This window comes from Manacus vitellinus, unplaced genomic scaffold, assembly GCF_001715985.3.
Source record: "Manacus vitellinus isolate BGI_N305 unplaced genomic scaffold, ASM171598v3 scaffold_20_pilon, whole genome shotgun sequence".
Taxonomy (NCBI): domain Eukaryota; kingdom Metazoa; phylum Chordata; class Aves; order Passeriformes; family Pipridae; genus Manacus; species Manacus vitellinus.
The window spans coordinates 2,934,111-3,056,165 of NW_021939471.1; the positions used below are offsets into that span (position 1 = coordinate 2,934,111).

General features: G+C 42.7%; 1 protein-coding gene across 6 annotated transcripts; it reads right to left on the reverse strand.

The window, feature by feature from the left end:
• Positions 1-6,930: 6,930 nt before the first annotated feature.
• On the reverse strand, positions 6,931-121,687 carry IKZF2 (IKAROS family zinc finger 2). Of its 6 annotated transcripts, none has more exons than XM_029959553.1 (8): positions 121,682-121,687; positions 120,359-120,407; positions 119,537-119,641; positions 61,598-61,786; positions 51,557-51,724; positions 28,049-28,186; positions 20,327-20,470; positions 6,931-14,691 (listed from the first exon to the last, which is right to left on the reverse strand). In XM_029959553.1, exons 2-8 carry the CDS (start codon positions 120,390-120,392, stop codon positions 13,967-13,969), a joined length of 1,503 nt encoding a protein of 500 aa, XP_029815413.1. In that variant the 5' UTR covers positions 120,393-120,407; positions 121,682-121,687; the 3' UTR covers positions 6,931-13,966. The 6 variants fall into 6 exon arrangements, with proteins under 6 accessions (XP_029815413.1, XP_029815412.1, XP_017927392.1 ...); XM_029959552.1 differs by having other exon boundaries at positions 28,001-28,186; XM_018071903.2 differs by having other exon boundaries at positions 61,520-61,786.
• Positions 121,688-122,055: the final 368 nt, after the last annotated feature.

The following is a 122,055-nucleotide window of genomic DNA, read 5'->3' on the forward strand; positions in this document are numbered from 1 at the left end:
GAACTAACATAATGCAAATAATCAATATCAACCTGTATTGATTTAAATCTTGCTGTGTTCTAATGTCTAGTGACAACTTCTTGTTTTCTTACTGGAAGAAAGGGGAGGAAAGTTGAAGGCAAATAAAGAGAACATTAATTTTTAAAAAGAACTCCCAGGAAAAAGCACTTTAAATGCCTCCTCACGGCCACACAGCAGCAGCATAGCACTCGGTATGTACTGCAGGCATCCCAACTATGCATTCACCGCCCGGGAAACGCAGCCGGTGCCCAAACACTACACATTTACACCACTCCAGGAAAAGGAGAAGCTTTTCAAGCCACTGTGAGGTGGGTTGTTTTCAGGTCAGCCTTTGAAACACCTCTTTGATAGATAACAATATACAGAGGTATCCAAGGACAACTGTATGCCATGCTCTTCACAGTACACTGGCCAGAACGGGCAAGTGTGGCCACCAGTTCTGAGCACATGGCATGTGATGCCTAAACTTTAGTTTTCATGGAGACCAATGACTGTAACTAGCCAAAACTTCAGGCACAAGGATGCTACAGGCCTAAAGCAAACCATAAAAAATAAAAATTTAAAAAAAAAAATCTGCAGTGACTGTGCTTCCAGATGTCTGGATTTATCCAAAAAGGAGGTACAGACAGAACTGACAACTAGAAATCAAGCTGCACTAACACAAGCAGATGCTATAACGATGGTTATGGTTATAATGGCTATCACCAGAACAGGTCCCTGGGAGAGGACAGGCACAGATGAGAGCATATCCCTAGGAACACACACAACAGCCCAGAGAGCTCAGAGCAGCCCTCACATCTTAGTGATGCTCAGCTCCTGCCAGGCTGCTCAGGATGCACAGATTTGTACTGGTGAAGGATCTGGTGATGTACCCCCTTGTGCCTTGTACAGCAGCTCAACCTTCTTAAGGTAGAACCTGTTTGGAAGAGGGTTTGGAGAGCAGGAGCATCTGCCAGGAGGATGCCAAAAGGCCTCTTCACAGCTCTGGGGAAAATAGAGCTGTGTTTCAGGCACATCTGCTACGGCTCATGTGGAACTGAGAACAGCTTGACAACTTTTCTCGAGTCCAACAGCAACTGCAGAGCTCCCTGTTGTAGGCTAGTTGTGTTTCTCCACCATCCTGAATCACACTCAGAGGCAAACCTTTAAATTTGTTCTTTTGTAGTCAGTTCTCAAGAGACAACCAGTGGCAGGTTATCACGGGAGATGGATTTGGAAAGAGAGGCTGGTCAGATTTTGCAACTAACTGATGATAAATCAACCACAGAAACAAATTCTTCAACTCATTTCAAAGAGGGGAGGGAAAAAAAGTTTCAAGGAAAATCTCTTTTTTCCCATCTTGGAAATTTCTGGGAGTGCTTTGAATGCTTTATTTCAGCAAGGAATAAATGTCCCTGCTCCTGACAGATTGCAGCCTTCTCCGCCCTGAAGACAGATCAATATTACAGATTGCAAATAAATAGTCAGAAGAATTGAAAACAGGATTTACAACTGAATAGCTACCACACCTACGTGAAAATAATAATTTACATTCCTCACCACACCCTATCAACTGCACACAGGCAGCCTGAAACAGGAAAAGTAACAAAAATAATGGGAAAGAGCAGCAAAGGGTGTCTTGACATTATTTGAACTGATATGAAAACAGGAGTTGAGGGCAGGGAAGTATTTCCTCTTTAAACCAAACAAAATAACCCAGAAACTTTCCAAGGGTTTAGAGTTTCAGGCTTTCTTATTGAGGAAAAAAATCCCCAAATCCTCCCAAATCTATGAAAAGCAGACACTTTCCATAGAGAATAGGTTCATTGAAAAGCAATTTTCTGTTAAAAATCAGTTTTGACAAGGTAGTTTCATCCAGGCTCGGATGTTGGATACCACAGGAGCATTTGCCAGGAATAAAAATAGGCATTTAGCTCTGAAGGGCTGGGTTGCTGGGTTTAAAGATAACTTCTTGCCTAGGGTAGAGGTGCCTCTGTCGCAGGGATGGCCAGTGACAGATCAGAAGGGATAGAGGTTCACGATTTGTGTGGGAGTCTTGAATAATCTGTTCCTATTTTAATGTGAACATGGGTGGTAACATGGAATTACAGCATGTGGAGGCGGGCTGGTGTGCACGGATTAATGAAAAATAATGAGATAATATTGAGCATTTATATAGTCTCATTAGAAGGGCTCAGTTTCTCCACTGACAGAAATCCCTGGAAAATGTCGTACTCTGGGTCTCCATCTCTGTACCAGGTATTAACAGGAAACACAAAGGCTATTTCACAAGTATATTCCTTTGAAAAGAGCTTTCATTCCTTGTCTTAAATTTTAAGCAACTCTGTACTTACACAGTAATCCTTTCAACTCATATTTCTTTGAATCCAGAAGTCACCGTGTCTCCTGAGGTACTCTGCTGCGAAAAAAAAAACAAACCAACAAACAACAAACGCTTATAATTGCATGCTGGAAATTATGACATCTTTATACGATGCACCAAGAAGAGACAAAAATAAGCACTGAAGGGCAGAAGGGTAAAGCTGGGTTTATTGAGGGCTAACTACATTAGGATTGACTAAAAAGAAAAGAAAAAACAACCCAAGCATGTTCAAACTGCAATCCAAGCAAAATTTATTTTTAGTCCCTCGATTATTGCGAGTTTCATAATGGGATTTTGAGGCCCTGCCGTTGTCTCCCATTAGCACAGGCTCTGTTATATATTCTGCAGTGTCGTGGTGGGAAATGATTCATGGCAGGGCTGGGATTTGACATTCGAGCACAAAGATGGGGAAAAAAAATGTACTTTGATTCACCACGTTTCAAAACCAAAACTCACCCTCAGATGAAACTTAAGTTCTTGAAAGTACTGCATAAAAACAGAAGCCATAGAAGCCAAAGCCAGGGACCAACACTTAACTTTTATTAACTGGGAAAATTATATTGGTATTGGTAAAGCACCACAAGGCCCTTGCCAGAATGCACTGCTCAAAATTCACCTGCGCTGCCCCTGCCTGTCTGTGACAAGGGGGATTGCAGCTCAAATGGTGCTGGACTGGCAGGTCAGAAATATGGCACTTACCTGGCTACGAGATTGATCCAGTCAACCAACGTGAAGGGTGATGCTGCAGCTGAAAGACCCACTGTAATTACATCACTTGATCCAGAAATAAAGACAATGATGAAATGTTTTGAAACCACTTGCTTCCCATAGACCAAAGTAAGACTCGGCGATGACAGTGTTACACAGACAATGGTCACTGGGGTAACTTTTAAGTGTCTGTTGCTATAAAGCAGGAAAAGGTTATTTTCCATACAGTAGGATTTCCCACCAAAAGCACTGCAGAGGAGGGATCAGACACAATTCCCTGTTGCCCAGATAAGAGTCGAATGGGTGAAGTCAACCTGCCCTTTGCAGCTACTGACAGGGTGATTTAGAGGAAAAGGCAATGGCACCCCATGGTGTGACTCTTACTGAGACACAAGCACAACATGCTGGCCCTGAATCACGGTCAGGAGATTTTCAAGACTCACTTCCTTAATAACACGAGGCCATGCACAGAGTCTCACCCCTGCAAATGGCTCAACAGCATTAAGGATTATCAAGTCATTCAGTTCCTGCCTATGAGCTCTGCCCTCAGCCTCTCAGACCTTATCTGAAGTCAACTGAAAGAGTGTCACCATCTCCAGTAAGTCTTGGGGCAAGACCATCAAGCCAGTCATTTCTGTTCTACGACGGCACAGCACGATTTCTCACCCATGCACTAAAGATTTGGACTGTCCCATGAGCTGATCTTGAGTCTGCTTGAAGCAAAACCAGTAATACAGCAATCCTGAGCAAGAGAAATCCAGGGAAATTCTGCTCCTTGAACAGAAGCATTCCTGGGAGACAACATACATAAAACATGACTTAAAGGAAGATTAACTTTTATTCAGATGATCTCTTAAGAAGTTTCCATTCTCATGTGAAGGATGAACACTTTTATTATGGGGAGAGGCTGGCTAATCTTTAACCAGGAATTTACAAGAGATTCTTAAAACAGACAACAAACAGTTTACGAAGCTTCATAAGATCTTTTTATTCTGAAGAGTTTGTACTGTGAATGCTACCAGATTGATAGCTGCACTATGAAAGAAAGAACAACTTAGGCGATGTGAAATGCCCAATAAATCCTGACTGGGAAGATCACCTCCGGCTACAACAGAGGGAACTCAGCCAAAAACCCATGCTGAGGGAAGGATTCAAAGGAATTGTGTATGCAGTCCAAGTGTTTTCCAGAAAAAGTTGGACCTTGGGCTAGTAACTGAGTTCAAAGCCATGACAAAGTGAGTGGCAGGTGACTGATGCCACCATTTTACATAGTCATAGGTCTCTAGCTGATGCTGGAGCTGATGAAAAGAATGTCTTTAGCTTCAATGAATATTAAAAGCAGATCTGTGCCCAATTCACCAGTCTCATAACCCATACTCAGAAAACCCCAACTCAATCTCTCTAGTTAATTAACACGATTTGTTATCAGGTAGAAATGTGATTCCTGGGAGGTGCATAATCACCACATGTGTTTCCTGCTGCAAGAAAGAAAAGCGTATGCATACCCCAATGTCTCCAGAAAGCTTGAATGGAAAAACCCTTTCGTGTCAGAAGTTTATTTTTATTGGTAAAATATTAAATAATATACAGAATTAAAAACTGCACTTACACTTCTGAGAAGAAATAATTCTTGGACAAATTATATGCTTGTTCCTGAGATTCCCTACATTTATTCCAGTAGCTGTGCACTCAAGACAGTACAAACCTTTATAATATAATCCTTTTCACAAAGTATTACAAAGTTTCTGCAGCTTCTTTATTTATACACACATACGGACTCCCACTCTCACATGGCTGTACAACACTCACACAGGTACAGAGTACACACATACAGATGTGCAACCATATGTATGCATGTATACTAAGAAGAAAATAAAAATAACAACAAGTCCCATAGTTCAGTCTATAACGGCAAAACATTTTTAGCAGAGAGATACAGGTTTACATTAGGGTTGCTCACATGCACCACTGTCATGGGGATCGTTTCTGAACTCCTTTTATAAGAGCATGTTCCAATGAGCACATAAAGAAATGGGACGATTCCCAGCGTCTTCACTGCCTTTTGGAAAGAACTCTGATTTCATATTTTTAGTTGCTATTTTTTTTTAATTTAAAAGATTCCTCGATCTGAGCTCAGAACATCTATCACAGAACGAGAAAATCGTTAACCTGGGAGAGAAGGGGTTATTTGCCAGATTACTCACCCGGCTTTCTTTAGGAAAACAGCACTAAAATGGGCAGTGTATGAGCCAGGGAAGATGCAAACAGATCAGACCCACAGCCTGAGCCTACGTTCCCTAAACGGTGCTGCCTTGCTCTGATCCCACTGCCCCAGTGTGGTCCCCGTTTGCAGGAGGACCCAAACCACCCCCAGAGGGGTTCCACAATTTGGCCCAAGGACCGTGACCCCGTGGGCACCACGGCAGTCACCCACCCAATGCGTGTTTCCTCTTGACCTCAAACGCAAGGGTCTGGGAGATTATTTTGGCAATCAATCAGAAGGGGATACAGTCTCTTCACCTTTGTTATTATTAAAAAGAAATCTCTTAAATACAAATTTAAAAGACAAAAGTGGCTACTGTGCATGCGCAGTAACTGCCTTTCGAAGAAATCTCAAGGGGATTTTATTATTTTTTTTTTTTATTACGTACCTAAATACATATTTACAGAACGGCGGCTTCGGTCTACTGGGGAGGAAAAAGGCATTAAAAATACACTATATATAAATATGTATGATATGTAAAACAAGTCCCATCTAAACTTATATAAGACAAGGACAACTCTAAAGAAGCTTTTCTGGTCTCTCAGGTAGATAAAGGACATGAGTCCTGTAATTCTTACACAGGCAAATCTCTCCCATTACAGTAAATGGCAGTTTTGCCCTAGCTAAGAGATTAGGCCTAATCCAAAATCCATCATCAAAGTCAACAGAAGTCTCCACTGACTGGCTTTTGGATCAGACCAAAAAATCTTTTTATTTTTTCTTGTTTTTAATAAACATCAATATTAAGTGCTTTTCTTAAAAAGAAAGCTGCAATTAGAAAAGAAGAGGAAGGAGGAGGCAAGAACAAGTATGTCCTTAATTCTGGATGTGGATGTGTTTCAATGCCAAATAAAAGCAGGAGGTAAGTTATGGGCTTTAGCCTAAATTTACAGTTCCTCATGTTTTGTCAGTCACGATATGAATTTACTCGAACCATACCTTTGAATGCATTTAAGACAGAGCCTTTTGTTTCACTGATTTGTGTGGACTGAGGAAGGAACACAGAAACCACTGTACACTAATAAGACGTCAGGGAAAATATTGCACTTGAACAGAAAATTTGCCCAAAAAGGTGGTTTTCTTGGTGATTTTTGTTTTTAAAACTAATATAAGCAAATCATCCATGTCTGCAATGAGCACGTTTAGAAAGCAGGATCCAAGAATGAAGCATAAGAAGAAAATTTGGGGTTGGTAACCCCCACCCTGGAATACAACAGTAGTAAAACTTTTTTTAAAGCATTTTCTTCCAACAGGAAAAAAAAATTGACCTTTTTTTTTTTTTTACTTTACAGTTTTAAATTTTTCTAAACATTTGCATTAAAAGTTTCCAGTTTCTCATAAAAAGATACACATTTTAGGAAAAAAAAAAACAAACAGAAAATAAAACCAACTAAAAAGGAAGGCAAATATACAGTATTATAATTACATCACTGTGGAGTCATCTTGAAGGTACCCTAGGTCTTTAAAGTGTTACAAAGAGTATGTACCTTATTTTTTTTTCTCAAATCAACTAGTTTTTTTTTTTTCTTTTTCCTGTTTTTAATAAAAAACTACACTTGAGTACAAAAATATGTAAACAGACTGTACAGCCAATGAACAAAAAACCCCCCCAAAAAACAACCCCCCCAAGCCCCTAGACAGCCCAAAGCTACAGGAGATAAGAGCAGGCCCAGACTTAAAGCTCCAAGAAGGAAAAGGGGGAAAGAGAAAAGCATGGAAAGCCAGAGGAGACTGCTACATGGCGGAGGAAGTGAACGTGTTCAAGCTCTGAGGACACTTGACAATTCGTCAAATAATTGATCACAGTTTCAGAATCCAAACGACTACAAAAATAACCAAAGAAGTCCTTCCCTTGTTACAGTGTGTTCAGGAACGAACATCCATTTCCAGTAAGCAACGTCAAATCCCAGTAAGTGCATAGTAGGGATTCAGTGACCTCTACCCCTGCAAGAAGCTTTTCGTGCTCGATGTCACTTGAGGTAAAATTAAATGGCCCGATTTACTGCAAACTGGCTCCGCTATGCCCATAACAGAGTCATGCTCCCCACCACGCCTTGCGGGAGGCATCCATATTTCATCCCTGACTGGTAGTACAGACCAGAGACTGCCGGTACCCACGTACCGCCGAGTGCCAGGGATTAAGGCTGCTACACAAAAGTAAGGGAATGGGGAACGCACCTTCAACGCTGACAACAGAGACCTGCCCAGAGCTGCTGTGCTGCACCCACTGCCCTGATCCCACAAACCACGGTAATGGTTCAACAGTTAACTGCAAGGCTCCTGTGCACTTCCAGATCTCACTGAGGGGATGGCAGGAGGCTGATCGTGCTCAAATGTTTTCCTGGGCAGCAGTGCAGTTGCCTAAATCAACATTGCCGGAGGAAGGAAGCATCAGGCCCAGCTTTGGGTCAGGCTGCTCCCTTTCTCCCACAGCATCCACATGATACAAGCCCCTCTAAAGACATGATCTGATGAACTTCATTGTCATTCACTCTTGAAATACTTCACGTACTGCCAGTAAATACATCACAGTATTTTTATTTTTTTTTGCAACTGTAAATAATATTGGGGTTTACTACAGCTTTGTTAAAATGGTCATTTCTGTCCACTAATTACTTAGGTCCCAAGATTTGTATGAAAAGGAGAAGTTTTCACAGAAGGAGAGAGACAGCTGAGGATCCAAGTGAGCATAACGATAACCACCTTTCCAAAGGCTGGAAGTGAACAGGAACTGGGAATGCTTGCCTGCATGATCAACTGGGAAGCTAGGTGAACTAAACAGAGACCATTTTTATTGTTTTCCTGGCCTGTTAAGCATGCAGCATGGCAAAGCCTTAGCACACCCCTCCTTCTGACTATCCTCTGGTCAATTCAGACCCTTGGTGGAGAAGAACACAAGCAGCCCCTTCAGGCGTGGTTGTAGGAGGTCAAATTAGAAACCCATGATGTTCTCCTTTGCTTATACCTCAGAACACATCAATGAGAAACAAGGGAATCTATTTACTATGAAGCAAGTCCTGCCTCTTTTCTACCTAATTCCTCCCCTCCCCTTCCCTGTGAGTACCTTGGGCCCAGACCCCCCAGAGCAGTGCTAAGGAGCTGGCACTGGGCTGCCACCAGGCTCAGGCTCTCACCAAAAACATGCTGGCCCAGCCACCTTCCCCACGACAGGCTCCACACCTCGGCTGTGCCAGCACTCAGACACTGCATCTATGCAGGGTGAATAATTAGACCTGAAACTAGGTCACCAACCTGCCAGGAAAGTACTGAAACACCGTGCTCGTCACCGCAGCGATGAATGAATCCAGCGGACAAACCTCCTTAACAACTTCTACTGATGGGCTTCTCTCATCTCTACACCAATTATTGGGGTGGCAGCAGCCTGACAGGCAACCTTGCAAACCACTTCCCATGGGCTCACCGCATTTCTTTTTCCAGGTTGAAGTAAGTAGCAGGTGCTTATAAGTCTGCTCCTGTTCCTAAGTGGGAACTTTAAAGGAGAGAAAAGTCCACTTCCAAGTGTGCTTCATTTAAAGCTCTGAGGGGGAGAAAACAGGAGACGTTGCCCTGGCGCTCCACAGCGCACGGTGCAGCCGGGGGCTCCCACGGCAGGTCTTGGCATCGCGCTGGGGATGCTGTGCCGGCTGGGACCAGCTCCCAGACCAGCTCTGGCTGGACAGCTGGAATGCAGTTTGCTAGAGTAGTTTTCAGCCCTTCCCTCTCCTAAAAGCCAGTTGACTCCAGGAAATCTCACAGCAAAGTACCAGCTCCTCTCTCCGGGTCAAGCTGCCAAGGAGGGTGCAGAGCAGGAGAAGGGATGTTTCCTTTGGGTTGGTTTTTGCCGTGCATTCTGAAAGGGTGTGGGAGGATATCATGAACAACATCATGATCTCCCAAAATGCATTTGGAAAAGGCACATATACAATAAAGCATATATCTAACTATACAATACCATATATATATATATTTATATATTTATAAATATACTTTCTCAAGCTCTCCAGCTGCCCCAGACCATAGGCCATTCCTACCATCCATTTTTGTTTTTAAAAGCTTGTGAGCCAAGCTAAGACTTCTAGTGGCAAATTTCTAGTGGCAAAGCCAATTCCATCACACTTTTCCTGAAATCCCACTCTGACTTTAGGTGATTCTGGTATCAGTGCAGCTTCCTTTCTCCCTCCTCATTACATTATAATCACAGCAAGAGTTAAAGAAAGGAATTTATCCAGCAAAGGAACTGTATTATTGTAGCTCCTGTCCTTGGCTGAAATAAGCACCTTTGCCTCAATTATCTCCAAAGTTTCTTTCTGGAAGAAGGAGTGTCTGTTGTCTGGCTTCTTTCAAATCTGAGCAAGCAAGCTCAGGTCCTGGACAACAGCAATAATGTCCCATTAAAGGCCAGTTTTGAAGGGTTTGATTTAATTACTGACCTCCTGCCTGACAACACAAATTTAGGAATGCCCTTGTAAACAGAAGGAAATTTGGAAACTCTTACAATCGAGAATTTCTTCGCCTTGTAGTAAACATACTTTAGGTCCACATGGCTATTTTGTGAGTTGGGTCCTCGCATTGCAGAAACTCGCCCCATTAAAAACCAGGCCAATTAGCCAATTTAGATTCTTTCTCCCTAATACAGACTGATACAGGTTGATGCCTAGACACCTTCACATCACAGCATGGATGAAAGCACTTTTTAAGGAGATTAAAACTGTTTTAATCTCATAAGTTACTGAGCGAAGAGCTGGTTTTACTGAAAAATGCTATATATTTTGATGTGCACTCCTAACCGATCGCAAAGAGAGGTGGCTGTAAAATTCATCAGCCATAACTGCAGATATATAGATAATGCCCTTTGCTCCAAGGCTATGGATCACACCAGGAACAGAACAAGCAGTCACACTTCTACTTCAATTATTAGGCTTGTAATCCTCTAAACTGAGGCAGAACCTTGCCATTTTTGATGTAAAAGAAGCAGAGGGGTTTACTGGCAGGGATGTGCACAGAAATGACCTTTTTTAAAAATTATTTTTAATGAAAATGAGGAATGCTCACAGGAAGGCAAGTCTAGATTTGCAAATGCGTGTTTTTAACTGGAAACTTGATTCCAAGAATTTCAGAAGAGTCCGATAAAAACCAGTCAGGTTCGATTTCCAACACCAAATACTCAGAATAAATGGATGTGCAGGCCAAAGATTAGCTACTGAAATTCCGAGTACACTGCGAATGACTAACGAACTTGTCAAAAGTCAAGAGCTTTTCTTAGAAGTCTGCAGTGAGCAAGCAAGAGAAAAACCCAAAGAAATCTCTGCGACCCCATTTTGCACACTTCTGTGAAGGGACAAACTGTGTTACATAAAACTCTCCAATAATTTTCAGCAGGAATTAAATTCTTAAGTACGTGTTAATCCAAAATTTTGTTCAAAATTTGAACTAGAATTCAAACTTTCTCCTTTTCCTAGCTCTAGGTTGAAAATCTTTAATGAATATTCAGAAAAGGACACTGATAATAAAAATGAACATAAAATTCTCCAAAAAACGTAGGTTTTGGAAGATAACTCCCCAGTGCCTCCCCAGTTCACTATGCCCGTGACACCAGGACATATAGATCTCACTTGCTACCCTTAGAACAAGAAGCTGGGCTTAGCTGAACCAGCGAGCCTCCCCATCTGATCCCTTAAACATCTACAGAATACACCCTACAGGAGGTATCAATGAGTCATCAGTGAACCAAAGTGCACACTAACTGCAGATACAATTACAGCCAACTTCTTTGTGGATACACAAGAGATTTTCTGCCTTTCCCGTATTCCGGTGCTTTACCAAACAAAGGCAGAAATTTTTAACACTTTTTCCCTAGCGCTAACTATTCCAAGAAACCATAGCCCATGTTTTTTCACTGACCACAGAGGGGAAAATGGAGTGTTGCCCCCAGAGAATGAAAGGAATTGCTGGCAGCCCTTTTCTCTGGTTTGGGCATGTGTCTTTCTGGAGGCCCAGACAAGCCCAGCAACCTTGAGGCCCAGCACCTTCCTCTTTGCGCCTTGTTCTTAAAAGACCTTTCCTGTCTCGGCAAATCACAACCACTTTTTTCTTTCTTTTCAGAATTTCCAGGCAAATCCTGATGCAAAACACGGCCAGCCACCTCCTAAGCCAACCTTCCTAGCTGCAGAGAATCAGCCATACAGAATAAAAGTGATGCCCTCCAGCGTTTCTCTGCTTTTCTCCTGCACAAACTCCTTTCACTACACCAGGCACAAGACAATGAGAATGGTCTGGAGGATGGCAGTGGCTCATTTGCCTGAGTTTCCTCTACATTAGGATGAAGAAGGAAGGAGGGGGAGGAACCCAACGACACTAAGAACAATGTTGGGAATAGATCTTTAAATCTGTCTCTCCAAAGCCTGTATATTCCCAGCCTTGATAGCTCTCACATTACACAAGATGACATTTCTCTCCATATTCTAATTAATAGGCTACTGCAAGACTTTACCAGCTAATACTTAATAGCATTGCAGTGCTGGGAAGCAGTCATCAGGTAATCTGGCCATGATCTACTGTATCCTTTCTAAACACAGGTTCTAGCTGCCAAGAATGTCACCATAAAAAGATTTCAATCAATACCACTCAGCTCCTACTTTCAAATGCTCCAGGTCTAGGAAGAAAAGAAGAAAAAAAACCTGGTACCCTCGAAACGAACAGCAAACTGGCATACACATGGAGTGCACAGATTGAAGGGAGCAGATGGAAATTCATTATGGCCTGATCTTGCTCTCTCTTTTATACTTTAGTAACTTTATACTTTGGAAAAGGTCTCCCCAGGCGCATGGAGACCGTGTGCACAGAGGGGGTTAAACCCATGCAGATCTTTCCATTCTCAAGCTGTGCTCTTGTTGCCAAACAACAACATTTCAATTGTGATTGGTACAAACAGTTGGGTTTCAATGGCAATCTGTCCTGTAGGTTTAAGCCCAGCTTTTACTGATGCAACTTGCTGGGTGGTTGCTGGCTTTGTTATTTACAGGGAGAGAAAGAAAGGAAACAAAACAGATCAGTGGACTTTTTTTTTCTTGTCCAGTCTGTGGGTCAAGGACTTGCTCTGGAGCGTGTTTCTCCATTTGTTTTCGCCACAGTGAAATTAATATATTAGGAATAAAAATGAAATCTGCAAATCCAAATCAACGCACGGCACCTGCATCTCCACTGATCGCTTTCTGAAAAAGTAGGGAAGGTCATATGCATCCTGTTGATGTGAAAGGCTTCTGTGCTCTCCAGCAAAATCTGCTGACACTTGCACCCCTAAATTAAAGCACAATTGATGACTTAGAAACAAAAGGAAATCACCGGTTCAGCAAATTAGCAAATAAGACGTCAAAAGGAGAAAAACCAGTCAAGGCTCAGATCCTGATGTAGCTGAAGGAGTTGGGGCAGTTCCATTGAATTCAATGGAGCTAAGAGGATTAATGCTGGCCAAGGATCTGGCTCCCATCACTTTCCCAGCTGCAAGTCTTAGTTTAGGCTGTTTCCAAGAGGTTAATACTGTGATAATAGAATGAGAAAGTATTTACATAATTATATATCTATATATACCTATATTTAAAGAACATGTTTTTACTAGTACTTTTGTCATTTTAAAATCCATCATTTCAAACCGAAATTATTTCAGAAGAGCAGCAGAACCTCTTGAGTAAACTACAGACTCTCACCCACTCCTAGGCCACTTACTGTCCTAAAAGCAAGTTTAAATGTTATTCCTAAATGCTCTCTCTTAAAAGTTAGGTCTCTTAGAAGCCAGTGAGACAACACATAGGCATGGAGTAACAGAATACAAACAATCCTAAAAAAGGTGCTTCATAAGTTAAGGAAAATAATAATACAAAGCCTCAGACTCACCACAGAAGGCCCTCAGACTTATGAAACTAAACTGCTGTAATGTAGTACAGTGTTAAGACATACATTTCCTTTTTTTTTTGCTTTTTTTTATAATTTATTTACATTCTAGAGGGGCAATACACACTGAACCCAGGAAAACAGCTCTCCCTTGAAAGTAACTTTGATTCATGCTCCTAACTCCCTAACAGTTTTGCTTTAAAAATAATTGTTCATTCCGCAGAATAAAGCTCCCCCCCTCTTCTCCAGCCACCAAGACCCCGCACAGTAACTACACGTTAGAAAAACACTCTCCTCTGAAATGTTTCTACCTATTCCTCTGAAATTGTAAATGAGTGGCATCTTGTTGGGACTTGAAAGCACCTAGAAGGGTTGAGTGATATCCCAAAATAGGACATGGTGTACAAGTGACTGAGACAGACACGGACTGCCTTCCAATTCCCACAGAAAGCGACGCAGGTCACTCCCCAGAAAGTGATGGCAACAACAAACCCCTCTTTTATCCCTTCCCTTCCTTCTTTCTATTCTTAAGCTGGGCAGAGCAAATGAGGTTGGGTCCACAAAAAAATAAGGTTAATAATAATAATTAAACAACAGCAACAACAACAACAGCAACAACAACAAAATAGGCGTTTCAATGTCCGAGGAAAAGTGGGATTGTAAGTGCAGTATTTCTTCATGTGCAGTTCTTCTACTTCATACGAGTCCCCTTTGGATGAGAAGGCCTAGCGGAATGTGTGCTCCCCTCGGACTATGTGCGACGAGAACTCATAGCGGTCCTGGCTCCGGTAGCCACAGATGTTGCACTCTAGAGGGTCCCGGTAGCCGTGGCAGCCCATGTGGATGGTGTACATGACATGGTCCAGGAAAAGGACCCGACAGTGCTCGCACTTGAAAGCCCTAATCTGCTCCCCTTCTCCGTTGATCACCTTGTAGATATCCTTTAAAGAGCCCTTAGAAGCTTTTGTGACATCCAAAGCCTTGGTGTCCTCCTTCATATAAGCCGGGCTTGGCTTTCTCTTGGGATTTAAGGCAGAGTTTCCTTGGTAGGACTGGCGGTCATCGTGGCTGCTCTCTGAGTCAGTAGAATCCAGGCAGCTATTGCTGGGGGAGCCCTCTCTATCCTGGGTTCGACTCTTTGGTCTGATGAGGGAGATCGGGCCATCCATGTTGTTGTCGTGACTGTCGGCTGTTTCCCTGCTGATGGGCCTCTCTATCCTGTTGGGATGATAGACCTGAGCGTAAGCTGAGCTGATGACCGGCGCCACCTCTGCAATTGTGCTTGGTGTGTGCTGCATCAGGGGGTGAAGTGCCTCAGCTCCAAGGTAGGTGATTGCATTGTTGATGGCTTGGTCCATCATGTGAGACTGCATCAGCTCAGCCTCCTTCTCATAGGTTAGGTTCATATCAAAGGGGATGTCTGGATAGCCAAATCTCATGAGCTTTTCACCTACGAGATAAGAGAAACGCATGAGGAAAATCAATGTAATCCCTCCAACGTGTCACTTAAAAGGGGTAGAGAGGGACGGAAAACCCCTGACCTGGGGTGAAATTATTCCAGAGTCTAAACTTAATCTTCTGCTTGTTTACTAACCTCCTGCAAAGCTCCTGTCCTGGGATGGGTAAAACAGCAACCTCACCAACAGCTTTTTTTTGTTTTATTCCAGGTGATGCATGCAGCTGCAGTGACTTCCAGAGCAATTCCAAACCTTTCACTGTGCCTGACTGCGCTTGTGCTTTAAGTTGGGAAACACAAGTTAACTGGTAGATAATGGGACTGAAATACTGAGGTCAATAAGGTCTGACAGTTGATGCCATTAGACATACTCTCCCCAAAATTCAAGGGAGCAGTACCACATACCTCCTACAGTCCAAGGCGCATCATACCTACCTTACAACAGGGCTGCCTAGTGAGAAACCAAAACAACAGGTACAGGGGGTTGTTATGGTGCTGCCTTTAGAGCCACAATATGTAAATCCTTTAGCCAGTGGAAAAAAATGTAAAATGACTGCAGGTAGCCAAGAACGGAGCAAGTTTCAGGAGCACTGGAGGCTGATCTTTCTAGTTTCCCCCCCTTCAAATAAAAGATTCTATCCTTTTTGGACGGAGCAAAAAACACACACACACACACACACAGACTTCCCTTCCCAGTGTCTATTTAGGCAAGAAAACAAATAGAGAAACCACATGTATAGCTTTTGGTAAAAGGTAAAAGCCCCGTTCATTGACACAGGCTAAATAAATACATAATGATGCTGAAGCTGGCTGATTCTTCACTGTGTGAATCCAAATTCACATCCCTGTAACCTTTTAACATCAATGGCATTACAGATGTGTGCAACCAGAACCACATGCTGGTACATTATGGCAGTCACAGGGCAGCATGTTACATCTCACAGCTCTCCTTGTAAGAAGCTCTCCCCTACTTACACATCAGGGCTCAGCACAGCTGCTTTTCCAGTGATGGCTTTGGAGTGGCTGTACAAGGAAAGTTTCATGTAATAACTTCTTTTTAAATAGAAAAGGTTATATGTATGTGATACAAGATGTACGTGCTCATGGGTGTTCACACATACAAATATTAGCTGGTTGTTCACTTTTAAAGGCGATTTTATGAAGTCTGATAAATTTTGGTTGGTTTCTATTGTCTTTGTTACTTCATTGCCTCGGTACATAAAACCAGATTTTTTTTCAATAGTGTAAGTTAATAAATTCAAGGAGTTGCTACTTACAACTGGTCTGGCTATCCAAGAATTAAATTACTCAAGAATATTCTATCACCTTTTGCCAAAATTGCTTGGAACGCAACGTGTATAAAACACCATAAGAAACAGAACTGTAATCCAAAATCTCTTCCAAACTGCATTAGTACATTTCGACACAGCTATCACTCCACATTTCATTTTTGACTGTAACAATTCAGTCCACTCAGTGTGACTTATTCTAAAGTGATGCATATAGAACAGCCATGTAATCCTTAGAGATGATGCATCACTTCTGCTTGGGAACTTAGCCCTGATTAGCGAGGTAATTAAATATAAGTCTAAAGTGAAGCACATTAATATTCTTACTCTCTTCAGCAGTACTGTTCACATGCTTTCAAGTGGACCAACCATTCCAGTTGTGTACCTCACAACCTTTCCCTGCTACAACGATGGTCTAGGTAATCTAACGTGACCTGTGGATGATTCTTGTCATCACACCTCTTTTCATGCTTCTGCTGTGCTCTGGCAGTCTGTGATGGCTGTCCTGCTGCAGATGGGATGGGCAGCTCTGAAACAGGACAAGGCTCCAGCCTCCCAGGAAACAGTGCAGCTCCTTCCCAAGTGAGGCCAAAGTGGGACTGGAGGACAGCTCCAGGAGGCATTTGGTGTCTTTGTCACAGTGGAAGAAAGCAATGAAAATGGAAATGGTCCCTGTCACCTGCTGTGGCCATTCCCATGCTTGAATAAAGAAATGGATCTGCTGAGGGTCTGATTCAGCCAAGAAAGACACTGTCAGTTCTTTGCAGGCTGTAGAGATCAAGAAATATTATCTATCCTTTATGGACTACTTGGATAAACGATGCAAACCTTATTTTGATTCCTTTTATCATCCATGTTTAGTTACTCCAGCACAGACAGCAGAGAAAGCTGTAAATTGCCAGTGACCTGAATTATTTATTCCTTTAATTATGATCCAGTTCCAAAGATCTCAGAGCCTTAGAAATGGAGCATGACATAAAAAAATAAAATAAATGATGACATTGGAAGGAACCAACAAATATGAGCTCAGAAGCTGGACAAACAGTCCAACAAACCACTACAGTGTGGTTTCCAAATTAAATTCCTCTTTAGCCAAATCTATACTTAAAAATAACTAATCGGACTAATTATTCCGAATTTTCATGTAAAACTATGTTCAAATTCTATTTATTCTTGCCCTACATTAGTGAAGTAGATGAAGAAACAGTCTCTCATGTCAGTCTCTCATATGACATTCAAATAACCCTCAAAGCAGGTATTTGAAGCCAGATCAAAGCACACAGACATAGCTGTCCTGTGATACCTGCAGTCCATCTCATCAAGTAGCTAAAGCCGCTGCAGCGCTGGACACTTGGGAGAAAGCTGCAAAAAATCCTGGAGAAAGCCATTACAGAATTAACCCCTGGCTAAATTTCTCCCTGACTCCCATTAAGTGGAAGCTGACTGTAATTTTGATGTTGGTTGATCTTCATCTGTTCTGAGATGCCTGTGTATTTTTAATTTTTACTCTAACAACCATGGTCTTATTGTAAGCCACATAAATGTCTTGCTTTGCATCCTGCCAGTTCTTAACCTCAGTGACACTGTGAGAGTAAGCACCACATTCAAACTGAAAATACATGAATCTGCTCCACATGATCAGCCTGAAGATGTCTGCTTTTAATTTAACTGGTGTCTGCCTCTCCCTCATTGAACGAGAGGCAAAAAGAAGTAATCAGACCCCTGCACTTCATAAGTTATACTTTCTGCCTCCACTGTTTCAACAGGTTTGGTAAGACTACTACCTCAACAGCAGATACATAACCACATCTCTCACACAGAAATTAATTCTATTTGCTGTATGCTGTTTCCTTTCCTCCTCAAAATTTAGCCAGAGTAGAGACTGTGGTCCATAACCACGGTCCCTTGGAGATTGCTGATCAGAAAGAGCAGTAAAGCATTGATAGATGTAGCATGCAAAGATTTTAGCTTATGCTTACATGACCTTCTCATAAACACCATTAAGTTGTTTTGGACAAGTGCCATACTTGCAGTATGCACAGGAAAATTTCCTGCAAGCAAGAGAACCATTAACAAGTTCTTCCTGATGGAGCTGAACAATATTTCATTGGGGAGAAAAAAGGGAAGAAAAGTGAGGTCATGGTGGAAAAAAAAAAAGGCAGCAAAGTGAAGACTGCTGTTATTCAACTCAAACACTGTGATGTCATTAAAGATCAGAAAAGGCAGAAAAATATGATCTAGTAAGTATGACAGAGGACACTTTTTCTCCTACAGCTAGATCTGGATAAAAACCTGAAACCTGGAATTCCTAGTCCCAGAAAAATGGAATACCAAAATAATCTGTTAGACCTGTAGACAAAACATGTTTATCTAACAATATAGTATAACCTGCTGAAGAGAATAATAATGTGCATCTCTCAGGCAAGGATTTCCCATCAGTAAATTTACCTCTGAAGACAACAACAACAGATGGTCAATGGCGCATGAGTGGACAAGCAAAATAACTTTTCTGGTCTGAAAAAAAACCTACCATCTACAGCTTCCAAAAACTGATTCAATTTATACCATCCAAACAGTGGCTTGCCTCAGTTGTGAGGTATCCTGGTCATGAGCAAGCTGCACTGCTTATGGGAGCAGTGTATGCTGGGTATGCCAGGAGTTTAGGGAGGGCAGTAAGATCTCTAGCCCTCCCGGATCTGGTCTCCAGCCCTGCACAGATAACCTCTGTGAGGCACTGCAAACACAGCTCTGTTCCATGGACAAGCTGGGAGAAAAAAGAGTGAGAGGTGTGAACTGCCCTTCTTCCTTTTGAGGCTGTAAGGTCTCCGAGGTTCAGAAGCACCAGCTGAAGTGTCAGCGTGTTTAACTCCTGCCCCTGGTGATCCCAGCCCGCAGGAACCCATAGAGCTTGCTGAAACACCACCAGGGAAACCTGCTGTGGTGGGGCCAAGTTTACCAGCTCATAAACCTGTATGTGGCTTGTCAGTAGAGCAGTGCTCCCATTTCCACCCTCTTCAACCCCAGCTGTTGTCAAAGCAGTAAATTAAATGAGAGTATAAATCCTGCAGTTCTTATCAGCTATATAGCACTTCATTTCAGACCACTTTTAAAGACAACAGTCCAAGAAATAAGCTTTCCTCTCAGAACTAACAACATAGGAAACACTGATGTCTCCCAGCATTCCTCATGTGGGTTGGATCATTCCTGACCCAACCTCAGCTCAGCACTGATATTTGGGCATGGTCAGCTGACCGAGAGCAGCCAGGTCAGTGTGTCAGCCCCGCAGGTGAGCTGCTGCATGCTGTTGGCCCCCTGCTATTCCAAACCCTGTAGGTTAGTTACAACCACCATCAGTGGTGATTTAACAAATCCATCTGAATCTGCATTTAGCTGAGGGGCAAAAACTTCTCTAAATAGCTCTGTTAATTGCTTACATTCTCTGATCTTCTCTGTAAGTGCCTTCAGAATGAGGATGTGACACCCTGATGTTCTGTGTGACTGTCCTTCCAGGGAGTGAGCATGGAAAACACCTATTACATGACTTTAGAGTCTGGCAGCATACACTTACCCCAAATAATTCTCTGTTCCAGCTTCCCTCCTAAGAAGTTTAGCACTGCTTCAGTAGCAGTAAAAAGAAGCTTTAAGTTACAGCTCAAACCAAGTAAAATTCTCCACACTGTCTCCTGTTACAAGCTGAGCAATTTTAATATGTCAAGACACAAAGCAAAATATGAATTCTGGGCCTATGATTCTAAATCTGATAACCAAAAGCCATCCAATGCTGTTTCATATTCATGCATTAGTAAGTTTATTGTGTGCAGAGTGCTGCACTTGGAGCAAGCACTTCTTCCAACACAAGGGATGCAATTTACTTCCTCATGCCAGTATTATCAGACCAGTTGTTGCCAACTCTTAGGAATTTAATACATCTTGAGATACTTGTTTGTTTTTTTAACACATATAGAGACAGATAATTATATGACAGTCTTAGCTTGCTGGGTTTTTTTTGCTGGAGCAAGGAGAGGGAAGATGACAAGTTTAAATCTCAAAAGGGTCAGAGAAAAGTTTTTTTAAAAAACCCAAAACAGCCTAAGATAAAAGCTCAAGGTCTTCTACAGCATTTGCATGATACCAGGGGTCTAATTTTTGAATTTTCTGGGTCGGTAAAATTACTTCAATGATTTTCAGGATTTCTTGCTGTCATTTAACCCTCTCCATTGTTATCTCACAACCAAGTTCCAAGAGTGCTACTACTTTCCCCTTGTTCTTTTGGCTATTACAAATAACAAGTTGCCTACACCTCCACACTAAAAATAATAAAAGGCATATTTCCAGCTTACCCACAAACTTCTGTGGGGTGGAGCTTTTACGCTTTCCCATGTTGCTTGTCAGCTTCTCTATAACAGCAGGTCTCTCAAAAGGCACCACAGAAATATTGTTGTCCATCACAGGCTCTTGTTCCTTACAATCTTCCATAGGAGGTACTACATAAAACCAAAAAATCATATCAGACAGGTCTGGTCCACACTTCACAGACAACACAAATCATTTGAGCTCTGCTGACTGTGCAACAAGTGCAACACAACATAAAGCAAGGTGCAAGAACACACTGGGCATCAAGACAGCAATCACTTGTAAGCAGAACCACATTGACAAAACACCTCTCATTGGGACCATCTTATTTAGCAGAAACCCAACTTTATTAAAGGACTTGTTTTGTTATGGACACTCAAGATCCCCAGAGAGGAGGGGACACTTCTGAAAACTCACTCTGTAGATGACATTTTGTGTTATTTCCCCTTCCATATGGTCACCTGTAGCCAATGTAAATGTTTAGTTATCATTCTTTGTGTATTCCATTAACTTCACACTTATCATACAGAATACCTACTCTTATTATTACTTTTTTGCACTAATCTCAATGATTAAAAATCACACAAGACATCAACAAGCTGTGTTTCCTGGGCCTGTCTGTGTGTTCCCTAAGACAAGTCTTCTCAAATGAAGGATCAGTTTGCTAAAGCATGTTTCCTCTTTCTACATGTGAGAATGTAAAATCAACACACACTGTACTGGAATTACGGGATTAACATCACATGGAAAACCCCTTCAAAATCAGATGTAGAAACTATCAATTTTTGAGTAATATTTTATCCCCTCAAACACAGATCTAGCAACCTGTGAATGGAGGTTTTCTGCATCTGTCTTACCACTTTTTTGGAATCTGCAGGGATCATTCCTGTGCTAACCACAGCGAGGGAATGCTCACACATTGTCTTTGAGACAACAACAAGAAATCAATGACCCCTTCTGACTTTACTCATTTTCCTCTTCCTCACTTGTTGGGTTAGGGAATAAGGTGTTGGAGCAAAAGTATAGGAATTGCACAGGCTTCTGACCAGGGCAGTGACTCATACAGGGTTTTATGCCACTGGGGTCAGAGCTATTCCCCAAGTGCCAACAAAGTGCTCTGTTTTTGTTGAACATCCTCTTATAAACACCAAGAAGGGTCAGTGGTACCAGACTAGGGATCAGGCCCAGAGAGTCATAGAATCATAGAATCATAGAATTAGCTGGGTTGGAAGGGACCTCCAAGATCATCAAGTCCAACCCTTGATCCACTACCATCACGGTTACGAGACCATGGCACTGAGTGCCAAGACATTTGCAATATATACCAAGTGTGATTCCACCTACAGCTCTGCTCTGCTGCTGTGAATGGGATACCTGGCCTAACTGTCCTGCAGTCATCTTCAGAAAGTGGTAAGAGAAACTTGACAAGTGTCAGCCACTATTCCATGTGCTAATGGCTTGGTTGAGACACAACAAAATTATTTGAGGTGAAGAATGTGTGGCAGAGAAACAGAAACTGCGATGATATGGCACAGAGTTCCTACAGTTTGTAAACTGAGAGCACCCCATTGCATTCCCTGTATTAGATCAACCTTCCAGTGAAGTCATGGGTAATGCAGAGGTAGTAGAGAAGGACTCACACCCATGTGTTCTGCCAGACCTCCTCCTGTCTCTCACCAAAGCAGCCTTTTGTGTGACAGGCACATTCTCCCAGAGACAGTGCCATAAATGAACACCACCAGCCTACTTCCCTCCCATGTAACCATACCACCTTCAGGATCCTGACATGGAACAATCACTCCCCTGTTCTTAAACACTCAGCTGTTTGCTAGCACATAATATACGAAAAATGGGGTGTTAAAAGCCTTGTCTCTGCCTTCTTTCTAGTAAGGAAGAGCAAATACCAGGCAATTACAAAACATAGTATCTGCTCAGGTGAACTTCTCAATTCAGACATTTGTAATAAGAAAACATGGCAATTTATTCATTTAATTCCATTTGTGCCTCTGCTGCTATGGAAAGCTGAGTACTTTGAGGCTTGGAATCTACCATATGCTATAAAATGATTTACTCTGCTGCTTTTTTACTTGTACAGGATGCTCCTCCTGAGAAACACAATGGTTTCTCATTTACAAGGCAGTCCTGCTGGCATCCCTGAAAGGGAGGAAAAAACCCCATAAATATGAAATGAATCTAATGTTGCAACAAAATGGGATGCAGTGTTCAAGTGACCTAATTAATACCCAATGCAGACTGGGAGGTTTGGAATACTTTAATAGTTAAGGGTAAAGTTTTAAGGTTAATTAAATACTGTGCTTGGTCAGGAGCTATCTGCACTACTCAAGTATTTACGAAGGAGATTTGGGAAGAAAGGGAAGATTATGTGTGCTGATTTTCACTGGGAACTGGATCTGACTGTCCTTTGGCTTACCCAAACTCAGTGTATGCATGCACACGCACGCATGAAACCCTGGCTGCTCACTCACTGCCATGGGCCAGGTTCACCTGAGTGACACTTCAGAGATTTCCAGCCCTTGGAAAGGGACAGGACACAGGAGGTTGGTGGTGTGGTAGGGAGGTGCTCTAAATCCCTCCTAGGAACACAAGCTCAAAGCATGCTGGTTTTGCAGGAATGCACTTATCCACAAAACCACTCGAAACCTCCTGACTAGTTTCACTGCCACCTGAATAAGCCCCAAATGTAACGACATCTGTAGGGTCTCATAACAATTAAGTAATAATTAAATAATTCTACTGCTGGGTATATGTGTGTAAAATTTCCTGCACAGAATTTGAAACCTTTCTTCCATGAAAAATGAATAGTGCTAAAAAAGACATCTGTTCTTCTCTAAGTCAGGCAAAAATCCTACTCGGACTCCTTTTAAAAGTAAAATCATCATGAGTAAAAGCATTTTCTTTTCTACCTTTCATGCTGCAGGCACTTTTTCCCACCTCAGAACTCAAGTCTCTAATCCGGGGCATGGCTCTTTTGCAACAGAATCAATGAATCACACCAATATTTGTGTTACGATGGGAATAAGTTAGCAGAACGTGTTTTGTTATGCAGATTTCCTGGGAGAAGGGAGAGAGGGAAATGGTCCAGTTTCTGAAACCATTTAAATGACAGGCAAAACTGGACCAAACAGGTGAGATGTCACATTTTAGAAACCCAAAGCTTTAAGCTAAGGAGCACATTGTCAAATCTAGGTACATTAATTTTAATTTCAATTTTAGAAGGTATACAAATAAAGGAAAAATAGTTCAGCTTGCATCGCTTTTGTTTTGTTTTGAAGGAAAAAACAGAATAAAAAAGGGGAAAACCAAACCAATCAAACACAACCACCAGTTCTCACCAATCAGCTGCTCTGTGGTAGAAGCTCATGTGTACACATTTACTCAGCAGTAAATGCAATTCCTTTTTTGTTGTAGTTCATCATATGTCATAGTGGGAGCAACCAAAGAACAGCTGGCAGGTCATAACTAGCTTAGAGCAACTCATTTTACACTGAGAACTTACAGACTCAGCTCAGGAAGACTTTTTTTATTCTACAAATCAAGCTTCACGAAAAGCCCATGAAACATACTCCATGAGTATGTTTTTGTTCAGGGATGCTCTTAAGCAGCTATCAGGGTGTGCTTCTGGATTGCCCATGAAAACATTCACTATCCCTAACACTGTAAATATTCTCAATAGCAGTCAGTTAACATGAAATGTTTCTAAGCCCAAATTCTCAATTCACAAACCTCTACAGTCCTCAGAACAAAGTCTTTCTTTTGCTGATGATACTGGTCTTTCAATCATACAGTTCAAAGTGACTATCTTTGAGTTTTTCCTTCTTAATTTGTAAAAAACCACATGAACTTTTAAAAAAGTTTATGTCATTCCAGTGAGGAAAGAACAAGGGGGGGGAGGGGAGAAAGAAGTAAAAAAATTACCCAGTGTGTGTTTTGCTGATAAATACTTTTGTGTGCAAACACCAGACACTGGGCTAAGTCTCAGCTGGTATAAATTAGTATTACTCCATCAACCTCAATTTCCTTTCTGAAGTTCACAATATTGCTATTTAAAAGAAGTGTGTGTGTGCAGAGAAATGACAGGAAATATTCCCATGGACCCTGGTGTGAAGTCTCCTGTGGGACCAGCATTTTAACGATGTTTTAAGCAACCATGTAAGAGGGAAAGACACAAGGCCATTGTGTGTTTTCTGTGGAGCTGGCCTCTGAGCCTCACACAGCCCAGGGCTGGGCTTCTTTCTCTTCCTCCCGAAAAGAGCATCCTTCTCCATCCCACTGGAAGAATTTCCCTGGACTTTTTGCTCTGTGGAGGTGGAGAAGAACACATAACTGGGTGTAAACCATCGCTAGCCTTCAACATTTCTCCCTCTTCATTCCTGCAAAGGTCACGTTCTTGGCATTCAGAGACTGTCCCTTTTGTCACCCCCAATACGCCGCTAGCCAGGAGACAGCAGACTAATTTCTCCCTCCAGGGCCAGCACTGCTCAGCTGAAAATTGCCAACAACCAAGTCATGGGAGCTCTCTTGCAGCATCTGTCCTGCTGAGCAGGGAACAGGACCACAAGGAGGGGCAGCTCAGCAAGCAACTGGCACCCCACAAGAGGATGGAGTGAGACGCAGAGACTTGCACATTCCTACCCACACAACAAAACCAGCCCTTCTGCCCCTCCTCTTGCTTCCCCTTGTGCCTTTAGTCAGGGGATATAGCCATCTGCAAGGCAGAGATAATTGAAATTAAAGGACTGATCAGGCCACGGTGAAAGCACCCATGTCTGTAACATGCCTACAAACTGATCATCTTGAGTACAATGCTTGAAAAAAATCCAAACCAAGTATTTGGAAAGAGAGTCCGGAAAACTCAGCCCCAATGGGATGCAAAATAAACCAGTGATCAAAATCTCCAAAGCATACTCTCAGTCATCCTCAAGAATATCATTTCAATGTGTGACATGGGAGAGAAGGAAATTAATACATTTTTTCAGGGTTATTCTAAGACTCAGTTTTAAGCTGAGTAATCATTTCTGTACTCTTCTCTGGTGCCTTTACAGTCCCAGGGGAAAGGACTTTGCTACAGAGCTCTACAGGTTGGTGCTCGTGACTCTCATGCTGAGCTTCATGGGTGGGAGCAATGCTGGGATGAGAAGTGAGATTTACTACTGGTCCCAGTTGAATATGGAGCTCCCTGTTGCTGCCTGTCCTCACTGTGCCCTCACTGAACAGCAAAATGAAGACAGCAGATCAAACATCCCCTTAAACATTCACCAGGGGAGGCACAGACATATTTGCCCGGAGGAGAAAGAGGCACTAGTTGAATTCAAAGTGCTGTTTTAAGCTAATTTTGTTGAGAAAAGTGAAGTGGTTGTGTGAACATTTCTATTTTAAGCCCAAGCAAAGTCAGTCAGGCTGTAAAGAAAAGAACTGTCCCGCATGGGGTTTGCACTGGTTTAACTTCAGTTGGTAGAAAAATCAATGCAAGGTCAGCCACTGCAGCTTCTTTGGGGAGACAAGGTTAAAAACTTGCCCCTCTTGTCATGGTATTAGGCAGCTCAGAAAAAGCTCTGGATTTTCTCAGAAATCTATCAACAAGAGTAAACCTAATTTTAACAAATAATTGAATAATAAACCCAGACGTTGAGTGGAATTTGGGAAGCTCCTTCACAACGTGGTCTCAAACCCCCTGGCTGTCATAGCTATATCAGCCTACTGTTATTCCCTAAGGAAAGGCTGCCTGAAGTCATCACCTCCCTGGTTAACTAGACAGGCACACCCTTGTAGCATGAAGAGTGTGTATTTTGTTGGGAATGAACTCAGTGGTTCAACTCCTTCTAAGTGCTCCAAGAGACCAAGCCCACAACAGGTACCTTCAAATAGCAAAGCCCTGAAATCAGCCTGCCTACTGGCCAGCATAAAGCCACCTCAGGCAGATAATCACCGACTTCAACATCTTTAAAGTCACCCATGACATTTTAAATATTGATTTTAGTCTCCAGGGTGTCTATGAAGAGAGCAATTACTTAATAGAGTTGTATGAATATTTTGGCAATGACTACTAAATATATTTAAAATACCATTATAGGAATAAATTGTTCATGGAGAAGTACTATTTAAAATATTTTGGAGATTTTTGTCGCCAAAATATAGTCTGTATTAGCAATGCTGAATAGATTTTATTTCAGCTTGGACTTTCAGGTTTTTAGAAATGATCTTTCAGAACTTCTACAGAATTATTTTCCATATGAAGCCATATGACTCCACTCAACAATGAAAAGCAAAATGGAAAAAAGTGGAAGTGGTATTTTGCCTTTTCATTCACCCACAATCTAACTGGTTTGGGTATTCTTAGGTATACGATAATTTTTAATCAAAATGGAAAATGTACAATTTTAATATTTTCTGAACAGTATGAAATTTTAAACACTTCAAGTACCAAACATCTAAAGACAACTTTTAAAAGTAAAGAGATTATCAGTTTCAGAAGAGTTTATGAAACACTAATTTTGAATTAAATTGTAACCATTTTTGGACAGCTACCATTTAGCATTTAGTGCTACAGATTAAGCCTTCAACCCTGCAATCTGAGGCATTATGCTCATTATCCATACTAATAGCTCCAGAAATTTCTGAAAACAAATTCACAGAGTTTGACATTTCTTGCTTTCAACAATCTTTTGGCAATCTTCAGTCCTTATGTATATTAACACATGCAGTGTTAGTTAACATATTAATACTAGCACATGTAAATGCATACAAACATTTTTTGGTTATAATTACTTTCAACAACTCTATCGAATTCCATTCTGCTCTAGCGATTTTTACATCTATCCCTCCCTTCTCTGGAGGGATAACATAATATTACAGAAAGTAGAAATAATGACTTCTGAATACCTTCACCATCCTTATAATTATCACTCACTATCAGAAAGGAGTGGGAAGGGAATCACACATTTTACACATGGCTTGGGCCCCCAACATAAGAAGGATGTGCACCTGTTGGACTGATCATGAAGATGCACTGAGGGCTTGAGCACCTCTGATATAGAGACAGGCTGAGAGGGCTGGGGTTCCTCAGCCTGCAGAAGAGAAGGCCCCAGGAGGACTTCCAGTGTCTAAAGGGCTTGCAAGAGAGCTGGAGAAGGACTTGGGACGGGGCAGGGAGAGACAAGACAAGAGGGAATGGCTTTACACTGACAGAGGGCAGGGTTAGATGGGATATTGGGATGAAATTCTTCCCTGTGAGGGTGGTGAGGCCCTGGCTGCCCCACCCCTGGAAGTGTTCAAGGCCAGGTTGGATGGGGCCTGGAGCAGCCTGGTCTAGTGGAAGGTGTCCCTGGCCATGGTAGGGGTTTGTAGCTATATGATCTCTAAGGTCTCTTTCATCCCAAACTATTCTATGATTCTATGACATGACTTTTAGGGTAATTTTGCTCAGGTGACTTTGCTTCATTTTCGTCTCTGTATATTTTTACGTACTAAAAAGCTAAATACTGACAACACAAAATCAGCAAAAACGTTGCTGTTAAACTGGACAGAGTGAGGATTTTAGCCCATCTTTTCTCCTTCTGCCTATCTGCATATAAACAATCTCTAAATTGGAAACGATACGAAGACGAAAGGAAGGAAGAAAAACAAGACGGAAAAAAACCCACAAGAGATGCTCCAAGTCCAAGTGCCCTCAGCAGACGGTTTGCACCCACCATGGTGACTCATGACCTGCCCAGCAGCCTCCATACTGACATTCTGCAGATAGTTGTGGCAGCGTTCCTTGTGCTCCTCCAGCGAACTGCGCTGCTTGTAGCTCCGGCCGCAGTAGTTGCACTTGTGAGGCTTCCCCACTGCGGAAAGAATGAGAGCATGGGGTCAAATCCACTGCAACCCGCTTCTGCAATCAGAAAAACTCTCACCTTTGCCACAAACAACTCTCTTGTGGTGGAAAGACACCTAAGAAAGGTTACTGGAGTCCCAGGCCTTTTCCCCGGCCCTGTTTTCCCACCGCACACACCTCCTCCCACCCGCCGGGTACTTTGCCCCATCCGTTTTTCGCACTCAGGCGCTGTATCAGCAGAAGGAAAAGGAGGCGGACTTGGTTGCAAAGCAAATAAACAGATGCTGAGAGGGGAAAAAATACCAGCCAGCTGAATCACACCCCAGCACTGCCTGCGTGTCACCAAGTCTCGTGGGAAAGAAACTTCTGACATATTTTGCCCATGGCATGAATAAAAACGAGCTGCCCCAGTGGCCTAATTCTTCTCCCAATCATGGGGAAACCCATTACATGGCCCAGAGGAGTTCTTTCACTGAGAAAACTTTGCCAAAACTACTAAGGGAAGGTTAGAAAATAAACAGAAAGTAACTTTGGTAACTGCACTGTTACATGTCACAACTGAGCAACCACCAGTAATTCAGAGACCAGATAATATTGAATATATATAATATAAATCTATATACATCTAAACATATACACATAAAAATATAAAAGCCATGTACAATTAAAATCAAGCCAGATGAATGCAAGACATAACTCCAGTTTTAAATATTTTTTTTGTTTTGCTCAGCAGCATTATGCACAAATGGCAAATGCTTCTTAATACATGCAAAACCTGGCACCAAATTCTCATAAATTATATCCTTTTCATAGCATGTCATTAAGAAACCACAAGAATGGCCTAGCCCAAGGCCAGAAAGCTAGCCAGAAGGTATTTTGCCAAGCGGTGCTAATAAAGGCTTTTAATATAATTTAAACTTGTAGAACATGAACATTTATCCTTTAATAACTAAAGAGCTATTAAGTTAGTGCTACAAGTCTAGTAAAACACCATCGGCTGTGAATTTCAGAGCTGGCTGAGGGATGGGGAAGGTCAAACTTCTCCCAGAGTTTTGAAAATCTTCGGTAAGAATTTTAGTTTCTGGCAAAAGAAATTGAGAACATCCTCTGTTGGATAATATTCATGTTTCTATTGGGTTTGTCCCAATACTGAAAGCTTTTCACAGTCATTTACTTAATGAAATCTGAGCTGTACTAATTGCAGCCAAACTGCACCGTCACCCCTGGGAAGGGAAAACGCAGGGGAAGCCGTGGGGAGGACAGCTGCAGTCAAGAAGAAGCTGGGTAGAGGGTTCCTGGTGCTGAGGCTGGAGCCCCAAACATGGAAAACCTGGAGTTAGGGCAATTCCCTGGGCCATCTGCAGGACCAGCACATGCCACATCACCCTGTGATGGAAGATGAAGAAGCCTGAGCCTGAGGAACCAGAGCTGGTCCAACAGTTTCACATGGTTTTCTCTCAGAAAAAAAGGGATTTGATGAAATGAACATGCTTGCAGAAAGCTTCAGTTTTTCCCAAGGAGTTTGTGTGTGCAGTTCAGTGACACAACCAAGTCTTCCACCAGGGGAAAAAAAAAAAAAGCTGTTTTTAATAAGTATCAAAACTGTGGATTTTTCTATTTGGAGATAAGGCTTATCCTCAAGAAAGTGTGTCTCAGACTAAAGAGTCGTTGCGGCCTTTATTTTACTTTGCTCACTTGCTTACACTGTTGCCATAACTGATGCTGGTAATGGAAACCTCAGTGGAGGCCCCAGCGTGAGGCTCATTATCATTCCCAGAATAAATGCCCTTGATGTGAATGATCTGGATCAAGCCCTAGCTCTTAAACATCAGCCAGCCAGCTCATTCTGGAGGCACCTTTAGGAAAACTCACTGGAGGCTCCCTAGGATGGAAAGACTTTTCTAATCACCATTACAACACTTCATCATGCATCTAGATGGCATCAATGTCTGTCAGTCTGATGCCCTCATTAGAAGCTAATATGGTGTCTAATAAAAAAAAAAATCCAGTGCAATGGAAGGGATTATGTTAACTGAGCTGAACCAGTTTGGCCACACCAGGTTATCAAGCAATTTAGATAAACTGTAAGACACAAAGGAAAGGGATGATTGCTTGCAGCTATTCAAGGCAGACATAATTAATTAAATTATTATCATTTAACACAGAAATATTCTGCTACAAGCTCACATTACAGAAAAATAATTGATTCAACAATCAAAAAAGAGGTTCTATTAGACCTCTTCAAATGGTTGCTCCCTGCATTGCAACCATTTCAGTAACTATTCACACACAACATGGCAGAGCTTTTCCAGTAATATCTAGGATGGTCATCTACCTAAATTCCATCAAATTTCAAGGTTAATAGAGATGATAAAAGCTAATGATAAAGGCATGATTTTTACAGGCAATATGGGATTTGAGGAACATAATTCCCCAGGGAAAGAAATCGTCCCAGCACACACGCTCCCTCCTCTGGGAGAAGATAAGAGAATAAACAACATGTGGCAAATGTTAGTCATGTTGCCTAATACACAACTGTGAAGAATGAAGTTTGTGAGCATGAGTTGAGTAGGATCAAGTACAACTCCCTTGGGTTCATTTCCAAATTCTGTCCCCCCTGGCTCTAGAGATGCAATCCCATCACAGTCCCACACGTGTAAAATCTGATTTACGCTATAAAATTACAGAGTGACTGTGACTTGGGTTGTTGTGACTTGATCAGGTCAGACCACAACGGAATCAGGTCTGATGGCAGGAGTTTGTGTCACCAGCAAACCTCACAGCCTGTTTGGTCAGAGGTGCAGCAAGTCGAGGCAGCAATTACAGTCTAGACTTTAGAAATCGTGCCATTGTGACAAATGTCAAGTCACCGAAATAGCTGCAAATATCCCCTTGTATTCTCAAAGTAGTCAATGACAATACATATATATATATATTTGTGGAAACGAATGTTGCCAGTGGGTGTACATTTCTATGTATTTCATATTACCCGACAGAAAGCTGTAACAGTGTATTAGAGAATTCAATTCCGGTGATGATCTCAACCACGCACTTTGTCCCACAGAACAGCCAACATGAAAACATATGACTGCCAAAGGAGATTTCAGTCTTGTCAAATATCTTAGGGTAGATCAATATTCAAAATTTGCCCCCAAAACATGTGGCTCGCACCACTGGGCACGAGCAGTCTTTGTCTATAGGCCATTGACTTGAAGGTAAAGAGTCCAACAGCACTACACCTACCAAACCCCCCTGCGAGCCCCCACTAAAAGCAGGTCTTTCCACTGTGGAGCCATTTCCACTGTGAAACCACTCCAAGTTTGGCTCAGTTCGGTTCACACGAAGCTGCCTTCTCCGAGATCCCCACTGAAGACCACGGTACACGGACACCGCGTTGGGCATTGTACGCACCCACCGCTGACAGTGGTAGCAGCACCCAAGCAAAGTCAGTATCTTTTCAGGACAAACAATCAGATAAAAAATTACCATAACCTATTCTCATAGACATGACACACCACACTCAACACAAACAAGCCCCAAATCTTTGAGAAATCTTCGGTCTGTTGTTAAACTGGGAAAGACCAGGGCACTGGGTAAAACCCAGCGGCCACACCTATGAAACAGCTAACTTAAAGAACACTTAAAAACCACTTTATATTTCTTACTGAAATGTCAGAATTTCCACACATTTAAGCTCAGATTTGTACAGATGACAACATGGCACAGAAAACCCACGGTGGAATCTCAGCCTCAAATGGAAAATATTATGACAGTCACAGTGAAAAAGACATTTAAATTTGAAGTACAATTTTTACCCTGAAACAGGTGAACCGCTTGTCAAAATTCACAGTGAAATGGAGTTTGCTTGTGAAATTAAAATGCTCATGTGGAGGGAGGAGGGGGAAGAGGAGGAGGACATAAAAGCAAGGTGTTTCTGAGTTAGGAATACTTTGAGTCCTGTGGGTGAACTTTGGTAGCTGAGAAGTCTGCGTGCAGCAACAATGAGATGGTGTAACTCTAAGGTCAATATTCAAGACAGAAAGCAGACTAGGGCCTAGACAAACTTCTCTAAAGTCATAAAAAAGGTCAGTAAAAGAGACCGTGAGGCACTCACGCAGCCCTTTGCTCTCAAAAGAAATGGGAGTGCAGAGTAGAATATAAAGTAAGTCAAAGGGAAATAACAAGGCATCCCAGGTAACACCTTGCCATAAGCATATAAAGTGAGAAAGGCTTATGGAACAGGTTAAGAGCTACGACACACTTTGCTGAGCTAAAATCCTGCCTCCCTCAAGATAAATGACAAAACACGCACTGGTTTCAGCAGTCAGGATTAACTACTCCCACATTTCCCTATTTTGGGTAGCACATTCTCCTGAAGCAATGCAGAGCAGAACCCCTTCCCATCCCTTTGCCTGTGTCCCAAGCCCTGGCAACAGCTCAACCACTACCACCACCTGCTCATACAGGAACGGGCATCACTGCGGCCGTGTGACTTAGGCCAGCCCAATCCCTGGACCAGGGACTTTGCACTGGGCTTTGGATCACATTTCCATTAATTCTGCACTATTGCCCCAGTCAGGTCATGGAAGCGAAGCCAGTCAGGATTTCTGCACTACGTGGCCATCTGACACAGCTACTTTTGGTCTGAGGGAGACCCTCTGATGGCAGTGCACTGAGTGGGGCTTATTTCTGTAAAATCTGAGCTCTTACTCAGCCCCGAGCTCCCATAGCTGAAGCAAACACCAGTACTTGCTGACTGAAGCTTTCTGAAGTAGCATTGAGGTTAAAATGTTCTTTTGGGCTGACACACCTATCAGTAAGGCTGTAGAATCCACTGTCACAATCATAACCCATATTAATTCACCAGTCTTTTTCTTCCCTAAAACTGGAAGGTGCCTGGGTGAAGGGAACTGATCTACAGTTGCACAGTGGCTACCACAAAGTAGCCCTTTGCCTTCAATAGGACTTACCAGAGCACAATCAGCTTTAACACATAGGTAGAAAATATGATTAAGGTGCTGGGTTGGGACTAGGGAGCGCAGGGTTCAACTCTTGGTTACACTACAAATTTGTGACTGCAGGCAAGTTACTCTGATTTCCTGGGCTTCAATTATTCATATGTATGATTAAGGTAATCATTCCTTTCTTTACAGCATGTAAATGAACTCGTGCACTTTGCCAGATGCACAGAGGCGAATTTGGTGGAGCTCACACAAGTAGGGAGACACAGAAAAATAGGGCCTGTATCTCTACTGAGAAATTAAGGACTTAATAATACGTTGGGATTTTATTAGATATAGGAGTGAACATTAAAGAGCGGGAGGAGATACTTAGGGTGTCACAGAGCAGAGGATCAACCAGGAATAATAAGAAAACCAAATCGGAAAAAAAGCAACATGTGGCATGTGTAGCACAGTGTCCTTTCAGACCTGGAAACAGTCCGCCCAGGGAGATGTCAAATGCCCTGAGCTTGGGGACATTTCACACCACACAGAACAAAAAGGAGAGTATGTAATGGTCACAGAAAGGGGGATACAACAGTTGTTGCAGTCCTTCCCACCTCCATTTCCCACGCCAAGGACACAGTAGTGAGAGCCAGGGAGGGCCCAGGTTTCAGCAGGAGGGCTGAGGATGTGGAGACACAACACAGGGTCCCTGCACTTCGCTACTGTAATTAAACAGTGTGCTTCATCTTTTCTACAGCTGCCCAGCTCAGAGCCTCACACACAAAAATATTTACATGAATAATAGACCCCTGAACGAACTAATCACACAAAAAAATTAAAGCAAGACCTAAGCCCATGCTGGCTCTGAGCAGCACGGAGCTTTGCAAAGGGAACTGCCTCCCACTCTGATGCTGCATCATGCTGCTGTGCCTAACGACTGTAAATGTGTTAATTGAAATTCATGGGGGTTCTTTGATGCATTGATTTTTTTTTTTTGTGCCTGTGAGAATACACACACACACACACACTACAATCCGTATATACTGGAGTTCAGAAATAACATCCAGTCCCACAGTCAGCCCAAGATTGTCCAATACAACATGCATGTAGAAGTCACAACATGGAAACATCTAAAATAAGGCTCCAGGCTGGCAGTGCACACAAACACATGGATAGGAGACATGGGGTGTCAAATACACTCACTTCTGAGTGCCCAACCTGTGACATCTTAAAGCAGTCTGATTTTCAGAAAGAACAAAATCTCTAGTCATGTTAAAAAAATTCCACCTCAATCTTTTAATGCTGCAGTCCAAGCAGAGGCAGCAATACCCAGGGTATGCAGATACATTTCTGATGTCTCCATTCTACAAGCACTTTTTAGATCAACATATTTTGGGCCAAGTCTTAGGGTTCATGAAGTCAAGTGGTAACCAACAGGGTCAGCAGATCATGCAGTAGTGGAAACCATACAACTAGATCTGTGCTTAAAAAGGTTTCTGGACAACTCAAAAGGTTCAAAAACCAAAATGCAGCATTACAACAGGAGAAGCTACATACAGGTCTTGACTTGGAGCTCGAAATAGAGCACTTGACTGACTTCAAGACCTCATGGCCCAATGTCTCTTAGTCAACATTATTATCAATTGCCTATTGATATATATATTGATATATATGTGGCTGTTCAACAGCCACAACGTTTTGTGAGCTTCCCAGCAAATGAATACCAGCTTGCCCTGAGCTTTTGCACAGTGGCAGACAATGATAAGTTATTTCTGTTGACAGCTACCATGTACTGTTCTAGCAGCCCTGTGCAGGTAGCAGTGAAACACCGCGAGATGGTCACGGTACATCACCACGGAGTAAAACAGTGGCAAAACCTCCACCTCCAACCCCCCAGTTTCCTAGACACACCTGCCTCTCCTATAAATACCTCCAGGACACAAAACAGCAGCTTGACACCTGCATCTACCTGCTAGTTGTTTACAGCACTGTAAAATAAGCAGCAAACAGTAAAGTACTGTACCAGTGTTCAGTTCTCCCTCCATCTTCTGTGGCAAGCAGTGCTAAACACCAGATTATATATAAACCCTGAGGACTTCACCCATGCTACAGCTTGGCTAGAACAGACCCAAAAAAACACAGAAACGTGGAGAACAAGTAAATGCACTAGTCAGGAGAAACTTCTCCTATCTATACCTTGTCTGTGTACAAGCACAGGGCCAGAATCTACCATAAATCAGTACTCATGTACAGTATCTAAGGGCTTGGGTCCCTATTTGTACCTTCAGAATGTTCTGCCTGAAGCCTGTTACAACTTTAATAGTTTATTACAACTTATCTTGCAGCTACTGGTGGCTCTGTTATATAATCTGATTCATCAGATTGTATTCATTTATTAACTGATCTGCAGGATTTTACAAATAAAACAATGTTTCAATCTGCCACAAGGGTTATAAATAAGTAGGTGGCATTTTTGTGCCAGAAGTTTAACAAAACAAACAAACAAACTCCTGTTTCATTGGCACAGTCACAGAATTACTGAAATCTTCCAAACTGTCCAGATACTTTTAAGGCTCCTGCCACAGTCCTGCAGGACACATTAAATAATTCAAAACAGAAAAGCAAGGACCTTACACCCCATTTTCTTCCTTTGCAGCACAGAAGACAAACAGTTTGCTTTGCAGGTTTCTATGTTCTATCTGTGTATGTTTGACAAATGAAGGAAAATATTCCTGTCTCTGTGAAACCATGCAAACAAATCACACATCAAATCAAGGAAAACACAGATAGTGATATTATTGTTGCATTTAGTTCTGAAAAAGATGAAATTCACGGTTACTTGCTCAAATTCTACATCTCAAGAAACATATATTGCCCCACACAGAAGCTCTCCTCATGTATTTTTCTTGGCTTACCTGCATTGCCTTCGATATAGGAGCTTTGAAGCCAAAAGGCACCAGACAGTCATTTTTTAGTTTATATTAATGGCAATGAAGCTTTCAGATTCCCCCCTCCCCACATAGATATTTGAAAATTTCAAGTGCAAATATTCTGCTTCAAGGTCACTGAACTGAGTGCCCTGTCCAAGTCCCATGCCAACACATCCCAGAATGCCAGGCACCCCAGCACCGGTGGGGTTCCCAGGAGTTCTACATCAACCCTGAAATGGTTAAATACTATTAAAAGAAGACTGTTTAAATTGCACTCTGGTGCTGAGATAAACTAACACAAACCAGGAAGTCCACAAAATAACTGGTGTTTTATCACCTGTCTGGCTTCAAAATCACTTTAAAGCAGCCAGGTTTACCATCACTTACTTTTAAAGGGGGAGAGGCCCTCCAAGGAATACGAGAGGTGACTTTGGAAAGGAGCCTCCACCCTGCAATGTCTCCATGCTATCTGGATGTGGGAGGGAACCAGCTGAAGACAGAGGTTAAACCTTAACTCTACATACCAGCTCTGTACTTTCCACTCCACTTCAGACCTTTAACATTATATGAAGCTGATTTGATAAGCAGAGTGTTAATTACTTCACATGACAAACCTTCCCAAATGTGCTGTTGGCTTCTCTTCATTTTAACCCAGCAACAGAGTGAGCAGGAAAAATTAAAAGAAGTTTAGGTTGGTCCGTTGTTCTCCTTTGCCCTGTCCACTCAGTGCCACAGCTCAGTGGGAATGTAAGGAGGTGACTGGAGATCCACATGTCATTGCAAGCCGATCTCCGAGAGCAGGTGGGGAGGAACAGCTCACAGGGTCAGTGCAGGGTGTGGGTAGCTCAGTGCAGATCAGGAATGCTGCTGGACAAACACTCCCTTCACGAGTGCTTATGTTTGTTTGGGGGTTTTTGTTTCCTCTTCGGGTAAAACAAGTGTAGATGTTGGGTCAGATTCATCAGTACTGTCAACGGAAGCAATGCCCTGAAGCCAATCCACATCAGCTGCGTACAGTTTGTGTTTATTCCAAGTGCAGCCCCTTTGCATATCCTGCAGAAGCCCTTGAACATTACAAAGCCAACAGGATCTATGCATTATTTGGAGCAGGCAGTGCCAAACACAGTGCTACCAGGAATTTTATACTAGATAAACAATAGGAAACAGAAAATATTCAACGTTTAACTTTCACTACAGCACTCGATAGTTTTCTTCTGCATAAAACCACTGAACAAACCCTGAACTCTAGCTCATTTCTTTTTATCCCATGGCAATGAGTTCCACTGTTCCACCTATACCCTCCTGCACAAGAAAAAGCATTTCTTTTAGCACCTGACACCTTTCAGCTTTATGTCTCATATTAGCAGGTAGGAAGAACACGCTCCCTTCCTGTACGTTTTCCCTTTTCTTGCCACTGTCAGAAACAAAGTTTTGGAAACAGACTGTTAAGAGTGAGTTGTCAGGAAGATAACAGCAACTTAGTTAGAGTAATATTGACAGCTCTTCTTTTCCCTTCCACTGAAGTTGGGAGTTCTCACTTATTTTGATCGAGGTCAGTAGTGAAGGGAATCTTGCTTCCCAAAGCAGGTCAGGCTGTGAAACTAATGGGCTCCTTTGGGACACGAAAATTTTTATTCCCACTTCCCTAACCGCCCAAGAATCAGTGTGGCCCATGCCTTCGTGCAACCCTCGTCAAGATCTGCTGTTCAAGCGTGTGGTTGTGTCATGTCTTGCACCAGTGTCAAACGAGGTCAATCAGGAAGAGAGCTGACTGCCTCCTTTCACCTCTGCAGCCTTCCCATCTCCCCCTGTTGCTCCCTGCCTCACAACACATATATTTACCACCAACGATGCAGAGGAACTCAAAATAAGGGTGGGACTTGTCTCAAGCAGATGGTGCTGAGCCAAGCTGTGCCACTTACTTTGGGAAACCTCATATGCTAAAGTCTCCTCCAGGCTTCTCGGGCCAGCTCACTGTTCCCAAATGCTCTTCCCAGCACCCAGAGCATTTATGCCAGCTTCATCAAGGCATGTGAAAATGCTGCCACCAGGGATGGACAGATGCCTCATTTCCCCACCGTGCTCATCACCTACACTTTGTAGTCTTCGCTGCTCCACGTTCAAAATTAACTATAATATTTGGCAGGAGGAAGTCAGGACCATTTTGTATGAAAACAATTCTTAGCACAACAAAAACTGACTATAAAGATACCTTTTAAAGGATGATGGGATCCTTTAACTCTGAGAGAGGATCTTAGGATACTGGACAGCTTCTGTTCTAGCACAAATCTCTGCATCAAGTGTGTATGTCTTGATATTGAAGCTACGTTAATGTTTTCTAGGTAATAAAAGTCAGCAATCCTGTTAGTCTCAATATCTTTCCTAGCTGTATTTTTTTGTAATACAGAAAATAAATAACAACAGTTCCAGAGCACTTCTTATATCCAGGATTTTTTAGGTTTCCTCAGTGGAGAGAATTAGTAGGAAGGCAAGGAGGAAGGAAAGATTTGGGGTTTTAGAATGTTTCCTTTTTGGTGCAATTAGTTTTGCACTACAAGCCCTGGATAGATTCAAAAACTGTAATCGTGACTGAAAGGGAGGTAGACAAAATGAAAGGAAATTAAATATGGGTGTGAAATTAAACCAAAAGGAAGAAAAAGAAAAGAAAGGAAGAAAAAGCAACTGCTTGGGCAGAAAAAGCTGGAGAACAGAAAACAGCTCTCTAAGCATCCAGAAGTACTTTAAAAAGGTTTCCTGTAGGAGCAGGGAATTTAGGAAACTCTGAACAGACTTAACTGAATTCCTTGATGGGAAAAAAAATAAATTATACTGAATATAATTCACCATATAAGCCACCAGGCTCTCCAAAATAGGTGATTTCACCAAGAAGTCAGAATCAACAGCAAAAGGATGTAAATTTTCTCATTTCTCAATGCCTGGGAGAAAAAAAATTATCTTTTTCTCATTTTCTTACATCTGTTTTTTTCTTTATGTGGAGGGTTTTGTAGCTGAGTCAGATGTGGATTTAGGACATCTGGGTTCATTCCCACCCGTGACACTGATGCCTTGAGCACCTTTGTGAAGTCCCTTCGTGTTGCTGCTCTGGGTTCATCCCCTGCAAAAGGTGGTTGGGCCATAAACCTTCCTCTCTTCTTGTCCTGAGCTTCAAGTCTGAGAAATGACTGTATCTCACCATGACCCTTTCCCTTCTCTTCTCCAGTGGTGGGATCCTATCCCAGCAACTGTACACCAGTGCTCCATGCTGATCAAGGCAGAAATCTCATGCATCTCAACCAGAATTCTGCTTTCAGCCTCCTGAAGCTGGCTCATCATTAGCCCCCGGGACAAACTCACTGCTTATGGAAGACCAGTGTATGAACACAATGGATATATTTTTCACAATACAGCTAATGTGGACATTTTACTGTGGCATGTAAAAGTCCAACAAAGCACTTTTCCTGGTGGATGACCTATTCTTTGCAGCTGGGCAGATTCATTCCAACACAAGATGCCAAAAATCAAGCCTTTGAAGGACATGTAGCTGGGGATATCGAGGTACACCTGATCCTACAGCATTACCAAACTGGCAGTTTCACCTCAAGGCAGACACGACACCGTGTTTTCCTCCAGCTCCCAGTTCTTGGAGTCAGCTGACCAAAGAGGAAAAGTTAGTTTGCATGTTTGGTCACCCACTCCCTTCCCCTCATGAAATAAGTATCATAAGGTAAATAAAAAGACTAATTTATCACCTTGGGCTCTCATTTGTAAGTATCTGTGATATCAGGGATCCAGACTCATGATGTTTTAATTCCCGGGGTGAGAAACTCATCAACAGTGTAAGCTCTGAGGAGTTGTGCCAATAGCCATGGAGTTTCTTCAGATTAGTGAAACTACAATTGATATCAAAACCTCAGACAAAAATACACTTTTGTGAACCACACATTTTCCTACTGGAAATTTTCCACTCTTATATTGTTTTAAAATTCAGTGGAGTTAAGATGGTTTTTTTCCCTAAATGTTCTCTAACTTATGCCTTAAATAATTTCCCTGTTCCATTCTGGCATTTTATAGGAAGAACACTAACATTATTTATGAAGCACAGAGTAAATCGTCTCCTATAAAAGATATCACTCTATTAGAAATATACAGTGGCACATTAACTATGCATTTAATTTTCATTTACAGTAGGGGCTCCATACCCAGTACACTGACTGTATCAGTTTTTGTTTTCATAACCTATTCCTGACACCTAACAAGAACTGGGAGTGCTGCTCCAGGATTTGGCAAGAAGGAACAGGTTGTGGATGAGCAGGTTTCTCTGACTCACCTACACGGATCAACAAGGAAAAATAAAAGGCAAAGGGTGGAGATTGCAAAGGGAAAAAAAAAGAGCGAGGGAGAGGAGTGACGTGTTCCTTTGGATGCAGTGTGTAATGGAGCTGGCAGGCTGCCTGCCCGCGGTGCCACAGAGTTCCAGACATGCCAGTCCAGCTGACTCAGCTCTTTGGAAGAAGGGAAGGGAAGGGAGAAATTTCTCAAGTGCTTCTGATACCCGAGGGACGGGGATTGCTGGGCTCTCCTCGAAGATCTTTGAACCCGTCTTTCCCACCAGGGACTTGAGTGGTGTCCCCAGAGAGGTATTAGAGAAAGATGTTCACACGATAACTCTGTACAGAACTGATTATGCTCCTATCAAATCCTGCCTTTGTGGTTGTTGGAAAATTCATCAGCACAGCTTTATCCCACAACCCAGAAATGTCAGGCCTTTCCCTAGCCAAGGCTAACTGCTCTCAGACAAGACACTGTCTCCAAGGAGACGAGCAGAATGCAGGCACATGAAGGGTATCCAAGTGAGAGAGTCTACGGCCCATGTCACTCTTCTATATAAAAATTTCATCATCTGATTCTGAGCAGTGTATTTTTTGCATGTGATCTATTTTTTAGCGAGACATCAAAGCCCTTAAATCACCTGGGCTCTGTCTACCTGTGAGGCCAGCTCTACCCCATGATACAGCACCGTGCCATGGGCAGCTCTGGGACAGCCCCAGTCCTGTTCAGCTGAGGGGACACCCTGCGCTGTCATCACAGAATGGTTTGGGTTGGAAGGACCTTAAAGATTGTCTGGTTCCAATCTCCTCCAGGTTGCTCAAAGCCCCGCTCAGCTTGGTCTTGACTTCCACTCCAAGATGAAAACAGGCAGGAGGAAGAAAGTACCTATTTCTTGGCAAAAGGAACCAAAACACACGCTAAAACCTAGGCTGCCAAAGCCCCTTATTCTCACTGAAATCAAGCAGACTTCACTGCTTTTAGAGATAAGAGCCACATGGAACTAGCCCCAAAATAAGCACTGGGATGAGCTTGTCTTAATTTTCCAGTCAGGATTCTCACCACAAGCCCTCAACCATCTCAGACCACACGAGAATATTTATGCCTGTCTCGCTGGAGGAAAAGGAAAGGACACATGCTTGGGGAGCACATTCCCTCATCTTTAACACAGAGCCGCTGGCTATCCAGGCAGGAGGAGTCTCATGGCAGCCTCAGCATCCCAGGGAACACTGCTGGCTTACAGTGAAATTCCTACTCAATTACAGTGTCCTACGGATCACTTGCAGCACTTCCCACTCCTGCACCTTTAATACAAACAGCCCAAACGACCTTAGAGTACAGGCTTTCCAAACACAAGTGCACTGCAGCCTAGGGATAGCTGTGTGGCTGGGGAGCGTCCCAGCCAGGTCTCTTTGTCAAAATTTCAATAGTGGAGGCCTCACCAGCATTTCTCCAGCTCCAGGAATGAAGATAGAGATCTTGACTTGCTGTCGCAAGGCAGGGAGGGAACTTGGGGCACCCTGTCTGAAATCAACACAGCACAGTTATGCAAAACATGTGTGCAACTGGCATCTCTTGTGTAATCCTGGCTGCAATCAACCTCTCTAACCACTCCAGAAAGGAAGGAGGGGCAGAGGGTGGAGAGAGTTCACACTTAGATCAAATAAAAAATGGGAATATATCCAGAGAGCTTTAGTCAGGTAAAAACACAGTTCCCTCTCATGGGAAACCTCCAGGACAAGTTTCCTTGAACTTCACACAGGGTTATAAATAGGAGGAGAGTCACACAGAGTTCAGTACAGGTTCACTGCAAAAAAATCTAGACATTCTCATTTTCCTTCTGAAGTGATATCCATCAATATCTTAGCTGTAAGCCAATTCATAATTACAGGTTGCTGAGAGCTCAGGAGAATATATCAGTAGTAGCTTTCCACAATCCTGCTGTGCTGTGGGTTATGGGTTATTTTTGTCCCTCTTTAGTTTCTTCCTTTCCAGATGGCAAAAATGCCTCTCTTACACCTTAAAACACTCTCATATTACCAAAAATGTCATGGAGGTTCTCCATTTCACACTGCCCTATAACACAGCCCTGAGATATGAAAGAAGGCCTCACACCACTGTTTGATTCCAAGCTCAAACATTCTCAAGCTGAAAGGTTACACAAACTCCTTCAAAAACTGTCAAAGGCCAGTTCCAAATCCTGGGTTCTCCCTTCCTCAGAGGGCAATAAGTAGAAGCTTTTTGCCTTTGAAAATAATTTTCTCAGGGGAAAAAAAAAAAAAAACCAACACTTTTTTCCTCCTTACAGCTGCTGTGGTGTTTTGCTGCTCGGAGTACATGGAAGAAGTTATCTTGGTTTTGTTGAGACGTGGCTTTGTCAAGCCAAAACCATGTTTGCATCTCAAGTGCACAAAACAGTTCTCTGTCACCTTTTGGATCTCAGTCTGCAAAAACCACCTCAGTGGGCTGACTGTGGAGCAGGAGGGCTCCTGATGGATTGCACTGTGTCCCTCAAGCTTATTCTAATGCAATGAAACACTCAGCTTCCCGACGTGGTGTGGAGCCCAACCATGTAACACCTGCACCTTACAGTCAGGGTTTGTGCAGACATGTGCCAGCTCGAGCGTAAAGACAGTGCATTTCTGAAACAATCCCTGACAGCAAGGAAAACAAGGCCTCTCTAGATTGAGCTGAAAGGAGCAAAGGACCACAGATCTTTAAATACCAGAGCTACCAGACCCTCACCTGCCAGCCTGCCGTTGTAATTCTGGTGCAGAAGGACAAGTGACGCACACAAAGATACCTTGGTGTTTAGGTCCCTCAATTTGCAAATTGGGTCTCATGGGGGTTTTTCCTGTTTCATTTTCCCATCACTGAAAAACGGATAACAAGGAGGCAACAACACATACCCACTTCACACAGGCTTGGGGCTGAATAGATAGGGTTTATAAAAGAAACGACGCAGAAATTGCAGGCTAAGTAGTAAGTCCTTTAGTATTATTAATAATCACCTTACTATTGTGTCTGAGATAATCACGCTGGTATCAGGGTATAATACCTCAGTGGTTATGGTAACAATACGAAGTTATTATTCCTTCCACTTTGTAATTATCTCATTTCACTACTGCACAAAGGCTAAGTAAAACTAAGGAGATCATGTACAGCGCTGTGCAGCAGGGGCACCAGCAGCACTGAATACTCCATGATGTACCTACATGACCTTCACTGCAGCAATATGTGTGCACCTTGCAAGGACTCGAGTTTGCTGCCCTTTCACCATCTTAACTAGGTGCAGAAGTGCTCTTTATTTTGTTTTACTGACAGGCAACTGAGGTAGAGATAAGGTTAAGGGTTCTGCATCTATACTGGCCTGTGTTTCCAAAGTGTAAGATGACTTTGCAATTTAGGTCCCTCATAAATAAGTGAATAAGAGTAGCAAAAATTTCAAAATTAGTAATAAAAAAAGAGACAAGAGGATTGGAAGATAAACACAGACTAGAACAGAATCAATGCCAGACCTATGACTACAGCCTGTCACAGTGTAAACTGAGCACAGGAATTACTCACAGTCACAGAAGCTAGTGTTAGGAAGAGCAATAATCTGCAACAAAAGAAAGGATAGCTAAGGTTAAATATCAGGATGAGAGTCATAGCTATAAAAAGCAGATGGGAAGTGGAATTGTCTCCCTAGGGAGGTGATAGAAACAGTGTCTCTGGATGTTTAAAAAACAGATTAGGCATGCTATTTAGAAGGACTGCTGTTCTATTGCAGAAGTCTTACCACATTCATGCTTTTTTGATGCCAGTGAAATCCCACATATAGCCCTGTGGCAGAATAAAAACCCAGAGGAAAAAGAAAGTCACTGTCTCATTTGCTTCCAGAGCAGGATGTTTGGCCTAAGAACTGGCATCACCCAGCATTGGAGAGGTGTCTGTCTGCTCTCCAAAGTGCAGCCCAGCAGGGCAGGCCCAGGAGCTTTGTTCTGGTTGTATGTGGCCCGAGGGACACAAAGAGGGACACAATCTGACTGATGACACTGGGATGTGAATTGCTAATGTGGAGGAGAGACAGAAGACAGGAAGAAAACTGATGTAAGCAGTTCCATCCCAAACACACACACTTTCATCTTGACACAGGAATTCCATAAGGAAGAAAGGAACTGGTCAAAATTAACAAGGGATGACCCCGTGTGAATCCTACACCATGATGATGCTTGTCTAAAGAAGGACCTTGTTATCTCCATGTACTGCAGTGCTGTCTGACCTCTGGATGAAGTGAGAGAGAAAGGGGAAAAGGACACCCTGTCTCCACCTTTTTGCACTGCAGAACTGAAATCTGCCCTGGGAAATCTCCCCCCTCATGGTGAAGCTGCAGTGGTGGAGTATTAGCACTGTTCTCCATTTCAGGGTGCAGGATCTCCTGCTTTAAGAGAAAACTCTCCCTTGCCAAGGGTCCAGAGACTTAAACTGACACCAAATACCAGTTCTGGCCCCCCGTCTCATTAAGGAGAGGAAACTTGGATCAGGAAAAGAAGGAGACAATGAAACCTCCCTCCAGACCTGCTCTGCCCTTCTCTCTGCTGAAGAACAGAGGACTTGCTGGTAGACCTGGCAGAGACACAGCAAGGCCATGGTCCACTGAGAGACAGCAGGATCTGTCCCACAGACACCAAGACAAATCTTACACCTACTAATCTTGTTGTGAACTGATATTTAGAATGAGAATGCTCCCATGGTGCTGGTGTCTCATCTCCAGGAGAGTGAGTCTTTCCTTAACCAGCCCATTTATAGGCAGCCCTCAGGTACTAAAGGAACAGGTCACCTCCTGCTCACAGGGAGGCACCACAAGAAACAGGGAGCTGCAGGGCATCTGTTCCCCTTATCTTAATCACACATCCCAGAGGGAGGAGGGGTGGGAAAAGAAAAAAGCTGATACCCAGTCCTAAGAGAGGGAGGTGTTCACCAGGTTGATACAGAGCCCATCTACCTTTGCTTGCCAGGACCACTTCTCCTGCTTCTCCCTTTTATCTGCCAGAAACAGATCTCCTGGGCTGAACAGTCAAAGCCTGATCCATAACCACTGCAGATAAGAGGGAATCTTTATGGAATTTCAAGACTTTCAAAAGGCCGAGAAGCAAAAAGAGAACGCTTCCTGTCTTTGGGTAGAACAGTATTTTTCCACAAGTTCCTCCAAAAACAAAGCCCAAATGCACTTTTGCTGGGATGATCACGATCACACAGCATTTTTAAACAAAAAATTTCTTTGATTTAAGATTTCTCAGTGGTAATTATGCTCTGTAGAAAAGGTTTAGCATGGCCAAGCTTCTACACTGAGATAATTCTGAGCCCATAAAAGACAATCTTTTCATATACTTGATACCAATATTTATCACAGTAGTGCTCTGGTGGTGAAGAGGACCCCCCTAATTAAGGGATCAAGTTCAGATAGGGCTTAAGCAGAAGCATGGGATACAAGTTGTCTCTACAGAGCATTAAATTTTAAACAAGGATCCCCAGGGCATAAAGACCTGGCATAACAAACTCCTACCCTGGTACACATTTGGAGCTTACCTTGTAAAAATTCACACACAAATAAATGGGAAGCAGAATAGCAGAGATTTTAGACACTCTACAGCACAGAGTGAAGGTCTCTGGGTACTGGAAGCATTAATAAGAAAGCAGAGCTGCTGCAGTACTGTGCATATGCTAATAACAGTTTGGAACCCAGAGAATGATAAGAAAAACCCAAAATGATTTTGTGACGAGGTTAATTCCACCGAGTTTAACATCACAAGAAAACCTGAGAGGAAGAGCAGCTCTCCCTGATTAAATAGAACTCTAAGTATCAGATCAACAGAATAAATACCTGCTGGCTCATCACAACCCAGGGAAGATGCTGTTTGCTAACCCATTTGGAGAGATGGGATTTGTATGCAAAATACCCCCTCACCTGTGTTCACTTTTCAAATTTTTTTTCCCCCATTCACAATGTATTTCAGTCAGTCCAGTTCAGAGTGCAATGAGAATTTCAGGTCCCAAGATTCTTCTAATTATGACATTCTTACAGAGTAGATACTGGGCCTTTTGAGAGTGGAGATGTTAGTAATGGTAAAAGTCTCCTCAAGATAAAAAAAAAAGCAGTTTAAAACATTGACTCTTCATTATTCTTAATAACCATCCTTGCCACTGTTTCAGTAACTCTCACTGTTTTTTTACAGCCAGGAATTCACACACAGCATTGTGTATTCTGACACTTGTTCATCCAATTTTTCAGCCAGGCTGAGCCACTCACAGGTGGGATGACTCTCCCAAACATGTATTGAGGCAGGCATGTCATCAGGGTTAGGAAACAGGTTCCTTCTAGCTCTGAGAACATCTGCACACACAGACACCTCTCTCCTGTTCTGCCATACAACTGCAGGTGTGTGGGACACCTCGAATGGCTCATTGCCACCCAGGAAGGGCTGGGAGGAAAGTCCTTATGGACAAGAAGAGATAAGAAAGATGGACTTGCAAATCAAGAAACATGGAAAGAGTTTCCATGAACAGGGCATTCTCCTTTCTAATTAGACATGCCTTTTATCTTGCACGCTGTACATAGTTTGCTAAGATTGTGCTTTTGGGAGTTTTTGCCTGAGCTTTTCTTTTCAAAACAAATGCTTTCTGCTTTTCTTTTGCCAATAAAGTGGTACTACAGCTCAGTGCTGTTGAAGAACTGGGCAGCAGCAAACAACTGTGCAGCAGCAATGCAGGATGAAGAGGGGAGGGAAAAAAGGGGGTAGAAAAAAGCATTTTCTAGGCAGGAAAGAAGTAGCTTGAAAGCAAATTTTAAAATGTATTGTGAGGAAAAGCTTCTGTGACAGGAAAAAATAATGATCTGGTTACCCATTTTTTTAGAAAGAAATAAACAGTAAAACTGCTTTTATATATGAATAACACTTACATACTCCCACAGTAATGAAACATGACTGAAGCTACCAAGGTCATAAAGGAAAACCAGGAAATTCCAGATTTAAGGTTCATGTGGCCATTTTGTGTGTACACATGACAAGACTGTCTTTTAATGACAAAACGATTTGCCCACAGGACCATCCTTGCTTAGTGCAATGGATGGATAGTTCTTGCTTAATCAAAACCTATTCTGTGGAGGTTTTTTCCCCTTACCAAGTGACCCCATCCTTCATTTACCACTTACTGCCCAAGCCCTGTCTGAAAACTACTGCACTCATATTTGCTCTGCGCTCTTCCAGATTTGCTCATTACTGCAGCCTTGACTTTTTCAAGTACTGTCAAAGCCTTGTTCATGTTTACAACAGCATTATGGGGGGAGAGCTGACTTGGCTTTGCTTTAGACACAAGAGAAATCCATGTCAAAACCTCACTGCTAATTTTATGTGCCCATTTGAGGATGCCTGGTTTTTGGGGGTAAAACAGCATCAGGCTGGAGTTCATATCTCTCAAAGTATGGAGGTCTATGTGGGTGCTTTAACCATCAGACTGACCTGTCAGATCAACTGTCTCCCTCAAAACTTCTGAGGTATGCTCATTAATTGCCTAAAGCAGAATTTGTCTCATCTAGTTTGTATCTGCCTTTGTCTTGTGTAATTCCAGCGAGGATGGAGAAGACAGGCACATCTCAGGGTGAGACAGCAGGTACTCTGTGACTGCCATCAGCACATTGGATTTGTCTGGATGTTTTCTACTTTAAAAACAGCAAAAGCCAGGCAAGGTGAAGCCAATCCCCGCTGGATTTTCCAGTGCATCCTGTGGGAGGGGACTACCAACTTCTGCCCCAGCTCTCCACAGCCTGTCCTTACATTCCTGTCCTGGAAGCTCTCTCAGGCACCTCTCCTCTGTTATCTGTGTTGTGGAACTATGGAGTTAATTCTGAAAACAACATCTGAAAGTCCTGTAAGTACCTTGAGGTTCATGCTCACTCTTAGTGTAATTCTGAGCATGAATCTCTCCCCAGGCATTATCCTACTATGTCCTGAAGGCATCATTATACTCCTGAAATCAAAGCAGCTGCATGTGGGAGGAAAATACAGACACAAAGTTCATCAGAACTCCATATGTCTGTAAAAGGTAAATAATTGCAGGAGTAAATCACTGCAAGATAAGTCCTTAATTATTTAGGGTTAAACAGCAGCAGCATTACAGATGCAGAGCATTATTTTGTTAACCACTCATCCTGGGAACACTTACTCAGTAAGATATTATTCTGCACGAGAAGGGGAGGCAAAATATAGATTGTGATGCTTAGAAACATTTTCAAATAAATAGGAATTAATATTAAAAAGCATGAACAAAACATTCACCCAAAGCAACAACAAAAAAAGCTATCTTTTTTTTTAAAGCTAATGGGTAGTATCAGCTATTTGAGATATCTCAGAGATGCTTCTGCTAATTTCTGTTTGCAATTACATTTCCTTATTTTTTCACCTTTCCTGTTGTACTATATGAAAACTCTGCATTAAGAAGAGGAAAAACTGACTACACTGGCAGTAGTGAGAGGGTGCCACTGACTTGAGTGGTGACACAAAATGTTCTAAAATCCACAAATCAAACTAGCTGAGAGAAAAAAAGAGGATCTAACAAAATTCTTCAGTTCCTTTCTTGCACAATTTGCCTTCCACAGTAGTTTAAGACCTTCTTGGGAAGGAGAAAAGAGTTTTGCTTTGGTGAGGTTTTTGTTTGGTTTTTCAGGGAGTTGTTTTATTTTTTTTTATTAAGAGCACTCTCCTATTTAAAGAGGAAAAGGACATACGTACAACATAACAAAAAAGAAATTGGTCTTGCATTTATGATGATACGTGCCAGATTCTCAACTGGTGCAAAACAGAAGTACTTTCCTGCTTGGAGGATATAATTCCAGCCTATATCAGCTGAGGATCAGCTCTCCTCTTACAAATATAAAAATATATTCAGACACCTCAATTTAGACATTAGGAATGAGATCTGATTGAAGTCTTATATTTAAAACAGTTTTTAACCTCTTCATTCTATACTTTATCTAATATCTCCTTTTCTGATCAGAAGTAGCAGAAGATGTAAACATTGACAGAATCATAGAATTATTTGGGTTGGAAAAGACCTTGGATGCAGTTACTAGATCTGCTGTACCTTCCAGGTCTACTTACAGACCTTGATGTGTGCTTTATTAAAGCAGAGAGTGCTCTTATAGTATACTGATATGAAACTGTTTTAAGTCTCTAGGGAACACCTACCCATCTTTTCCATGATCCAGGCTCACATAGGTGTGCATAAGCCAACTCAGCTTGTCTGCATGGCAGGGACAGAAAGGCACCATGCTCACATCCAGAGTGGCATTTCACTTCCATGTAGAATTTAGGTTTTAGGGTAATAATCCAAGTTTTAACTCTTCATCTGTGAGCAATACTCTTGGAGAGTATTTTGGGAACACTTGTCTGTTCCGGCTGGCCTTCTGCTGAAAGCTGCTGTAGCTAAGTGCTTAGGGGGTGACACTTTCTCCACGGAAAACAAAGCATAAAATCACAAACTGAGCAGTGCTGAACACAGCTAAGTCAGCGAGCTAAGTCACTTAGGGAAGGAGCTCCAGCGGAACTCAAGTGCTAAGCAGCTTAGGTGCCTTCGGAAAATCCCACACCTCTACATTTCATCCTCACGCAAAAAAGTAGAGCCATCAGCCATGTGCTTTTCATACAGGAAGAACAATGTCTATTAGTGGCACTATCTAGGTAACAAAACCCATATTCATATGATGAAAAAAATCTTCAACTGCAATGTTTGCTTTTTGTAATGTGGGATACTTCTTGTCACAACTCCATTTTAATTTTCATTGTGAACATTTTTATCGTGCTTTGGTTTTTATTAAATTTCAAGTTGAAACTACAATTATGGTCAGATGCGTGAAAATTGCGCCTCACACTTCCACAGACATTTTCCCTTCTGACTTCCAGATCAAATCCTCTCAGCTGACAACTGAAGCAATTCTCTCCCACACCTGCACTCCCTTGGATGCTCATGCTTTCTGTAAGCACTTTCCACCAATACAGCCTCCTGCATACTCCCCAGTTTACCTGGAGAAGCTTACTAGCTTATCCTTTCCTATTCTTGGAAATGCCAAGGCAACTCTGTATCTTAAGTCCAACTTAATGCTCATAAAACAGAAACTTCTAATGAAGTGAGGTTGACCCTGCAGGAGAAATACACAGGAGGAGTCAGGAAGCTCATGCAGGATTTCCTCCTGCAGCCACACTTCAGCCACTCTGTTTCAGCAGTCACACATTCGCTAACAACTCAAAGAAGTTCATCTGTAATGCTGCCACTTGTAACCAGTTCAATTATCTCTTCTCATTCTACAATGAAAAACACAGCCCCTTATAAATGGCCTGAACACACGAGTTGAACATTCTAGGAGATAAAAAGCGCTGCAAGTTAAGATCTTACTCAGGAGTCCTACACAGATGAGTAAGTGGGCAGACTGCAGCCCCTTGGTGCACAGGGACTAAAACCACATCTGATCCTGATCACGGGAGCTCCAACGTGACTACCAGAGTGCAGTTATGTGGTGCATATTTCTCTGCAACATATCAAGCAACTGTATCAAGTAGACTTGATAGAGACAAGATACTATCACCGAACGAGGCAAGAGAAATCGAATCTCTCTCGACCACCTTCTGCTCTAGGGTGGCTGCTGCGGCTGCCACGAATTTGGACTCTACAGCAAGAAGTAACTGAGTCAAAAATGCAGTTCAGACATTTTTGAAAGATGAACAAGTTTGACCTCCACCAGCATATGGCATTTATTAGATGAAGAAATGGGTATGAACTGCAAAGCAGGCTTCCAAGAGCCCACAGTTATCCTTTCTGATCCTTGGAATTTCACAGCCACTTTGGGGCCTAGAGGGTCAAAACAATCTGCCAGCGGAGCCTGGATACACCCAAGGAGACATTCAGAGGGAAATGTGATAGCATCAGCAGAGGAGCTCAGTTACACAAAAGGAGAGGTGTGGCTGAACCACAACTTTTCTGATTCACATCAAGGCTTTCCCAAAGTGGAGAGCTGCACTATCTGAGGAGGATGGTACAGACCCAGAGCCACCAGGAACACACGGTTATTTTCACTACCTGCTTCACTGGGACGGTAGTGACAAAGGAAGGAAGAATTGGGAAGAGAAGCCAAGGTGGGCTCACCAGAGTGCGTCCTGAGGTGTCCTGTGAGGGCGTCCCTCCGCCGGCAGGCGTAGCTGCAGAAGGGACATTTGAACGGTTTCTCCCCAGAGTGCAACTTGATGTGCCTCAGCAGGTTCCCCTTCTGGGTAAAAGAAGCTCCACATTGGTTACAGTGGAAGGGGCGTTCACCTGGAAGGGAAGGGGAAGGGAGAGAGCTGTCAAGACACATCAGAGGATGCACAGAGGCCATTATCCTGCTCTTTGTAGTAGTGCCTTCTTACATGGGTACAGTCCCCACTGCCACCATCACACGGCACTTGCTACAGTCAGAGGCCATTTCTTTTGCACAATGGGCAAAACCTCCAATAGGGATCTGAAGATCTTTACTTGAGGTGATCAGTGCAGGCTGATTTTCTTGAAAGTTCCTCACCTCAGAGGTTCTATCCTTTATAAAAGATGAGCTCTGCTGAAAATTTAGATCCGTAATTGAGATTTTGTAGTATTTATCTCTATGGGTTTGCACTTATTTTCAGTATAGGTCCAATCCATATGAGTATTTGGAACTGATCATAACAATTGGACCTTAGCGAAGGTGTTAAGGTCTTTGCTTCAAAACAAAGCTCTTGCTTGCATTATACTTTAATTGAAAGTCCTTTCTAAAGGCTGTTTTGCACTGCTAGAGTGGCACGAAGGGAATCGATACAAGTGAGGATCAGGCCCTCAAGCTTTGGGCAGAAGCAAACATTGAGAAAAATCTTTCACCATTAAACTGTGAAACAAGCAAGTTTGCACTCTACATAAAACAAATTAAAAAGACTCAGTTGATGAAAAAATAACAGAAACTCTAGACCTTGCCCTCTCCCTTCACCCCATGTGTTTACACATGCGCACACACACACATCCAAAGCTTATTTTTATGTTAAATCTTCATGTTTGCTCTAGACAGTGGGGATTGGGCAGACAAAAACCACTTTTTTTTTTTTGGTAATTATTTTTTAGAGGAAAACCCCTGACAAACTCACACAGGTTTTGTGAAATATTATTAAAATCGTACTCTATGTCAACATTTGTTGAGGACACTCAGACTGTTCCAGCATTCTTGGGCAGCTCTAATCATCTGTTTATGTCCTGTTGAGCAAATCAATTGAATACAAGCATATACTTGTGCTGCCACTTGCCCAAGTGCTTTACTGCAGCTGGGCTTTAGAACACAGAATCACTGAATGGTTTGGGTTGGAAAAGACCTCAAAGATCATCTCGTTCCAACCCCCTGCCATGGGCAGGAACACCCTCCTCCAGACCAGGTTGCTCTGAGCCCCATCCAAGCTGGTCTGGGACACTTCCAGGGATGGGGCAGCTGTAGCTTCTCTGAGCAACCTGTGCCAGGGGCTCACCACCATCACAGGGAAGGATTGTTTCCTCATATCTAATTTAAATCTATTCTCTTCCATTTAAAGCATGTTTACACCAAGCAGGGTCCCATTTCAACAAGGTCTTGAACATCAGATTTCAGATGTAAGTAACCTTGTCCACTTTTTCAGTGCATCACCTATTACAGAGCCTTGGTCGAATCCTGGTGGGACTTCTGAGGTTGAATTCAATGGCCTGAAGCACAGATCTTGTGAAAAACAAACACATTCTGTGATCTTTCACATCTCTTCAAAGCCTTTCTCTATTGCTTTAAAATGATTACTCCCTTGCTGGACAAAATGCTTTCATCAAAGCAGTTCTTGTGTCTAATGTGAAGTCCAAAATATGTCTGGAGATTCAAATGGAAAGAGAGGAAGGAAAAGTGCTTTTACAGATGTCCACAAGCAATTCTTGCCTCAGTGGTTTAAATCACTGCCAAGTGGGCAGCAGAAGGTAGGTGTGACACATATGTGCCATACCTCTGCAACTTGACTTCACATGTGGGAGCTGGAAATCATATCTGAGACTACTGAAGAAGCACTCAAGAAGATACCAAGGTTCCTACAATCTCATCAAGAACATTACAGAGTAATGATAAAAAAAAAATCACGGTATAAAGCTCCTCTTCCAATACACTGAACACAAACTCATTAGAATTGATAAAGAGTTTGTGGTTTCCCTTTCAAACTCCCACACTATACTTAAAGGATCTGATTAGCCATTATCTTCTTTTATATCACTTCAGAATGTCCATAACAGAGATATGTAAAGAGACAGCAGTAGAAAAATACATGGGTTTTTTCTTCTTTTCTGTTTTGCTTTCGCTGTCTGAGAAAATAGGCAAAGCCCTTTCCTTTGACACGTTTCTGAGTATTCTGGAATGATAGCTTTAGTTTCAGGATGACAACATGAAAGAAGGTAGCACGTTTCTTATCAAGTCTGAAGTCTTTTACTCCTGCTGTATGTAAAACTATGCAGTTACTGTGTTTTACCCGCTACATCACCCACCTCTCTCTGACATTTTGGAGGCCCCATATGAGCGCGTATTACTCCTCAATAAACTGGCTGCTCGAGAGATGTTGAAAGCCTTCGGTCTGGAATTCAATAGTCACTGCAACACAGTTCAGTGGCCAAGATGACATGAAAACACTCACCACAAAATCACCCATAGTCTGCTCCTCTCTCACAAGAGACTCCAACAGCACATTTTACCTTAAATAACCTTTGTATCTATTTAAAGCCAGCATGAATTCATTTTTCCTACTGGCTTCATTCCGGGTAAATAGCTGCTTTGATCTGTTTGTTACACTTTTGTCCAATCATTCGATTCCAGCTCCTTGTTGAAGCTGTAGGCTTGTGGGATGCAATTTTGGTCACACCTTCGTGCTATTGATTAGCAGCTTTTACATTTAGCACAGCTAATCTGAGAGGCCATTATCCAATAGAAGAGTGCACAAAGAGAAGCAAAGACTGAATAGCAAGAAGATTTTGTTGGTTTTCCAAGAACTGTGCTGTCTGATGCCCACTCCAGACACTAACAAACAAGCCTTCTTTATCACTTCAATGCCTTGAGAAGACTGCCTTCCAATTATTTCTCCTGCTGCCTTTTCCTGGTAACTTTGTAAGCTGTTCTTCAGTATTATTACTTCCTAGTTACAAAATAACAGCCCTGATGTCCTTACTCACCTCCCTTACTCTTCTGTGAAAACTAAAGGGTTTTATAAGCTAAAATCAGTCATACTTCAAATTAAACATCCACTCACAAAAAGTCTCTAAGCACATTTTTTCTCTATGTGACAGTCCCCGACCGCTTTTAAAATGCTTTTCTGTCTTTGAGGGTGATGGTAGCAGGGACACACTAGAAAATATAGACCTATTAAAGGTGGCACACACGACTACAAGAGGGTAAGGACGACTATAAGCACAGTGCATTTCCCACCATTTATAGCTATGTATTTACTGCTTGACTCTATGTACTTACACGGATTTATTAAAATAAGAACTCCACTGAAAGGTGACTAAGCGAGTTTTTTGCTTTGCAGCACTAGAAACAGTGTGAGTGCAACATAACAGCAAAATATTTTTAGCCTACTTTAAGTATTAAACATTTCTCTATTATTGAGCTAAACCAGGGCAGAAAAGCCTCCAACCTTAGTGATTAAAAAAAAAAAAAGAAAAAAAAGAGAGAGGGGGGGCAGGAAAAAAGACTTTCAGGGTGGCGAGAGGGGGAGGAACAGTTAACCAAACAAAAAAGATATTTCTTTTCAACTGCAGATTTAGAATCTAAAGCCGGACAAAACCAGGAATGCCTTAAAAGCCTTGCTCTCCAACACAGGGAATTTAATTATCTAAAGTTACTTCAGGAATGGGCTAGGCAAGGTAAACCAGAGCTGCCAAGTATTACCTTTCCTAAAGGCTTTGCAAGAGGAGTTTGTGCCAGGGAATATTTACATTAATAAATAAATACATCCATGGGGTTTTATAATTTTACAGTTAAACAAAATATTAATTAAAAGCTGTGATTTCAAATATTTACTTCTAAATTAAGTAAAACATTCCTGAAACCTCACAGTTCATTGTCTCCTCCAGGAAAAATAATAATGAATAATATTAATGAAATATTACTACTCTTGAGCTACACCAGTATCTAAAGTACATAGGTTAACTTGCTGTTGTGTAAACAAATTGTGAGATGAAAGGTGAATTGGACCCATGAAGTCAGGGCAAGCAAGACGTGGGCCTTTCATAGTATCTTAAATATATGGCATCTGGTGGGAGACTCCACAGCACAAGCTACGAGACTGATAAGACCTGAAACCAGGCAAATGAACTGTTAAATTCCTACTAATTGATTTCACATATGTCAAATGTTATTTCAAAAAGCAAACCAACTCCTTTTTCTGCTTAATTGGAAGCTTCCCTGCACAATAACTCCTTTCCCGCCTCGGCGCGGAAGTGCTGCGCAGAAGTTTCGGTATGAGTTACCCTTCTTCGAATCTCAGACCAGTGCAAAACACTGATATTTTCGGTGCAAAGCAGCAATGTTTTCTGTATCAAAACAGAAATTTGACTGAGGACACAGAGCCCATAGACCTGGCAACCAAGGAGACTTAGATTTTCATAACCCTTGACTGGTAACTTTTGTCCCTTTGAAATTAAACGGAGAGACTCACGAATTACTGCACTAGTTCTCATTATCATCAAGGCCTAGTTATTCTTAAAGCAGCAGTCCTACATAAAAACCAGGTCCAGTGGGACTTCAGTATCTGTCCTGGCTAAATGTATATCTGAGATCTCAGTCTTTTTTGTGCGGCACATACTTTTGATATGCAAAGTGTAGCTTAGGTACTTCTCAAGCAGGATTTTCTCTTTCCAGTCTCTTAATGTAAAATTACAGTGCCCGTGCTGCCATCAGAAAGCATTTGCTCTTACTAATAATATTGATTTTCACCTTTCTGTAGCATGCTTTTTGTTAATATTTCAGTTAAAGCGAAACATTTCTCCTGATCCATCAGGTGCTGCAACTGCTCTGATTCTGCTCTGTCCCAGGAGCACAAATGAAATATCACCTGTGCTCCCAACACACTGACAGCAGCGAGTTCCAACCTGCCTTTACCCAAGTGAGACACAGAGCAGCGGACTTTGCTCCATTCCTGTCCTGTATTTGTTATTCCAGGGACCACTCACTGTTCTACCTGATTCACTTAACAGGCTGCACATCACTTTAAATCAGTGATTTTAGTAGGGTTTTTTTGTTGGGAAAAACCTGCTGCCAGATAGGGCAATTTATTATAAAAAAGTAGTGACAAAATCTCTCATGAAAAATTCCTGGGAAATCCTGGGTGATTTCCAAGTGTCCTCTGTGCAAATTTATGACCACATTCTTACAGCAGAAAAATCTTTTAAGTGAACTGGCAAAAATATCAGAAGAGTTTAGTTACTGAGTACTGCAAGCAAAGAGGGTCTTCTGCAGAGAGCGATTTCAAAAATTTCAGCTCCCCTTCCCTATGCTTAAGTAGAAAATGAGGCTTTTCAAAAGGTTAGATTTCAAAACCTAAGCAGAAAATATGACTTTCAGAAATTCAGCCCTACGATTTTTGATTCAGTGCCAAATCGATTCACATTGCTACAGACAGGAAGCCTGCACGAGGTGACAAATTAGAAATTAAACCAAATATAACCTTTCTGTGAACAAAATAAGAGAGGTAGACCAATGGAGTTCACTGCAATGTGTTAATATGGCCATTTGTTTAAATTTGTTCCTGGTTAGCTGCTTTAGGCATACAAGTCTGTACTACGGAACAACACAGCTGGGTTTTTCCTCATTTATTAATTGTGTCCCACAAACTTGAACTCTGCATGAAAAAACAAATTGCATTCAGACTTCCAGGGTTGCATATGTTCAGTTATAACACTGCGGACACTACGACAGAACTTGAAGATTTCCCTCACGGGCACATAATGTAACTCATTTAGCTGACTTAGGCACTAAAAGTGCATGTTGAGTCCAAGCAAAGATTTCAGACCCTCCTGCAGCTAGCACCCCCCAAAAAAGCCTAAAAATAACCTACCAGCAGCCCAAGGTGAGGGTGGGGTAAGGCTGACGTCCCTGCTGGCTCTGTGCCCTGCCAGGTATCCAGGGACCCAGCTTCACTCTGCCGCTTACCCGCTGCATCCACACAGAGGAAATGTTTCACTTCTGCGTGTTTTTAAAACAATGAGGATGAGAAGTTGTCTATGTCTCATCCCTGGAAATGTTCAAGGCCAGGTTGGATGGGGCTTGGAGTAACCTGGGATAGCGGAAGGTGTCCCTGCCCATGGCAGGGGGTTGGAACGAGATGAGCTTAATGTCCTTCCAACCCAAACCTTACTGTGATTCTGTGATCCCAGCCCTGCCTTAAAAATAAAAAGTATTTCAAAATCCAGCAGTGGATTAGATAAAGGACTGAATACTACAGTGGAGAAAAAGAAGTATAAAGAAAGATCAAAATTCACAGCGCAGGGGAGAACACTGTGTGGACCTTGCAGATCACAGAGGCAGCAGCATAGCTGTACCAGCAAATGGTTTCTGCTTTACCAAAAATGAGGAGCAAGGAAATTCCAATTCTGGCCCACTAGCAGACAGCATAAAAATGTGAGAAATCACTAAAATTCCTTTTTGTTACCTCAGAAAATTAGGATTATTGACCTTATCTTCTTCTGCCTTTCCATCTACATCCCTAAGCAAAAACCCTTGGAGTATCCAGTGGCAACATTATGTGACCAGCCACCTCCTGTAACATAAAACTCTGCTAAAGATGCTGCAACTTGGGGAATGTGCTGTGGAATATGAAATTTGGACCAAAAGAACATAGCATGGGAAAGGAGGAAAATAAACCAAACCTGACACGTGCTATTTGTCTGATACAAGGACATGGTACATGAGGCAGGGGGTTACCCTGCTCACTAACACAGGGAGTGCATAATGCTTAATTCCCACACTGAGCATTTTATTTATTGTCTGTCAGTAATGACAGATAAACAGAGAGGTGTTCTCCTGATGCCCATGAAGATAATAAAAACTCTTCACCTCTCTTATCAGTTTTTCAGAGAAATGTTGTGTTTGGCAGAAGCAGATGAGCAGTGCCATGGGCTTCATGACAGAAGTGCCGTGCACCGGAGCATCGCTTGCACCACGTGCACGAGGCAGGATAAATGGGAAATTCCCAGCTGGGTCTATATCACAGGAAGGGGCAACAGCACATGACAGTCAGAGGTGGGACACTGAGCTCTTCTACTCTGGTCTCATCCACGGCACAGATTATTTTCCCCACCCCTATGTCTGTTTGACTGAACCACCATAATGTGGCAGGGAAGACAACTGCTCTTCAAGAACAGATGAGCATTGGCTAGAGGAAAGTGTGTCCCTTTATGTGCACAGTGCAGCCAGAGCCATATGGCACAGCTTCTTGCCAAGCCTGGATCCCTGGTGCAAGGAAAGCCACACTCGTCCCAGCACACACACAAATTACAGCCTCCGCTATGGACCACAGGATTTTGGGTGATTTACATAGAATGCTGACAGGTTTTCGGGGAAGGGAAAAGGACTTCAGTTTTTGCCAATGCAAACAACTGGCCAGACCATGCTTTGATTGTGTGCAAATAAAGAGGAGAGTAAGGCAGGACTCGGCTCCCAAAACATACTTAACTTGGCTTTGAGAGGCAAGGATGCACATGCCAGTTGCATTAGCTGATGAAGAATGTCATCCGTTTCCACTCACTGGGGACAACCTCCCTTCCCTCCACCGTTCTCCCTTGGGCTGCAAAACCAGCCTTCCCACAGGTCAGGGCTCATTCCAGAGCCAGGGCCAGCCCAGCTGCCGAGGAAGTGGCAATATATTTTAAAATACTGCACTTTAAAAGATATATACCAGTGTGTTAAAAATACTCCTTAAAATCAAGGATGTGGAAATCCAAGAAAACTTCTCCCTCTGTTGTGGACAGTGAAGCAGCAGTACGCATTAAAAAACAAACAAAGTGGAGGGGAAAAAAAATCCCCTGCAAAATTTGCCAACTGGTTTGCTGAGAGCAGAGCACTGAGCTGCACATTAAAAGAAATGCCATTCCTATATGCTTGAAATCATCTGTATAGAACAGTACATCCCATTCTGATGGGAAAAGAGGCAGAGCTCTACAAGGAACCAGCAGTAGCCCCAAGGAAAAAGCTACCAGTTATGCAATTCCTGCCCGTGCACCCCCATACGGCCGCCTCGCCCTCACGCAGATGAGATTTTGTTCCATTCACTTGGAATTTACATGTCTTCTTTACCATGAAAAGGGCAGCTTGTCACTAGCTATTCAGTATTTCAAAAAATGCAGACCATTTAATTAGGTACCTAAATCTAAATTTGGCAGGGCTAGTTTAGCTGCTGCAGTTCAAATACGTGGACTCTGATGCACCTACAATACATACGCTCCGATATGTGCAAGCGCCAACGAAAACTTTTTGGGAGGTTGAAAGCTGGGGACTCAGCCTGTTACATTCTCGTTTCCCTTTCCATTTCCTAGCAATAGCATGTCAAATTGTTAGTCAAGGTTTTGGTTCTCTGGCTAATGCTTTTCCCCTCTCGTGACTCCTGTCTAAAATCAGGACTGCATCATAAATGATATCGCCATGCTTTGCATTATGCACTTATGTTAAGCTATTATCAATACAACTTATATACAGGGCATTAACTGTATAATATATATTTATTAATTCTCTGTACAGAAATTCTATTGATTTCTTGCACATCAAGAGCAGCCTTGACTGCAATCTACCAGGTTTACAAAGGAATTACTCAAAGTCTTTTCTTTCTCTACCTTAACCCCCCACTTTTTATATCTCTGCAGATGTCTCAGTCAGTGTGAGTCTCTGACCCCATTAAATAATAGTAGACAAAGATAAAAAGCAAAGCATCTTTCAGTTTGTCCAAAGAATATGAAGAACAAACACCCACTGAGGCTCCACCACAAAAACCTGTGCTTAAACTTAATAAGATTTAAGTGTGTATCTTAAGTTAAGCTTATATTGAAGCAGTTCAGGTGACTTACATGTGCTTAAATCTCATAAAAGTTAAGCACAAGCTTAAGTGCTTTTTTGAATCCAAGGCACTATCAGAGAGCATTGTCTTCTGGCACCACCTGTACTTCTGTTGGAGGTGACTGTCATTCCCACCTGAGGTCACTCCTCAGCAGAGGGGAGAGACTACAAGCCTCTTTGGCATCCCATTTTATCATATTAGCCATAACTCCCAAAAATTCCCTGAAGCTCAAGGCTTCATCTTTCAAGCCATAAAGACCACTCAATCAGCACATTGCAAAGGTTCCATCCACCTCTTGAACTCATACCCCCAAGCCTGGTCAGCTGTTTTGGTCTCCAAACAGTAGTAATATTAATGGTAATAAAAATACAAATGCTGGGAGAGAGCAACTGTTGAAAGCTGCCCCCAGAATGGTATCTGGCTGGTGTGGGAGAGCCCTGGAGGGGTTCAGGTGAGGTTTCCCTGATGGAGCTGTCACACAATGAGCAGCAAGTCCACCCTGGCAACAGGACAGGTGAGTAATGAGTGCCCCCCCTGGGCTTTGCTAATCCCAGGCCCAGCCACTTGCAAAGGAGGTGGGAGATCCCCAGGAAGCTGTTGGCCTTGACCACCCGTGAGCACCTCCAAGGGAAGGCCATCTAAGACTCACCTTAAAGGCTCAAAAGTCTTGCACATGCACACACACATGCACACACACACACCCCTTCCATGCCACAGAACGACTCTCACCATCTTGCCCCCGGTCAAGAACGATAAGAAAAGCAATTTCCAGACTTTAGTGCTGCTTTTAAGAACAAAAGGCTGGAAATCAAAGTCAAGGAAGCACCATGCTTGCCAGAAACAGAACATCACCAGAATTTGGGGAGTAGGAAGAGAACAAAACCAATGAAGCCCATTTCCCACCCCCCAGCCTCCTGGAACCCCAAGAATGAAAAGGGAAGAAGAAGAGTTGTCAGGTAACATCAACATCAGACGCCACAGGCAGTCATCAGGTTTTCTTTCAGCTGCTTACCAGTGTGGCTCCTTTTATGTACCATTAGCACATTGGGCCCAATGCAAACCATGCCACAGACGTCACATTTCAGTTTACCATTGGGAAGCCGGATTCCTCCCTCGCTTGAGAGCTCCTGGATCTTTCTGTTATCCACCATCTCGTTATTGTCGATGAAGGGCTCTTCCAGGCTGCTTCCTTCATCGTGAGCTCTGATCTCATCTTCGTGACTCAGGGGCTTCCTGTCATATTCGTCATCACTTTGCATTTCTAGCTTTACTGAATTTGCTGAAATTAAAAAAAAAATAAAAATTAAAAACACGTTAAAATTAAAAACACTTTCTAAGTTTCACTAATATTATACCAAACTTTTTTACTGTTATCAGTATTAAATGAAAGCCTTGAAGCTCAAACCAACATGAGAGCCTTGTGGTGGTGACAGCATCACAAGTTACAGCTGTTTATTTATTCAAGCCCTTATTTTTGTTAAAAAAATTCCTCATTTCTATCCCTATTTTACAGCTTAGAAACTCAGGCATGGCGTGATCCAGAGACCTACCAAAAGTTGCAGAGATGCAGCAGGCTTAAGAACTGACCTCCTGCTTCTCAGCTTGAAACACAGGAGTTCCCTTCCTCTCAAGGAAGCGAAGCCACAGGAGCAAAGGACATAGCCACAGCTGTTCCCTCCAGGTCACTCCTGCCCAGTGCCCCAAGAGGCAGGTTCCCAAAGGCACAAGGTGAGGAAACAAGGCAGGATTGTTCAAAATGCAGGGACCCAGCAAAGTCAGGCCTGTGGGTTGTGCCAGTAATCTCCAAATCACCCTGCCTGCATGGACAGGTTCCCTGACAGAGGGGAGACCAGGCTCTGGATGAGCCTCCAGTGCTTTTTGCTCCCACCTTCTGATTCACGTCAATGGGACACTGCCAAGGCAAACAGGGCTGCAGCGAGACCTACACTGCTGGATTATTTACATTTGCAAGTGAAATGTGTGCAGCTGAAGATCTTTCACATCTGCCTGGTAAGATTGACGGGCTTGCTGCTGATTTCTGTGATCCTCAGGTGACAGGATAAACCTCCTCTAACCACCAAGAGCTTGTGGGATCAGCAAGTCTTTAAAGGAAATGAACATACCAGGCTTTTTCACAGAGGGGTGTCAGTGTAGGGGTGTTTTAATCACCAGACACCCCCATTTTGATGCCTCAACGGTTGGTCGAACCTGCCAAAAGGTCCATCTCAGAGTCACAGCCTCCATCCACAGTGTCAGCCAGAAGGCAAGCCCACGTGTTTGCTTCCCTAAGCCTTGATCCTGCTGAGGGGTTTAACAAGGAGGTGATTCAGCCTTCATATCTAAGCAGTCTTTGACCTCTGTACTAAGGCCATTAGCACGAGTGCCAGTGACAGCAGTGGACCTGGAGCACAAATGAGTGCCCTGGGCCTGGCTGGTGTCTCTAAACCCTGTCCAGGTGTGCTCCAGAGAAGTTGTCAGGGGGTTCTTGTCCAGGAACTCAATGTCAGAGTTATGATAAATGTGTCTAATCACTGTGAGGCATCACAGTTTCAAGTAGCCAGTCTGGAAATGTCAGAAGAAAAAACCCCACTACTTAGACTTCCTCCCTCATCCTCTCTCTTCCCCTTCCCAGAAAACACAAGGTTCAGAGACTGATGTTGATGTTGCAACTCTAAATCACTGTTGCTACTCCCAGGCAAAGCATAATGAACAGGGTAAAGGCACCAGAGACCAAGCAACGGTAAGATGCTGCTTTTTAATCATAAAAAATTGTTGAAACATCTTCCACTATTCATCAAGGCACTAATGGGAGCTAAGGAATGAAAGCACTATTACGGCAAAGCCCATCCACAGCAAGGACACTGCTGGATCACATCACAGCAGACTTGTGTCAGCACAGGTACCGCCATCCAAACAGTCTGCAACAACGAAATATTTGAGTGCATCGTTTATAGGAGATAATTAATATTTTTGTCACCACAAAGATGCATTTATTGTTTTAAAAAAAAGGAAAAAGCAGCCTAGACTGAGAGAACAACCATGACCTGGCCCCATTTGGTGGCCAGGGGCAGAAAGAGGTCAAGAGGAGCCTGTTTCCATGGGGAGCATGAGGGGGCCTGTCCCACCATGGCAGCTGGAGAAGCGACAGGAAGCCATCCCATGGTGGTGGCGAGCCCAAGGTATGGTGGCTGGCACAGCAACAGCCTCCTGACCACCTTTGGTGGAAGAGCTGAGCAGAAGAGAGGAAGAGCAGAGGGGAAGGAGCTCGGGCAGCTCTGTGGGCTGGCAGGGAGAAAGCTGAGGTCCTAGACCCACCTCCCCATGGAAAGCCCGTGCTGCTGATTTATGGAAAGCCCACTTTGAGAGCTAAGGAATGGCAGTTCTCTCCAATAATAGCAGCCTTTTGGGGTATTCAGCAAGTCTGAGAATGAAGCCCGGATAAATGGTTTGCTGGCTTCAGGAGCAGGACTTAATACACTCGGCCACACAAGTAGCTACAGCAGAGCCAGAAATAGTGCCCTGTGCTCCTCACCCAAAACCCCGGGTCACTGCCACAAGTTTGCACACTCTCCTGGCACAGGAATGCACAAAATAACCAAACCCCACATACCAGTTGTGTATATTTATATGTACTCACGGGAGAGAGAGAAAGTCTTGGATCTTATGTGTCTTCTTACGTATATAGATTTCTGTCTCTATTTCTCTGACTTGGAATAATTAACACTTGACTGCAGTTAGTGCTGAGCACCACGACTTCCCATTCACAGCCGTGGACCTCTGCCTGCTCGGCACTCATGAGAGCAAGGCTGCAAGAGCCTTCAAACGGGAAGACCACTTACTTTATCTTGCCCTAGCACTGAATGACAGCTTTCAAGCAACAGGATGAACAGCACGACCAAACGGTGCGAGCTGTTTGCTGAAGCACAGCCTCCCAAACACACAGCGCTCCGCAGCTCCTGCAAACGGAGCTCACAAAGCCCAAGCAATTCATGCTGCATCCTTCACAACATCCCAGCTGTTCTACGGGGCTGTGCTGGCTCTTTACTCTTCCCACTTCCCTCACCTCCGGACACACACGGAGCACTGCCACTGCCATTCTCAGAACGCCCCTGGCAGCTGGGGAAAGGTTTCCTTCGGCTGGGAGTAGTCGCAGGTCCCCAAGGAGGGAACACTGGTGCAGCAAGGATCTCCTCAGCTCGTTGCAAGGGTTTTGCTAATCAGGTCATCTCCACTGCCTTACATCACACTGGTGTGTGTATTAGCCCGTGTGGTAGCTTGCATACAAACAGGCATTTAAATTGCATATAGTTTGTTTTCTCTTTTCTCAGCCAGCCTTTGAAACTGCACTCATTTAGTAGTGGCACTGTCTTTGTTTTCACCTACAGCACTCAGGGAGCACAATGAACTCTGCTGTGAAGAAAAAAGAAATATTCAAGGGATGTTGATGGCTACCCTTCCTTATACACAAGCCTCCACATAAAATTTCACCCTGTGTTCCCTTGCCTTTCTAGTTCACATGCTTGCTAAAAGTGGTAGGCTTTCTCATTCCTGTGCAAAGCATAAATAAGTAAATGGATTTTTTTTAAGTTTTTGGCACATTTCCTAATTAAAAAAGAAAAAATCACAGAGAAAGAGATAGCAGGGATAAACTGTAAACCGGCTCACTACAAAATAATGAAGTCAAACCATCTCCCTCCAGTTAATACAAGTTTCTTCCACTTTTTCCCAGTTAATGGCACATATTCACCAGTCCACAGAGCAATATGTCTTTCTTTTTCCTTTTTCTTTTTTTTTTCAGAGTACCAACCAGCTGATCCTGAATCACACCTTATCCTGAGTGGCCAAATTGAATACAATTATTCTTAATGTCTCATAAGTGCTAATTAAACTGCAATTCCCTGTTAAACAGCTTTTTGGCAAGTTTTCAGTACCAAAATATTTCCTTCACCCACAAATTAGTGTGGCTACAAACCAGAAGCTGGAAGATCCACCTAAGAAAAGTATTCCTAGTATTTCATCCTCTGTCATGGAAATTTCCTTCCCTCAAAAGTGAGACCTGGGGGAAAAGAACCTTTTGGTCTTACTTAGAGATTTGATCCCCAGGTGGAGTATAAATTAAAGCATTGGTCATCTTTTACTTAAGCAAGCAAACAAGAGTGCAATTCCCACTACAGAACAAAATTTCTTCTGTCCAACACACCAGGGAGCAGGCAGCAGGACTGTGCCCCTCTGTCTCCTCCACTGTCTGCTGTCCTAGGTCATTGCTTATTTTATCTGTGGCCTTGGAAAACCAAGCTGGCCACTGCCACCAAGGGTTTGTGGTCTCGAGCTAGAGGTTAGCCTTTCCTGGCAGCAGCCATGCACCACCAGCCCCTTCCTGCTGCCCCCGGAGCAGCACATCAACCCTGACCCCTCAAGCCCTCCCACGCCTCCTTCCCCATTCCCTCTTTTCTCACCAGCAGGAAACAAAGCTTTGGCCCAGCTTCAGATACTCATCCTTGAGGAGGCAAAATTCAAATCTGCCGCCCCCAAGGAGCCTTGGATGACTCTGTGGGCGAAGGACATTTGCAGTGACTGTGGACACAACGTGTTCTCTAACCAAACTTGTCCGATAGCGGCTGGCAGGTGGTGCACAAGCAATCCCAGGGTCTGCTGCAGGCTCCCTGCCCAGGGCACAATGCAATGCAATGTTCAAAGCCCGGATGATGTGTCTGTCTTTACACCAGGATGCAAAGAAACTAAGAAATTCTTACTTCCCCCTGGAAAATGAGACCGAGCTCTAACTACAGCAGCACAATGACAGGCAGCTACAGCACAGCCTTCTGCATATTGTCTTGTCAGTGGTCAGTGACACTGTCTATTTTAATCATGCACTTCTCCTAGGCAGTGGATTAATGAACATTGCTAATTGGCAGCTAGAGACAAATAAAAAATGACCCAGCTTCTCACAGGTTTTGAATCCAGGTATCCAGTTCTTACACAGGGCAAACCTCAGAGGTGGAGCATTCCTATACTATTAAACTCCCTGTTTCTATACTATTCAAAGCACTCAGCAGTGTTAAGTGTAATACAGTTAATTTTAAGAGCTGGAATGGCAAACTGATGAGTGTTTTGTAAAATGAAAATTTAAGGAGAGGGGGGAGAACCCTTCAGTCCTGATGGATTTTGAAAGTTCAAGGTAAGGAATGCCAAAAGCTGGAAACAATGAGCCCTGGCTCTTGTTCAGTCTAAGAGCACTCTGGTAGCAAAAAGGGTCCTCAAATAGGGTGTTTACATCACTCCAAAAGTGTAGAGAGACTTTAACACGTGTTCAAACATACTTTCCTCCTGGGATAATACAAAATGGTCCTAGCTGAAAGAAAACTTCATCTCTGAGTTTCTTGTTGCTGGTAGAATTTGGGTCTTATTTAACAAGGCTTTTCACCTTCTTTTCAGCTTAATTTTGAGCTATTAAATGTGTAAACAAGAGACCACCAATGAACCTTCCCTTTTTAAAAGGGCACACACAAAAAAGTTGAGAATGCCAGGCCAGCAGCGGCAGAACCAGGCACAGAATCAGCTCTGTCGTCACCTCACAGCCATAAAGCAGTTGGTGAACAAGTTGACACTAGAAAACAAATTAGCTTTAGCAAATTCTATTTAGTTCCTGAGAAAGGAGCAGGCCTCCCCTTCTCCTCGAGCTGCACTGGTGTGAAGCAGGTACCGCTCCAAGGCTACACAGGTGTGGTGCCGAGGAAAAAGGAGAGTCAGGTCTGCTCAGGGCACCAGCAGGGTTGTAACAGTGACCCTCAGCAGAAGAGAGGATGTCTCTTCAATGACACCTGTGGGCAACACTGTTGTACCAACACTGAAATGGGAGATGTTTCAGCTGAGGGTTAGAAAGGTGTATTTCAAGGGAGCCGGTTTTGCTTTCACAGTAGATTGAGGCTTTCTGGAGGCTCAGACAGAAATGAAGCTGTATCTGGATGGAACAAATGAGGGTGAACGGAGAGGGGAATTACCCAACTCCTTTCTCAAGTCAAGTGCCAAAAGCCTAAGCAGGGCCTCTTCCATTACTCACGGACATCCCCAACGCTGGGTGTCAAATTTGTTCATTGCAAGCTGCCAAAGATTTAGCTTTTGGCCACTGAGCCAGTGCAAATCTTAGATGGTGACACCGCCTTGTCACAGTGACCTCTGCAGGGTTCTGTCCATTCATAACAGTTAAATCAAACCAAATATTTCACAACTAATAAAAAGGAGAAGGGAATGATTCAGAAGCTTTGTGCCGAGTCCTTTTCTGCATGCCACAAATGGGATTCTTCAAGCCCACATGGAGGTGGTTAATGCGCCAGAAATTCAGTGAGAACTGATCAGCTTATTTAGGGATCCTTAGAAATTTTTAGTTTTCACATTGAAGAATCTCAGTTTAAGCCTGTTACCTCTGAAGTCAATTTAAACTCTCACTAAATGCAACAGAAGACTTATTTCATATCTTCTGGAGGTGGTGTGTGCAGTAAGTGTAGACTAACGGGTCTGTTACACCCAAGTTTAGTTTAAATTGGGATGTGGTTGCATAGCTAAGCCAAGCTTCAGTCAGGTTTTAGCTGACACAAACTGTGGTTGCCATCCTCCCTCGATCCCCGTCCCTTCCATCTTTTGTACCGGCACCAGTGCTCATGAAACTGGTGCTATACCAATCTGCCTAAAAACTGATCCTCCTGAGAAAAATCCACTATTTTCAGCTGGATCAGGCCCCTGACCAGGGATACTGAGCCATCACAAAAACAGCTTTGGCTGATATGGAGCAGCACCCTGGATGTGACCGCATGCTTTCAGTAGCAATGGTTCTAAAATACCAGGCGGCTTCTCCCAGCCCAGCTGACCGAGGCCAGACACAAGGAATGAAGACTGCAGCACTGAAACCTGTGGAACAACTTTTATGCTCAAATGGCCATAAAAGCTTATACAAACATGAAGCTGAAAAGACCACAGCTACAGCTGGAAATGCTCTGATTTAAGCAGACAGCATCCCAGCAAGAGCAGCATTAAGACCTGAGATCTCTTTTTGTCACAGGAGCAAATGCTGTGGTTTCAATGATTTTTAAGTGACATTCAGTGAGAGCCCTGCTGAAGTCCAGAGGCTGGGACACCTTGTAAGGAGTACTTGGGTGTGAGGATGGCAGTATCCAGCCCAGAGTCTGCCCCAGATGCCCAGCCTTTAGGCATGACCATTTGCTCACCATAGGTCACCCATGCTGCATAGTTCCATCTGGCTAGAGTACGAACTCCTAATTGAATATATATGATTGCTCAGTGTCGCAAGATTCCTCTCCAGAAAGACCTCAGGCCAAATTTCACCCACAAATGCATCTACGCAACTTGTACTTACACAAGCGAGAGTCATGTATTCATATCCCAGGGTAGGAAAAGTACTCCTGGTGACCCAGCCTCCCCCTCCCTTTCTGCCTGTGCTTACAAAGCAATTATGGTGCAACAAATATTGTGCTTAACTTAATATGAGGTTTCTGCCAATGCCCTACAGACGCAAGGAGGAGCTTCCCTTTCCCATTCTCCCTATCCGTTTGCAGTGTCAGAACCTGATCCCCATGAAAGATGAATGAATACAGTGGTACTCTGCTCCTAGATGCTGCCCCCTCCATGGAAGCTCGAGCTAAGCCAGTTATTAGGCTTTGTTGGACTCAGGGATTTTTCCCTAAGGTCAAATTAGGAGCAACTGCTAGGTATATCTTTATTTATTCTGCTACCTTTTTTTTAGCTGTTTTGATGGGGTGAGAGGGAGTAGGATTTTGCTTTTTTCTCTCTCTTTTTCTGTTGCATGAAACATGCTTTCCTGGACAAATGTTATCTCTCAAACTCTCTGCCTTTACAGGACACCTGCCCAGCCCTTGTGCTCCTCTGCTCTCTCCTGTAGCCACTAGGACTTTCTGCCTTTGTTTCAATGACTTCAGGCTTGTTTCAGAGGGGCAGGTGATGCTGGGGGGCTGTGGTGCTCAGCAGGTGTTCTCCAGGGCCCCTTTCCTTTTTGTAAACTCTCATTTCACAGTCGGTGTGCAGTGCAGGAGGCAGGTTCAGTGCTGGGGGGGGTCTCACACAGCCCTTTCCCTTGCCAACCTAAAGCAAGTCTCTTATTGTCTGCAACGTGCACATTAAACACTGTCTGCCTCCTCTCCTAGCACAGCTCTGTTATACTTCAGAAGAGTTGCTTCTGATGCACACTGAAAAGCACAGAGAGGAGGAAAAATAAGAGCAGGCTCAGTCCTGTAGTGAAACAGTCTCTCAAAACATTAAACCATGAACACCTTTCTATTTGTTAAGACCAGTTCAGATTCTAATAAGAGAGCAGAACAAACACTCACTGAGCAATGACACAACATTCACCCCAAGTGGATTTGATAAAACAGTGCTGAGAGCTCTATATAGTACCAAAACTAGAAGTTTGTAATGGAAAGTGCTGACAAACTACAGCTATATATGGATCTTCCCTTATAAACAAAAATAAAGTGATTTATAACATCCATTTGAAGAGAGCAAAACCTCATTGCTCACTCACTGTCATCTCTGCTTCTTAAAAAGTGCAGGACTTCCTAAAATGCTTTCCAGCATACGCAAAGAGTAGTAATTGTAATAGTAATGACTATTTAATTTATAAGGAACTTACATTAGGGAGCTGCATTTATATTTGGAAATACACCTGAAAAAATTGTTTGAAGCCAAGGGAATCACTTCTCTGGGTCTGGACCAGGTACTTTGCTTCATTTTCTGGCATTTTTACCACTAGAGACATTATTTTAAATCAGTGAAAGGCTTTCATTACCAAGTTACACACCATCATTCACAGCTTTCAGGAAAAGTTTTATTTATTTCTCATTATATAAACTCTAAATCATCTTAATGCAACCTGACCTAGCCACGTCCTCCTCTAAAAGAGGCACCTCCCCGACTCATCAACCCATGGAAAATTATACGATAAGCACCTGCCATGAAAATATTTTCTGTCTTTGTCACTACATTGTAAAAAGGAGATTAACAACAAAACCTGTTTCATTTACTTGTTTGAGCCAAAGCCTTGCCTGCACCCTCGGAGGCAGGTGGCTGATACAAAGCGATGTGCAGATCCCCAGGTATGGGACCATTCCCAGCCCTGGATCACTGCAAATGTCTGAGCACAGGGACGACTCCCCGTGCCCTTCACAGTCCTTGCTGTGCTGGACTTCCGTGTGACTAAGGGAAATAAAAGGGAAGGCAGCACTGCCCAACCACACTGTGACTGCATAATGTGGAAGGAAAACTCTCAAAAGCCAGCGTCTCTTAAATGCTGAGTTCTGGTAGCATAGTATTGCTTTGAGACAAGTATTTTCAGTTGAGATGGCTAAAAAAGTGCATTTCCCTGAATTATTGGGGATTTTTTAATTGATTTCAGATGGCCAACAGGGATGAGGATTTGGGGATGTGGAGTGACCCACTCACAGTTCAGGGACCCCAGCAGTTCTGAACTCAGCCCATTAAGGCAGGACTAAGAGCACAAAAGTTCGCCCACATCTCCACATGCAAGTGAAAGGGTTACTCCAAGAGTCAGACACTGACAGCACACTGTGAGCACGGCAGAATCCGGTTTAGTCCCTTAACTTTTCCAGTTGTAAAGGACAGAACAGTTTATAATCATTTTCCATTTTCAGAAGTCACTTCAAGGATCTAAATCTGTTTAAGCCCAAATTTTAATATACTAAAAATGGGGGGAGGGTATCTCTGGTGCCTCCTTCCCACAACTTAAAACACACCAGCTATTAAAGCAGCAAGACATTTAAATGACTATTCATTCTGATTTTTTTTTAAAGCAGTGCTAGGCTTTCACCTGTATCATTATTATGTAGGCAGTGACAGATGGCAATGGAAAAATATAAAATAACTCTTGGAGTATTAACTTTTTTCAGTACCGTATGTGTCAGATTCTTTAGCATAAATAAATGGCATTACACAGTCTCATTAAATCTATACATCTGTGTAGTAACTTGCAATTTATGGATATTTTCTGACACAATGTTCAAACCAACAGGTTTAGCTCACATGTTTCTTTTCTCACCATGCCATCTCCAAGTCACCAGAAAAGCAAACAAAAGCAACACTCTACACTAAATATTCCTGAAGAATTCTATGAGAAGATTTGCTATTCATCATCTACACATATTTAAGGGAATGAGAAAGGAAGAGGGTGTCGGGATCATGGAAGAAAGGGACTGGAGGGAGTTGGCAAGTAAAACACATAATTAGGTACTTAAAAATTTACATCTCTAACGAGTAAGGAATGTCTCCTCCAGTTGGATTAACACAATAACAACAGGGACAAACAGACACATTTTTTTCTATCACCCACTGAAACACAAAAAGCACCCACCACATTTCCACCAGAGTACCCAGGAGCACTGAGCAGATCTCCCCATCGACTGCTTCACCCCCACAGGCTGGGGACTGCAGGACTGAACCCCGAGCTGGTCCAGCTCAGGCTGCTGAGGAGCTCACATCAGCCCCCAACAAGCGGAAAGCTGTTGCAAGTGGCTTTGAGCATTATTCCAGAGGAGTCAGGAAGTTAGGGACATAACAGATACATACACTGGAGCATCTGATACTTGCAGCCTTTTCCCAAACATGCCCCATAAACTCAGGTATTCTGTGGAAACCAAGTGTCCAACCACCACACAGAGCTGTGCACACAGGCTCTGATGGATGGCAGAACTAGTTCTGGTTTCTGCAGCCCAGGTGACAGGGGAGAGGGGGGACACTGCACCCCGTGGGACACGGGGCCCTGAGGGGATGGGAGGAGAGGCCTGGCTTGTACACACCAACCTACTTCTGGGAGCATTCCCAGGCCCACCTTGATTCATCCTTGAGCAGGAACTGGGCAGCTGTGGGGACCTCACAGCTGCTATAGTCTGTCCAAGCTAAAAAATCTCTTTTTAGTCAACAAGTTGTCTTAGGGAGCACTCCCTTTGACACAAGGGCCTGCTGGAACAGGATGCAGCACCTCTCGCTGTTACTAAACATTCATTAAAGATGTCAACAACAGATAAAAATCCATAAACACGGCCACAGTCCCAGAACAAGAGGAGCACAGCAGCCCCACAACATCAGCCCTGATAACTGTGTTTCAGTAGGTACCTCCTTTTTTAACTCCTGTGACAGTGCCTTTGGAGATGTTCTCCCAAGAGCTCCAATGGTTCCGGAGAGCTGTTCATTGAGTATATCAAGAAACACCCCTGCTTGAATGTCAAGTCACACCTTTGACAAACCCAAACCCAGGTGTGTGACACATTCCCATTGGAAAGATGAAATTTGTCATTAGCAGCAACTCCTGCACGTCACCCTTTTGTCTGCTTGAGTAAAGGATCTGTTGGAGCTATTTACAGACTGGCTCTTTTCCTCTAGGAGGAGCTGGTATTTCTGCCTAAAATTAAGATGGCTTGACACTTCCTACGATGAGGCCCTGTTTTTCACTTGCTTTTCACTTTGCCAAAAACAAGCTAGGCTGAAATGTATACGCAATATTTAATTTTTTAATTTTTTTTTTTTTTTTGCGTGAAACTGCAAATCAAAACAGTTGAACTGACTTCAACAAAGAGGTCAGAGAAACCACCATCATTGGTTCTTAGTGTTCAGGTCAGGTGATCCATGACCAGACAAAATAACAAGGTCTGCTCTCCTATGGATTTGCACCCATAATCTCTTGAAAGCCTTCTTTCCTTGCAGGAATTCCAATTGGAGTACCTGCTGCCAAACAGAATGAGTAACATCCAAGTTCTACTCGCCTTTCCCCTCCCTAATGAAGGTCATCAATCCCAAGAGAATGCCTGACCATGCAATTTCATCTCATGGGTACACTTCTATTGCATCAGTTCAAGAAAAGTGAGACCTAGAGACACGAAACATCACTGACATACCTTAATTTGGTTTTGAGGGTGGGTCATGTGCATTTAAAAATCATTACTCACTGCCACGAAAAGAAAGGAAAAAAAAAAAAGAAAGAAAAAGGGAAAGGAATTGACATCCTAAGGGGCTCACTAAAGCTCTTTAAAGTGCATAATTCCATCACCATACTGTACACAGCACACGATCTCTGAGGGGTAATTATCCATGGATTGGAAGCCAGTGTGAATATACACACAGTCAGTCAATATGATGTTGTGCTTGCCGCTGCTACTGCTTCTCTTCCTTTTTTTTTTTTTAATCAATTTTAATTGTTGTGGATCTATTTCTGCTAATAAAAGAGAGTGAACTGATTCTGGTCGGATAGATTTCTGGATACGGAAAATGAGCGAGCAAAACATGTGAGAGTACTTACTGTATTACCAGAAATATTTATAAATGGCTCTTCCCTCCCTCAGCTGGCAGAATATCAAAGCAGTGAGGAAGCAGCACGGATGGTTTCTGAAGGGATGGAGAAAGCAAAGGTCCACCCCTCCATCATCAACCTGGGAAAGCAATGCCACAGAGCTCCGGCAGAAGCCCAGACTGGAACTGCTCTAACAGCAACACGTCCCCTCTTTCAAAGGGCAAACGCTACTCTGAGAGCAACCTGTATTAGAAAGGAACACAAATGAGTCGCTAAGGGGAATATATAATGTATCTACTGGGTTGTGACAACATATGTACTGGATACCCAAGGTTTTTGTAACTTAAATGTGATTCCCAGGACTGTCAGTCACTCCAGCTGAGGACAATCATATTCTCTGAAGACTTGATGCCTCCATATACCAAGACCAACCTTGACTCTTCGGGCTTGACAGTACTGAAACCTTCCCTGTGAAACACAGCACTACCACAATGCATTCATTACCTGCACTTATATCAGCGACATAAAAACACGGAGACAAGCACATGTACAGGGGACATACAGAAAATCATCCCTACTCTTGCATGAGAACTTGGCTGAGAAAGGAAGAACGCTGCCACACGAGCTCCTGCAAGCAGGGTTTCTGCAGAGGTACAACTACACACACAGTTGTACTGGGACAGATTGCTCACACGGACATGTGCTTCTGCCTGTGTCACACCTGCACACAGACCAACCTTCTGGAAATGGATTAACCAAATACCCACACTGAACTCAGTCTAACACCACAACTTGTTTCCACGTATCCCACTTGTGCCAATGCAAAGGGCCCGCAGGTGAGCTGTGGGCTGCAGAATGACCTGGGGGCAGAGGAGTCCCCTCCTGGGTTGCTGTGCTCCCGGCTATCCCTATTTGCAGCCCGGTGCCGGCGGGGCCGCGGGAGCGTCCCCTGCCTGCTCTCCATTCCCATCGGTGCAGAACTACAACGAGGTGCACCAATTCCCAAGTTAGCCTGTGCATGTGAAAACGCCTGGGGGGTCCTGATTCAGTGCAATACTTAAGCAACCGCTGATCTTTAACGTTAAAGTCAACAGGACCTCGGTACATACATAGGTAATTACACGAATTCATCACTGGGCTGAGCAAGCATGTTCCAGCTCACAAAAGCAACGAAAGGACAACGTGCAGGAAGAACGAAAAGCCTTCAGGAAAGGATTAGTAGTGTCACAAGTTAAACATCTCCTCCCTGATGACATACAGGATCGGGTCAACTGTGCAGACAAGCGAGAACGCCGTAGCATGAAGTCAGAAATAGTAAAAGCCTGCTCAAACTACTGCCTGTAGTAGCTGTGCAGGTAACAAATGCAGAATGCTAATGTCCAATAAGCAACAGTTTAATAGCTGTACTCTACAGAAGAGGTAGGCATTTTTCAGTGTTTAACTGCACATCATTGCTATTCCAGATCTCCTACTTGGCTGTTTTAACTTACCTAGTAGATTTAAGTGTAAGGAATAACAATAAATCTGCCTGTAATCAACCTACGAAACCCTGCAACTCCTGCTTTACAGTTCTAAAAACTGGAACCTAGGAGGGCAATAACCTAATAGTGATATGCTGTCATTAACTGTCTACACTGAATTACAGAAATAATGTGGAAGGACCTGAGCGGCAACTCCACCCCACTATTTTAAAAATAGATTGTTATCTATTTGGTGACAATATGAACACATTTCAGTTATACAGTACTGAGCAACCTAACGCTAGTTATGACCAATCTTGGGCTTTTAGAAAAAAAAGGTATTATTAAAAAAAAATTATCTTAATCCACAGTAAATATACAAGTTTCTCAGATGATTATATCTTCTCATAAGTACAGGAGATAGCAAGAATTTACAGTAGGTCATTTGAGTCCCCTCGCTTACAGCAGGCAGAAAGTAGTTCAGCACCTGCTGAAATAATTGCCGAGCAAGGAAAAGATAAAGATATAAAGCAAATTTATTGGCTGTCTGGCAGACTTTACATTCAATTTTCCCTTGTCACACTCTTATCAAGTGTATGTACCTGCACAATTCTAGTAGTGAAGGTTACATCAGAACAGTGTTAGATTCAACCACCCCTGTGCCCAGTTGGATCTGAGGGGTTCGGGAAGGCGCTGTGGGGACTCTCAGGGAGGACATATGATTTTATATATCACATGCCACGCTTCCTTTACCTACTTTCATGTGCTCCGTGGATCCATTGACTTCCTTTAATGTTCTGGAACATTCACAACCACCATTATCTGTGCATATATGCTAAAGAGTCTTTGCAGACAGTGACTTGTTCATGCAGCAATGCCTCGTTTTCAACTCTGTTGCCAAGTTTCTGGCCTGGGGCTTTGGGATCCTTTGCTTCCTTAAAGATACCATCAACATGGGATTCTCACTCAAGGGCAAGAATAAAGCACCTACTATGAGGCAGAGCCTGAGATGCTTAAAGCTTGGGGATTTATTTTAGGCAGCTGCACCCCGCACACATGGAGGTGGAATATTCCAGTCTCCAACTTTCAGTTCTGGTGGGAGACATAAGGAAAACAGAGTTTCTGCAGTCACTACCGAAGACAAAAAGAAATAATCATATGGGTCAAACCAACAGAAATGTTCCTTTTGCTATGAAAATCATTTGAGTTGACTGGAGACATTTATTTGAGTTAAAAGAAAATAAAACATTTCTAAGTTGTATAACCTTCCCCTTTAAGTGCTGGTCCTTTTGAGCTGAAATACATGATTTTGAAACAAACATGGAAATGTTTTCTGCTTTCAAACATCAAAAGCCATTACAGTGTCACTGAAGTGTTTTCTGCCCCAACATTTTCATCTAACTTGACTCAAATTTCATTCTGGTCCTGCTTACAAGCTGCCTTTTCCAACAAATTTATTACTTGTCATTTCCACCTAGTGGTTTCCACAGCAAGCTCGTTCCCAGTAAACCAGTCTCAAGCCAGTCTTCTGAATCAGGAACTAAGGAAGCATTGAACTCATTTAAATCATGAATTTCTGAAACAGGCATTGTTTAAAAACTAAAGGCACAATTTTTTTAAAATTGAAAAAATTAAAAAAGCAAACATTTGAAATCTCTGTATGTGCTTAACTGTATGATGGCAGTTACATAATATTTTGGAGAGTGTTACAGCTAAACCTCCTGTGCCTTTCTTCAGCACAGAGGGTTAATTCAGAATCCCTCCCCTCGTTCCTGGTCACACAGTCACAACAGGGACAAAGGAACTCTGCAGTCATTACACCTCCCTGGCTCCTGGAGCTGTATCTCTGCTGCATCTGGAATTGATCCACCTGAAAATTAACCCGAAGTGGGAAGGGGGCTGCTGATGGAATTACGAGGGTGGGAATAAACAGAAAGGGGTAATAGCGGCTGCATGTGCCTGTGTGAGCAGTGCTGTCCCCAAATGCCAGGCACAGGCTCCACAAGGCCCCAGTTCTCCTCTCCCACATGCTCTTTCTGCCCACCAGGTACAAGTCTGGGTTCAGCTCTAGCTCTGCTCCCAAACATGGGTGAGACCAGGGAAGTCAGCTTGACTTGTGCCTTGCTGAATTTATAAATCCCTTCACTTCTCTGGGTTCTAAACTTCCACTCAAGATCAGTTAAGGCACTTTCATAAATCTTACTTGGCATCTAGTTGCATCCTTAGGTGCCTAAACACATGTTTAAACAGGAATCTAAATCTCTTTGCAACTCAGTTCATCTACAAAATAGAGGATGTAATTCTTTACCTTATGGGGGTTCAGTGACAATAAATTGATTAATATTGGAGATTAATGTTCATGTGCTGAAGTCAATGGAAGCAGAAACAAATCCTAATTCAGTGTGACATAGACTGCTTGCAGGAGTCCTGGCATTTGTAAAGCCAGTGCCTTCCCTATCAGGGACAAGATACATCTGCTTGCAAAGAAACTTGCACAATTTTCACTCCATATATTTTGGCTCAGGCTAGAAGTAGCATTCTGCCTCTTTTATGAGCCCTTCAGAAAAAAATATCTCCGTACAGCCTTTGAATTACCTACTGTTGGGTTCAATGAATTTGATGCAGAAAAACTTGGAACATAAATTCAAGCGACAACTGATGTATAACACGGGCTGCGAGGAAGAGAAAGGCAGGGAGGTCTCGGTGTAAGTTCGCACAAAAGAGAAATTGTTCAAGCGAGGGGGAAGAAATTTCTAAGGCTAATGTCTTATAACATGACCCCATGTCAGTTGAGATGTCTTTCACAAAGACCACATCACGTGCTGTTGATTCCATGATTCACTATTTCCCATGTTAAAAGTATGGCTGGATCCTATATTAAGAAAGAGAAGTTATTTTGTTTCACTACACTAATTTTTTTCTTTTATTGCAAACAGAATATGTTAATTAAAAAACACGGAATCTGGATGTGAATGTAAAGCAAAATCGGTAATGAATAGTAATTTGGAAAGTAAAAGTAACAACATCTGCTAAAACAGAATCTACTTGAAGAGACAGGGAACAAAATCTTATATAATATTGAATACATTTTACCCTCTCCCTCTATAAACACAGCCCAGGACTAGTGCTGGCTTTAAAGAGGGGTTGCATTATAGGGAAAACATCAAGGCTGACATTGTGAAAGTCATGAAGATGAAGCAGACCCTGATTCACGTCGAATGAAGAACCTCTACCTGCTTTTGGAGTCTGCCAGACACTTGGAGCACTTACTCAGGTTGACTGAGTCCAAGCTCTCCGTGGCACCGCTACAGCCTCTGCCTTCTAAGCTGGCAAAGGGTGTTGATCACGCATCTGTTTTCATCACAAATTCCATCTGGATTTCAGAATTCCCAATTTAGATCTCATCAAAACTCGCACACATCTGTGGAGAGCTTTGATTTCTAGACACCAAAGGCTTCCAGTGGGAAAAAAGCTGCTCTGAATAGTTTCCCACCCACACTCGCAGCAAGACTGATAACAGTGCATTTGTGCCAGTGCTTCTGGATAGAAGAGGTGCACACACACACACACACACACATATAGAAATGTGCTTCTGCTGCTGAAGCAATGCTCTCTTCTTTGCTTGGGTTTGGATGTCCTTGATTGAAAAACATCCCAGCAGCCTGAACTCCTCAGAACACTGGTCGCTCTGAGCCCAGCAGCACAGGCTTTGGTGATGAAATGTCTATGCTGATGGCTTTTGTTTCTGTTGTATCTTTAACTGTGGGCTGGAGAATTTAAGTGCAGGAAAGAACAGGGATGTCAGCTGGATATCAAACAACACCGGTGACTGGTCAGTGATCAAGCAAACAGCAGGACTAAATGGAACAGATTTGACTCACAGGTTATCAATTTTTCAAAATACTTCACGTGACCGTTCCTTAAACAGATGAAATGACACATTCCCAGCAAAACACAAAGCAGAAAATGGGATTGTTACCCTCCTATTTGTCCTCTTTTTGTAAAGAAGGGAGGGCAAACTTTCAAAACTTTCAACCTTCTTAAAAAGACAGCGAGCTTTCTGCATTCCTGACCTTTCCCTTGCAGAGGGAATGCTGATTTCTTGCTGAGCTGCAGCTCTGCTCATCCTTGCCAAAGCTAAGATGTACACGAGCTGGCTTACCCTGTTTCCACTGGCTGCGGGAGCACTCCAGAGAGGCTGTGTGCCCTACTGCCTTCAGCACCCAGCCAAGCAACGTGATACTCTTCAGAACCTTATATAGCACTTTGAGAGCTGTATAGAGGAGCTCCAAACAGAATGACATAGAGGGCAGTGGTGCAGGGAAGTTGAGAAATGTCTTCTACTTTTGCTCTCAAGCGGATCAAATGGTCAGTTCCAAAGTGGGCCATGATCAACTCCCTAAATTTTTGGAGGCAGAAGTTAGCTGAAAGACTAGAATAACACAGAGTAGGAGGGGAAAGTGGATGTGCTCGCCCACAGACAAAAAAAGAAGGTTTATTCAAGCATTGCAGTATGACAATCATGCAATGCAAACGCCCCAGTGAAGTGAAAATGTGCAGCCAGTACTGGAGACCCGAGGTTTCAGCATTCCCAAGGCAGGGCAGACAACTGCAGCATTCGGGAGTGGCCTTTGGCCGTGTCATTTCTCCCAGTGAGCCCAACAGGAAACACTTATGCTGAACAACTACTTCTAAATAACCAAGTTACTGCTTGAATATCAAAGCTTGTGCCTACAGATCCTAAACAGTGCCAGGGTCCCTTCCTGCAAGGTACTGTTTTAACCAGCGTGAGGAAAAGTTGAGACAGCAAAAAGTCAGGAGGTCTGTACCTGCAGTGCTCACTCATCCCTCCTGTTATGTACTGTACTGCTTAAAACATGTCAAGTCATAGTCACTACTTCTGAATAAACAAAAAGAGATCAGAGTTTCATTTTACAATCATTGCAGCGTAGATCTGGGGTGCTCCCTATCAATATCAGCACAGACAGACTGCATCTCCAGGCCCAAGGAGAAGAGAATTTGGCCCAAGATGTTAAAGGGTTATTTTAAGGAATGCTTTTCTCTCTCTCACTCTCCATTTGTTTGTTTTGGAATTGATACCAGGAAAAAAAAAATGTAACTAGGAAACAGAATACATAACCGCCTGAGGTGATGTACAAGAAGTTTCTTCGCATTCTCTGACTTTTTCCTGGTTAAAACCAGTTTGCCTGGGGATGGGCCAGCTCAGTTTCGGCTTCTCCTGCTTTCCCAGCATTCCACAGAATAGCATGACCTTCATTAACTCAACACAGCAACTGGATCCAGCTAACAAAATCCAACACATGTAGGCACTTGTCCCCCTCGTCCTCAAGGGTTGAGAAACAAGGATACAGTTGTTCCAAAACTGGCCTTGCCATTTCCAATCCTTATCCTCACACAACAGATGCTATCAGGACTGCTCGCTGCCGGTCAAAGGCTGCAGCAGCTTCTCTGCACCCTTTCTGCTCGCTGGGTTAACACCCAGCTGCTTTCTTAAGGAACTATGGATATTGTGATGGAGTTTCACAAAAAACAGTTTAAAAGAAATGACACGTAATTAGTCGCCAGGGCTCTATACTTGTGTTAGTGGGTGTCGGTGCATTTGTTCCTGAGAATATGGACTAGTCCCAATTCCAAAAAACCCCAAAACCCAACAAGTGAAGCAACAACAGAAAACCTCAGAATTGTAGCAATCTGGACGTGGTTTGATGGGTTAGGGGGTGTGGGGGAAGGAAAGATCTAGTCAGCCTGCACAGATACATATCTGGAGATGCAACAGAGATAGTGGGAAAAGCACTGAAAATAACAGACTGGCCCCTTTTTTCGTTATTTATTCAAACTTTTCATGTTTTCGGTGGAAATTCCACTTCAAAAAAATCCAGTAGCTATGGGCAGCAGAGAGCAGGACACTATTATGAGCTAAAATAAAGCAAGCTCTCTATCATTCACACGCAGGACCAGCACTCACAAGCCCAGACTTGGCAGTGGCAGGTCTTACATATGGCTACATCCCACTACCTTCAGTCTTTCTGTATTGACAGGTTAGTGATCAAGAGAAGCTTCAGATCTAGTAACTCCAGTATTTGACTCTGTACCTCATTGAGGACAGAGAACTGCAGTACACAGAGGCACTGCATCATTTTATTCACTATGCTGTTTGTCAGGCTGGGCTATCACTTGTGACAACCTCACAAACACTAAATTGGATGTTAATCCACAAAGATTCCTTCAGTGAAGCCAGCCCTTTGCAAAGCAGCTGTGCTGTTTAGCTACAGATCCAGAGGCACACACTGAAGGCTCAAAGCCTAAAGCCACTGTGAAACAATTGAGCTGTAGATGAGTATCTGCTTTAACTAAGACAGAACCAAAGGCAGAGGGGTGTGATGCTGGTCCAGTCACTTCCTTGAGGAGATGAAAACTGGCACCCATCCTACTCAGGGAGGTGTTCTTCCATGTAAGAACAAGGAAGACCCTTGACATATTTCTGACCATGATGTAACTCTATGTCCTTTCCAGACTGCAACCCTTTTCCCCATTCCTTAAAAATCTCAGAAAACTCCATAAATTCCAAAGACTAGGTAACCAGAATGGAGCTGGGCAGAGGGAGTTGAGGAGGAATAAGCCTGAGTGAAGTGTTGTGTAAACACCGTTAGTGTTTCAGTGGGGTTGGTTAGTTTAGTTTGTCATATTGGCACAGTAAGCAGAGGAAAGTGAAAGTGTTTCATGTTTATAAAGGTCCATAAACACTTCTCAGCACTTTGCTCCCCAGTAAGGATTCCAGGTACCACAGTAATACCAGAAGGAATAATGCATTATCAAGTCTGTACACACAGCAGTTGCTGTATCATTTGAGCAAATGGAGAAGTCTATCATTTTTATCCCCAGTTTAGTCTCGGACACGATCATCTGGTGGTGTGTGTATTTAACCAAACTCCTCACTCTAGAGCACATGAGCTCCACTAGCAGACAGCACTCTGGATGCTGCTACAAAGATCATTACTGTTATGGGCATATAGTATATCAAAACAACCACTGCAATTAAAGTAACCAACGGGAGAGGTGTCCTCGCCATCCTCAAATTCCAGAATGGTTTTGTGCATGCATTCCCGTCTGTCTTGGTCCTTTCTCCACGGTGAGTTTAACCATCACCTCACCATTTACTGCTGTGAGGGCAAATTTACGCCACCTAGTTTTACACATCTAACAGCTATTTATCCAAGTCCCTGCTAGCACTGTCTAGGTTCCCTGTGAAGTCAATCCAAATAAATAAGCATCTCCAGAGGGCAAATAATTTCAACCCACCTGTTCTGTGAGATGATGTTTTCTGGAGGAGCCTACAGAACAAGATGAAACAACTAGTTTGGACTAGATATCTCTCCTCTGCAAGGCTCACATTCCTCGAAATGAACTCCACGTGGATAGCGCTATTCAGTGCAGAACTTCATAGGTCCTTACACAGAAGCTGGAAAATCTTTTACCAGCCATTTCAGCTGAAAACATTTGCTACTAAAAGAACAGTCCTAAATCATCCTCAGAACAAATCATGCTCACTAGATATCAAGCAAAGCTGGACCACATTTGCTATTCCTTCCCAGCTTTGGGAGGGATGCTCAGACTACCACCACCTCCTGTCTATTTTCTTGTCTCTTTTGTCCCTTCAAAAATCCTAAAATTATATGGTTTGTCCATGGCTCCATTTCCATGTTTTACATATGGTGTTCAAGTCAAGTTCTTACAGTATTATAGGACCTGTTTGGATTTGATAAAGTTTTAGAGTATTTTATGTCACTGGGATTTCTTATAACAAATTCCCTTTTACAGATTAATTTGTGGCAGAAAAAAAATACTGTACTTATCTTAATTACTTCATTGATTCTTGGAAAAAGAAATACCGACTCAAACTGGGAAGAAGGAAAGATAACGTGCACTTGTCTTCTGCATACGGTCAAAATCCTTCCACTGATGATGGTTTTAATAATGCCCAAGATTTACTCTTCCGCTCCTCAGTGATAAAAAACAGACCCTTTTCTTTCCCCTATTCCCACGTGAGAAACAGCAGGAGGGAAAAAGACATGGAGAGACACACTGACCTATGGAAGCTTTCATACTCTACAACTTTACACTGAAGTTGCAAGCATTCACACAAAGCACTGCATGGCGAGACAGAACCTACTGTTAAGTCCCTGTGAAATGACGAATGGAAAACGAAGGGAGTGGGATGGTTTGAGAAGTCCAGAGAACAGCAGGATTCGGACACACTAAGATCAGAAGAGATTGTTACAATCTCCTGATCTGACCTCTCTACCCACAGAGCTTTTCCTCTCAATGCCTGCACAGAAGCCACAGCTTGTTGGCTGTTCCCCTTCCCTAAAGCACTGATGCTCTCCGCAAGGGCCAGAGACTGGGAGTTTAAGGGTTTCTGATCCACTTCTTCCCCTCCCTTGTAAACAACAGGCACATTAAGTACAACAGCTCTTCTGGGGACAGTCCTGAACCCTAACGCTGTGACCAATGTAATTAACTCAGGACTCATTACAGGCATGTCGTGATCTGCCCTGAAAATACCACGACACACAGCTGCACTGGGCCATCCATCAGGCAAAGTCTGCCTTCCCGTCAAGCTTCCAGCCAGGACACTGAGCAAGGCTGGGTTTAATCCCAGGTTATGAGCATGCATGAAAGCACACTGCTGGAAAAGAGCGGATTAACAGAAGCTGGAGTTCCTCCTCACTCCACAAGTATTGCTAGGGCAGAAGTCCTGCAGGCTGACTCACACAGTTCCCCACCCTCCCTGAACGGAGCAACCTTGGTGAAGAGACCTATAAACTGAGACAGAAAAGAAACCCTATGGGTTTGCTGAGAGGGGAAAAACAAAATAAATAAAAAGACAGAAAAAAGATCCTAAAGAAACACATTTGGATATTTTCTAGGACCTTTTTTTTTTTTAAGTAATAGAGAAAAAGTCACTTATTTAAATTTAAAAGATTCTTATTAAGTCATTTTTGTAAAAGCTAGTTAGAGAGCTGTACTGGCCATGTTCTAAATCAGATCAGCAAACTTGAAAATTAGAAAAATAAAAAGATCCTCTTGCAGAAAATGCTGTCTTTTGGTTTTTAAACTCTGGCTTTTCACAGCTCCAGGCTTTCTTCCAATTTTTGAAGTCCAGCCTGGTCCCACATAATTCAACCAAATGAAGAGGCAGAGTGCACAGCTGTGGTAGCAAGGATGTGAGAACATGCAGGCAAGGGATGAGGGTCCTGTCCTCTCCCTGTTGTCAGGAATGGAACAACAGCATGGCAATACCACACCAGCCTGGGTCCTGATCTGAGGGATGGAAAAAATAATCACTGCAAAGGATCAACAGGTTTTCTGTGCTATTTAAGGGAATAATAAAATAAAAAAAAAGACTATTTGTCTTTTATTAAGAACGGCTGTGCTCAGGTTAGAGGTTATTCTAATAAGCATTATCACCAGTGGTTTGAGTTCTTTGGTTGCTGCCTGAGTAGAGCTGGAAAACAGATTTGTACTCCCTGCAATAAATTATTGACTGCTATGATTCTCAGGAAGGCCAAGGTGTGGTCCTTGCTGGCAGGTGAGAGGACGTTTGTTTGCCAGCCTTTCCCCCAACCGGAGGAAAGGTGCTCATAAAACAAAATTGCAGAAAGAAAGCCAAAAGCAAGAGCCAGGATTTCCCTAAGTGACTTTTTGGTGTTCAGTGGACATGCACATTTTGACCACGCTGAACCACCAAAGATATATCAGAGCACAAAGGCACCCCACACAGAAAACTGGGGTCATGTGGGTCTGTATTGAAATGCACAGACAGCCGACCTTTGCTACATCTTGTCCGGGAACGCAAAAAGCACAGAGCACACAGGCACCACAAAAGCACAGAGCACACAGGTACCACGCAGACCAAGCCCAGCGAGGCAGGAAGGCCCCTGGGATGTGCACTAGCCCACTGCTAACAGCCACTAAAGGACATTCACGGCCCGCATTCAGGGGGGATTTAATTAACTACCCACTCAACACCCGCCCTGGAGGCAGGCAGGGAAAGATGCTCACCCCTTCCTTGCCGAGGGAAGTCAAATGAAACAGAAAGGTGAAGTGGCTCGCTTAAGCCTGTCCCAGGAGCCAGAACTAGATTTCACCATCTCCCTCCTCCCAACCCGGTTCTCATTCCTGTAGACCACACCACCTCTCAGGTCTGCTGCAGGTGGGCAGATAACTCACATGTGCTTCATACCACAGAGGAGGAAAAGTCACAGACAAAAGTGACTCAAGGATTCAAAGATTTGGTGCGATTTATAACCAGCACCATGGGAATGGTGGAGGTTGGTAACATTTGAAAGCAAGCAAGTAAAAGCATAAAATCAGGACTGAAGCTGAGGTGCTGTGCTAAACACGACAACCTGACTGCAATCAGCAACTCCTTTCACACTTCTCCAGTGCCCCCAGAAGCCTTCAGATACAAGGCAACTCAGATTTCATTCATGAATCCCTGGTACTATACCAGTTCACATCTCAGCACCCTTTTTACTTGTTTTTCCTCCTCGAAAAAGCCCAACTTTATCAATGGTATAATTCCTTAGGGCACTGCCAGTACAAAACCCCAGGGGATGTAAAATTAAATGCCTGGTGTCCTTAAATCTTGTAAAGTGTATTTTCTAGGTGTTTTGGTTGCTGAAAGCTTCAACAGACATCAGGCTGTTCAGAGTTATCCTTTGTGGGTGTTTTCATCATTGGCCTCCTATTCTAAAACAGAACTGCTAATTCCTCCTAGTTAGACATAGGAAATTTTAAAAAACCTGACAGCTCTACTTCATGTTGTTATAAAGTAATGTCCCTTGCTAACTGCTGATTGTAAAAAGTTGGACTTGAAAATAAATTGTAGGCTCTGCAAACAGAAAGATACCATGCCTAGACTTACAGCAGTTAGTACAAAAATTCCCAGGTGAAGTGCTCTATGGGCAGAGGCTCTGAAAAAAGCAAACTCAACTTAAGAGCCCTGAAGTTAAAGGTTAATTTCAGTATTTGGTGAATCTTAAAATAAAGCCTCCATGTAAGCCTTTTTAGGATTGTGGCCCTCATTTGTTTCTAACTGAAGAAATGAAAACTATCATTACATAGCTCTGGAAAAGGCTTATTCCCAAATAGATCCTATTTACAGGCCAAATTCTACCCTCTCATGTTTACACGCAACTCCCATAAAAAAAAAATTAAATACCATCCCCTGAAGATCACGGGATCGTGCCCACAGGTTCCCAAGGAAGCTCAGCTTGGCCAGAGCAACTCTGCAGCAGTTCCCAGTTCCTCTGAGCAGCATCTGTTGTTCTCCTGCCCTCACGGGCACCGGGACACGGCTGCACTGCCCATGAGCTGCCTGGGCGGGGAGGGTCGATACCCAAACCCTGTGGTGTCGGGGTGCAGGGCTGGCCCTCCCTACCTCTACACAGCAGCTAATTTAGAGCCAGCCCAGAAGCTGCATTTTCACCTTTGACTACACTGTAGGTGCACTGAAAGGAGCACAACAACCCCAAATTCTTTCAAAAAACTAGTGCTTGAAGTCTAATTTCAAAGACGAACTTTTTCCCCTACCACAGGCCTGACAAATTTACAGTTACAGAAGCATGAGTTTCCATGGATATAAGAAAGGTGCTGCACTTCAGCTCATTTAAGAGTTGAGGCTTTCAAGATCACTGGCATTTTCCCTGTCTCCTGGAAAGCACCACCTCAGCCATACCTTGGTGGGCCAACACAAGGGCACGTCAAATTTTTAAATCAAAATCACCACCTCTCAGCACCACGGAGTGCAGCATTTCTCATGAAAATAATTTTCAGTTTCTTTTGATAAAAACGCTACTTTTTTGTTTGTTTGTTTTAATGCTCCCTGTGAGTAAATCTGCCTGGCAGCCCCCTCCCTCCCTCCCCACAAAGCTGCTGAATTTTGATTGCGTGGGGAAGCCGGGATGGCTGTTAACCTCTGGATGTTGGGTCAGCATCACAACAACATGCTCCTCCAGCAATCCTACACCTCCTGTCAGAGCATTCCTCTACCTCCGCTTGTTTTTCCAAGTTTAATTAAAATCTGCTGCATTTTTTCCCCGTCTGCTCTGAGGGGTTGAGCAGCTCAGCCTTGTTTCTGCTTCTGGAAAGCAGCAGGAGCAGAGGGGTTAACACTCTGTATTCAGAACAAAAACCACAGCGCTGAGGCAGATCTGCACTCATCCAATCCATTCCCTGACAAAACTTGTTGCTAGTCCTGTCTGCACCATCCTAGATCTCCCAGGTTTCACTGGCCTCTAGCCAAAAGTGTCGTTTTACTCTCATAATGAAGGGGGCCAGAAGGATTTATCTTTCCCAACCTCTCCCTACATTATGTCCATCCCTGCAGAGCAATCTTCTTGTTTTTCCACATTTTCTTGCAGTCTGAAACCCTCCCAAGGGCATATCCCCAAGGATCTGCTGAGATGGAAGGCTTCTCAGCTTACAGCTTCTGCCTACAGTGCTGTATTTAGCCCATTAAAAATCCCAATAAGGTTACACATAAAAGCTCCTTCAAAGTTTTGGCCCTGACACTTTACTCCTCACCTTCTAAATCAAGTTATGCCCTATTTGAAAATCTTCAGAAATTGTTCGGAGGAGTGAATGACCTATTCTGAGGCTTTAAAATTAGATCAAAAGTATAAAGTTGCTTCCTCCCAAGCCACTGTATTACTAAACAAGGAAACGGTCACACAATAAAATTTCCACAAGAAGAATGGAGCCTGTAAAGTGAAGCTGTCACAGGTAAAGTAGGAAAGAAAAAAAAAAGGAAAAAAGAAAAAGTGAAGACTGATGCTGCAGTATTTATTAAGATCCTAAGAGCTAATTCAACAACATACATAATATGGTTCCCATCTTTCAACTTGCATCAGGAACTGCCCTCCCCCCCCAAAACAACCACCCCTCCAAAACACCAAATCTCCAGGGTCAAACATTTTCCCCAGGCACTAAGTGCAGGCTGAGAGACTCGGGTTAAGGGGGAGATGCCAATTTTGCCCTCACCTGCTCGAGCAGTCTGCTACTCTGCCGAAGTCAGGGCATTACAGACTAGTAAGTATAAAGTCTGCCCACTGGGTCCCTCCTTTCCCCTTCCAGTCTCTTTTCTCCCTACAACACATGACCAAGTTAGTCCCAATATTCCCACTGACTCATGAAAGCCCTCACAAAGCACAGAAAGCACACCTGAAAAGCAACCAAAAAATCCAGCTCTGTGTAAAGACACGATAGGTTTCTCTGAAAAGATTTATTTTCCTGGGCCTGGAAGAACAATCCAAGGTTAAATTGCTCCTGGCCCATGAAGAAAACTCACCAATATAAGACCTGCAGCTGGAACTTAACAAATAATCCCACTGATGAGGCACAAATACCTGTTCTTTTAAGGTGGCTGTTATGACTCCCCTGGCTCAGTCACTATCACAGTTGGAGTAGAAATCTCCCTTAATTTTAGGTAAAGTGAGCAAACGCAAGTCTGAAAGCAGGGGGAAGGATCCTGAAGCCACAAAGCACGATTTTTACACACTAATTGCCGATAAAACCACACTTAAGGAAAGAATGAACTTTAGTAGCACATCCATTGTTCCCCATTGACATGGTCTACTGAAGGGAATCTCAACTAGATCAAGCCTGCCTTGAGTTTTACTTTGTGTTTTGATTCCAGCTTTGATAAGGTCACACCTTAGAAGAGCCATGCACAGTGTAACAGATGGGAATAAAGCTTTCAGCTACTCCCAGACTCCGCTAATAGCATTTCCAAGAGAAGAAAAATCAAATTTTTTTATATCTATATAAATAGGTACGGGTTTTCAAGTTACTTTGGCTCCCACCTCATCCCACCAACCCACACAGGGATGATTCTGCTGCAGTGGAGGCTGTGACAGCTGAGAGTGCTGGGGCAAATACCCACTCAGGCAGGAGGAGCACCTGCAACTGCCTCCCCAAGGACCACAGCCCTGCCGAGCCAGTCCTCAGGGAAGTGGCTCCAACCATGAGCTCTGAAAACCACCCAGGTCCCCAAACCCAACCTACTCCCAACAGTGTCAAAGACCAGGTTATGCTCAGACAGTCCTTCCTGAATAAGCCAGCCATCCTCCACTGCTCTCCACTCCTAGCACCAGTCTCACACTCTGAATTCACCTCTCTGAAGCCTCAGACCCTTCCTTCAGTCCCCTTCCTGCTGCCAGCTTGGGATCCAATCCTTCTTGGCTGTCACTGCTAAGACAGCAAAGGTGTCAACTACAGGGTATACTACAGAATTTTAAAAAATAAAATATAAAGAAAACATAAAATAGTGAGGTAATGGTGACCTAATTTCCTAGACTGCCTGTCTGCTAACCACAACTTTAAGGTTTCAGAGACTTTGGCTCACTATCAGCTTGCTCTAAAAATGCCTTCTCTGCAAACCAGAAATAAGCATATTATGTTGTTTTCAGATAATACCATACAAAAAAAAAAAAAAGGCCACAAAATTGCATCCCCATAAATAACAAGCCAACAAACCTTTTTTTTCATATTGAACTTCTTTTAAAAGAAATAGGAGCTTAACTCTAATCCATCACAAGAATGATGCTGTCACACAAATGACCCCACACCAAAATTTCTACAACACACTTAATTTTCAGTGAATTATTTTAGAAAGGCCTTTAGTTTAGTATTGTCTCACATCAGGTCAAGAGATGAGAGGCAACAGTATTAGCCATAATGCTGAAAATGAACTGTGGTGAGAAAGTTTTGGAAACTGCATGCCACAAGAATGAAACGCCTGGAAAATGTGGAAAGCAATGTGCTTAAGGCTGAGGCGGCTGGACCGAGGCACAAGAGGTCATGCTTAGCAAAGCCTCTGGAATTCTCAGGGATTGTACTGCAGTGACATGAAGGAATTTCGGGGGATGTTGTATACTCAGAGCGCTGAAAAGCATTTCACAAGATTCTGCACCAGACAGCAACAGCTAAGGTGAAGAATTCTGGAAGAAGATCTAAGTAGGGGCCTATACATTAAACAGAGATAAGGGCAGGAGCCAAAGAGTACCAAAAGTGAAAATATTTTAGGTTGGAATAAAATCAAATGATCATTCCAGAGGTCAGTTTAAACCTCTTTTAAAAAATACATAGGTACTTATTTATTTATACAGGCTCTTCTTGCCTATGTGTTTGACAAAAGTATAGTAAGTCCAAAATGTGGTTGTGGTTCACTCTCCCCTTCCACGTTTCAGTGTATTACATTTGCACATCATTTTACAGTTGCTAAAGAGCAAAGTAATGACACTAAATTGAAAGAAGACTAGATCAGTGAAGGAACAGAGCCATCACGCTTCAAGTGATGTTTGATAGATGTGAGCCTGAAATAGCTTCATCAGTACACAGCATGTGTGCCTAAACTGCTCATACTTGGGGGTAAGTAAGCACGAGCACTCAAAACCACAACTCAGCACATCAGACAAGGGGAAAAAAACAACACATGAGGCTGCACTTACACGGGTCACAAAGACGTTTGCTCTGGAAACTAAAACAGTCACAGAAAAGCTGTGGAGGAGAGTGGGACAAAAGCCTAGCCAAGGTCAAGATGGAGCTTAGGGGAACAGAGCCACTGTTTCCTCCTCCACAGCTAAAGTCAGTGAGGCTCCTCCATTCTGAACTAGGGATCATGGCAGAAGTGTGGCTGAGAAATGCCAGTACCATACACGGGACCGGTGAAAAGCAAAGTACATGGTCATCCTTCTAGAAAGCCTCATTGAACAAGGCTCTGAGGTGCACACTGAAGGCTGACACCAGAAAAATGGGCTTCAGAGTGTCTTCAGACCCCTGGGGAATAGGGAGAGGATTACTCAAGAGTAAACAAGCACACAAATGTTCATAGAACCATTGGGTTGGAATGGAACTTTAAAGTCAACTCATTTCAACCCCCTGCCATGGACAGGGATATCTTCCACCAGACCAGGTTGATCCAAGCCCTGTCCAACCTGGCCTGGAACACTTCCAGGGACAGGGCAGCCACAGCTTCTCTGGGCACACTTCTCTGGTGCCAGGGCCTCACCACCCTCCCAGGGAGGAATTTCTTCCTAATATCTAATCTCACCCTGCCACTTTCAGTTGAAGCCATTCCCCCTTGTCCTGTCACTCCAGGCCCTTGTAAACAGTCCCTCTCATCTTTCCTGTAGGCCCCCTGCAGGTCCTGGAAGGCCACAATTAGATCACCCTGAAACCTCTTTTCCATTCTGAACTATCTGAGTGCTCCCAGCCTTTCCCCATAGGAGAGGTGCTCCATCCCTCTGATCATCTTGATGCCTCCTCTGGCCTCACTCCAACAGCTCCACGTCCTTCCCAACTGCTGGTTCCCCAGAGCTGGAGGCAGATCTGCAAGGGGGGCTTCACCTGAGCGAGGCAGAGGGGCAGAATCCCTCCTTCCCCTGCTGCCAATGCTGCTTTTAGAGTGCTACCAAAATCAGATCCAAGACATTTGCTAAATACCCATATTGATTAACTTGTATAAATCCCAGTTCACTTTCTCAAGGACATATTATTACAATCTCAGAAACAGTCCAATGAAAAGCAGTCAGGGAAATGCCAAATACCAAATCCCAAACACTGCAAGAACTGCTGTAGGAGGCAGTTGATTCCCAGTAGAAGAGATAATTTTGAGAAGACCTTTTTGAAATTTTTTATCAGTATGGGAGGGACAGACATCGTTCACACGCCAACTGTTTCACAGTGGTAAAAGGTCCAGCAACGAAGCAGCAGTGTAAAAAGAAGAACAGAAGTACACAGATCTGTTTCAATGCCTGGTTAACTCAGGCAAATGTAACTTGGAGAAGAAAACAAGTTTCTAACTGAGCTTAGAGCAGACTTACTAAATAGCAGTTCTGGATGAACCCATCTAAGCTCCTGGATCTACTGGTTTGTGCTGGACCAGTCTCTGCTAAAAAGCCAGCCAAGAGCAAAATATTCAGCTCCAGGAGCTCAAAAGAATAAAAGAGTGAGTATAGGCCATCTGATACTTTTTTTCAGGAAAGAAAAGTGAAAACCAAAATTATTCCAGACTTTCCCTAAAGTGCCCTCAATTTTCCTAGCTTCAACACCATCAAGCAGGCGAAAATATCAACTTTGCTCATTTGCACTGAGCTAAGAACCTCAAACGCTGCAGATCACAGAAAGGGTTTTAGAAAAAGAGGAAATTTACCATTCTTATCACACAGCATGCCCTACATCCAGCTCAATATTAGGAAAGCCTCTGGGCTCTCAAAAGACCCCATACCTAAACAGCAATTGTAAGCTCCTCTAACATGTCACGGACGTTTGCCAAGTGATTACTCAGCAGAACTACCAAGAGAACAGAGGAAGACACTTCTCTGCTTCCTGGCTTTTAAATGCATCTTTTTCAACTCAACTGTTTTACTTTTCTCCAGCTTTATTGCAGGGCACAGAAAAGTCCTGTACCCATCAGGTCTTCCTAATATTGCCCCTGCAATATGTAAGAGATGCTGCAACTACTCTGAGGTGTGTTGGCACACATGGATCCCAGGTGCCATTTTTCAGCTTGCCTCCAGGAAACAAATTCCTTGATTAAAAAAAAAAAAAAAAAAAAAAGAGATAATGTATCACTCTTCCATTTCAAGGAAACAGGTAAAAAGTCAGCAATGGTTTTCAACCAAACTGTGTTTTTCCTTCCTCTTGCCAAGCAGCCCTTGCAGCGATAGTAACCCAGCAGTGGGAAGAGGTGTAGACACGGAAACAAATTTGTGAGAAATGATCCCCATTTGTCACTCTGTCCATGAGATAATGAATATTCACATTCCAGAACAAATCTCAGGGTGAGCATGTACTAATCTGTGGCAAATCCTATCCCCTTCAAAAACACACCAAACCACCAAATTATATTCCATGCATATACATGAACAAGTTCTTATTGTTCAGGTTTGACAGACAAGATCTCTTGAGGAGAGTGGTTAGAATGGCCTTTCTCATGAATAGCACTATAGATATGTGCCCCTACAGAAATATTTCTCCAGGAAAAGCCAAGCTTTTCTAGGAGATGATATACCAAAAGAGGTAGTCACTTGTAGTAGTTTCTTCCAGTATGTACTTTAGATACTATCAAAGCTGAGAGTATTGGCAAATTCCTACTCTTAGCATTTTAAGAAATCAGTAAATGTGCATCCAGAAAACTTTTGACACCTGAAGCTATGTTTTCAAAGCAGCTCATGGGAGGTACATGCATAAATCACATCATTTGTTAAAAGGATTAGTGAACAGTGCTTTGAAAATATATCCCAGACTGCTTTCTCATTAACATGTACATTTACAGATTTCAAAGACACTATAAGTTACTCTTTGTAAGCAAGCACTGGCCTAGTAAGTATTGTCCAAAAATTCCAGTTAGCCAACTCCAATTAATTCCTTGTCTCATTTCCTACCTGGGCTACATACCTTGTCTGTCTGATAAAAGTGACATTACACCATCCTATGTCACAGGGGAGGAGGTAGATGGTAAAACTGAATTTTGATCATTGGAGTAAATTAATGATTTCAACCACATTACAGAAGAATGGCATTTGTCATCTTCTTACGATAAATACACGTGGAAGGAAACAAAACCATGTTTTGTTATGGAGCTTTATATTACATAAAAATGACTGCACATTTAAAAAAAAAACAAACCACAAAACCAATAGTAAGTAAACTAGAACATCAGATGCTCTCAATCAGAAGCCCTTATTAGATCTGTGCTTATGGCATTTTACACCAAATGAAAATTTGGCACTAGCTGAGGATTTTCATTCTGTCAAACACCTTCCATAAAAATCAAAGCCAATTTGCCAGAATATTTATACAAAACTTGCAGTAAGTTTCATAAAGAAGTGGTATGTGGTTCAGCCAAAATTTTCATAGTCACAAGAATTTCAGTTAGCAAAAGGACAGTTAAATCTCCAGTGGTCCAGACAGGTCTGAGCCTTGATTTCTGCTGCTACTCATCCATCTAAAATGCAAATGTCCGAAGACTTTCGGTTTTGCATTGTCTTGCAGCACAGCAAATGAAAAAAGAAACAGGCTCTTAGTCCTCACTAACTCCAACCTGCCCCAACTCTAATATGGAACAGCTCATCCAACCAAAGGGAGTTCAGAACCATGGCTCCACACATTCCAGGCCTTCCTCAGGCAACTGCTTCCTCGCCACAGTACAGGTCTTACCAAGGAAAACCATGGTTTTCCTACTAGAGCTCATGACAATCAACAGGGTATAAAAAACTCATGCTAGAGTTGCACAAAGTCACGAAAAGAACACAGAAAAGATGCTTCTGCTGCTGCACAACTGCACTGTGGCTCATGAAAAGTGAGAGTTTGTATATGTGCACAGACATTGGAGACCTTGGCTTGGACTTCAGAGCAGGGAGTGACTGCCACCAGCCTTGGAGAGAGGATTTGAGAAGATGAGGAAGGTGTTGCCTAAGGCTCAGACAGGCACACAATTGGTGACCCCCTATGAAGCGAGAAGGTGCCTCGTTGCCCTACGTGACTCTGAGCCCTGCGCCGTCAGGCCATCGTGCCATATGATCCCATTCAGAAATGTGTCAGACTCCTGCCCACATTCTGGCAGAAGCAAAAGGGTAACTTTGCTTCATTCCTTGTCTGATGCTCCTCGTGACAATTTTGTAAGTTTAAATAGCCTAGGCCGGTATTTACCCCTTCCTGTACTTCTCAGTGGGCCAAATCCCACAGCCTTTCAAAAGGTTTAATTTACCAGGTGGACTAGACATGGCAGAATACACCTTTATTTCTTGACAGAGATTCCCAAGACAGTTTGAAAAGGGAGTTCATGAAACAGAAGATGTCTGGTTGCTGGAGCACAGACCTCTGTGCAGGCTAAGCTGCCCTGGTTCTCAGCCTGGTAAAACAGCGTCAGCATTTCCCTTCTCCGCTGGAAACAATTTACCTGCAAGATCACATCATGGCACATGCCTTTTTCAAAACTTTATCATGTTGGTGCCCGAGAGACATTTTGCATGACCTAAACCCAGCTTTTTCCTCCTCTGTCATTTTTAGGCATGGAGGTTACAACAGAAATTCTCCTTAGCCCCCACGTGTCCAGCCTTGCACCGCACACTATCACGTGTCATCTCATTTTCGTTGCTCCAGCCCAAGTGTGTCAACTCTTTTAGTACAATTTTCTGATTCTTTATCATGTTGATATTGTCTTTTCATTTGACTCAGAAGAGCCATCAGTGCCTGCTCATGTTTAATGGCAATTCCTTAACAAATATTTGAAACTAACCCATTTTGAGATCGAGGGAGCTTTGCCAGCTTCCTGCAGTCTGATAATTCCCATGTACTGTAGCCTGCCACGAGCTTCCATTCAGACATTTTCTCAGGCACTTGATAATACCTGTATCAATTTCTACCTTCTTAGTTTAACTAACAACTTGCTCAATAAATCACACCAGCTGCTGTTCCAAAATGCAGATAGATTAGGTATATTCTGTTACTTGTTTCCAAGATAAATATATTTTATTAAAGAGAAAGATATAGTGAATCAATTAATAATCAAGTGATTTAATCATCTTTTAAAGCTTAGGCTTAATAAAGCAACCAGAAAACTTCAGCTGAAATACTGCAGCTTATCTTATCTTGTATTTGAACTTCTCAGCTATTTTCTAAGCAAAAACTATTAGCCACAGAGACCAGTGATTTTGCAAATAAATGGAAGCTTTATAGTAGATTAGGCACTTTTCATTACCTCAGGGGATATACGGTACACTTACTTAAAAAGCTTAACATGCATTTATTCACACATTTGTTTTACATGCTAATATATTAAAGATAATTAACGACTTCATTTCCTAAATGATTTTTAAATTCATTATTTATGTCAACTTTATCCTGAATGCAAATTGGAATTGGCCTCAACCTCTCAAACCAGCTTTTATTCACCAGCTTGCAGACGAGAACAAACCTCTCTGCTTCTCCACCTACTAGCCATCTTATCCCCCTTGACTGAACTCTAAATAAACTGAAGAAAAAATCCCTGTAACAAGAGGAAAAAAGCAACAACTACAGTAATAAAGCACTTCTAGCAACAAGCTCCGCTTTTAGGTGTCGATTTTCTGACATTCCCAATTTTAGCAGCTAGACACTCTAACATTTCAGCAGCAAATATTTAAGCAGCACTTTTGCTGTTATTTAAGTGATTTTTCTGTTACAGTTGATTTATGTTTTAAAACAGACCCTCTCAGTTTCGAATTTGAGCGGGTTTTAAAAAGTTATTGAACCGAACCTGAAAATCCAATTGACATTTTAAAACTTCCTTTTTAAACTAATGGATATTTATGAACTCTGGCTCAGCTTGCTCAGCCTGCCTTTGGACAACTTCACGAAGGTACCTTAAGGCATTTCTCCCCCTCATCCTCTCTCTTTTCTTTCCTCAATTCTCTGTACTATTGAGGTCACACTAATCCAGCTATAGTTGCTCACATGACTTTTGTCCTGAGAGATGCCAGTGGCTACTGTGCCATCCCTGTGAATGGTACTTATTAAATTATGCCTCTGTAGACATTGATTTACTTAAAAACAAAACAAAACAAAACAAAACAGGCTTGTGCAAAATAAGTGTTAGCTAAGAGGAAGTACACAGAGTTTAATAGACAGGGATGGGCATGTTTTGCTAACTAGCTAATCAGACTCAGAAAAGCATAAACCCATTTAAAACTTCCTGGTAAAACCTAGGGCTGTCACAACCAGCCAGTCACCGGAGTAGAGAGGAGTCACTCTCCATGCTGTCCTCGTCCCTTCACTTGCTGCTCCGTGCTCCCTGTGGGTTCCTGCTTTGAGCAGGGCAGTATTTAAGGCAGTGTGAGCTGCACTCGGCTGGCCAGGTCAAACAGCTTCACAGGGACACGCAACGTCTGCAGGCGCTATAGGATAATCCTGGAGTCCTGCCCAGCATTCCTGCTCTTGCTTTCATAATCGCACATAAATTAGCTGGCACTAATGAAACGTTCATAACTGTGTGTGGAATACTGTTGCGTGGCTAATGCCTATCTTCAGGTGCATAATTAATTGCTCTGAGAGGCATTTTGAGGCAGGGGGAATAAAAGCTCAGCATAAATGCTGATCCAACAGTCTGTAAAGCCAGTGGGCTAAAACGGAGAGGCCTCCGAGATCAGTAGCTTTCAGCTAAAGGCTCCCACTATCGTTATGCAGAGGACTAATTAGGATATTATTTGTTACCATTTGGAGGAGCAGCTTCTCAGTTTGGTTAGAGGTGAACACTAATCAGCTGCTGAAATCTAAACTGATTATGTCTGAAGTGTCGACAGATGCAGAACTCCCTGAGTGAAGAATGAACATGTGTCAGCTTTTTGAGACAAGCTAAGGGAATACGTGTTTAACAGAAAAAAAAAAAGCACATTATTTAATACTGTGCAACAGTCATGCACAAATAGAACGAATCATATGGATAACAGTGGGATAGAATGTACCAGTCTAACACATAAAAATAATTATGTCAAATGTCCTTTTTCTTCTCAACATAACCAAACTCTTTTCCCACTGATGTTATTTTCTTAATGGAGTTGTCAGGGGTAAGAGAGGGCTAAAAAAAGGCAAACCCTCCCAGACTGTCGGCAAAGCCTCCTGGTTCACTGCTCTCTAGAATGTACATTAACACTGTTGTTTAAAAAAGCATTATAAACAAGTTCTCCATTCCTCAAACACTAAGCTCAAATCCTTCTCCTGATCCCAAAATCATCTGTGCACATTTTCACATGGTAACCTACTGCCACTCAATATATCTGCACACAACAAATCTTTGCCCTAAGGAATTTAGAAGGGAATTTCATATGGGTAATACTCCCATCCTCGTTCCAAGGAAGTTTAAAAGCAGTAGAAAGGTCCTAGTTTTAACCAGGACAGATATATGGGCAGCCTAACTTGGTAGGCCCTAAAAATTTTTTAGATTTTCCCAGAGGGGCACTCCGTCCTGTTTTCAAAACGTCATGGGACTGGAAGGGAATAAAACTCAACCAATTTTCTTTGATCTTCTCCCCAGAGCAGCAGGGTCTCATTGGATGTACTTAGTAGGGTCTGGACCGAACAGTTCAACACCCAGCAGGAATAAACATTGACACTGCCCTGAACAGGAGCTATGTAAACGCACTAGTATTTAAAGGACTAAGGCTTCAAAGACAAGATTTGAGAAGTGAAAAGAACAGAGGGAAACAGCATCAAAAGTGGCACATTTCAGCATAATCACCTGCTCACACAATTACCAGATACAAGGCAAAGCAGGCGCAGTCCATACCCTCACTGCATTAAGCGAGGCAACACTTACCAACAACTTGTTATTACGACCAGTTGTTACAATTTGCACACTTAGCCCTGGCTGCACTTGCACCACATGGCTAAAAATGTGCAACGGTTCAAACTGCTCTTTCATAAGGTGTCTGACGAATTATAACCACGCTGCAAAAGCATCTAAACTACATAAGGTGCTGAGCATATATATGGAAAGAGACAGTCCATATCCCAAAAAGCTTTAATCCTCCTGAAAATTAAAATCCAAACAAACGTGTGGGTTTGAAATGTCATTGTTCAGCACCAGCCAATGAGATATTCCAGTCTGAGTTTCTGAACCATCTGGTAAAGCATCACAACAGCTTTAAGCATCCAAGGATCTGTCAGGGGCTTTAGTTTAGAAATACTAATAATCCCATCATGTGCAGCTCCTGCTGAATGGAAGATATACCTACTCAATGATTTACTCCCTGCTCCTTTACCCAACCGAGCTAGGGAGAATCAGCCTGGACAAAATCTGTTAACATTTCTCCATTTGAATGCAGCATTACTCAAATTATTTGAGAAATATTACCCACAATCACACTCCTTCAGCTTACAAGTCACAGTGAGGACTCTTGGTGGGGCAAAAGGAAAGAACAATTTCCAGGAAAAGCATTCAGAAAGAGAAAGCATTTTGCTTTGAACTACTTAGTTCTATTGATTTTATGCTAGGGATTTCTTTCTTTCTTACACTTTACTGTGACTTTCAGAGGTGACATTTGGGTGGAGGGACAGATAAAAAAAACACAACAAAACAAAACAGGGAGGGAGCTTCATTAAACACATTTAACACTTCTATACAACCCACAGAGCAAGAAACACTGGTCTGGTGTAGTGAACTCATAGCTGGAAGACAGGTGTTTCAGCGTGTTTGCGGCTCAGTCACTGCCTCACTGCAGCAACCAAGTCATTTAGATCAACCCTTCAAGTGTCCCACTGCATGTATCCCTGACCCATCCTGAAATGGCCTAGCAATCCTTGCCATCTCTAAAAGTCAGGCTTACAGTATCCCAAGGGAGGCATTTCAAAGACAGGTGGCTCTTGCTAAAAGAGACAATAAGCTCTTCTTCCACCTCCAGCCTCTGAAAATTCAGAGAATGCTGCTTGTTCATCATTAAAGGGGGCTTTGAAGGCTTTGGACTAAACATCCTCTCATCCATAGCCCACTAGCACTAATCAAGGGGGTTTGGAGCTCTTTTTCCCTTTTAATTACAACGGACATCCACAAGTATGAAGTTGAACCAGCAGATTAGGACTGTTGGCCCCAACATGTGGCTTGTGGTCAACGTGTTGCACTTCGGGGACTTTGATAATGAACAGATAAAGCAACAGAAACAGAAAAATGAGGTGACACAGAGACCTGAATACAATACATTTGCAGCATTGTCATTGCCCACAGGTAATGGTATGGGGTCTACAAATTAGAAAAAAAAATTTGAAAATAAGCACTTTTTAGAAGAAACCAGCCTTTGAAAGTAGCCTCACAGTCTAGCTTCACTAGAAAGGCACTCTAAGCTCAATATGCAGAATCTTCAGGGAAGTTGTTTCAAAATGCTGTATACACAGCCAATTAACTCTAACTTATTGATTGAGATGGCATCTCTTAATCGTTCAATTTGTTAAATATTTCTCTTTGAAGAATTTTCTTTCCAAAGAGCCACTTACACCGATTTCTGTAACTTGCCACTCAAGCTATCGGTGGACACATAAGAGTTATATATATATGGTGATGAGCTTTTAGTAGTTCGAAAAACAGCAGCGACAACAATAAGAAAAAAAAATGGTTTGTCTTTGAAAACCACACTGGAAAATAACCACTTACAGGTAACTCTAAATAGAGACTTGTGAAGTAAAGACAAAAGCAACCGAGAGCTAATAAAGTCCTATCTGTTAAACTCAGCATCCTGTGAGCTGATATTGGGCTTTTAGCACTCACTGTTCTGCAAACCACTGGAAAAAAAAAGGTAATGGGTAAAACTCAAAAAAGATGTGATAAAGTCTTCCTATTTCGCTGAAAAGCCACATGTCATTTGCATGAACTCTTGAGCAAATCATTGCAGAAAAATCAGCTGTCAATCAGCTGCTGCTTCTATATATCACAAGTTGACCAGGGAGAGGGAGAAGGGGGAAAAATTATTTTCAAAATTAACATTTGTGGTGGTGTATAAAAGCCATTGATGAGCATGTAGGCCAAAGAAGTGATGCAAGTTACAAGGTATTGAATTAACAGGAGTCAAAGGCCACAAAGCATCAGCCCTTGCTAAACTCACGTGCTACCAACACCTGAGCAAGAGGGACAGTTTTAGGTAAATGAAGAACTCTTCTTTATTGATGGGAAAGCACCCAGTATGGGGTGTGAAGCCTTAAAGAAGGAGAAGCAAATTCACTAGACAAAAAGTCAATGCTGAATGAAAAACTACTGAACAGAATCGACAAGCTCTTTCTTTTGCTCATATCTGGGCCTTTTCCTATCAGCATCCAACTTTGCACTTTTTAGTGTGAACCAGGGAAAGTCAAGTTGCCCTGCAGTCAAACCTTGTGGGAAAGCTCTCCCCACACAGGATCACAGTGAGGGAATTTACCACAGCAGCAGCCTTGAATTTTTCTAAAGAAACTACACAGAGGAGAACCAATGTTTGGCTTCAGTGTCCAGTTATGTTCATCACCAGCTCCTCCACACTCCCTGCCTGCAAACACTGAAATACACAGATAATTCTGCCCAGGTGGGTATTCCCCTGGCCTGCTCTCATAAGTCAAGGTATCCACGTGCCAAACCACAACCAAAACTCACATTTTACACTTGTCAGACCTCTGGACATACCCTGAGATTCTCAATTCTCAAGAGGAGAATTGTGATGAACACTCTCTCTCCCTGTCAAAGCTGAAGAGGCTGGTGACCTCACTTCACTAGGTGACAACGCTCTCAGAAGAGGAAAAGGCAGGTCTGAGTTACCACAGCCACTCCAAGCCAAGCACGCTTTTTATTGGGGCAGATGAGAAAGAAGGACAAGAACTGTGATGGATCTAAGACACAACTCTGTCAATAAAGAATGCCTCATTTTTCAACCAACAGCAGGCTAAAAATAATAGTAATTTAAATGGAAATGGAAACAGGAGATATTTTTCATTAGAACTGATTTTTCAACCAACTCTAACAAAAACAAAATAGAGGAAGAACTAACATAAAAGACATGAAAATGTAATAGTAAAAGTATTCCACGTTTAGTGCCTCTTGCTACAGTAATAGCACCTCCCTGCCCAATCCACAATTTTCCTGGCAAGATCAAAATCGGACTGACCCAGCACTTCACTCCATATAATCTTTCCATGAAGAAACATAAATAATGCTCTCACTCTCCCTCATGCAGCTACTATTTATCAGCTACAAACATCTTTACTCTGAGATAAAGTAGGTTTCCAGCTCTCTAGATGAGGGGATAACTTACAGCAGCATTTCAAAACCGTGTTTGCCCAGCTGGGGAGATTTCAGAGCAAAAAAAGGAAGTCCTGCAGGATGTGCTGGTGTCTGATAGTCAAACCTCTGAACTGTTACATGAAGAACCAAGTCTGAACGAGGAGGAGTGAGGAAAAGGAAATGTACACATAGCACGACTTCACACTTCTACAACACTTTGTCTCCACAGCTCTCTACAGAGGAACAAGGCATGAATCTTCATCATCCACATCTACCAGGGATGAAACCCTGGCAGAGGAGAGCGGGAATTTCCCCGAGATAAAAAGGGTAAAAGCAAAGTTCACACTAAAAAGTTTCACTGACTCTCAGGATCACACTAATATTACCACTCTTGTTTTTCCCATCAGAAAAGTCCTACCACGTAATTGCTTCTCCAACACAGCAAAGAACATTGAACTTGGATTTCAGGGAAGCAGGAGGAGGGGGGGGCAGAGAAGGGGAAACAGGCAGAGTTTCAAGTCTTTGGTGTGTATTTATAATGTTGTAGAGAAACTGCATTTCAGGATGGAATGATTATTGATTTCTTAATGGATTACTGCTGCACAAATTTACACTCCCCCCAAAACCCATCAATCTTAGGATAATAATTATAAACCTATCACAGTGTATAGAGCATTCTGAGTGAGTAGAAACTTATCGCTATCTGCCGGGAAATGGCCAGTTTTCTAATTTCTCCCACTCCAACCACATTACAGCACAGAAAGGAGCTACTGAAAAATATGTGCTATTATAAAACAAAGTTTGTAATAGCCACAGGACATACCTCCAGTCAACTTGCATTAAACAGACTCTTTTAAACTACTGCCCTTAAGACAATGCTTGAGCCATTAGTGAACAAGTTAATTAGTTATTAGAATCCTTTTATGTTATTTTTATCATAGCAATGAAGCACCCAGCATTGAGTGAGACTCCTTAATGGGCAACACATTCACAAACCCACACACCCTCACTTTTTCTGCTCATCAGCCTACAGTCAAATGTTGCTGCAGCTAAGTAATTTTTTAGCAAAGGCATCCATAGAACAGCTTTGCTACAAGCAGCAGCATCTTGCAAAAATGACTGAAATATCTCTAAGACTCCCCTTGACTTCAGGAAGTGTCAGACCAAATCACTGGAGATGGGGCACTACAGAAACTTAAAAAAATCATTCTAAACCAAAAAAACCTCAATACCCCAAAGTTTGTGTAAGGTGCAGGAATATCTCTGTAGTGGTTCCCCCTCATACTACCACTCATCTTCCCTTTGCAAGAGAGGCAGCCTCCCTTTTTCTCTGGGGTCAGAGGCAGCAGAAAAGCCAACTGGCTGCCTTCTAGATCACACAGTCAGTGCCAAGCATTAGCACAGCGCAGTGTACCTTTGCCTCCACAGAAACACCAGCTCCAGGAGCTCCCAGCCCTGCTCAGACACCACCCTCTCACTGTGTGAGACTGAGCAGCAAACTGGATCAGTGAATCGATCCAAGCTAAAAATACCCCATTTTGTTGTTTAGTTTTATTTTATCAGAAAAACTGCTGGCATTGCTGCAGGGAACAAGGCACGCTGAACCCTGCTTTGAATGCTTGCCTTAGGAACAGTCATCTCTCCTAGAAGGGTATCTAGGGCACCTGCCAGGTACAACATCTTTGACTAGTCCTGACTGATGACAGCCCACACATTTGGTGCTGCTAAAACACACAGAGGTTCAAGCCCAGCACACAACAGATTTTCAAGCTCCTGCAGCCCTGTTCGACCGCAGTTTGCTCCAGAGCAGAGCTGCAGTTACACCCTGCTCAACACCAATCCCACTGTTCCCAGTGCTAAGCCTCACTGGAAGCAGTGGGGAAAGGAACAGCTCATACAAGCCAAGGGCTGGAATTTCAATGGAAAGCTCGGGCACAGCTTGATTGTAATCTGGCTATTCCCTTCCATGTCTAAAACAAATTCATACACAAATGCAGCCAGTTGATGCACTCCCAGACTATGCTTGTCACTACCTACAGTGATAGGGGTCTGCTCCAAAAGTGTGTGGAATTACAAAGTGAATCTCCCACAAAGTGCAGGGAGCTTTGAATAGGTCCTAAATTACTCCAGAGGAAGCTCTCCAGCTACAGAGCACAGGATCAGCACCTTAACTCTCATTTCTCTAAGAGGCTACAGTTAAATTGGTGCAGCAACTTCTCCCCTTTCTCATAACCTATAAGTCCTCCTCTATCCCAGGAACCAGTCATAGCTGCTGTAGGACTGCAAGAGCACCTCCAAAAAACGTCTACTCAAAAGGTAGTTAACAAAAAAAGACAACAGCCAAAGAAAGCAGCATTCTCCAAGATACACAGGCCACAGAATATAAAAGCAAAGGGCCCAAAATGCAACACTTGCCATCAGCTTCAATTAGCATAAAGTGGGGTTTGGGAAAACAAGGGCCTCTTCAGAGCTGCTATAGGGCAAAGATGAAATCCCAGAATTAAAAACAAAATCCCCACATGCACATTAATATTCAGAGGCAATTACCTTTCAGCTTAAAGTCAGCCAACATGTATCTTACTACTGCAGCTCTTAAAGAAATCTTGTTTACAACTGGAAATGGATTACATTATCTCAGCTCCACCTATCCACATAATGCAGAGCAAACTGTCAAACATAAAATTACAAAATGGTTATTGTAAGGTATCCCCTTCAGCATAAGAATTAATTTGACCTATTTTATTACTAAATTATTACTCCCACACAAATTTTCTATCATAGATATCTATCAGCAGTGACATTTATATTCCAGTGAGGCACTCTCAGATGCCTATTTTCTTCTTCTCCATCTCAAAGGTGTATTGAGCAGATTTGATGTAAACAGCCTCCTGCCAAGCTAGTTAAAAATCTTTAAACTTTATACACACAATTAGATTGTGACAATAACCATTTGCTTAAAAACAGAGAGAGAGAGAGAGAAAGAGCGAGAGATCTACGCAGAGTTTCAGATTCTAAAACAAAGCGTTTCACAAGTTAAAGAAATGATTAATCTAAATTTAAGGAGGACCTACAGATATTTTTACTATGGCTCTGGCAGGTTGCTCTGATTGTCACCAAGAGACATGATTTGACACAATGGCCCTGATTAAGAATGTGCTTAAGTCCTATTAAAGCCAATGGAAGTTAATCACCTGTTTAAGAGCTTTGCTAAATCAGGACCAGAACAGGAGACATTTCCAAAAAATCTGGGCCTAAATTGAACACACACTAATTAGCTGCACACACCAATTACATGACTGTGGATGAAACACAGTTGTTTAGCATTTACAACAGCACACTTTCTGTGGAATCATTTAGAAATAAGGTCTAATTATCATTCCATAACAGGTCCCACAATGCATTATAACCCACATATACTGTGTTAATTTACTTGAAGGAATAGCTTAAAAAGGAGAAAGAAAAAGAAAAAAGCAGAAATTCTTCCAGTAATATTTGTCCAAATTCTCAAGTGGATCAAGATCTGACCCTTTTGGAACTTCACTGTGATCACAGGGAGAATGTCTGAGCACTCCAGCTCGGCTCTGTTTTCTTATTGCTACATTTTGCTTACAGCAAATATTCACTTCTGCATTTCAAAATGTAACATTCGCACTCCATGCTGCCTAATGACTTAAGCCCTGCACCTAGGAAACAAACAAATTGGCACTGATTTGCATATCCAGGATAACAGATATCTGCAAATTATTCCTAACAAATATTTGTCCATACAAACCAGAAGTTGTTTTAAGTTTAATTGGGAATGATCTCAAACGTTTGAACTACCTGACATTAGCCAGAACTGACAAGTCTCACTTTTATGTCCCTTAGCCCCATATTTACTGGTGTTTCTTAGCAGCAGGATTTTCAGGTAAGTGACTACAAAAGTCTCCACTTTCATTAAATTAAGAAAAAAAGGCATTCCCAACCCCAGGGATTGCTGAAAAGCCATGCTTCAGTGCAAAACACAGCTCAGGAACGAGAAGATACATCGAGAATCACATTTATTAAACAAACACACATTAAAAAAATCTCACGGCATGTAAGGCAATCTTGAGATTTAAAACTTGACTCATGATTGTGAAAGTTTGGAGTTGGCATGCCAACTTGGGGAGCCATCTGCTCGCCAACAATTTATAAACGAGACTGCTGCCAAAGCCACCTGATTACTCAGTTCTAATATTAGTGATGTAACTAAAACATGCTCAAAGGGTTTTTCTCCCCATGGACCAGGAAGCACAAGGAAAAAAAAAACCAAACCTTTACGGAGGAAAAGTTAAAAATAAAACAGGTAAAATGTATGTATGTTCAATATTTCCTTCTAGTCTGATAAGTAGGAACATTCAAGATTAAGTCAAGGCTTCAGTTGTGTAATTCCCTCTAAACCAAGTCAGAAGGAAAAAAAAAAAATCAGTAGAGTGATTAAAAATGATGGGACGAGGTGAATCATAAATTACAGAATAGTGTGGGTTGGAAGGGATCTTAAAGATCATCTCATTCCAACCCTCCTGATGGGCAGGTACACCTTCCACTATCCCAGGTTGCTCCGAGCCCCACCCAACCTGGCCTTGGACACTTCCAGGGATGGAGCAGGCACAGCTTCTCTGGGCAACCTGTGCCAGGGCCTCATCACCCTCACGGGAAGGATTTCTTCCTGATATCTCATCTAACCCTGCCTTCTTTCAGTTTGAAGCCATTTCCCCTTGTCCTGTCACTACATGCTCTTGTAAATAGTGTTTCTCTATCTTTCTTGAAGGCTCCCTTCAGGTACTAGAAGGCCACAATTAGGTCATCTCCAAAGCCTCCTCTTTTCCAGGCTGAACAATCCCAATTCTCTCAGCCTTTCCTCACAGGAGAAGTGCTCCATCCTTTTGATGAACTTGGTGGCCCTCCTCAATCATATACTGTGTACAGTGAACCATATATTCTGTACCCAGTGCCCATTTCTTTGCTAATGATTCAAATGGTAGTTGGCTAAAATAAAACATACTACACTCACCTCATAATAGCATTTGATACATTTTGAAAACAGACTAAAAAAATAATCAAGAAATTGTGCATACAGCCTAGCAGGTACAACTGCTGATTTTACTTGTGATACCAATATTACCATTACAACCAGGCAATTTGGGACAAAAACATTATCCTACTTGAACACTTCCTTTCTTATTAAAATTCTACATTACAAATAGCAGTGAAAAAATGCTGAAAGCTCCTCTACAGTAAATAATCCTTGGGGCAAAAGATACTGTAATGAAACTGCATGGAAAATTACTCACTCAATCATTTTTAAAACGTTGAGTCACAATTCAGTTTTGTTGGCCTGAAACTCCAGATCTATCTCCATGGCAAGTCAGTAGCAAATCCCAAAGCACAGCCACTATTCCCAGAGCTCAGCCACAAGGATGAGCTGCTGCAGGAATAAACCCAGGAGCGTGCCATGTCCTACATCACCACTTACAGCACCTTCTGCCCATTGAGGCAAAAAGCCAGTTTAACCACTGACTTCAGTGTGAGAAGAATCAGGACATTTCTGAGTGCTCCATAGGGGACACTACTAAGGCTCAAAACACAAGCAGTCCTGGTGGCATTAATTAAGAGGACAATGACAGTGACAAGCACCCTGCTTCATTTCAGAACACCTTGCTCTATCACTGCCAAAAGCAGTAGCTTCTTTGAAATTAAATGCATCATCATTACACAATTACTGTTCTAATTAGCCTCCTCAACAACAGATCGGCTTTATTTACAATTAATTTTGGTTAATGAGTTAGTTGTAGTTTTATCTGACAGATAATGGGAGAGAATTAATAATTGCTTAATCCACACAAAATTTTGCTGTTCACATAGTGCACAAAATTTTGACAAATGCTTCTGAATCCCAGCCAATAACCACCAGCACATTTTCACCATTTGAAAGCAGCCAAAGCTCAGCAAATGTTACCATATTACATTATAGTAGGTTAAACTGTTTATATATATATAATTAGAATTATTATTATAAACTACCGTCATAATTATAGATCGAAATTTCATTGCTAACTCGTAGGGATGTTTTCCTCATTCCAAAACACCTGGCCAGAGCAAGGAATTGAGGTCATCCCTTCGATGGTCTACCAAGACCTACTGCATGTGCAGTTGCTCAAGAAAACGATACAGAGAGCCAAACTCAGGGGTAGACTGCCTTGTGCACATTGGGTGTGCTATCCATCTCACACCTTTGTCCATACCCCTCCAGTGAAACCCAGACTGGCTTTGAAGCCAGTTTAAGGCCACAGTCTTAGATTTGCTTTATTAGGCATCGGGTTTAAATGGTTTTAAGCCATCATCTTCCATTGCCACATCACCACCTTCTCTCAAAAACCCTTCTTGACTGCAGGGTTGGTTTTGTCTCCACCCAGACCTGAATACTGACCTCCCCACAGGAGACACGTCAGCGATTCCCCAAAGGGACTCGTTTCATAAGGGCGTCCAGACGCCTCAGCAAAGGCGAGGAGGACACGACAAGCTGGGGCACTGAGCGACGTTCCCGTGTTTGAGAAAACACAGTGGACAACAGTGAGAAGCCTCAGCACAGCAGAACCAACACCACAGGGCCATTCCCTGCTTCCAGCAGAGCACCTGCTGGGGTGCTGTCCACCAGATACAACAGCAAACCTAAGGATCTCCCCATACACACAGTCGTGAAGGAATCTTGGATAATTATACTACAGTCATGAATTATCATTCACATTTCTACACTGAAAACACTATTTTACTAAGGCTCTGTTGTTCTAGGCTGTCAAAAAGAACAGCCAGGGCTACAGTGCACACATGGCTGCAGTTGGGACACAGATAAAACATCCTGACACAAAGATGAGGAAAAGTGTTACAGAGCAGCACTATAGATTGTTTCCTGGAATGCACTGCAGTTTGCTTTGGTTTTCAGTATATATGTGATATATATTTACTAGAGGAAAAATCTTACTACTATTGATTTTGCTGTTAATATTTAATGGTTACCAGTCAGAAGCTAAATTTAAGTAACAATAGCACTAATGACATTGAATAAATGAAGCACTTTAAAAGTGAGAGAAAAAAGCAAAGAGTTCTTTACAGCATTTTAGCGCAAAAGCAGTAAGACAGTAACCTGAAACCATGTTACATGCTGATGGCCTGAGTCATGTCTGGTCTCACAGGCAGACCAGCAAGGTGATTTTGCACAAACATCTAACAAAAAAGTAGGTTCTGCAAGTGGCAGACTTAGTGGAGACTGGCTTCCAACAACTTTTTCCCATGCATTTGACATTTGCAAAGGGTGGCGCTTAATCGTTTTTCCTTCAGCTGAGGCACAGTTCACATACCTCTCCTCTTTCTGGCTTCCTGATTTCAGGAGAATTGCATGATTCTAATATTTTTCAAGCCTGTACTTCTCTGTCGCCTGTGACCGAAACACTCTCGGAGTGCCTTCCATTTGTGTTATTACATCGCACATGTACAGGCTTGTAGGAAACCAGGGTTGAACACATTCTCCTATTTTTTTCTTCAGCTACCAACATTCTCTACTTGATATTAGGTAATTTGGGGGTAGTTGACAGGTCATAGCATTCATACTCTGAGAACACTCCGGGATTCGCATGTAAGTACACAGGATTTTGGTAAAATAAATTGTGACATTCAGAGAACACAAATTTAAAAGAAGGCCAAGAATAAACTCACAGAGCTCTCATGGTCTGCTAACGTCATATGCTACTTGACCCTTAAATACACAACTAGAACACCGTTCTGAACTCTTGAGAGCTACCTATACTCTGATAATTTGAAGTCACATACACAAATGATGAAGATCACTGCCTCCCACCCATAGGAATTGAATTCCTACTAACACTGATTTCCCTACTTTTTCTCCACCTCTTCAGCCTATAAATTTATTCACTCATTTGTATTTCTTCAACTGGTATCCTTTGTGAAGCACCTTAAAATTTAAAAAGCCTGATATAACAAGGAGACATTGTTACATTACCCTTTAGAAAAATAGCTTATCCAAAGAATAATTCCCAACAGTGATGGAGAGAGAGGCCTGTGTATTTAAGCCAGAGGAAAAATTTCAAACAGGGGGTTTCAAGTAAAGCTGATACCCCAGATTGTTGCACACAGCTGCACAGAGATGTATTAAACTCACCCAGGAACCACCTGTGCCAGTAACAAGGTCAAAACAACTGGTAAGGTTGACCCAATTTTGGGAGATTAAACTGTAAAACTATTACTCACAACTATGTCTAGGACATGCCTAAATCTGAAAGGTGATGAGGATTAAGGCACTGAGTGAATTTAAGGCCCAGTGGTGTGTTCTGATATATTTCTGCACTCAGGCAGACTCTCCAGAGGTGCAGGGAGAGAGGCCCCTCACCACGACAGCGCACATGCAACACAAAGCCTGTACCTAGGAACGGACAATTAAAAGCACAATATGAAACCACTAATTAATAAGATTTATTCTCCTTCAGGGGCTGTTATCTGGACAAGGCAAACCCTGCAGGATATCAATTTCTCAAGAAATAAGATTAAAAACCAAATGCCATTTTCTTCTTTAGCCTGAGCCATCTCCCTGTATCACAGACCTGGCTGCCAACCAGAACAAGGTCTTCAGTCTACTGCAATGCTTTCCTGGAAACTTTTAAACCATCCACAACTTAAAGAGAACAGCCACTCATCTTCAAATGAATAGACCTCATACCTCTTCTGTGTAAATAGACTTGCTGTTTTCATACAGAAAGAAGCAACTTCTTTCATTTTCAAAAGAAGGGAATTCACACCATCCTGTTTGCTGCTCCTTAGACTAAAGTGGGTGTTTTATTCATGCTGCTGAAGTTTAAAAGATGCACAGATACAGTTACCAAAAATTCTCTCAGTTTGCGTTTCATGGCTAGATCATCTTGAAAAGGCAACAATAAAGTGTCTGAAAGCTGAGCTGAGGTCTAAGAAAGACTACGTGTGAATACTCACACAACTGCACACACGCATTCCCAAATCAAAGAGTAATTATGAGAAAAATTAACATGGACTTGAGCATATCACAGGCTTCTCCAGCCAGCTTTCTGTGCCACTCACCAACATAAAACTTTCATAGACTGAGGGAACACATGCCCCCTGAGAAAAAGCAGGACATCATCACTTCCTTCTGATGGAATTAGGGGGTTTGGGAGGCAGAGGTGAATGCAAGGGAAACACCATTAAAAAGGAGCCAAGAATACTCTAGCCTACTGTTGAAGGTCACAGTACTGACATTTTCAGTCTAACACTTATTTTGTTCAAGTGCAGAAACAGAGGGGGTAAACAAGAAAATCCCCCCTCATCGGGATGTCAAGCTTTGTCAAGTCTGCGGTTTAACCGCCAGCGGAGCATCTCTGCTGTTAGCCCTGCCCAGATCTTCCATTACCTGGAGAGGAAACACAGACCATCTTAACCCCTCACATAAGCAGAAGCTTCATGAGAAGCAGACAAGAGAGGTAGACAAGTTGAACAGATTTTTGGTACTTCAGCATGTCCTACCTTCTTCAAAAAATGCTTCAGACTTCCAATCCCCAGGACAAAGGGCCTGGAAACAGCAGCACCAAGATGTGGCTGGGTCTTCCATCCCCACTGCATTAAGCTTCAGGGTGGACAGTAGCTGAGTCCCACAAAGGCCTTCTCAAAGCCAGAAACAGGGAAAGGACTTTAATACCCCCACTAACCTTCCCCTTCTCTCTCCTACTGCAGTGACTACACCTGTGCCCAGAACAGCATCACAGGTGGTACCAACACCACAGCAGAAAAAGGGGGTGGAGAAAACCAGTCTGTGCAGCTTCTCTGGGTAACATGAAACCATGTTGGGGAGAGCAGAGACAGGTCTGGAGTGAATCAGATTCCTTGGCTCATGCCTTCTGTAAAACCCACAGTCTTCTAAGAAGAGGGGCTCCTACCTGTGTAGGAGATGATGCACTTAAACTCTGCTGTCTTTTTTATTCAATACCAGCTGGCAGGTGCAGACATTCACATCCTCCACACATGGGCTGGGAGCATGCTTTGGCCCTAGGTTGACCTCCTCCCATCCCTGAGAGGACACAGGGTTCTGACCACCAACCTCAGCTTCACCAAAGGGAAGTGACCTCTCTGGACAGGACAAACACAGAGCAACCATGAGCTAAAGGAGCTGATACAATGCACACAGAGCCCACCACCTCTGTGGTGCTATGCCTTGGTCACATAGCATTACAAGAATAAACCCCAAAACTGGAAAGCAAAAACAGAGGTAGGGAGAAAGCAAAAGTCAGTTAAAAAAAAAACAAACGAAGATATTCTAATTCACAGAAGTTGACATGACCTATCGGCACAGAAGTGAGGGGGATCAATCATCCCTGTGCTTTTCCAGGAACAGTGTCTGCTGTTTTACAGTACTCTCCACTGTAACACCTGTAACAGCACTTGCAGGTGACCCTGCCAGCCAGGGCTCTGCTCAGAGCAGGAGCTTCTGCCAGCATCTCTCCGCCTGGGAGGGATTACAGTCCTTCAAAGCCACAGGCAGACACAGCAGTGCCAGCTGAAGCTGGTAATGTAGACCTGGCTCCAGATCAAGGGCACATTTTGCTGGGCAATGTGAATAGGGGTTTGTCCACACACAGACCTGGTAACCCTCAGCCGTATGAGAAGAGTTAAAATCCTGTGGTTGCTCTGATGTAATCACACCAGAACAGGCTGCTTTAGGACCACTGCAGTTACTCCTGTGTGGGACAGGAAATAAGCTGCACTGGTATTAAGGTACTTGTGAATGCATCTCACTGTGCGGCTGCAAAAATTAACTGTAAAATAACCCCTAAGCAAAGAAGATATTGCAAAAAAATTTCCTACTTTTGACAACGGCTAGCATGTACCATCCAAGCCTCCATCCTAAGTGATCTCTGGCCTCTGTGACTCAGAAACTAAAAGAGGGGGAAAAAAAGAGGCATAGAAACACCAAGGGACTCCCCCACAATGACAAGACTTGGGAGATGGACTGGGCCTCTGGTCACCTACTCCAGAGCCATACCTGTCATGGTCATTGCTTCTCAGTGATAGTCACAGCTCTGCTTCCCTCCATTGGGATGCAGCAGTCAGCTGCCCGACTCCAAACAAGCATCCACTGCTTCAGGCAAGGGATAACATGCACAGTCTCCTCACCTGGACTGGCAACAGGTCTGGTTACTACAGTGGCTCAGCCTTCTCTTAAATTTTCTATAGACCTGCCTCAAGGTGGATCCCCCAAGGAATTTCATTCACTGGGATTACTGAAAAAAAAGCAGGAGAAGGAGCTATGCCTTCTCTTTTCAGCTAGAATAGCATCACTTCAAGGTGTCCTCTTGGCACTGCGAAGAGGGTGAGTGCTGCTCACCCTCAGTACTGCACAAAGGTGGCACAGTCAGCTGCATCTCTACCTATAAAACTTAGTCCTGCAAACTGCCACTTAGCTGGAGGACTAGACAGAGCCTGTGGCCCACAGGAACTGGAGACAAGCCTTGATTTCCCAGGAGAAAATACCCACTGATTTCAACAGGACCTTCCCCCAGATCCAGAGATGGGAAAGAGGGAGAACTCTCCAATGGGTATCTTGTCCAGCTGCTATCAAAGTGTCATATTTCATGGAAGATGAGGATTGCTCTTTTCATTGGCATGTCTGAAAAGGAACTGAAATTCCAGAAGCAAACACTGAAAACTTGCTGACTACCGAGCTAGCAAGAACACTGAGTGTTGTAACAGGGTGTGTACCAGGGAAAGTTAACTGAACCTGACAGTCCAAGAGAATAACAGAAGCTCCCAAAGAAAGGTGTGTACTGCAACAAAGCCCTGGCAGATGACCTCTCATGAGACTTCCATCAGAATGAATAAAAACCTATTTAATGAGATTAACCGATAATTTCACTCCACCCTCATTATAACACTCACTGAGAGGGAGGAATGTTTTTGCAGCCGGGTATCTGACTCCATAGGGAATGCCAGGACTGTGACAGAAGATAAATATGTAGGGGAGCCCTTCACCGATGCAGTGTGAGCTACATAGATAGTAGTTACTCAAACTTTCTACTAGTTTCAGTGACTACTTGGTGTTCATTTACACACAGTTTGTATCAGAGGAACTAGTTCATGATTTCAACCACACCAGTGTGAAAAATCAGAGGTACAACAATTCACGGTACATCCCAGGAGCATTTAATTTCCAGGTAACCCGTTTTTCTGTTTGGCTTTCTTTTTTTTTTCTCCCTCTCGAGAAACAGTGTAACACTACTCTGCAGAGCTTTGGTTTCTTAGATGTGGACAAAAACCTCTGTTACTGTTTAAAGCCCAATGATCACCTTTTCATTTTCATCCTTAAACTCCAAGAAGGCTAAATCCATTGGCTAAAACTTTGATGACTATTATTGCCCTGGAAATTCTCAGGGAGTCTAAGATAAAAGACTGAAGCACAGACAGTGCTCTTGTGAGTGACAAAGGACCTCACTACTTACAGTTCCCTGCCAGACTTTATTGAGCTCATCCCTCATGTCTGAGCTCATCTTGGCAAAGTCCATCTTCACTGTCCTTCAACCTGCAAAACCACAGGTATGTCTGTATCGGGCATCATCGTGCGATTCCACAGCTGAGCTCCCCAAACAAACTGTCAAGGTTGCAAAGTCAGACACAAAAGACCAAAGGACATCTCAAGTGACTGTCAAAAGTCCACCTCCCTGCACTGAGGCAGGATCAAAGATACCCAGACCAATAGATGCTGCCTACCCTACTCCTTAACTGCTGAGGAGAGGAGATTCCTCAGCATCTTGAGGTAATCTGGTCTGAATTTTTAGCACCATATGCCATGTTTCACACTTTCCAAGATATTTGGAGGAACTGGAGACCTAAATCCCTAGTTCAGAGCACAGAAGTTTTGGAGACAGAATTCTTCATGCCCCAGTGCACATGTCAGGGGAGTGACTGCCTCAAAGCACCAATTCAGCCCCCCTCTGCAGCCCAATCCAACCAGCTTCAACCACCCTCCCTAAAGAAAAGCCTCCTGCAGAGGTTCAGCCTTTATCACCTCATCCTACTAAAAAAAACACAACACATACTGAGCCAAAAAGAATCCCAGTGTAAGGTCCATCCTCATGTGCCTGGGCAGGGCACTCTGGTGATGGTAAGGCTTGTTTGCCATGGAGGCATGGAACAATCTCTAATTTTACACAGTTTCATTCCAAAAGGCAGGCTCCACAGTTACGTTTCTTTATCCCTACAGATGTGCTGATACAGCTATGGTACACAAACTTTCTCCTAGGGGCAACATAACTGTGACAAAACAGGGGTTGTATGACAATTCAGTTGAAAAATGAAAGTAATCAAGAAAGATTTGAGGCTCTGATGTTACAAAAAAACAGTGCAACTGATAGTCCACCCTGATCACTGGGAATATAGTAGTGGTTACACTACAATAAAACCTTGCCCAAGTTCACTTTAAATATCGCTGCTGAAATCATTTACCCTTAATACTGTTGTCCCAATTAGCCACCTTGTCAGACAGAGTGATTGTTACCCACCACAAAGAAAATGCAGTCCCCTCATTATTTTCTGCAACAGAGTCAGCCGACATGGCTCATTTTCTTAATAAATTAATTCTCATAACTTAGTAACACTTCAAGCTACTATAAACACCTCTTGAAAGTGTACCACAATTTTAATCAGTTTAAAACATCAGATGCTGGGTTTGATATTTATGATTGTTCTGACTCTGTTTCATTTAAGGGCTCCTTTTGTCTGTGAAAGGAAAGATAAGAAAGTTAACTGGGACACCCACTGTCAAGTCTCTAATTTAAGGGGAAATTGCCTCTGCCACTGACTGTCAGATGCTAATAGCTGCTGTTACTATTTTCCATATGATACCAGGCAAGTGATCTTAGAGAAGTATCCTTCATCCTATACAAAGAATTGATTGAGTCAACTAATTGAATGACTGTGCCCCTGCAGTCTCTAAAGCAGACATTCCTCTAGGTCCATTTTAACCTACAGGGAAAAAAAAATATCTCTAATAACTGCAGTAAGAACTCAGTGTGGTATTATGAAGAGGTGACTGGGAATTATTTCTTTTTAAAGCCTCTTTTATAAGGATTCCCCATTAGCCTTTAATTAGCATGCCAGCTCCCATTCGGAGGTTTCTGATCACTTAGAGCCCAGTTTAACACTCACTGAAGGCAACAAGACCGACTCCCTTGAACTCGGTGGGGTCTGCAGGAGGGCTTGGGGCCATGCAGAGAACCCTCTAGTACCAACACAAAGTTAATTGAGCAGGCCTTTGACGCCCAGCTCTGGGTGTCAGCCTTTGGAAGAGTTTTCCTGCAGAAGATCAGAAGAAAACCTGGACTTCCAGATTTGGGGCTATGTAAATATGTCATCTATACTCAGCAGGTATAACACTAATTTGTCTTTCGCTGTAGAGAGAAGTGAGGTGATCTATCAACCTATTAGATTTGAATATTTACATGTATTTGAAATCTTTGCTTACATAAAACTACAATAGAGTGTTTTAGAACAGAGCATCTGCCAACACACATGCAGTGTTCTGCTAAAGGCAGGTATCTGTAAGATCATCAGTTAGCTATGACAGGCGATTTAGCGTGATTCATCTTTCAGGATCACCTCATTCACAAGGAAAATTGAGTGTCAGCCCCATCCATAACCTACAAATATAATCTAGATACTTGAAAATGATAATAGGTTAAAGGATGCAGCAGCCAAAACATTTAACCCAAAACCTTTTTGAATCAAACCTGAAAACATCAGCAGCCCAGACAGAAGTAGTAACACAGATTGCCAAGGGCTAATGAACTAAAAAACTCTTTACCCAGCACATAATTTTGCTGTTGCTGGGAGAGCACTACTCAGTCATTTCGGTGCAGATCCAAGAAATTTCCTTCTCATGGTGTTTCTCCTTTTGAGTCAGACACAAATTCAGACTAAATTAAGAGCTGTGGTTCAAAACAATTTAATGGAACGCAAGAACAAAGGTGAAAACTTAGATCTCTACCTTGCAGGTGCACATCCAGAGCACACAGCCAAATAGGGCCATCCATTCCTGGGGATGACGAGCAACCAAACCAGGAGTGAAATGTTTGGAATTTGGGGTCTGATCCCCACGTCCCCTCCTCCATTAGGAAGCCCTACCCAGCCAGAATGATATGCTCTGGGCTTCACTATAACAGCAGCCAACATCACTGAGTCTCCAGTGACCCACTGGACATCAAACCACACAGAAATATAACACTGCTACTTCCTCCAATTAAAACTATGGATGATGGATCAATCCATTTAGAGCTACCAAATTCATAAAAAATATTTCAAACAGCTATTCCTCCTTACCCACCCATCCCCACCACTCCTTAAAAAAAAAAAACAAAAAACAAAAGAGGTCACGGGTCCCTGGGTTACCAAACCTTTAAAAGGATTCCCCATGCCCTGCAAAACAGGTGGAAAGCTCTAAGGCGCAGCCTGGAGATTTAGCCTACACATGCCAGATTCGAGATTTGGCCAAAAACCTTAAATGAACCAACATAACAGCTGCCACAAAAGCCGACAACCTCTGATCAATACCTCCCATGTTTAAGGCAGCGCAAACCGCCTCTCTGAAAAACGTTCTTCAGCCTGCAAAGAGTAAATAAATTACAACAAATTTAAGAAGCTTGAGTTTTGCTTGGCTTGGGAAAGTCAGGCAGAGCCCTTAATTTTTCAACAGCGGCACCTGCTTAACACAGAGCAGCAGTGGTGAAAGCATTTGAGACACCTATGAGAGACCAAGAAACACCTCTAAAAAAACAAGATATTCACGGAGGCTGCAGATACATGTGTGTCGCAAGAACTAACAAAGCTTAAAAACCACTGAAAATGTTAACACAGTGAACATGAAAATACTGAATGTGTTACAGAGTTTTTGCACTGCTTCAGCCCAGATCTTTTTATTCCCCAATTTGACTCTGATTTTCAGTCTAGATTATAAAGAAGATTTAAAACACGGAGATTTTTTCCCTTCCAATGAAGCCTTCCCATTAATAAAAAGGAAACAAAGAAAATGAAGAAAGTGAGTAGTAAAACTTTTACAACATAATAAAGTATATCAGACTCCCAGTGCCGTACAACTGGAATTGTCTAAAGATGCTGAATTATGGGCGGTTGTCATATAAAGTTCAGTTCACAGTATTACCAATCATATTCTCCAGCAACATGTATATAATTGGGAGATCTTTGTAATAACCCTCATTTTTAAAGGCTCATAAAGCTGTGTTTTACTCATAATTTGCAGGAGGAAAGAATTCTTAAGGAAAGTAACATCTTTTTCTCAATCAGAAAAACTTTGAAGTCAATATACTGTGTATTTTCAAGCTAGCAACCCTAAAAGCTCTGGTTTTGGTTTTATTTTTTTTTTCATACAGTTCTTGGGGGGGGTATTATACAAATACCCTGTTTAAAAAGATAGATATGTATCTACAGCACACACAAACCAGAAAGAAAATTAAGCATGTTGGAAGCAAAGCATATTACATGGTTTCTTGAATACAAGTAGAGAGGTTACATTAAGGTAAATATCTTGATGTAACACTGTAGCCACCAGTAAAACAACCTACAGCACTCACACACGGAAAAGAGAGAATGTTGCTTTTATGAAATGCGTGTAAACTATATTTATCCACCTCCAATAGACAGCATGAGAATAATTACAGAAATATTACCAGCACTTGACACTCTCAGTAGACTCCCAAAACTCTACATTTTCTGAGTTTCCCCTCGACATTCTAAACCAAAATCCTTTCAGTTTCTTAGAGTCAACGACCAAGTGCCATAAACTCCCAATTATCCCAGCCACTTTTGGACTTGCAAAGGCAAAGCTGAAGTAATGAATAGCATGCTGAAGTTACTGTATGGAACAGTAAAATACAACCTGTCATCAAACCCAGATATTTTAACTTTATACTTTTGCCAGAGTGAAGCTTTTTTGTAAATAAAATTTGTTTGTTTTCAAATAAAGCTACTTCAAGCTGTTTTGGGAAGCACAGTAAGTAATAATAACACCAACTTCCATTTGGATTTCAAAACCTGAGGAAACAAAACCAGCATATGCCAAGCCTAGTGTTTTCCTACCTGGAACAGGTAAGGACCAGCTCTCAAATGCCACCTTAGGATAGTTCAGACTAGTAATCCCGTTCATGTTTAGATGAGACACCAGCATGAACAAGAAAGAAAAAAACCAACAAAACAAAACCCAACAAAATTCCCTTGTCCTCCTCTGCTATTAGCAATGCCCACAGCAGTGGTTAAGACCAGGTAAGCAAGCCGAGGACCCAGAGGACCAGACCAACCCAACCCTCTGCTAGAGAGAAACAGGCTTAAGAGGAGACTTACTGCTTGCCATGTGACAGGGGGAGGCGTGCTGGCCATTGGGAGTGCTGGAGGTGAGGTCAATGGCCATGCCGCAGTGCTCCCTCTCAGGAGAATAGTCATTGTCACCTGTGTGCACAAAACGAGTTCCCCGTGAGTTTCCAGCCCCTTCTTCAGCAGAGTTGCACAAAGATCAAGAACCACAACCCGCTTGCTCCCTTCACCCCTGCCCTTCCCTCCTTTACTGGTGGGGTCTTCCCAGAGCTTGTAAAATCCCACTGGACACAAACAAACGTTTGACTGATTTTTAAGAGCCCCCCCCTCACTGTCACCAGTCTTTTACACACACACCTGTGACAAACTTTGCCCCAGCTGCTTGGTTTCAAGTGAGTTAGGATTACTTTTCCATTAGCAGACACCGACAATCCAGGCTGGGCAGGGGAAGACTAGAACAGTACTTCACCATACAGACCTTCCCCCCAAAGCTCAGGGTTAACTGACAGTCAAACAAAGCACTTACAGAAACCCCCACAAAGAAAACAAGAGAAATGCATAGGGAAAGGCATAAAAAGGTTTTGGCTGCAATTTGAATTTCTGAAGACAAACTTTCTCTCATTTGGTAAGTTCATTTACCCCCAGCAAACATTTAAACCTAGAGATACTCACCCATGCACCCATCCCCATGCATTTCTCAGTCATACAGAGAGCTTATATTTAAATGCTATTAATTCAGTATCAATGCAAAGACCATACATAAGGAACCTAAAGTTTCAGGTGACTGCATTATAGAAAGGATAGTGGGAAAAGAAAAGTAATTCAGAATAATCAAATGAAATGACTACTTACATGTTATATATCCATCAGCAGCCTCTGCTTCCATAGTCAAAGTGCAGTGCTGCAAGGCAGAAAAGTACACCCTCAGAGACTCCTGTCAGTATCAACCATTAAATGATTAAACTTACTTAAAGCCCTAAGTAGTTGCCCATTTTACTGCTGTTGCAACCACTGCCTAGAGAAACACACAAGTGCATTGCATGTGCTCGTTTGCAAATCACTGAACTCTTCCTGTAAATTATGTGAGTAAAGAAAAGCAGCTGCCTCTTGGGCAGGTGGCACTGGGATCATCCTGATCTGACCATCCCCCTCTCTCTCTGCCCCACTCACATTTTTGCCCGATTTGAGAGTTTTTTCTCTGACTTTCCACTTGTTTTGTTCAAGCTGGGATGGTAACGCTTTATCCGCTCTTGTAGCCAGAACAGACTTTGAGGAGATGGATACCTTTAACAATTGCTCTTTTCACACACACTACAAGAGACTCCATCCTGATCTAAACAAAATAAACCCTCCTGTGTCTGTTCCCCTCCAACAGAGCTGTTCCAGCTCTTTGTCTCACACCTCTGTGCACACACACACACCTGTACACACACCTGTTCATTCCAATCCTATTTATCTACCACAGCACGGGGCCAAACATCACACTTAAAACTCCCAGATCATACATTTTGTGGTGTGAAGCAATCTTAAAGTTTCTGGAAGCACTTTGCTGACACAGAACAAGCTATTACTTTCCCGAAACCCAAGTAACTGTATAGAATGACACCCCCTAGCTATCATTTGATATATATTGGGGGGGGGGGAATAAGAGAGGGATCAATAATCATAACTATGTTCTTTTAAGTGGAAAAGTTAAGAATCTGACATGACCAGAGAAGAATTTTATTTCCTCTCTCCCTCCACAGCCTCTTTTTTGCCTTTAGTTTCAAAACTCTCACTGCACCAGGCAGCTAAATTATTCACAATGAGCCATTTCTGTATTGATCGCCAAGTATATTTAGCCCTGGCTCCTGGAATTTCTCCATTACTTACTGGAAAACAGGCAGCTTCACTTCTTGTCTCCAAAACCACTTCCCTCCCCCTCCCTCAACCCTCTTTCCTTCCCCCCTGCTCCCCGCCTTTCCCCAACAAATAAATACTTTTCTCTGTGCTCTTCTTTGGTATAAAGCAGATCAAATTCCCAAGGCATTCAGCACATAACACTTAAATTTCAACCTGCCCAGCTGCTACCAAACTCTTCAATTACTGATTTTCATGACTCCTAAAAAGAAATCTCAAAAAACCCCAGAAGTTTTCAGAACAGGTAAGCCACTTCCTCAAGCCCTTCAAAATTACCTTATCTTCCCCCTAGTCCAGGTAGGCAGGCACACACTGAGAAAAAGAAAGAAACATCAGAAGCAACAGGGAAAGATCATCCCAGCCAATGAAGTGGAAGGAAAGAAAGGGGAGGAAGGGAGGAGGAAGAGAAAGGAAGACAAAAAGAAACACAGAAACATCCATAACCGAAGTTAAAACGCGGCCTGATTTTAATTTTTTTATTTCTTCAAGGGGGAGAGGAGAAGGAAAAGGAGAGGGGAAAGAAAAAGTTTGGTCACCATTTTTAGGCTGGTGATGGCAAATCCCAGCTGCTAAACCTCTCTCTCCACAACGAATGGAGGGAGAGTGTTTCGCTCGAGCTGAAGACACAGAAAGATGGAGAAAGTTTAGGA

Excerpts from the sequence above, each read along its gene's own strand:
- IKZF2 (XM_018071897.2), bottom strand. The coding sequence starts at position 120,392 with ATGGAAGCAGAGGCTGCTGATGGATATATAACAT. Across the intron at positions 61,787-119,536 it reads CCCCTGTCACATGGCAAGCA|CAAATTCAGTAAAGCTAGAA; the intron begins GTAAGTCTCCTC and ends TTTTAATTTCAG. Across the intron at positions 28,187-51,556 it reads ACACCTCAGGACGCACTCTG|TGGGGAAGCCTCACAAGTGC; the intron begins GTGAGCCCACCT and ends TTCTTTCCGCAG.